The sequence below is a fragment of the Ischnura elegans genome, chromosome 7, assembly GCF_921293095.1.
Source record: "Ischnura elegans chromosome 7, ioIscEleg1.1, whole genome shotgun sequence".
NCBI classification, from domain to species: Eukaryota; Metazoa; Arthropoda; class Insecta; order Odonata; family Coenagrionidae; genus Ischnura; species Ischnura elegans.
The window spans coordinates 3,784,674-3,928,852 of NC_060252.1; the positions used below are offsets into that span (position 1 = coordinate 3,784,674).

Genomic DNA, 144,179 nt, shown 5'->3' on the forward strand with positions numbered 1-144,179 from the left:
GAGCCACTTTCAATCCCAAATGTGGAAGCAGTAAGATATGTTCCTACAAGCACTGTTATATATAAAACATGTTGCTATTTTCATGGCACTGTGGACAAACTCTCAAGCTCTCCGTAATGAAAATCTTTAGAAAGTATAAGATATCTGCAGTATTAATACTGCAGATTCATTCATCAGCACGATGTGAAATAGTATTTGGTGCTGCAGCAATTCTTTTTTCCGACAGGAGAGGACACATTTCCATTACCAACATGATGAAAAGAGTGTTATTAAAGTTTATTGGCTTTATTAAAGTTTAAATTCAAAAGATTATTCATGAACTTGTTTGCAGTAATTTTATCGTAATTTCGAAAAAATAGATTTTAGATTTAGAAAGTTTCTGTAAGATTATTTTTCAAGGAAAAGTACCCAGCTTATAAGCTAAAAGTTACCTTTTTTAACTGTAATAAATTGCTTTTTTGGAAAACTAACTGTTAACTTTGAATAGCTACATTTTTTAACGAGACTAACTAATACTTTAATCAGTATATTTTTTTCTTGGTAACTTTCCCAATTCCATGCATCACACCTTCCGCCGGGCCTCGAACCCGCGGTCTATAATGCGAGAGTGATCCCCGCGATGACAATGCGATCAAATAAAAAATGATTCTCTCCAATGGCTGGACACGTACAACCTTTAATCGTGAGGGTCACATCTCCGCGAGAAGAACAAGACGCGCTGTCGCGATATTGGACGTTTGAACAGTTCCAAATTGGAGGCGCATAAATCGCCATGTCGTTGATAAGTTCATTAGCGCTGTGATGACGAATACCTTGAGTCTTTGCTCCCTCCGTGCCATGGCCACTACCACCATTCCATGGCGAACGAGGGACTCTGCGATGCTGGCGCCTATGCCGGCGCTGGCGCCCGTCACCACGGCGACGCGACCACACCAACGCTCCATCACGCACCACACTGATGACTGCTCTTCTTCTCTGCTGTGCAGCGACGCGAGGAAGGCGATGTGCCTGCCCTTCCTCGCTTGACCTTGACGGGGCGGCATTCCTGTGCTCGCCATGGAGGAGGAATAGAAGGGGAAGGCGGCTATTCGAATGTCCCGTCGCGACCACTGACTGAAGCTGGACCGCATATGATGAAGATGGCTCGCTCTTCATTAATGCTTGAAATTATCTTCCTGCGGTGTGGCCCTTGCAGTGCAGTTCATTTAATGATTTGACATCGCGGTAACGGTAGTTTTTTTTGACGTGATCGTGTTCGAGGCAGGTGAGCTATTTACTTTGCTGCTACCTGAACTTACTCTTATGGCGGCCGCTGCTCTGTTCGGCACAACAATTACGTCACTATGCACTCTAAATTAATATACAATACCCCGCCGCAGAGTGGGCCGAAAAAATATGACGTTTTTCCCCTTACGGGTCTCATTAATGGAATGCATGGCATGAAATAGGGATGCATCCATGATTCCCTCGATTATGTGCATAATTTATGAATAATATACAAATAATATGCAAGTATTATACCATCGAAAACTGTAAATAAAGACTGAATCACACTGTCCCTCCCGCCGTCGCTTTTCGCATCATTTTCGATATCACAGCTTGTTGTCATAGGACCCGCATCACGAAAATATATAGCGTGTTTGCGACTGTCAAACGTTGCTCTGCAATCGCTTGATACGGGCAAGCGTTCTTATTGGCTGATATGGGGTTTCAGCGACAGAAAAAGAGACCAGACGGGTGATGAAAAAAGTGATGGGAATCCTCATCATTAGAGTGATCGCGAAAAACAATTGCCGGCGACGATAATTTGCGAGTGATCACTCGAAAATTACGAAAACACATGTGATTCAGGCTTAATATTCACATAATATGTACATATTTTCTCATGAATATATATCCCACACAGCACAAAATATCAAATCGATATCCATAACCATAGGCGGATCTGGGGGGGGGGGGGGGGGGGGGGAGAGGGCACGTGCCCCCCCAGACCCTTTAAAATATGCAAGATTTTTAATGCGGTCCCGTAATCATTGCGTTCGTTTTGTATTACGGGGTATCCTTGTGCCCCCCCCCAGAACAAAATCCTGGATACGGCCTTGCTTGTGCCCCTCCAGAAAGAAATCCCGGATCCGCCCTTGTCCATAACAATCCGTACCTATATGCCACATATGTAACAAAATGTATCCGTAGAAATCGATGTTTATACATCCTCTATATAAAAAAATGTGAAAAATAATATTTTAATATCACTTACAGTTTCGCATCGTTCGCTGTTGCTCTGAAAAGTATTATTTTTTCTTATTTTCCACACGGGCATATTAATTACCGCGTAGCGCGGTAGGCAGCTGCGTAGCCATGCGTTGTAATGGTGCTGAAATGAACGTCACTTGAAAAAACTAAATGAATGATAAATGAGGAAAAAGGAGGAGGTTTATGACTTGGCGTATGCGAATGCGGTTGCCAGTGAATCTGAATTTATTATGCTACACGTATGCGTGTCTCTTACTTCAACCAGTTACCTTTCCTTGCGATGATATGAGAGGTGTAGTTTGTGAATTACCTCCGAAGGTGTGAAGGCTGTTCCATGTTAATCACTTTGTTTATTTTTCACCTTCTGATGATTTATTTTACGGTTAGTAAGATGAAATAAACTTATTTTTAAGACTGGTTAGGTGCTGAATCTTAGGATGGCGAAAGAAATTTAGCATTGCGTTAAAATGATGTGAGAGTGAGGGTTTTTATTATACAACTAGTAGCTAGGTATTCTTCTGCAATGCGTGTACATGATACATCTATAAAGTGTTCGATTCGAAGGTGGCATTTTACAGTTCGAAACTTGGATATATTATGAGCCGTAGACATTTTTCATTGATAAACAGACTTTCTTGTCCCATCATCACCCATCAAGCGTTTCTTTTTTCAGAGTTGATCGCTTTCGATCTTTAACACTATAATTTTCAATGTGCGGGCGAGGAAATTGCATCTATCTTTCTCTATTTAATTCCACAATCAGGTTGAATCATAGGTAATCTTTAAACACTTGTTCTATTTTACACCCTTCATATCCTGCTTTATGTATTTCTTCCGAGGTCTTCGTCTGCTGTTCTTCCCTCCATCCTGTTGTTCAAAGATTCTCCTCATGACGCAGTCATATCTCATTTTGAGCCCGATAAAGATGCCCCGCCATCTTCTACAGGTTTCCATAGACTTCTCTTCAGAAAGCTCCAATCTTCGTTTTATTTAATGTTAACGAAAAGGTCTTTTCTCTGCTTGAATTCGAATTTTTCATGAAGAACTTCCCCCGAGACAGCGGCAGCGAATCGTTGAAGGTCCCTCCCAAGTGAAGCATTTCTAGTGACTTTTTTCTTAAATGTCCAATAAAACTAGAAATTATATAACTAACCGTTTCGAAAACATTGGGCGAGGTTGCTAGGCGACGACTCCAGGAGTGCGCTCCACGCGATTGCCGTAATAACGGTTTGGGCTCCTACGTAAATGGAGAAACATGTTACGTAAGCTTCATTGGCCACCCGATGCGCTGTCGTCAAATTAAAATAAGTTGTAGATGCTTAATCCTATGTATCGTGATTCCTTTCAATGCAAATGGAGACGCAAAACTATAACGGACGACACATCTTTTCCATAAAGTTAACAATAAACAGTTAAAAACTATTTTTCGTTAATTTTCCTTGGGACCCAACGGAGGCTCTGATTCTACCTAAATCAAATTCTCGACTTGAGCTACACGGTTTCTTACAAGATGTCCGTGACGTGCCGAGGAATCTTAACTTTCTATCCAACCAACCCCACCCTTACTTCGTGGTTACATAAACCACAGTTATATACTCTAGATTGGCAGTGGCGGGGGGTGGGGTGAAGCCGGGACGCTCGTCTGGCGGCCATGTTGCTTTCACCCACATATGAGTTTGCGTAGGTAAGGAACTGGAGGAAAATTACATTGTGAAAGATAATGGTGGTTTGATTAAGGCTTTTAACTATAGAAAACGTTGTCATTTTCGTTTAAGATAGATCAAATTAAAAATAAAGGGAACGATCGTGACACTTACGTAGTAAAATAGCCGATCTTTGAGCGGAACATAACCGGGACGAAGTTATGAAATTGGTAATGCAAGCAGAGCTAAGATTATTACTAATTCGGTTCCTGCTCAAAATATTAGATCTTGAATCCAAATGCAAGAGTTAGCTCGATACAGAAATATTGTGCGCAAATATAAAAGGGGCGGAGGAGATGGGGGAAAATGGTTGACTACGTCGTCTGCTAGGAACGGTCAGCTTACCTACTATCGCGAATACATGGTATTGTTCACCCTTAGCTTTACCAGCGGCATTGTCATGCTATTCGAACAAAATAATTCGACAATTCCAAAGGTTTAATGTTTCCACCAACTGTATGAGTTGTCGATTGCACTGATTTTTAATAAAGTCTCGCAATTCATAAGATACTTGAAGAAATGCCCCCTAGCCTTTCACTGCCACCGGGGCGGATCCAGGATTTCTTTCTGGGAGGGGCAGAAGCAAGGCCTTATCCAGGATTTTGTTCAGGGGGGGCACAAGGATACTTCGTCATACAAAACGAACTAAATGATAATGGGACGGTATTAAAAATCTAGCATATTTTTTAGGGTCTGGGGGGACACGTGCCGTAGATCGCAAATGATTGCAAGACTAGCGGACATTGACACTTGCTGTTTCTTGCAATCTTCTATATTATTTCTACTCTATAGATACCTTTTTCTCAACTTATACGCAACCAAACTCTACAAATGAGGTACCAAAATGTACAGAATTTATCAGAGAACATGGGACGGCATATCTTACTTTCTAAATATTGCTATTGTTTCCTAAAATTGGATTTTAAATAATTATTTAAAAAAAACTGGTAAATATTCCTGACGTTAACGGCACACAATCTGATACATTTGTTCATTTGCAACAATATCTCGCATTTTTAAATAACTTTTATCAAAATGCGGGTGATTCCACATTCAAGTCTCCTGTTGATACGTAAGTATGAGTCATCATGTGCGTTTAACAGAGGATAGTGTAATTACTTCCAATGTTGTGTTTAAAGAGGTCCTCTGACCTCAATTTGTACATGAACATTCCAATTTGTACATAAGACCCTGCCTTTTTTTCTACATTTTAAAGTTAGAAACGCGCCTATCCCTCTGTGGACCTGCATTGAAAAGAGCGGGGGAAGCCCGCTGGGAGCGGGCGCATCACGCTCGTCTATACTTATATAAGAGGCGTGCAAGGGCGGCTCGAGGAATTTTTTCGGGGTCTGACAGATGAACGGTATACTCGTATTGGAGATTAAAAACAACATTCAATTATTGTGCCTTTTTTCCATCTTAAAGCTGTCGATAATGCTTTCAACTTAAGAATACCTTTCCTGGAAGGCAACAAGAAGCTCTTTCGGATTAAAATCTGAGGAAGGCCAGACTATTAATTGTTCCGATTTTGTAGCGATAATATGCAAGAATTTCTGCAAGCTTGTGACTCATAAACTCCGAAATCACTTCCTATTCTGCAGAAAAAATAGCCAAATGCACTTCGATCAATTTAATAAACACAACGTCATCAGTTGAGGAGTGTGGTCAACGAAATTAATATTTAAAAGAACGCACGAGCATTATCGTAATATATGTATAATGAGACGGACAAATGCTTTCCCGGATAAGACCGCGTTGATTCATTTTGGTGGACGACAGTTTAGGATGCGTTCCAGCTCCAATGTTCTTCCCCTTGATGGAATACGCCCTTAACCACTGTCCACTACAATGAAAACATTCACCCAATTAATCACCGAGGAAGCCTTCTTGCCAATATAATTACGGAATAGGTACATAACTATTTCGGCTGTGATATCAAAAAGCTAAATTCTTAGCGGAAGGTATATTTCGTTACGTCATTAAAAAATTAAAAAAATGTGACAAAAATTTTTACCTGCGAGTGCAGAGATCGAGAGAAGCAAGAGTGCAGATGGATGTTAGGGAAGAGAACTAGAAGGTAGGCGATTAACTTCATAATGCAATTTCATCATAGTGTGGACTTAAAATTTAGTTAATTAGGACAATTAGCCTTATTTTTCCCTCCGTGAGTTTCTAATTAATTTTAGCGGGTATTTATGATTTTTTGCAGTACGTCCAGTTGCAATGTCATAATGGGTGTGTGTCTTCGTGTATTTCTCAAGAATATTTCCATTTATTATAGGGTAGTTTCCTTCATCTAAGAAATCGAAATGCATTGATTGCGATTACCCACCTTTAGTGTATTCATAATATACAAATTATTTGGTTTTAGAAATCCCAGTTTAGACGAATGTTAATGGTCAATTTTAACCTCATATGAAAAAGGCCAGATTGGCGCCCATGCGTTGCCACTGGGACTCACGTGACGTCACAGGGATCTAGTTTCTATACGTGTAGATAGAAGTTATACATCGTCTGAGGTTACCAATGCATGCGTGGGGCACAGAGCTCAGGGAAACATCTCTTAATAATCACGCATTAAAAATACCTAAGTTCGGAAAGTTTCCTTCGTTTGATAGGGGAGTAATAACCCTTATTTAAGCCAAGCGCTACCTGCTAGCAGGGTACTCAGCTACCTGCTAGCAGCCTGCGTCGTATCAGCGCTCAATGCCTCGCCACAAGGTCACCTCACAAGGCGGCAGGAGGAACCAGAAATACGTCACACGGACTTTTCCCAGCATTCATACTTAGCAGTCGCGTTTTAGCGCGCTTGAAAATTTTCACTTTTTATTTAATCGCGAAAAATTGATATCGTCATTTAAAATTCTAAATCGTGAAATACGTACTCCAGGAGTGATAATCTTTCGATTTAGGCGATAAAAAATAATAGGAAACCACCCTATTTAGTATTTGATTAGTGAAATAGGTATCCTAGGAGCTTTATCTAGCCTTTTCGAGACGGTGGAGGCCTCTCCTCAGCATATGACTGCTGTGCTGTACCCTGAGAGATTCTTCCCTCCCCTCCCTACGGGGCATTTTACAGGACATTCATTTAAAGGGTCTCGCTGATAGTCACGCCCTCTCAACAACAAACTTTTTCGATACTTCCTTGCGGGGACTCCGCATTATCTCGAACTCCAAGGGTTGTTGGGCTACCTCCTTCCGGGGTTTTATAACCCTACCAGCAGCATTGGTTCGCCGTCAACTTATGCTTTTCTTATGTGAATTAGGTATATGGATAATTTTTACTTGCACGTAAATTGCAGACTTCCAATTGAATTCCTCGTTTTATTCTTAGAATTGTCAAATTTTGAACGAAGCTCCGCCGTCAAAATTAACGCCTTTAATGCAGCAACAATTTCCATGTTGATGTTTATACTGAATCGATATATAAGTTATATATAAAGGTCGCTATAACTCATCGTAAATTTTCGTTTAAAAATTGTAAACGCTGCTCAAAAGACAAAAGTTCAATTCTTAGATTACATATTTTTTGAGTAAGGAACAAATATTTATTTCGTAAACTGACTGAATGACCAATAGGGAAATTGCATACTTTTTGTAAACAGTGTGCTGACAAACTAGAGTAAACACTTAGTACCGCAATATGCTTTTTTCCGCTTAAAATTCAGTTTATACCCTAGAAAATGACTCCCAAAAGTCTCCCGAGTTTCGCGGGCTAAAAAATACCGCCCCCACTAATCTTACGCCGCACAGTGGGCCAAAATCCAAAAAAGCTGGCCATAAGTCGAAAAATGAAGTTAGCGCAAATCAACCAAAAACAGTTGATATTCATTATTAAGCATGTACTCTATAAGATAGGATACCATACAGAGCATGGATACGTTAATATAATTTTTACAGCTGTTTAAAGTAGAGCATGTCGGAGTGATTTTAGCGACCAAATTTTTTCCGTTGAAAATAGCTAAATTTGTAGCTTCATTACAGTGTTGTTGTTACGAATATTGGTTTCAATGCATTTTTATCCATAAAATTGGTCTTCATAAAATGAATATGGACAGTGTTTGTTTGATTTTACTTGTTAATTCATATTTTTATAATTTTTCAAAACTGTGTTGATTTTTCATTGAATTTCATTTTTAACGGCAATTATCGTTTGTATATACATCACAATACACGGAGTTATTTGCACTTTAAGATAGACAAAAGCAAATAGATTAATGTCCAGAATGCAGTTTTTGCGATAACTTGCGATCCTAATTTTAACAACCATATTTCTGTGAATCCACCCCGGCCGCACGGTCCACTGTGGCGGCCACGAAACGGCGCGCCGTTCGTGGCCGCCAAGCGCGCGGGACTAAGCGAAGAAAAGATATGATATCCGTGCATAAAGACTACGGAATACTAAAAGTCCAATGACATTTGTCACTCGAATACATATTTTATGAATAATTGTCATATTGTTTTTGCACATTATAATATATATAATATAATATATAATTTATTCCATTTACAATCAAATATTACATTTTAGAACATACTTAAATATTTTGGAATATATAGGTACCCCTTTTAGTAGTTTTGGGGCTACCATCATAAACTTTTTACATAGGTCTGGTGCTAGCACACATGAGAAGTAAAATTTCTTTGTATTCAGTTATTTGTTCTATTGCCGATTGCATTCATTATTACAAAACGTATTTCAAATATTTGGACAAGGATAACTATTTTTCTTATTTTTCTTATATAAACGCATAATTACATACATAGAATATACAATATACCTTTTATTGTAAACTTTTTAACCCACCTTTCTTAGTAGAAACTCTACTTCCTCACACATCATAAGCCATTTTTTAACTGCGGATTTAAATCCCCATCTTTTTTCCGAGTTTGCTACATTACTCGGCAACATGCTAAACAATTTAGGCCCTAAGTAATTGTATGACTGTCGATAAATTTCGGTCGTCGGCCTAGGTATATGGAAGTTTCTCCAAGCTCTAATGTCATAGTTTTGTGGTCGGGCCTTTTCACCACTACGGTTATAGAATATTCTAAGGACTTTATAAATGAATAAATGCCTTAGTGGGAGGACATCTAATTTTTTGAATAGAGGAAATGAGTGGCTTTTCCTATACGATCGTGTTATAACCCTGATAACCCTTTTTTGCGCCACTATCAATGGTTTAATGTTGATAAAATATGCTCCACCCCAGCAGGCTATTCCGTATTGCAATCTTGAATTAACGAGAGCATAATATACCATTTTTAACACTGATTCAGGGCATATGTATCTGAGGAAGTAGAATTTTCTTACAATAGTAATCATTTCTGATTTTAATTTATTTATGTGAGACTTCCATTTACAATTTTGGTCAAAATATATACCTAAATATTTTATGTGACTAACCTGTTCGATCAAAATACATTTATCACAGGAAGTAACATAATCTTTTATACAATTTGCACATTGATAGTATAGTTTACTTTTGTTTGAGGTAGATTTACTCATGCTAAACATAATATATTTCGTTTTTTCACTTAACAACATATAATTAGCCGAAAACCACATATTGAGTGTTAATAGATCACTCTGTATGTGTTCATATAGATCATCAACACTATTAACAGAGTAACTTAGTGCAGTGTCATCTGCGAATGACGTTAATTGACCTTTAAACCTGCCAGCACATAAATTGTTTACATATATTAAAAACAGTATGGGTCCCAACACAGAACCCTGTGGGACACCACAGGTGAGTCGAATCTTTTCACTGTAGCAATTTTTGAGACGCACACATTGATCTCGATCACAAAGATAACTTTGAAACCAATCATATGCGGTTCCACGTATACCCGCTTCCCATAATCGATTCATTAGTATGTTATGATTAATGGAGTCGAAGGCTTTGGTAATGTCTACAAATAAGCCAGCAACTCTACAGTTCTTATTCAGTCCGTCGTTCAGCTCTGAACAGAATTTTAATAATGCATCCTCTGTACTCTTACCACTCATAAATCCAAATTGGTTTTTATTGAAAAAACTATGCTGATTTAGAAATTTAAGAAGTCTGACTTTAACAACTTTTTCTATTATTTTAGCAAATACAGATAATAGGGATATTGGTCTGTAATTATTTACGTTCATTTTATCACCTTTTTTAAAAATTGGTATCACTATTGCAGTTTTTAATTGTTTAGGAAATATTCCAGTATACATACTTAGATTAGCAATATGGGCAAGCTTATACTGTAAATGGCTAAATTCAACGAACATCTTGTCGCAAATAACAATTTCTTGCTATATTGGTGACTGGCAATTCTACGATTAGGTCATTGGAAAGTTACTCGGCAGAGTTATGGCTAAAATATATTTGAAAGGATTTTCTCAGAATTTCGGATTTCCCTAAAGCATCATGGGCAGGCTGCGGTCGAGGGGTTTAGGAAGGTCATGCACGTGCAGCGACAGGCGCCCACGCCGAATGGTTGAGGATTTGCGACCCTCCGTACTTACTGGCCCGACAATGCTGGTTTTACAACCTTACCAGTAATGACTCTTTTCTACTTCCCCTAATTCATCGGTAGCTATCCCATGTTATGCTTTTTACACTTTTTTGTCTCTTTTTGCCGACCCTTACCGCCACTTGTTCCGACAAATGGAATTCTTAGTTAGGGTTTTTCGATTGTTTTTGCGTACCACATCCATCAGTTGTCCTAGAGAGAGTGTCGAGTGAACATCCAGTATAATACTGGATTGATCTGTTCAACGTCAGAAGCCCTTTAAAAGAGGATATAGTTACCTACTTGTTCCTGGGAACCAAAGCCTCCTTGCACCCGCCTCCGTTTCGTTGTGACTGCAATAAGTGTTCGTCGCATCCATCGAAAAAGATTTTACTTTCCATTGTAGCGAGAAGCAGTTCGAGTTAAGCAAAATTTTTAAAATGATTCCTAGTAGTAGTCCGCAATTTTTTTTGCTACCCATGTAGGAATGATGATAGTACGGTTTTCGATGGAACTGATTACCTGATATTTTTTATGTCTTTTTGATTCAAGTTTTTGACAGTGAAATTATTAATTAGCTAGTATTTATTCAATATTAAAATTATAAATTATTATGGTCTCTGCCACTGGGTTGCATTTATGTTGCATTGCACTCAACTACTTATTACTTGCGGTGACTTTATGGTATGTACCCTTACCTGACGGTTTTACCCTGGGGTCTTCGCGCGGAGGCCGCGTGCGGACGGTAATAAACCTAACGGTTCGCGCGCTTTCCTAGCCCTTTTCACTCGGCGGCTGCCCACTTGTGTCCCCAGATTTGTTCTTTTACTTTGAACACGTGCAAATTTTTCCAATCTAGAAATTTAATTTTCCCAAAATAAGCCGTCTAAGCGATTGGATCGCTCATTTCTAGCCGAGTCAGTTTCCTTTCAGTATTCCTTGTCGAATTGCCGAAGGACGTCCACAGAGTAGTTGCTCAGTTATGGATACAACGACAGTGACTGGTCAAGATTTACATAGTGTCGTCTCGGCAAATAGAGAGGGAACTATTCACAAAGTTTTTATACATGGAGCGGGAATCGTGAAATATGACATTCTTCCTATTGGGCAGCTTTCCGAAGAGGCATTGGAAGCCCGACACAAGGATGAGAACATTAGAAGATTAGAAAAAAACGGGTAAAACATACCACACTCAAACATACTCAAACACACACACTCAAACACACTCAAAACATACTCAAAATTTACCTTATGCAAAACTATTTGATAGTGTTAGAGTACGACGCTAGAATCCTCTCTAGCATTACTTTTACGTTTTAAATTTCGGTTCACTTCAGAAATAAAACTCTAGCAGTTAGTCCAACGAGTTAACATTTTATATTCACTTATTCACATTCTTTTTACCCACAATTCAATGAAACAAACAAAAGACATACAAAAATCATTCTATAGGGCGGGATTAACTCAAACAAATTAGGAACAACACACCCCCTTTAATCCCGCACTTGAATAACACCAAGCAATTCAACAAACTTTCTAAATCTAGGATAGGGCAAAGATTTTGTGAATATGTCAGCAACCATATCCTCTGACGGCATATGTTGCACCGAAATTTGCCCCGTGTCCACAATATTCCGCACATGGTGGTACACAATATCAATGTGCTTCGTTCGCTTTTGAAATGCAGCATTATTTGACAGAAAAATAGCTGCCTTGTTGTCACAAAACAATGTCACAGGAGAAACTTCACCAATAAGTTCTTCTAAAAAGTTTCTCAAATAGATAGCTTCGTTCCCAGCCTTTGCCAGAGAAACATACTCGGCCTCTGTAGAGGACTGAGCCACTAAACTCTGCTTCTTCGACATCCAGGATATGACCCCCCCACCAAAAGTGAAAACATACCCAGAGTACGACTTTCTGTCCACTGAGTCACTACCCCAGTCTGCATCTGAGTATCCGCACAGTCCCTCATCATTTTTACAATACACAAGACAGTGGTCAAGAGTCCCTTTGAGGTATCTCAGCACTCTCTTAGCACACGCCCAATGTTCATCACCAAAGCAACTATTGAACTGGCTGAGATAGTTTACTGCCTGTGTTATGTCAGGTCTGGACCACAGACTTAGGTACATCAAGGACCCAATCAAGTTCTGGTATGGCACATTTGGCATCTCACCCTCATTTCTCTGCAAATACAGCCCACTCTCAAAAGGAGTTTTTACCGGGTTGCACTCCAGCATTCCGAACTTCGAGAGAACCTTTGTCAGATAGGCCTTTTGGGAGAGAAATTTTTTTTTATTCTTTCTATCACGAAAAACACTCACACCCAGAAAATATTTCAAAGAGCCAAGGTCTCTACAATCAAAATGGCCCTTCAAGCTCTTCTTCAATAAACACTTATCATCATCACAATTAGACATGACAAAAATATCATCCACATGAATGCCCACTACAGTTAGGACATCAGTTCCCTTAGATTTAATATATACGCATGGATCACACTTTGACCTTACATACCCCAAAGAAATCAGAACACTGTCAAGCTTAATATTCCAGGCCCTCGAGGCCTGTTTCAATCCATAGATGGCCTTTTTCAGCATACATACCTTATCAACATCAACCTCATCTACAAAACCTTCAGGCTGTTCCATAAATACCTCCTCATTTAAGTCACCATTAAGGAAGGCAGTACAGACATCAAGGTGTTCTATGTCCAGGTCCAACTGATTTGACAAGGATAACATCATTCTCAAGCTCTCTGCTCGAACCACTGGAGAGAATGTTTCAAAATAGTCCTGACCAAAACGCTGGGTATAACCTTTAGCCACCAGTCGAGCCTTATATCGGTCAATTTCCCCATCAGAGCCCCTTTTTAGTTTAAAAACCCACCTTGATCGCACCACATTTTTGCCAGGAGGTCTTGGGACTAGAGTCCAAACATCATTATCTTTCAATGACAAAATCTCGTCTCTCATCGCCCTTTCCCACAGCTTCCCATCGCCTCTAGAAAGTGCCTCCTCCCTGGTTTCTGGCTCATCATTTAAATACTCTAAGGATGCTTTATAGGTAACAAAATCAGGGAAATCACGAGGCTTTCTATCTCTGACAGGATACCTGCGCTCCACCTCATGTCCTTGAACATTTACTCTTTCCTCTTCAGGTCCTTCTAATGCCTCCTCTGGGTTGACCCTATCGCAAAGCACATCATTATCTAACAAACTATGGAGAGGAACTTCTGAATCCCTGCTGATAATATCTTCATCTTGTACTTGAGGAGCCATTTCTTCCAGAAAGACAACATTTCTAGCAATTATCATATTCTTTGGATTTTGACGATCTAAAAGTCTGTAATTCTTCGTGGTTTCACAATAGCCTGTGAAGATGAATTCCTTGCTTTTTGCATCCCACTTAGTTCTCTTCTCATCAGGGACATGAACAAAGCTTTTGCATCCAAAAATCCTTAAATGAGACAAGTCAGCCTTCTTTCCACTCCAGGCTTCTTCTGGGGTCATGTTTTTCACTGCTTTAGTAGGTGAGCGATTTTTTAAATATACAGCTGTATTCACTGCTTCAGCCCAGAACTTCTTGCCCAAGTGTGCATCCTGAAGCATGCATCGTGCTTTCTCAACTATAGTTCTATTCACTCTTTCAGCTGTGCCATTCTGCTGTGGAGTGTAGGGAACAGTCCTTTGATGAACTATGCCACAATCCTTCAAAAAAGTCTCCATTTCTCTATTCACATATTCCCTACCATTATCGGTTCGTAATGCTTTCAGTTTTTCTCCACTCTGCTTTTCCGCTAGGGCTTTGAACTCTTTAAACTTGGCAGTAACCTCATTTTTATGCTTTAAAAAGTAAACAAATGTTTTTCTTGTGAAGTCATCAGTAAAAGTTAACATGTATTTTGCTCCACCCCAACTTTCTTCACTCATGGGCCCACAAACATCAGAATGGACCAGCTGTAGCTTTTGGGACGTCCTGGTCTTACTCTCGTGGAACGACGCTCGCGAATGCTTTCCTTTTATGCATGAAATACAAGGCTCGTCATCTCTTCCTATGAATTTCATTCCAATAGCAAGGCCTTTGGCTAAAAGCTCCATGGACTTTCGGCACATGTGTCCCAATCTTCTATGCCACAGTCTTCGGTTTCCAGATGAGGCAGAGGTGGTATTTACCTTTACTTCAGGAAGTATGTCCAGCTTGTAAATGCCGCCCACATTACTTCCTGTGAATTGAACATCACCTTCAATAATACAATTGTCTTTGTCATACACTTTGCATCCATCAGAGTCAAAAGTAACGATTAGTCCCTTTTCTACCATCCTACTCACAGACAGCAGGTTTGTACTCAAGTCAGGAGCATAAAGAACATCTTTAATTTCAGCAGTTTCGGCACGATTCACCCTCACTGGAACAGTCCCTGTGCTCTCAGTGTAAATTTTGTTTTTGCTAGCTACAGTCACTTCCAGAATACTTGGCTGTTCTTTCTCCATCCAATCCTTCCTCGTCGTCATGTGAGATGTGGAACTGGAATCAATAATCCAATCACTAGGACTTGTTGTGGAGGTAGCTAACGCAGCATAAAGAACTGATGCCTTCTTTGCCTTGTGCTCTATTTTTCCTTGCTTTTCCCATGCTCTATTCGCATTCCTACTAACTCTCGTATATTTATTAGGGCACTGGAATGCCTTGTGTCCTTCCATGTTGCAATTATAACATACTAAGCGTTTGGGAGGGAATCTTTTCACCTTGGGTCTTGACATAAACGCAGTTTCCTTCGCCGCATCCTCGGACCCTTTCAGTTTGGCGTCCTGCTGAATCAGTAGTGACCGCACATAATCACTGCTTATCTTTACTCCAGAGCTTTCCATGGCCATAATCATTGGGTCGTACTCATCATTTAGACCATTCAGCATTATTACTCCGATGAATTCGTCGTCTATTCCGGCACCAATGGCGTCTAACTTTTGCGTTAACGACAACACATCATTTAAGTATTCCTCCATAGCACTGTAATCACTTAACTTGATTCTAAAAAGTTTTCGCAACAAACTTAATCTTCTGGAGAGTCCTTTGTCCTCATAAGTATTCTGGAGCTTTTCCCATACTTCTTTTGCCGAACGACCACCTCTAACCATAGGGTATAAGGATTCATCAACCATCAGGCATATCTTGGATCTGGCTTTCGCGTCCTTGCGTGGGTCTGCTTCTTTACCTTGTACAATGGGCCATAGTTCCTCCGCTGTGAGAAACATCTCCATGCCAAATTTCCAGTTGCTGTAGTTGCTTCTACCAATCAGCTTCTTAATTGAAGGCATCGTTCCCGCCCCCAGGCCTGCCTGTGCTGACTCCATTCTCGACGCAATTATATTTCCGCTAAGAAATACCTCTTCCCAAGATACGTCAAATTCTCCAGTTCACTCAAAGCACATAGAAAAAGGGAACTTAGTAGCAAAAGCTGGACTTAATCTGAACAATAAGTCCATCTAAAATCGGCATCCCCATGTGGTCGGTCTTTCACGAATTATTTCTTGGATACTTCACTTGCAACTGCATCCAACTTCTGAACTAACTGAATCAAACTAGCGTGTCTGGCCCATGACCTGTTAGAGTACGACGCTAGAATCCTCTCTAGCATTACTTTTACGTTTTAAATTTCGGTTCACTTCAGAAATAAAACTCTAGCAGTTAGTCCAACGAGTTAACATTTTATATTCACTTATTCACATTCTTTTTACCCACAATTCAATGAAACAAACAAAAGACATACAAAAATCATTCTATAGGGCGGGATTAACTCAAACAAATTAGGAACAACAGATAGCTTTAACGTTGTTAGCAGTAGAAAAAATTCTATTTTTCCCTTGATATTTCCTGAGCAGAAGATAGGCGTGCCCCTGTAGAGTTTGCTTCCCGCATCACATTCGCCTATTTTAATTGTTATCGCCCTTCTAAACAACATTTTGGCCTATATAATCCTAAATAAGTTAAATTGCTCATTTACAATACACAATTTGTAAAATGTTTCGTTAATTTACTAATAACTTAGACTCTAGCGACTTTTGGCCAGCTTTTTTCTATTCTAGCCCACTGTGCGCCGTGACGTCATAATTCAGTAGGAGTCCAAGATCCAAGCCCAGTAGCTGCAGGTTTGGAAGAGCCACGTTGCGCTTTAAGGGGAACATGGCTGAAAAAAGGAACAAATATAAGTGGTGCATTGTTCCTCTGTGCAATAACACCCCAGAAAAAAATTTCGTCTGCATTCCCACGGAGGAAATTAGAAGAAAAGCCTCGATGCATGCCGTCTGTCGGGATGAGCGTTACGGACAAATAAGAGTATAATAAACGGAATGATAAACCCGTGTGCTATGTGAGCGAAGATAACTATAATATAAATAATATTTCCATATTTCATCGGCTGAATAACTTCAAACAGAGATTTTTATATAATTCGGGCGCCGTAGAATAAAAACTCAACTTCTCAACAAAAATCGAGATACTTGTTTCTCGATGGGTACGATGGACTGAATTATTTGTGGCACTTGTTCAATTTCAGTTACGGAAGGACATAGAAAATTCTATGATGTTTAAAATCAAGGGAGGAAATATGAAAATAAAGAGCAACGTTGATCCTCATGCATTCGAGTGCCAGCCAAGAAGACAGCGCTTTCTTCTACTGTCGGCGTCAAAATGATGTGCCGCTGTACTTTGCAAATTTATATCCTGGCTTCACTGCATGCTATAATAATGAACTATACGTCATTTTAAAGGAAATTTTATCCTGAATTCATATTTATTTTATTACAAAAAATTCAAAAATGTAGACACACCACTGCAATAAATGACCCCGCGCACCGAAAAATTAGCCGTTTTGTCAACTTCATGAACTTTGTAACTCAACCTAGGGAAAACTACTACATCTACAGCATTCATCTTCCACAATAATTTACACTCATCAGTGCGAATTAATAAAATGGCTTTTGGGTATTTTTAGAACTTATATTTTGTTATAAATTAATGAAAATATTTAAACATTATCTTGTCCCATAGTTTACACGAAAGATAAAATAAAACTGATAAGAATACTTTCAAATTATTTGTAATTTTTCTATGATCCATAATCTATAAAAATATTGATATTTGTGAATGTTAATCAACTCTTTAATGCTATGTTGCCAAACGGGGCCGCGCCGGGTAAACAAGCAGCTGCTATGAGAATGTATAGGATACGCATTATAAAGGAAGTTGTGGATGGAAAAAGAATGGAATCCAGAGGTGGTCACAAAAAATGAATCGCAGCATTCTTTGATTTTATTCTACGCCGTTGCTTGCTTTTCAGAAAAAGTTGAGTCACAAGAGGAATGTTCCGCGGCCCTTGATTTAGAAACTGTGGAGATAGAGGAAGACGAGTGGATCAGCAATTTCCATTTAGTTGGTTGTCATGATAAACCAAGGATCCATTTAAAGGTTGTCAGGCCATCGTATGAAGTAGGACTGATGCGCACCATAGGGGAAACAGGGTGTTTGAGGGAAAGTCAAACCCAAAGTTGCCCAAAGAATGTGCAGTTCTCTCATATGTTGCTCTTTCCCTAGTTAAAACCAAATAGAAATTGGATTGGGATGATATTTTCACTACGGGTTCCATTGATAGTGATAGTGCAGGTGATCACGGTCATCGTCGAAGGTCATCCCTTTAGGATTTCCGATACGGAATTTTTAATTGAAAACCGATCGCAATGACGATGAGCTCGCCTTTAGAGTAGGTTTCAGATATATCGTGAGAAAAGCTCCCAAAATGTATTAAAGACTCTGTTTGGAAAATATTCACATGTTAATGTTACTTTAGGAAGGCCTTAATTCCAAAAGTAACTTATTAACACCTGAAGACGTTGTATTTATTATATTGATCGAAGTGCGATTTACCGATTCTTTCTGCAGAATAGGAAGTGACTTCGGGGTATTTTCACAAGATGGTAGATTGTGTTGTAAATTCGTGCATCTTATCGCTACTAAATTGAAACAATTAATAGTCTGGCTTCCTCAGATTCCAGTCTTAAAGAGCTTCTTGTCATCTTCCAGGCAAGGTATTTTTAAGTTGAAAGTATCATCGACAGCTTCGAGGTGGAAAATAAGTTCACCATAAGACTTTCTACCGGACTGCCAAAAGAATACACATTTCACACGAGTATACGCTTTCGCCAATATTACACGCAAGTCTCACTTTGTTATGAACTGTAAAACATTTCATATGCACATCAGCTACCTTTCCATTTCTCGGCATCCACTTTCGGCGCCGACGAAGTCTACAGTTTCACTAAAATACCCTAGTATCATGTTGGAATCAGTAACAGGAAGCTTGGCAGGATCAGCCTAAGAAAAACCATATTCCTTCATCTTTACGCAATCTATCGCTTTCAATGGAGGAGAAATAGATCAAATAATAGCCCTGGAGTCACAATGAACAACTCCGATACGTCTGCACTTCAATAAATGAATCATAACCACGCCGTCGCTTGTATTCAAGTATGCAACCACTACCATGGCCGTGCATCCTCGTACTGAATAATGACGTCACTTTTCTACCAGCCAATCATCGGGCGTTCTCGATTCTCACTTGTATTTGAAAATTCTCGTGAACTTTGATGCATTAAATATCGCAAACCACGTCATAAAATAATTAAAAAAACTTTCACCGTGGTATGCAAACATATATTTTTACATAATTTTGGGGCTCTTGATTATATCTGAAATATATGCAAGTTCCCTATTGAATGACCGCGGTTCCTTACCACAAAGAGGGGTAATATAAGAGGAATGAATATACCTACTCCCGTATTTCCAGGGTACGGCCCAAGTCCCGCTTTGTTGGTTCCCGGAACTTAGACTTTGCGAACCCGTGACCGTCATAAAAGGGAAGGGAGAGCAAGGAAACATATATTTTTGGTATTCGTTCGTCTGTGTAGAAAAATTTGCGGCTTTAGTCTCCTGGGTCAAGAGATGTCCTCCCACATACTTTTGTCATTAGTAGGGAAAGGGTTAAACATATGGAACAGACTAGAATTCAGACTTGACCTCTGATGACATTCCATTACTCCTTTTTTTTGGCACCAGCTATACAGGATTAAAATTTTGCAACACAATTATCCTCCACCCTGCATATGAATGGACAAAAATGTTTTTATTTGACATTTAAAATCATTGATAGGTAAAATAAGGTTTATTTCCACACCACTAGTACTCACCTATTTGTCCTTGTGGACATGTTTTTCCAACACTAAAATATATTCAGCATTCGATGGCTTGCATACAAAAATCTCCGACGAAAATTTGCTGTTTTCGTCTCCAGGGTTAAGAAACATCCTGCCGAATATTTTCGTCATTAGTAGGGAAAGGGTTAAATAAGGGCTCTTTCCTCAGAGCACTGTGCAGATTGAAAAGAAAATGGGAAGTGGTTTAGGCTGAGTGGAACAAAGATGAACAGGGTCCTGTTAAAGGCTGCTACTGAACTTATACTTTAAAGGCCATATTGATGAGTAAAGCATTTATTGCAACCCTGTGTTTATTGGCTCTGACCAGGGGCCGTATTCTGTATCTCCAAACCGATCGGAGCGGCACCGATTCGTCGGGTGTTACGTCACACCGACTCCCGGCAAGCAGTCGTGCGATTCTGTACGCACCCGATCGGTGCGGCACCGATTCGTCGGGTGTGACGTCACACCGACTCCCGGCAAGCAGTCGTGCGATTCTGTACGAACCCGATCGGTGCGGCACCGACGTGGAAACGGGAGATAATCGTTAGCCTTGCCGACACCGAAAAGATGCCGATACGGCCACCGACTAGTGGGTTTCGTGAATTCCCCCGTGCGCATTGTACGTTTTATTTTGTTTTCCCCTCATCACCGAGTAAATAATTAGGTTTTTCCGCAACGTTATCTCTTTCACCCCTTTGAATAAGCCACTATCATTCACTGTGCCATCAACAATTGATAATTGGGCGAAACTATGAAAACTGTCCGTAAATGCAGCCGAATGTACACACGTCGTTTTCTCCAGACGTCCCAAAGCTGGCGAGGGCCCTTCACTGTTTTTCGGTAAAACAAAAATTCCAAAACAGCAAATAGTTAAATACCTCGGCGTCCATGTGGACAAAAAGTTAACTTGGGCACATCACATCAAAACCCAAGTAGACAAAGCAAAAGGAGTAAGCCAACTACCACTCATAAAAGCTTCTTCTCCGCTTTCGCTAAAAACAAAAACTTCTACTTTACTCCAGCACCATCAAGCCATACTCTCTTATGCATCTCCAGTTTGGCTCCACGCTGCTGCATCTCACTAAACTTCTGCAACCTTGCACAACCTGCCTGCCATGTTGCTGCAGCATCCTGTGTTTACTGGAAATTACATGCTAACCGTATGAATCGACTAAATATACCTGATCTTAAAAATACAGAACTAGAAAGTAAATAAATGAAAGATAAGGAAATTTAAAAAGTACTTAGTTAAGATAACTATTGAGCTGCTATAAACTACAGAAAAGGAATACACGCTTAACTTTTGAAACAAACTGAGCTACTACCTACTTAAGATACAATTCCCAGACGGCACAGAACCCTCCGTATCTAATTCGTATGTACATAGTACCCATTGACTACGGGGATACTGTGCCGCTCCGTCGCTTTTCGTCAATGGATAATTTCCATTCGCGGCCTGTCGACGAAGCGCGTACGCAGCATGTGAATGTCCGCTACGAAGCACGTACGATTGGATACGAAGCGCGCAGGAACACGGCACTCAGGCTAATCTCAATCGATTAGGTGGAAAATTAGATATATCGTAACTCGCACGATCGAAAAATGTATCGAACGCAACACAATCGATAGCTACCGACCGTAGCGAGAACCTTAATACGAATCATTATGAATTGTAAGTTCTCAACAGGTAAATAATACTATATCATGGTATTTAGAATTCATGATACAGTATTATTTACCTATTGAGAACTTACAAAACTTATTCGGCCACTTAAATAACTGCGAAAAATGAGATTCTCAAGGCTAATTCACGCATCCCCAGCATCCAGCATGCTTAAATGGCTCGTACTTACTTGGAAACCTTGAGATGTTAATAAGAGTAAATTCTTATTAATTTTGACACTAAATAAGACATCACATAGCCCACGAGCATTAAAAAGCTAACCCTAAAGCCTGACGAAATAAAATTTTTAAATAAAAATTGCCGATGAAACAGGATTGCTGACACATCTGCTATTAGTATGATCGAATTCATCAAAATGCAAGCACAAATTAACGTATAGTTCAGTCTCAGCTACTAAAACTTACCCATATCAGGCGCTAAAGTATTTGAAAAATTATTTGGGATGAGTAAAAGTCCCTAGGTCACTGCAGTAAATGTATCAACCTATTAAAAATATGCAAGTCCTGCCAAATCACCAGCATAAACACTTGTAAAATAAAACATGTTATCTCTTAGATCACACCTCCGATTTTATACTTACTTTGCATGAAGTCACCACCACTAGAAATTTTAAAGAGGCAGGAAAGAAAAAACCCACAGAAATACAATACATATATGATGTATTTTCTATTTTCAACCACAATAATATTTCCAATTTTCTCTTCTATCCCACATCTAATTTAGTGAAACAATTACTCTTATTCTCTTTCGAATAAAAAATTATTTAAAAGAGGACTGGTCGATACATAAAAACTATCTTCAATATACTTTCTCCGATGAACGTCCACTATCACAGCATCAACTTGCACAAATCAAATCCACATCCACAAATATGTCACTTCTGCCACAATGTCTGTCTTCTTGGCGACAGGTAACAGTGAAGCAATGGTACCTTCCTCCAATCTGGGCACCTTCAATTCAGCAAGAATTTTCTCCTCGTCTTCTCGTCCAAGGCCACAGATTATTTTCTGATATCACAAGGTGCGATGTGAAGCTCACACCCCTAAAATTAATAAATAATAAAATACCATGTAACTTATTAGGTCAAATCATTTCCAATTTTTGGTATTTCTGCATGAGAAATCAAATTACTAGGCTCGTAAATATAGTAAATATTTGTATGCCTGATATTTTTATTGTTTTAAACTATAGCATAAGATAATTTGAAATGATGAAAGCCGACGTGTAATACACCATAGGGCAAGCTAAGAAGCAATATTCGATCCTATAAACTTGGCAGCTTATTCCTAGTTTCTCCTTTAACCACACGTTTACCGAATGAATTAATACAAAAAAGACAACTAAAATGCAAGAATTTTCAAAAGAATTGCTGCTACAATATTTTGAATCACCATTTTTAGTACTGAATAGTACTATAGTACTTCAGTACTGAATAGTTCGGGACGTTGATGCATCAACATCCCGAAGCCACTTCTAACTTAAAATTACATCCAAATAATTACAGCGAGAAAGAGTACATACCTCACAGTTTTTCGTAGGGGTGAAATGTTTTCTTCTTATCGCCCAAATGCACTTCTTCTTCAACTCAGGATCTTTTGGAAAGCTAAAAACTTGAACCATGTCCCGGAGTTTCCATTACATCCCGACAATACACACACGAAAGGCATTTTTAACAAAAATATCTCACAAACACGTTTCTGAAGCCCAGTGAATGAAATTAAAGAATAAGGGAAACTTCACCATTACCAGACACTCTATTTTTCACAAACTTAACCACAAAAATCCCTGAAATGTGGTGAGACGTGACGTAAACGATGCGATCTCCAACGGCTTGTGCCAGCTTGTGAAGGCATGTCGCACGCACGCAACGTATTTCTCTTACTTAATGGTCTCAGTAGTTCCCAGCCAAGGGCTGTCTACTACTCGTTTCTTCGTGTTTTTGTTTCTGCTTATTTATGAGTCATGGCAATTCAGTTAGTTTGATTAGGGGGAAGGGATATGGGATGGAAGGATGGCGGTTTTGGGGAGTTTGTGCTTTGCTTTTACCGGTAGGTTATAGTCCCAGAGATGAGCGATTAATTCGTTATTTGTTAAAGGCAGAGATTTAGCAAATTTGTGAAGGGAGCTCTTCAGACAGTTCAGCAGTGGATTGATCTTCAGGTCTTTGCGCAGATATCGGTTGCTGATGAACCATGGGGCGCCAACAATTTTTCTAATGATGACATTTTCGGCAGTTTGCAGGCGTTTGAGGTGGGATGCAGCAACGTGGAGCCAGACGGGGGATGCGTAGGAAAGTAGTGGCTTGATGGTGCTGGAGTACAATAATAATTTGGTCTTGAGTGAGAGCGGTGAAGATGGTTTGATTAGTGGGAGTAAACTGATGCGGACACCTCTTGCTTTGTTGATCTGAGTTCGAATATGGTGTGCCCAGGTTAGCTTCTTGTCCATGTGGACTCCTAGGTATTTTACAATCTGTTGTTTGGGTATTTTTGTTCTGCCATAGAAGAGTGAAGGGCCTTCACCGGCTTTGGGGCGTCTGGAAAATACAACATGGGTGCATTTCGATGCGTTAACTGACAGCTTCCACAGCTTCGCCCAATCCTCGTAGTCGTCTAAGTGGTCTTGTAGTTTGTCGGCCGCATGTTCCGGGTTTGAACTCTGAGAGAGGATGGTGGTATCGTCGGCATAGAGGTATAATTGGGTGGAAGGGGATGTTGGAGTATCATTTACAAACAAGTTGAACAGGGTTGGTGAAAGAATGGCACCTTGTGGCACGCCGGAAAGGATTGGTCGGTAGAAGGATGAGGATGAGTTTACTTGGACGTAGAAGGTTCTTTCAGTGACGAAGGATTGAAGGATTTTGACAAGGTAGATTGGGATTTCAAGAGAGAGGAGTTTGTGAATGAGCCCCAGAGTCCAAACCCGGTCGAATACGGCCTCCAAGTCGAGGAAGACTGCATGCGAGATGAAGGAGTTGTTGAAACCAGTTGTTATTGCTTCTGTTAGGCGTAGAATCTGGTGGGTTGTTGCTGTCTTGTGTTGGAAGCCAGTTTGTTCTGGGCAGACGGTTTTATTTTCGTAGAGGATCTTCTTCAGTCTGATGTGGATTATTGTCTCAAACAGCTTGCTCATGGTATTGAGGAGACTGATGGGTCTATAGGAAGAAGGTTTGGTGGGGGGTTTGAGAGGTTTCGGGATCATTATGATTTTTGCCAGCTTCCAGGGAGTAGGGAAGTAGGAGATCGTGAGCAGGAAATTAAAGAGGAGGGATAGGAGATGTACAGTCGGCCGCGGGAGATTTCTCAGCAGGCGGTTTGGAATGGAATCAGGGCCAGGAGCGGATTTTAATTTGGGGGTGTTAAGAATTGTTTGGATTTCGGAAGGGGAGGTGAATATAGGTTCTGAATTGGGTGTGTTTAGGAGACTCATCCAGGTTTCGGTGCAGTCTTCCTCTAATTCCGATGGCAAGCTGTTTGTAAAGCGGTGTTCTAGCATGGCGGCAAAGTGGTCGGCTTTTTCTTGGTCTGTAGTGGCAGGTTTGTCTTCAGTGACAAGGGAAGGGATGTCACGTCGCGGCTTCCTCAGGGCTTTTGAGATCGGCCAGATGGTTCCGTCTGGTCCTTGGAGATCTTTAATATTTTTATCCCAGGAACGGCTTCTGTGTTCTTTAAGAAGCCGCTGTACGCGATTTCGAAGGTGGTTGTAGTGGGCACGGTCTATTGGTTGTCGGGAGTGCTGCCATAGTTTCCGAACCGCGTTTCTTTGATTAATTATGGAGAGGATTTCAGCTGGGATGGCGTCTGGAAGATCTTTTTGGGGAGCCTGGTATGAAGCTTCGGATGCGGCATTGGTGATAGTTGTAGTTAAGTGGTGGATAAGATCGTCGGCGTCGCTTCGGGGATTTAGTGGAAGATCGGCGAGTTTGTAGGTGTTGTCACCGACTATTGTTGAAAATTTTTTGTAATTTATCTTCTTCTTTGGTGTAGGATTGCGGTATTCAGGCAGGCATTGAGCTACGTAGACCAAGGGGAGGTGGTCGGAAGAGCCATGGTCCAGTGTTTTTGGTTCGCTGGAGAATTTTATGTTTCTTGCCAGCACAATGTCAAGTATGTCAGCAGTGCCATTCGAGGCAAAGTGCGTTGGTGACGTTGGGGCTAAGATGTCGAAGGACTCGTCTGGTTGTCTTCGTGCCAGTAGGGAGCCTGCCTGGTTGTTGGAGTTGCAGCCCCAGCTTATGTGTTTGGCGTTAAGATCTCCGCCGATTAGTGAGAGGCCGCTGAGCAGTGAAGTTATTTGCCGGATGTCTTCTTTCTTTCCACGTTTAGGTCGTCGGTAGACGGACCAAAGTTTGAGGTTCCCCAGTCTGGTGCGCACTGAGACGCCGACCGCTTCAATTTCATGTTGGGCAATCTGTTGCGTAGGGCAATCTGTTAACTGATAGAGAGTTCTTGGCCAATAGGAGAACTCCACCGCCGACTTTATTGTTGGGGTTGAATTCCCTGTCTTGACGGAATTTTTGGTAACCAGGAATATAGATATTGTCAGAAGGTTTAAGCATTGTTTCCTGAATAAGGGCAATGTCGATGCTATTGTGATGGAGAATGTGGCGTAGTTCTTCCTGTTTATTTTTCAATGCGCAGATATTCCACTGCAGGATCCGGAGTTGACTTGCTGGAGGATTAGCCATCGCTGAGTAGCGACATTGCTCCTTGGATTACAGCGTTTATTAAGATTTCTGATTTGGGGGTAGAGGAGGGGGTGAGGAGTTGCTTGATGAGGGAAGATAGCCAGGAGGTGAGTTTTTGTTTCAGAGCAGGGGTGAGGAAGGAGAGTATGGATTGGATGCTGAATTCTGGGGTAGGATTTGATGGTTGTTGTGCAGTTGCTTGAGTTGGGTTGGGACGGGTGGTTTGGTGAGGTGCGAGTTCGGGGAATTCATCAGGATTAAGAGCAGGGGCAGGTGGAGCAGCTGGGCGTCTGGCGCGGAGTTTCTCGGCAAACGTTTTGTATGCCGGGCATCCTTTGAAGTTAGCAGGGTGTTCTCCTTAACAATTGGCACACTTGGCTGGGTATGGGCGGTATCTTTCACATTGTTGATGGTGTTATTTGTAATCTGATAATTGAAATATCTTCCTTTTTCGTATGTCTTTTGTTCTTACTTGTACTTCCGGTTTTTTCCAATGAAGATCTCACACCTATACAGCCATGTGTTAATTAATTTATTATCCTACCCAATCCTAACAGGTTATGGGCCCAGAACGATTAATTCCGAAAATAACGGCTTAAGTATTTGTAGCACGGTATAGCTCGGTTGTGTGTTTATCATTCTTTTTACGTGAAAAGTACGCGATGGCCGAGTCACATGGCGCGAGCGGTGGCTTGCCGGCTATTGGAAAGCTTGAAGGTCGTGAGAATTTTTGTGATTGGAAATTCGCGATGAAAATGTATCTTATACATGAGGACCTTTGGTCTTGTATTGAGGGATACGATGCGGAAGACAAAACCAGCCCACAAATGAGAGCACGGCGAGATCAGAAGGCCCACGCTAAAATTTGCTTAATGGTCAAGCCGTGGGCCTTCTCTCATGTAAGGTCAACGAAAACAGCCTTAGAAGCTTGGCAGAGCTTGTCGGCAGCCTTTGAAGACAAGGGCCATAATCGACGCTTGCGATTATTGCGGTCCTTGTGCTCGGTGAAGTTGACGAACTTCTCCTCCATGGAGGACTACGTGAACGAGGTGATGTCCCTATCCCAGAAGCTTGCAGCGGTGGACAAGGCTGTGGACGACGAGTTCCTTGGTGCAATTATGTTGCAGGGGCTCCCGGAAGAGTATGAGCCGATGGTGATGGCTCTGGAAAGCTCTGGGGCCGAAATATCGAGTGACTTCGTGAAGTCGAAGCTGCTACAAGACGACAAGTGGGGCAGTGAAAAGCTAAGTGGTCAATCTGCTCTAGTTTCCAGGGCTGGCAAAAAATCGAAGCCCAAAATAGTGAAGTGCTGGGGCTGTGGTGAAGTTGGGCATGTCAAGCCGGCGTGTCCAAAGAGGGTTAACGCCAGTGAAAAATCAACGCCCGGGTCATCGAAATTTGGCTGGAAAAACTAAGGACAAAGCACTGTTCTTTGCTCTTGGGGTCAGTACAAAGTCGGATGAATGGTATGTTGATTCTGGTGCCACCGCGCACATGACTGCACGAAAAGATTGGCTGTGTAATTTTAAAGGGGATGTTAATGCGCAAGTGACTGTAGCTAATGACGATAAAGTATCTGCCAATGGTATTGGTGATGTGGAAGTGAAACTACATGGTAATGATCATTTTACAACAATTACCGATGTTATGTATGTCCCTGATTTGAGTATTAATTTGTTGTCTGTAAGCAAATTAGTTTCTAAAGGGTACATTGTGATTTTTGATCGTGAAGGTTGCAAAATATTAGATGATGATTGTAAAATTGATGGTAATGTTGTTGTAACGGCATCACAATTTGGTGGGATATATCGCCTCAATGTAGTAGAGGAAAGGGCTAATGTCACTGTTAAAAGTGAATCTCAATCCTTGTGGCATAAAAGACTGGGTCACTTAAATAGGATTAGTATGGATTTGTTGCAAAATGGAATGGCTACTGGTATCTCCTTTGTTGACGATGTAAAAGCTCAATGTATTCCATGTGTTCAAGGTAAAATGTGCAAAAAGCCCTTCAGGCCATCAAAGCATAAGAGGGCCAGGGAAAAACTGGAATTGTTGCACTCAGATCTATGTGGGCCAATGGATGTACCATCATGGAATGGAGCAAAATACATGCTCACATTTGTAGATGATTACACCCGAAAAATTTTTGTTTTTTTCTTGCATTCTAAAGGTTTGGTCAGAAAAACCTTTTAGGAGTTCAAATTGCAAGTGGAGAATGAGACTGGCCTGAGAATTAAGTGTGTCCGTTCTGACAATGGGGGGGAGTATGTAAATGGTGATTTTCAAAACTTCCTTCGAATGAGCGGTATCAAGCATCAGCTGACTATTCCCTACAATCCGCAACAAAATGGGTTGGCTGAAAGGGTCAATAGGACAGTGATGGAAAAGGTGAGGTGCATGTTTTTTGAGTCGAAGTGTGACAAGAGAATGTGGGCAGAAGCTGCTAACACGGCTGTTTATTTAAAGAACAGATCCCCCCACAAGGTTATCACTGATATGACACCGGAAGAGAAGTGGAGTGGGGTAAAAGTTGACTTGTCTCACTTGAGAGTATTTGGGTGTATTGCGTTTGCGCATGTACCACGTGAAAAGCGTCAAAAACTTGATCCAAAGGCAAAAAGGTATATTTTTGTGGGATATTGTGATGAGAGCAAGGGTTATAGATTATTTGACACTGAAAATCCTGGAAAAATATGTAGAGCCAGAGATGTGGTATTTATTGAGGACTCGTATCATGATACTGATTTTTGTAATGACCCTGGCAGCTCATTCAACAAGAGATGCAAAGTTGAATTGGGGGGTGGAAATGATTGTGTTCTTTTGGAAGAAATGTTTTCACCCAGTACAGGAGAGTTGGTTCCGGAAGATGTGAATGGACTCCATGAGGAGACCCAGCCATCAGATGTTGCCATCCCAGAGGTCCAGTTTCAGGCAAACCCAGAGGTCCAGGAAATGGGTGAGGGTGAATCCAGGTATCCACAGAGGGAGCGGCAGAGGAAAGACTTCCCAGATTATGTCCTGTACTACACCTCTGAGGAATCACATGAGCCTGTAACTGTGAGTCAAGCTCTGTCAGGTAAGGACAGTGCCAAGTGGAAATGTGCAATGGAGGAAGAAATAAAATCATTTCTTGAAAATAATGCTTGGACCCTAGTGGACAAGCCTCTAGACAAAAATATTGTGAAATCCGGATGGGTTTTTAAGGTAAAAAGAGACTCTGATGGCAATGTCTCGAGGTGGAAGGCCAGGTTGGTTGCAAAAGGTTACTCGCAAAGGCAAGGGGTTGACTTCACGGAAACCTTCTCGCCAGTGGTCAGGCATGCCAACATCAGACTGCTGTTTGCCATGGCAGCTGAGTTGAAACTTGAAGTGCATCACTTAGATGTAGTAACTGCATTTCTGAATGGGGACCTTAAGGAAGAAGTATACATGCACCAACCAGAGGGTTTTGTTGCTAGAGGTAATGAGAACAAAGTTTGCCTTCTGAAAAGGGCAGTGTACGGGCTGAAACAATCCTCAAGGAACTGGAACGATAAAGTTCACGTTTCACTAATTGAAATGGGATACAGTAAATCTGGTTACGAGTCTTGCATGTATTTCAAAATTACTGGTGAAAAAATTGTCATTATTGCGGTGTATGTTGATGATTTTTTTGTATTTTTCAACGACTCGACTGAGGTAACACACCTTAAAGAGAAGTTGATGATGAAATTTAAAATGAAGGACTTGGGGGAAGTAAGTCATTTCCTAGGCACGAGGGTTACCAGGGATAGATGCAAAAACACCATAAAAATTGACCAGAGGCATTGTAGAGTTACTGAAAAGGTTTGGTATGGAAGATGCAAAGGCTGCTTCGACCCCTATTGAACCCAATTTGAAATTAGAGGCTTCCTCAAATGACATGACTAATTTCCCTTATCAGAACCTCATTGGTTCACTCTTGTATATATCTGTGTGCTCAAGGCCCGACATAATGCTTGCTGTGAATTACTTGAGCAGATTCAATGTTTTGCATGGTAAAGAACACTGGGAGTACGCCAAGAGAGTATTGCGCTACTTAAAAGGGACTATTGATTTTGGACTTGTGTACAGACAAAACAGAAGTGACATAAGTGGGTATGTTGATGCAGACTGGGCAGGTGATGTGAGTGACAGAAAATCTTATACCGGGTATGTGTTTATGTATGCTGGTGCTGCTGTGTCGTGGGAGTGTAGGAAGCAGCGGACTGTTGCTCTCTCGAGCACTGAGGCTGAGTATATGGCCATATCAGATGCTGCGAAAGAAGCAGTGTACTTAAAGGGATTGGTTGGAGAACTGCTAGGGAACTGTGGGGCCATAAATGTATATAATGACAACCAAAGTGCCCAAAAGATTGCCTCAAATCCTGTGTTCCACAATAGAACAAATCATATAGATGTGAGGCATCATTTTGTGAGGGAGGTGGTATCAAGTGAAGTGATAAATTAACTGTATCTTCCCACGAATGTGATGATAGCTGATGTTATGACAAAGGGACTTCACAGTCCAAAACACATTTTTTGTGTTGAAGGTCTTGGTTTGAATTAATCAATATTGTTGTGCTTGGACAAATTGAACATACTCTTGGTTGTAGTACAATTAAGCTGGTACAATTATTAGATTATAGGGGTGTGTTATTTGTAATCTGATAATTGAAATATCTTCCTTTTTCGTATGTCTTTTGTTCTTACTTGTACTTCCGGTTTCTTCCAATGAAAATCTCACACCTATACAGCCGTGTGTTAATTGATTGATTATCCTACCCAATCCTAACAGATGGGAGTGGTTTTCGCCACACCGCACGCATCGGACATTTAGCCCACAAGTTTTATAAGTGTGGCCGAATCGTTGGCACCGCTGGCATTGAGGTGGTCCTGGGGATGGTTTATAAGGCTCTATTGTAACTTTCAAGCCGCAAAGGTATTGGATTGCCATAAGTTTCGATTTTTCATCGGCTGAGGGAACTTTTACTTGGAAAAGGGGCAGCAGTCGTATTGGTAGTGGTGGTAGAACGGTGTCAGGATTGGCAGACATCATCCTTTCGCGACGTTCTCTTTCCTTTTTAAGCGGGCGAGTGGTTCTCATTTGTATGACGTCTTCGACTGCTATTTCTTTCTCAAGTAGTTGTTGTTTGATGTCGTCAATTTGGGAGTCTGCAAAGAGCCCACGGATGCTTAGGAAAAATTTCTTGTCTTCCTGTAATTGGTAAGTATAATACTCCCATTTCCTCTCATTAAAAAGGCGTACCAGGGATCGAAAGTCGTCGATCGATTGTGCCTGTATCCTTACTTGGGAGCCGGTGGAGTTACTCACAGGCGCACAGTGGGCGGAATCCAGGATCTAGGCGGAAAAAAGTCCAAAAACCGACTTTACAGTTGGGACAATTTTTGCCGTTAGCCTTATCCTGGGATAGTTGGAGCACCCTTTTTCACCATTGAGGTCACTACCCTCGGCAAAATAGCGCCGCTATGGCCATTTAAAGGCACCCTTTCTACGGAGACCAATTTCCGACCAGGCTCAGTTGTGTTTTGACAGTGAAGTGAAGAGCTTGCAGTAAGGTGACCAGTGCAAAAGGCATATATGTAGAATTTGGATTACTATTTATAAGGTATGTTCCACCGTTTTTCATGATATTTAGTGTTACATTTGCCATTTCAAATTTTTTACTGTTTTTTGAAATAAACATTGCAAAAATATTTGATTTTTTGTGATACCAAATGTTTGGTTTGACTTATAAAAAAATGTTCTAGGGATGTCAAGCTCTTTTAAGTAATAATGTCTAGAGAATGTATTTAAAAATGAGGCCATAAAAGGATTTGGTGCGGAAAAGTGCGGAAATATAGTTTTTGTGTTTTTTTCTGGCGACATGGAGAGCGCTGTCGTGACGCACGGAGAGCTATGTAGCCTACTTCACGACAAAATCGAGACAAAAGACTCATTACCAGATTATTTAATGAAGAAATTTGAGTTGAGTCACAGTGAAATTGATGCTAAGAAGTGTAACAGTGTAGCTATTAGGAATTTTTTAAACAATTACGCCAGGCGTTTAAAAAAAGTGGCGTTTAAAACAATATAATACGTGGCTTCAAAACCCATTGCTCCTGCCCAAAAAAGAGACAGAAAAACGTCTCAGAATTAACTTTAGTGCCGAAGCTAAGCCATCAACTTCCAAGGGAAGACCCAGAAAAGCGTTCAAACACTGCACTAATACAGCGAAACGGACGAGAGTGCAGCCGTTGATTAAGTCGCGCACAGAGGATGAAATCGTGTTCGCGGCCCAGTATTCTCTCCTTTCTTCTGGGAAACGAGACGCTGCAGCTATGGTGAGAGCAGTTACCCAAACTACTTAGTAGGGCTAATAAACTGAAGAAAGCCTACAATTCGCCCCCATAACACACAATACCTGGAGAGGAGGCGCTAGCGCTTCTGATTGAAACTGGATTGACAAAGGCGCAGTACACGAGAATCAGGACAGGAGCGAATGACAGATTAAGCAACATTTACCCGTCTTATGATGTGTTAAAATAGTCAAAATTGCAGTGCTATCCTCCTAAGGAAACTTTAAAAGTACCAGAAAGGTGTGCAGAAATAAATTACTAGCTCTTTTGGACCACACAATCGAACGCATTGCACTAGTGCAAAAGGATGTTCTCATGCAGTGCACTATTAAGAGAGAACTGCATTTAATGTTGAAATGGGGGTGTGACGCTAGTAGTGGTCAAAGCGTATATAAACAGCGCTATGAAACAACGAGGGTGCTCAGAATGATTCATCTATGTTTGTCATCTCTCTCGTACCTCTAGAATTATATGAAATGCGGGGACTAGTGGGGAATTGAACGATACTGTGGAAAAATCCACAACCGTCGTCCACTGAATTCTGCCGGCCAATTAAAGTAATGCATGATGTTTCCATAATAGAATCAGCCATTCTTCTTATTGGACAGTTGTCAGAAGAGGCAGAGGAGGCAAGAGACAAGGATTTAAAAAAAATTAGGAGTAGGCATGCTATGAAGATTTCTCGTTCCGCAAATATTGAGGATGCCTTCATTAGGTTGCTAATTTATTCAGATCCTCTCAGTTCATCCAAACGTCAACAAAGTACAAAGAAAAGTAATGGCATTTCTGCTGAAGTTTTGTAATTATTAAAAGAGCCATGTGAAACCAGGAGAAAGTGAGGTAGATTATAGCAGTGAAATCGAAACGTCAGACAGTGACTAATAATATGATAACATTATTGTGAATATTATCATTCTACCGCAGGGAAAATTACATGCATTCAAAATTTTGACTCGTATATTAATATTAATTTAACTTTTAGCCACCTTTACCATTTGTATAAAACTATTATTTTGCTCTTCTTCGCTTGTACTGAGTGAATTAATGAAATAGATATTTTATTTTATTTGAATGTTTGTAGCCTTGCTCTGCTCATATTTGTTTTTGTTTTGTCTTGAGGAATGATTTGAATACCTGATCGTATACAATAAAATCATTTATATCTCTTTTCTATATTTTACTTCTGCCTCAGTCAAAATCAACAAAATTTGTGCGGAATCGAATTCGTGGAGGCGGGTGATCACGGTAAGTTTCTTTGTTAGCCGCACGTACGCTGTCGCATGTACTGCCATAAACCGCCTCCCCCGCAAACAAAAGTGCCATTATTTTCTACGATTTGGAAGATATAGTTTTGGAGACAATCACAATTCCTGGGCAAGTAAAATGAAGTACCATTATCGGATGTGCATGCAAGGTTGCCACTGTCAAACCGCTGGTTTAGGACTAGACCCTAACTACCGTTAAATGGTATTGAATGGCTAAAATTGAGTTTAAAGCGAATTTATACTTAAAAATATCATTGGCTAATAATTTTCACTAATAAATTTAAAAAAATATGGAGATAGTTCATATTTTTCCCAAATTTAGAAAAAAATATTTTTTTCCGCCTAGATTGGGTATTCCGCCCACTGTGAGGCGGGTGGCTACATACGGCAAGCATTGCTCGATGTTTTAGCGACCATTGGGTGCAGTCTTTCAGGAAGATTGGCGGGATTCTTGGTCGCGCGGGTTGCGGACGTTCATTTTGTGCAGGAGCACGAGGGCGTTGGTGTTGTACAGGCTGCGCAGGCGTAGGACGCGTAGGCGCTGGATATGTGGACGTATTGGCTGAATTTTCTGGAAAAGGGGCCTGAAGAGGGCCGTTAAGGTCCTGAGAAGGGCCGTTATCGTTTTCTTCGCTTAGCACAGAATATCGGTTAGATACTTGGATGGTAGGCGGTGAGTCGGGTGGAGAGTTCGACACCTTACGCCGTTTTCTACTTTCTGTGATGAAAGGATCTTCTGTTTTTTCTGTAGCGCTGTCAGAAGGAAGAAGCTGAAGGCCAAGGATTTTCCTGACGCTATTATCCAGGAGCATGTTCCTGGGGATCTCTATTTGAATACTGTCTGTATCGCTCTCGCTATCAGACGGGATACTAAGGGAGGGAATATTGCCATGACTCGGATGGTTTTCATCGTTTGTAGTCTCTGGAACGGGGTTGTCACTTGCTGGGGGTGACGGATCAGGATCCGGGGATTCCGGGGAGTCCGTGTCCATTTCGTCGGTTCTGGCCGCCATGGCGGCCTTCTTGATGTGGGAGGGCAGGGGAGGGCTGGTTAGGGCCTAATTCCCTGACGAGGGGACCCAACCGCTTTCCCCGCGGGTGCAATGGGCGATTCTGACGGCCCAGAAGCCCAGGTACTAACGGTCGAGGCAACCAGGGGAAGTCGCGAGTGAAAAGGCGCCACCCGAAAGTGATAACTGCAGTGACTCGGCCCGAATTTAGGGACGTGCCGAGCCAGCCGCAGCCCTCCGGGCGCCCTTTTGGCGACAGGGGAGTAGCGTATTCTGCTGCTGGAAGTCCCGCGTTGTTTGCCGGCCAACGCCGGATGGCGTTCCCGATGGCTTCAGGTGAGTAGTCGTGCTGACACTGGGCACCAGGCTGTGGTTAGTTCAGTATTGACCAGCTGACCGGATTCGTTCGCGAGATGTCCGAGATCGTGAAGGCATGTGATCTTTCTAGGAGGATATGGCACGATGGCACCACCCGCGAAAGAAAATAGTCCCAGACCGAATACAGTTTTATCGATGAGATACAATTATATCGATGCATATGAATTTGCCAGTCCTCTTGCATCTTTTTTCGTCATTAAAGGAAATAAAGAAACAAAACCTTTTTAGTAACTTCTTAAGCGCGATTTTTGTATCTTGATGGTCCACCCTCGTATTTAGGTACGAAAACTTCCTGTGCCGTCTGGGTTGTTCATCAACAAGTTTCAATATTGTACTAAATCTACGAATTTAAAAAAATACCCATATATCACTATTACGAAAACAAAAAGGTTGATAATGAAATCATGATAAAGTGCTCTTCTCCGAAATGCAAAATTCAAAATCACTTGTCCACGCAGGGGCGGATCCAGGATTTTGTTCTGGGGGGGGGGGGGGGGGGAGAGACAAGGATACCTCGTAATACAAAACAAACACAATGATAATGGGACTGCATTAAAAATCTTGCATGTTTTTTTAAGGGTCTGGGGAGGGGGGCACGTGCAAATTATTCCTCCACTTAAACATACCTCTAATTCGGAATATCCCCTGAAGATGATCAGCAAGTCGCTGCTCGAAACGTCGAGACATGGACGACATCAAGCGGTGGAAAACCCGAGAAACTTTTATGCACCTGATACGCCGGGAAAACCTAAGTTCATACACGGTAAACAGCAGTTTATGGCATCATAGCGTCCTACCATGACATCAACTCATTTGTATACATCTCTATCTCATACGTAACAGATTTTGAACTGCTTTGGATTTCAATTGGAAACTGCTATGGAACACATATTCAACCTTTGGAACTCATTTGCACCAGCCGGTAACCCGTTTTGGAACTCATTTTTACACTATGCAAACTGCCTTGTAGCAGTTCAAGATGACATCTAGAGTTTCCTAGTAATTAATGGTGGTCTGTTTAGAAAATTTAGTCCAGGCAACGATGGCGTCTTGAAGTGCGGCAGTAACTTCATTTCAAAGTAACGTTTAGTCAACATAGTCATCAATATCAATCACTGTTCTGCGAGTAAGTAGTCCCATTGCATTTTCAAAATTAGTCATCAGCGAAGGTCCTTCTGACCTGGCAGACTTGATACGGGAATTAAGGTACTGCTGTAAAGGTGGAGTGGGGGTAACTGTCTTTGATGGTGAAGAAAGTCTACATCGAGAGCTTAACTCCGGTCATACGTGGTTGTCGTGGATCATTCTGTGTTCATTTGTGAGTGAAATACCCTCGTTTCTGGATGATTTTCCTCGAAAACCGTCATGTTAAATATCCGAAAATCCGACGTAAAATGCGAAAAAAAGGCTTTCCGGATACCTTGTCACAATACCGCGGCATTGAAACAGATTTCCGAAGGAGGGATTCATTTTTGGCGAAAAAGTCATAAAATTATACGGAACTAATGATGGAGATCAACCATTGCCCGGGGTTTGGGAAAACAATGCATTGACTGGTATGTTTTATGTATATGAATCGATGTAAAATAATACTTTTCCGAAAATATTAAGGAACTAGAGCATTGAAAGAAAATTGCAAAAAAATACCGTAAAATTCAACATATACAGGTATGTGCGAAATATACTTTGAAATCATAGAAATTGATGTTATTGATGTTAGAAATTACATATTCTATTCATACTTCAAGCCTTAATGGCTTCTTTTAGCATATTTCTTGTTTAAAAATGCACTTTGCTTCAAGTCTCCTGCTTACTTATGATTTTCGATTCTGATAAATACTCGTAAGACTACGACTATTGACGCGTTTAAACCTCTGCCACTTGTGCAGCGGGAAAGTTACCTATATTAATAATAGAGGAATAATTTTCCGCAATCAGGTTCAACTCCGAAGGATAGAAGGACATGGGAATAACGGCCATAATCGGGAAATGTAGCACAGAGTTCCTCCCTTTAAATTCAGGGAATCGGCCGTATACGTGATGGTTGCGAATCGAATGGTATATTTGAATACGCGCCTTATAATACGTCTTGGGACGTAGTTGGAACATGGCCGACGCGCGTATTCCGCATAACAAAATTTAAAGGGAGAAAATAGCTTTTGTCCTCTCTTAATACTCAGTGCCCAAAGCCTTTTCACAAATACTCTACACGCGCTACACGCTAATGTAAACTCTATGGTCTCTTTTCTGAATAAAATGGTTTTTTTTTACGTAATGTTATTATTTCAATCGTCTCCTGGCTGCAACTGACTCCTTAACTCCACCTTCTTCAACTTCAACGCCGATCTGGATGAAGGTGGTCCTGCGTAACAGCCCACATTTTTTTAACTAACACCACGGGCATGGGTAATGACAGGCTGTGATGGCCTCGCAATGAAATATCTTGTAATTTACGGGCGGAGAAAGTTGTAATTATGTGCTCAGTGGACGAAGAAGATTTGGGAGTAGCCAGTCTAAAACTGGAAAGTAAACACCAGTTAGATTTGTAAGTGCTAAACGTTAATTTTTTTCAAAAATCAGTTTTTCGTTTTAATTCATTTTTGTACCATCGTAAATATTTGGACGACATGATCATTCTTCCACTTTCAACCATAACCAAGCATTAACTAATTGCCTAATTCGTTATGCTAAGGGTTATTGTTGAACTATGAACATGAAATTTTTATCGCTATTTTGGTCAATTTGTTCAAGCGGTTGCTGCCAACACGTCATTAGGAACTAAAAATTAGAGGAATATGCGTTTATCGTGCCTTCGAGTTTTGGCCAATGGCCAATCAATTATCAGTTTCTTTTTATACTGTGGTCTTTGACTTTTTTTTTTTAATTTCCAACACAGAGCAATCCATCTCATGACATGTCAAACACAATGACCCTTGCCTTACACTCTTTTAATTGCATATATTTCCTGTGCCAACTGTTAACACATTTTTTTGGCTGAGTGTACACTAAAAGATATTTATCTGATTATGTATTAAGGAAATAAATCGGCCAAAAGCTTTAGAAAGCAATAAGACAGATTCATGGCGATAGGGAGAATGGAGATGGTCCATTATGATTGAGGATTGTTGATGATATGAAAAGGTATTCCAGCATGTGGTCAGAAGTTAGGCTTTTACCTTATTTATTTCATAATTTTTCAGTTATATGCAGTGTAATGAGAGAGGGAATGGAACGTATGCATAGCAGGAATTCTGTCTATAGTCAAGGAGGTCCAGCATGCATAGCAGTAGAACAAAATTGGAAATGATGAGAGACATACTCCTTGTGTATTGTTTATCTGGATTTGAGAAAGAAATTTCTCTCAGAAGAGTATCTCAGGTTGTGTTCCTTAGATATGTAAATAAGTGCTTGGACTCAGTGGAAAAATTGTGAAAACGGGCTGATGGGATCTGATATATATATTCATGGAAGGAGATTGTCCCACTTGTTACTCCTCATGAAAATCAGAAATGAAAATGTCAGTTTAGGTGTGTGAAGTGAGTGGATTCCCTTTAGTAGTCCCTTAACTCTGTGTGTAATATTAGCAAATTACAAATTATGGTATCGTGTAAAGCAATTGTCATGAGGAGAAACTTTACACCTGTCACAAGAGTTGGTTGTTCTATTCTGACAAATATGACTCTGGTGCCCCTGTTGTTTGGTAGTAAGGATGTGACCTCCATGATCCTTTCTTATCGCAGTGCCCGACTTCAATAATATTGCCCTTGTCACTTCACAGTAAAAGTTTAATGAGGACATGTCATGTCTTTGGGATCGATGCAAAATCCAAGCATTATTCATGGACACATCAAAATAGCTAGAACATAATCGTAATGTACCATTTTTTCCGCCAATCAAAATTTGACAGTCTGCAATATTTTGCTCCATTCTGCCCATGTTGCAGTTATATTGTTTGAGGACATTAGGTTGCAGGACTTTTACTTTCTCTCTTCTTGCTACCGTCTTCCCATATCACAGAGACCCCATGTTGATTGACATGATGTTGTCGACGGTGTTAGACTCTTTATCCACAAATGGTTCATGCAAACCTCTCGCTTTCTTGTCCATATATATGTGATAGATAACAATGTGCATGCAGTATCCAGTGCATTGAGCAGGTACCCACCTATTGAAACCAAAGTGAATGAGTTTACCACGAATAAACTGGTTGCATCCGTGACATCCAAAATAAGGAATTATGGATTCATCAATCAAAAAAGGTATTGGGGAGTTTATCATAAAGTTTCTATTCAATTCAACGCAAAAGTCCCTCCGTTTGCCGATTTGGCCCCTGATTTGGCGATTCCATGTTGTTGCATGCATGCAAATACCAAAAATTTTATCAAAGCAATTGCGTTGCATGCTATTGTTACGGACACTTCCGACCTGGCGGTGGTGGCCCATGTGATATCGTTATATTGCAAGGATTGGAACAGCGAGAAGTAGATGGAACATATAAAAGGGTTTTAAAGAATTGATGATAATGTAAGACACCGTCTCAGGCGTTATTTTGTGGAATTGCTTCATTATTGAATAAAATAACTGTGTTTTATTCCACACTTTATTTTCAATAGCACAACCCGGGTTTCAGCATCTAGTGTTATCATCAGGTGTGAAATTCACCTGATGATAACACTAGATGTTGAAACCCAGGTCGTGCTATTTAAAATAAAGTGTGGAATGAAACAAAGTTATTTTATTTAATTCAATGATGATAATGCTCTCTTACAGTGTGGTATTTTAAGTTGTGATTGAAAACTGAAAGAATATTGTGCAAGGTGCTGGCCATGGCCTTGTACACGCTACAGACCATTTGGGATTAGGGCACCAACTTCAAGCCTTCGCCACCATTCCGAGCTGGTTCCATAGTACTGTCTTTATGCGATCGGTTCTCGATACCGGTTCTACAGGCCAAGAACTGGTAGTAGGTAGAGAAACCGACCCATCTCCAGTCATATTAAATAGATGGAGAGAGTATGGAGAAGAAATAATTGGAGAGCACCAAGAAGGATTTATGAGTTGGAAATCCACCACTGACCAAACATTTGTTATGAAAGAATTGGCCTCAAAGTACCAGGTTTATGTTAAAGATTTATTCATATTATTGATTGATATAAAAAAAAGCTCATGATATATTAATTACATCAAAGGTATGGAAAGGAAATTAGGAAATGGAAAGGAAAAAGGAATTTTGAAAAGAAAGGTCAGGTTAGAAACAGAATACACTGACACTTTCAATGTCACGAGAGGAGTACAGCAAGGAGGTGGGTTGTCCCCCCTTTTGTTCAATTTGTCTCTTGGAAAAGCTTTGAAAGCAACTGAAGCTACATCAAGAGGGGCAAATATGGAAGGTAAAAGTAATGCTGTCAGGTAAATGAAGATAAAACTATTTACATGTGTGTCAATTGGAAGAGTGGTAGAGCCCAATAATTCAATGCTGAACATAATGGGACAGCTTTACAATGGCTGAAGAATTTGGAAGTTACAATAAACATTGAAAACAAAATAGAAGAAGAGACACAAATGAGGTTTAATGCAGCTAATAGATGATACTGGAGCATATCAAAATTATTGCAGCATAAACTCTTGTCAAGAAATACTAAAATTAGAATATAAACTCATGATACAGCCGTTTCTCTTGTGTGGGATGGAGGTATGGACCCAAACAAAATGTTGATTTGAATCTAGTGGAAGGTGGCCTTGAAAACCAATTGGGGCAATAATGTTTCTGATTTTTCAGATAGTTGAGGTATGCTATGAGATTCATTCTTTTCTTGCATAACTTTTACACCATTTTATTTCTTTCTGGCTGTTGAAATAGCATGATAAAAGTACATGTAGTGTGAAAAATGTTATTGAAGGTCACATAAAATATATCAGCAGGAGTGAATACATTATCCAGCTGAGGGGATCCTGGTTGGCTCCTATTATGTATGTAGTTGCAAATGACCTGTCTACCACATGTCCCGCCATCTTTATTACATGAATTTATATATATATATATATACAGTAAAACCTCTATGTAGTGAACCTCTCTACATCGAAAACCTCTATACATCATACCAACCTTCTGGTCCCGTCAGTTTTACATGTAAATTTATAGGCAAACCTCTCTATAGTGAACCTCTTTATATCGTAAAACCTCTATATATCATAGCAACGAGACACCCCCGAGACGGCCTAACTACCTCCGCATTTCGTACCGAGACAACTAAAGACCATCAATGCAGCCGCAATAACGGACATGGAATGACATTATCAGCGATAAATATTTCGCGCTTATTTTTTTCTTATACACCTTTAATAATTTTCACGTTAACCATTAGTTAGGGCCATTTTGTTCCATATGAGAGCATACCTAACAGTAAATAAGAAAAAGGCATCCAACTCTCCTAATCATATTAAGTGGTAGTTAATGATGATGATGACAGAAGACATTGTTTTCTCTCAAATCATGGTCAAAATCTTGCGATTGCAATCGCTTTCATTTACTTATGGCTTTATTTTCTTGTAAGTGCCTACATACAATGTTCAGTTAATAAAAGAGGTGACCAGCGCAGCTTATAATCACTTGCTGGCGGAAATATTTCAACCAACTTCACTCCCATCCATGGAGACAGAATTACTTGACCGCATTGCTACTTCTGCTTCTAAAATGAAAATATTTCATGAATATACTGCGACTCGAAATAAATCAAATACAATTTTGCAATTATTTCATTCCCACATTTCCCAGTGTAGCACTTTCTTACTACCGCCTTGGTAATTTTTTCGATGCTTTCGTGAATGATCGTAGTTCATAATTTATTGCGCTTAGCGACATATGTCTTGCCTGCATATTTATGCCGCAAAATCTGACTCTTCCATCGGGAGTCCGGGATGTCATTTTCTAGCAATACTGAACGAACATCAATCCATGCGCGACAATTTTAGGTGAAGGAGACAGCTAATTAGCTGATATGCGGTAGGGCAATGAAATTTCTTACCCTCGCCGCCGCATTCTAAAGTAGTTCGCCCAGCATTCTCGCCGGGAAATCACGTCCTTTCGCAGACCTAGCATTTTTGTGTGCCCCTGACAGATTTTATCTTCGGAACACTACTTGCATTATATTTTGGAGAGAGAGAATTCAATGAAATTTTCAAAATTGTGCTCAATTTCTTGTCTATTTTTTGCAGTAGTCACATGTTTATTTATATTTTTATAATTTTTAACAAGTCACATGTTATAAGAATGATAAATCAGTTCTCTAAAACATATTATCAGGAGTATTTTCAATTATTGCCCATAAAATATAAAAATTACTTAATTAATCATAGGCTGATGATGGATTCGAGAAATAAAAGAAGGCGACTACTTGACATTACCACATAATTAGCTATTTCTCTAGCCATCAACGAGGGCTGGCAGAAGGAAGATGTAGCAGTGACCTTTGGAAAGCCATCATTCACCCTGACATCTATTTTAAACAACCAAGGAAAAACATAAGAAACTGTCTATCTAGGCTGCACAATTAAAACACTCAGGCAGTGAAATACCAGGATGAAGAAATTATGTTGAGAAATATAAAACTATTGTACTTTCCTCCGAACACTATTAGTAAATTGAATAGTTTCTTAGGCCAAAAGGCATTAACGAAAACAGCTAGTGATTTATTTATAGTGAAAATGACATTAAAAAGTGCTCATGTAATTGAAAACATTATTTCGAAAGAGTTTGAAAAAAATTTTAAGCAAAACCAATAACTAATTTATTTTCTAAAAAGGCCTCTTTAACTAGTTACTTTACCTTTGTGTAATCCTTTTCCTAATGTATAACTGTAAATATATGTTCACTTATGCATGCATATATGTTTAAATATAGTTATTTAATGATTAAAAAGACAGTAGCACCTTTCATTTCCCAAGGATATGAAAAAATGGTGCCTACCACTAAAACCTCTCTATAGTGTACCTCCATACATCAAATTGCCCAAATTTTGGTCCCCTCCATTACGATGTAAAGAGGTTTTACTATATTTTTTTTTGCCCTTCTTTAATAGCTCCTAAGCGTAATTGCATGCATTGAAGCTCCTAAGTGCCCTTGGGTCCCCCTGACCTTGAGCTGCTCAAATCCAATTGTTGCAGGTGACTACTAGTCAGGATCCGAGTTGCTAATGCAATTTCTAATTATTTCAGGAAGAACGCACTTTGCAAAAGATGTTCACTAGAGACGGCTTGTGTTGTATTACGTACGAAAGACCCCTATTGCCGGTAAGTCACATTTCTCGCATCCAGGTGAACAGCAATAGAATGGAGTGTTTCTTGTTTAGGTCTATGGACTTGCCATTTTTCTTTGTTTTCATCGTTGCTATACAATTTTCCAGGTCGTGTTTTCTGAAGTACGCTACGCACAAATTTCGGGCCACTCTGGGCAAGTCAAAGTTGGTGAGGCCCAACGATAGGGTGCTGATTTGTTCGTCTGGGAGTCAATCGTCTGTTGCTCTGCTTCGCTTTGTTGCTGATGGCCTCTCGGAACAGGCAAACAAGAGATTCTTATTTACACCAATGGTGGTTTACGTGGATGGTTTGTATTGCCTGGAAGCAATTGGAGTTTGGTGGATGTTAGTTGATGGGTGCTGGATCACATACATATTGTCATTTTCAGAAGGTGCTATTGCTGGAGTTTCGAGGGAGGAACGTCTGGAAGCAATCAAAGCGGCGGCCGTGCAAGCAGGGCATTTGAGTTTCCCATTTTACTCAGTTCAGTTATCAAATTCATTAAACTTAGGGACTGTGCGAATGGATAAAGTTGATTCAAAAGGAGAAGGCATTGATCTGAGTGAAAGGGAATTAGTTGCTGGTGATGAGCAATTGTTGGCATTGTTCAGTGGTGTTACTACCTTAACAGCAAAAGAAGATCTCTTGGGAAAAATAAGGTACAGTTCAGAATCAAATGCTAATGTCAATGTTTTAATTTTTCTGCCGAATTGTGCCATTTTCTTCCTGAATTTTTGTTGTCTGTCTGTTCGTCTAAGTGTGCGAGGCCATTACATATCTTCAAATGAGAATGCATCCGGATGACGTAATGCCGTGCCGTAATGATTTTCCACCAGGCACAACCTGCTGGTGGCCGTGGCAAAGGAGCTGCACTGCAACAAGATGTTCTTGGCTGACAATGGCTCGCACCTGGCCGTCGCTCTCATCTCGGGTGTTGCCGCTGGCAGGGGAGCATGCTTGCCCTCGGACTGCGTAAGTCACTGCCCCCTCCCACCAGAGAGCACTGCAAACAATGTTGTCTCACCTTAGAGGTGTGCAGTCGTAATCGTAGCTCAGCCACGTTACCCATTTAAGGGAGGGCCTATGATGGCTGCCAGTAAAATTCAGTGCCTTCAAGCAAATTTATGTGTAATTCATGACATTCATGACGACAGTAAATGACTGGAATACATATGTATTTGTTACATAAGAGCTGATAAAGTCGATGAGCGTGTGCCCGTATTTGTCATTATTTTTCGTATGGCTGGAAGTGTTGTAGGGGAAACAAGGGAGGAATGGGACAGTTCTAATTTCCCTCTCTTCATTTAAGGTTTTTAGCTCTTGTTTTTCTCACCTGTATAAAAAGCAATAGCTGCATTTCTTCCTAAAATGGCTCCTGACTCACTTCTGTGAATGTGAGTTGAGAAGAGGTTTTTCACTCCAATTTTGATAATTTTCGTGATGTGTTTTAACTTTAAATTTCTATTATTTAAATTATGACTCTCTTGCTGGAAGCACTAATGAAAATCCGTGTCATTTGGGTATATAACTGGTAATTTAAATACCATACAGTTACAAATGATCTCTTTCAAAGTAACAGAGCAGAGATATAAACCTCATATCTTCCTGTAACGATCATATATCGTTCGTGCTCTGAAAATGAATGCGACGCACCTTGCTGGGGAGAACATTTTTCAAGTAAGTTAAAAAGAAATAGGAACTCACCAAAAATAATACCACTGATAGAAATACAAAGTAGGGACTATTAGATGAAAGTCAATTGATTTTAGGTGACCAAATAATGTGGCTTTTGAAGTACGACACCAAGAAGCTGTTCCGTAAGAACCAGAAATGGTTCTCGGAAATTTTTATCCATCATATGGTCATATAAATTTAAAAATATGTTGATCAATGCAATTAACAATTCAAATTATAATGCAACGTGTTAAAAAAGAAACCATTCTTGTATTATGTACAATTAAAAACATTAATTGAATTAAAAAACATTGTTTTAACGGACTTCATAATAGACAACGGTATATCGTTGTGTGGCACTCATAGGATTAAATGCATTTGGGCCATTCCACATCTATTTCAACAAGCGTTTATTCTTCCGGGTCTCAGAATTATATCATATTTCTGTATGGTAGCATGTTTTCTCAAACTAAATATGTACTGTAAGACAGTTTTAAGAGAAAAATCGTGGTCTATGTACTGTGATGATATGTACCATCCGATGAATTCGCCAACTCTAACGTTGGACGATTTCGATCCCCGGCTCCACTGGTGGGAAACCAGTGGCAACAGTGCACACCTTCACGTATTCCACTGACGGTGGACGGATCTTAACTAATAGGAAAACCACGTGGGTTCTAGGGCACGCGTTCACGAAAGAAAAGGAAAATGCAGGAGTTTTTGAACCCCAATGCGAAGCACAGCAGAAACAAAATGACTTTGCTCGGATTGTGAATGGTTTTACACATTTATTGGTGACAAAAGAAAATAAAATGGACATAAATAACTTCCTTCTTAAATCTAATGAGGGATGGAATGATTATCTATTTAGATGACACACTGATGGATAAAGAATAAAGAATGCAATGCCCCACCAAAACAAAAAACTAATACTAGTGCATAACAAAATTTTTAATGGCCTCTGTAGGAATCTCTACGACAACTATGAATGTCGGTTGGATTGTCCAACTTGAATTTTACATGCTCCACGTCCACTCGTACTAAAGTGTCCAGCACTATTGGAATTTCAAGCACAAAGTGCAAGGGTGGGAGAATAATTATACAGGTTTTAGCTTTGTGACAAACTTTTTCTTTGATGTTAAGTGAAATCGTCCCTGATTTACTGTTGCAAACGATCACCTCCACACGAGGTGTCTTCTTAGCGGAAGAAATGCTGATTGGAGTAGGGAGAGTGGATAATTCACTATCCACGATAATTTGTAGGGTACTTATTTGTCGAGATGTGGCTCCTCGTCAAGATCACCGCTGGGCGCATCATCAACCCACAGGATTTTGGTTGCCTGAGGTTTTGCGGGATGACCGGCATATTTGCGTTGCTTGACTTGACGAAATCTCCACGACACTGCTCCTATTCCTCCTTCCTCTGCCTTCTCTCTCCTCGGTGCGCTGCCGGCCTTCTCTCGCCAGGCTTACGGAGTATCTCTGACTCCTAGCACCGCCCACTCACAGTTCAACAACCACGCACCTCTTGACGCCTTGTGCCGGGCCCGTTTTATATCGCAGATCACGTGACACAAAAAACAATCGACATACAAAACCTTAAATCGGTTTAGAGCAAGGCCGCCTGTCTGCTGCTGTGCCTGCGAATTTGAGCAAGCAAAAACTCGGGACAGGGAACGAGCAAAGTGAAACAAAAAAAAAAATCGAACGAAATACAAAAATATTACATGTGCAGGCCATACCGTCACAGTACATTTTAATTTTTTCTCATTTTATCCCTGAAAATCCCTTAAATGTTAAAATTCATCATATCACGCATTGATAAAAATTTGGAGAAACTATTTGAGTGAGATTTCTTTTTATGTATGTGTCTCTTTTAGTGGCTAATCTCTTGACAACTGTCTCCTCTCTCAGTATCTGCTATCTGTATGCATTTTTGAGTGGCAAATCATGTAATGTGGTGATACCTAAGTGGCAGGGAGTGTAATTGAGTCAATCCTTTACCCTTATGCAGCATGAATTATATAATAAGTGAAGCATCTTTGCAATAAACCTCCATGTTACAAAGTGACGTGGTGTGAGACGCAGGAGATAGGGACGGATGGGGGCATTTGTATTGTGATTTGTTAGAGGTGAAATTCTTGGATGGTGGCAAGACGAACCAATGCAAAAACATACACTGAGAACGTTTTCGTTGATCAACAACAGACGTTAAAATGTTTGAAGACGATCGGATACCTCCCTAGTTCTAAGCATTAATGATGCCTGCAAGCCATCCACTGAAGAAGGAATGCCATGTCTTCTCAACTAAAATTGGCAGTGAAAAAAAGTGTTGCATTAGTTATCGGACTCACCTCGTAGGTGGGGAAAATCTTGAGCAGGTGGAGCAATTCAACTATTTGGGCAGTACATTAGAGGAAAACGGATACAGCAGTAAGGACACCAGGAAGAGAATTTTTATTTTATTTTTATTTTATACTCAAACCACAGGATACAGCTCTTATTGGCCATTTTATACTGGGGTATTCAACGAATGTTACTAGTAAATGTACACGAACAACCATGCCCTGGACGGGGGAAACATACCCAGGTGGGACTCGAACCCTCGACCCCTTGTTTGACAGGCGAAGATGTTACCCCGCCGCCACTGAGGCCGGCATTAGCAAAGGAGGTGTTCATGAACAGGATGGAGCTAATGAGAGGACTGTTATTCAAGTGAAGGGTAAGCAGAGAAGTGTTTGATCTGGAGTGGTGCACTTGTGGAAACGTGGACACTTAAGAAGGAGAACGGCAGAGGATTGGAGGCATTTGAGATGAGCGTTTGGCAAAGAATGGAGGAGGTGAAGTGGGCAGAGAGGAGGAGGAACGACAAAGTGCTGGACATGGTGGGTGAGGAGAGGCAGCTTTTATATTTAAGAGATACGGAGGAGACAGAAGGTTTGGATGGAGGGAGTACTTAGCGGGGAGGGGATGTGGAAAACAGTGTTAGAGGGTAGAATGTTGGGTAAACGAGGGAGAGGAAGGGAGAGAACAGGATTTTTAGATTGAATTGAAGGGTTTAAGCGTTATTTGAGTTGATGAGGGAATCGCATGAAGGAAGGGGATTGTGCCAGAATGATTCGTAAGTACTCCATGGAATTCTACCTTAATTGGTTGAATACTTTAATGATGATAATAATAATAATAATATGAAAAATCCTCTGGAAAATTGCTTTTGTTTCCACTGTCTCAATTGTTATAGGAATTATATTACACATTCAGCTTATATGTTATTTATTGTTAATTATTGTTTTGGATGCCTTGGTACTTTCTTTTCTTCTTTCATGTGTGCAATACTTTGCCTACTATCGCCTTCTGGTTTTACACAGAAATGCAAAATCTTCTGAAAAAATACATTTTTACTGCAGCGCCACCTCAAGTCCTTTTTTAATGACTTCCTTCCTTTCATGCAGTTTTCTCTTTTATCCTCTGACTGCTACTTTTTTGATAGCAAGGGAGTGGTACATACTTGCGGTCCACCCTCTCTCAACTTCCTCGTCTTTCTCCACTTCCATTTCTATTAAATGTTCATTTGTATATTGTCATTGTGTATCAGATGTGACAGTGCCTCTGAAAGAAGTTGAATTTCATGACTTTGTTTCCTTAGTTTGTTTTGCATGGTGATGCTGTCTATTTTTTCAGCAGTACCTACCAGGGAAGGCACAAAAATACATAATAAAATGTTATAAAATGCACTCACCGTATTCATACACTTATGATATCCAGATTTATATAATTAGCTAAGATGATGCCACCTAAACCGTGTTCGTCATTCTGTCGTTTTAAGTGTTCTATTTCGATATATTTACTCACATGTGGTATTCATTTCACAGAGTGCTCCCTGTATTTGTTGTCATAATTCCCTCTTCATTCCAGGAAGCTTCTCTTTTATGTTTAGCCTTTTGTTGTCTGTATATATGTTTATCAATAGGGTAGTTTCCTTCGTCAAAGAAAACGAAAGGCGTTGATTGCGATTTGTTACCCACCATTAGTGTATTCATAATATACAAATTATTTGGTCTAATAATTCCCAATTTAGATGAATGGCAATGGTCAATTTTATCCTCATTTGAAAAAGGCCAGATTGGCACCCATGCTATTCCACTCCACGTGACGTCACAGGGACCTAGTTTAGTTTCTATACGAGTAGATAGAAGTTTTACATCGTCTGAGATTACCAATGCATGCATGAGGCACAGAGATCAGGGAAACATCTCTTAATAATCACCCATCAAAATTACCTAAGTTCGGAAAGTTTCCTTCGTTTGATAAGGTAATAATAATCCTTATTTAAGCCAAGTGCTACCTGCTAGCAGCCTGTGTCGTATCAGCGCTCAAAGCCTTGCCCCAAGGTCATTTCACACGGCGACAGCGGGAACCAGGAATACATCACACAGACTTTTCCCATCATTCCTACTTTGCCGTCGTGTTTTCGCGCTCTTGGAAATTTTCACTTTTCATTTAATCGCAAAAAATAGGTATCATCATTCAAAAATCTAAGATCGTGAAATGCGTACTCCAGGAGTAATAATCTTTCAATTTAGGCTATTAAAAAATAATAGGAAACCACCCTATTAAATGTAGTTACTTATGTATTATTGTTTAGTTTTCTTCACTGACGTAGAAAACGCCTTACAAAAAACTCCTCATTGCCAAGATGAAAGTGTACGTGGAATTTGATAGAGCACCAGCAATCACTATTTATGTCAAAAGAAACTACACCCTAATGTCAGGAATAGGGATTGCAAAAGTGTTACTCACTGAATGTATATAATTCATAGTACATATGCATTTGAATAATAGCCAAGAAATTTATAGCATGATAATGTAATAAAAAAGACCATTGAAAAAAAATCAAGAAGTTACTATTGAAATCATCAAGCTTTTCAAGATGGCAAAAACCCACTTCCCTCCAGCGATGATAAATTTTGCATTCTTTTTTATACAACAGCATTTTTGTACCACAGTCTGCTTGATTGAGGAAAGGAGATATATGAAAGTGTTGTAGTATTATAAGGTATTAGTGCATTTATTCATTTTGGTTGTCTTCTATAAGCCTGAGCCTCAAGAGTCAGCCTCTGGTCCTATAATTTTGTAATTGTGAATTATTATTATGTCCAAGCGCAGCTTTCCATTACTTGGTTTGGCACTCTTAAGCTGTGTCCCTCCCATCTGATTCTTCAATTTTTGCTTTTCTTAAGGTGAAACTTTTGAATTGTTTGAAGTTGCTTACAATAATTAGAAATGTATACTTTGTACTAGAAAATAAACATGCATCGTAAAATAGTTTCTGATCATCGTACTTATCAGTGAGGCAATCCACATTACTTAGTGCCTGTTGGTCATAGATAGATGTATACAGTGGAACCTCGTTAAAGCGAGTACGGGATATAGCGAGACTCCAGATATTACGAGAGATAGCCGATGCCCCGTCCATTGACCCTATAATAAGCATGTAAAAAAATTAGCGAGGGTTTCACCACCGGAAACACTTACATCAAGACTCCTTAATCTCGGTAATTGCTAGCGGTCTGTTAGAAATGAAGTTAATGGAGTGCTCAGTCTCAAATTTATGTGGTAAACTGTCGTTCGATAAATGAGTAGTTAATTTTGGTGAAAATATTGTTGCATTAGAATTCTTCTTTTGTTCCTCGGGCGGCAGAAATCAGTCGGCAGCATACCCGCACGTCCGTGAGTTGCGTGAATAGAAAGCATTTGATGGCCAAAATAATAGAATGATTATGTAAATGCACTAATTAAGTGCATAGAAAAATGGCTTCGTCGGTTGTACATTGGCATAATGATTGACAAAACAATGCTTTGCATGATTTTTATTCAGTGCGGCGCTTATAAATTGTTTGAATAGTTAGTCGTTTTTTAAGCAAGGAAACTTAGTGATGCCAAAAAACATCGCCTTTCGCCTGGATTTATGCTTACGTTTATCGTATAGAAATTTATCTGTCGCCGCACCACTCCTGTTCCTGTGTAACTGTTCGCAACAGGTATATTGGCTATTATTTGCTCCACCTACGGTAAAGCGACAATTCGATATAGCGAGTGTTTATTGGTGCACCGTGGGGTGTCGTTTTATCGAGGTTGCACTGTATATGTTAGTCACTTTTTAGTTCATGAAATTACATGTAATGATTTTTAACAATTATGGAAATCGTAAGAGATCTATAGAAATTATCTGAAAATGAAAACAAAATGAAATGGTTCAAGTCAAACCAAAATATCTTGAATCAAGAAATGTTATTAGTTGAATAAAATCAAGAAACTGTTTTGATTTCCAAATTCCATCGGGAAAAACATTGTTATGTCATAACGATAATGGCAAATGAAGTAATTCCTTGCAGGGGCAGCTGGGTTGATTGGTCCGCCTGTTGTGACACACTGTGGGTCATGCCACCCTGAACATGCTAATGCAGGGTTCCCACTCAACCGTGAAAACCTTAAAACCGTGAATTAGCCGTGAATTTCGTCTACCGTGAAAAAACCTGGAAAAAGCCGTGAATTTCGTCCTTAAACTTTAAAAATCTCTCAATCTTGATAATAATACCTTCCCAGAAATTTTCAACTTCGTTCGTGGCGAGTGCACTTCTATTCATTGTGGCGAGCATCGTCGCATGGGTCAGAAAAGCGTGGGAACGCTTTTCTGACTTGATGATTTATGATACTTTTCTGATCTGCTTGATTTTTCACGTAAGTCCAGACAGGGGAAATACTCCAACCGTCGGTCACATGCTGGATCAGGGAAAAGACTCCACAAACAAGAAAAACAGCTCACAAGAAAAAGGTAGCCAAAAATAATTTACGAGTTATTACCGTACGATATCTATTCAAAGTAGAGTATTCAAAAAATCAGAAGTATTACAGAAAACAATGATAGTAAATTCATGATCCCAAAGGAAACATTACCAGCAGAAAATTGCTCTAAAAATCTCATGGCTCACAAGACATGTGACTCCCAGCAGGTCTCGACCAGAAAGAGGGCTTGCCTATGCAAGGCGAGACAGCATTTGAGGGGAGGGCTTCTTCCAGGGAGTGGAGGGGTAGCCAGGCGAATTCAACAACCGCCCACTGATGCGTCACTCCCCTGCAGAAACGGCCGCTCCACAAAACACCATACCCTGGTTTTGAGACAACAGCCAGCACCCAGAATTTTCCCCTCAACTTCTGGGTTGGAGACATCAGAGGAATCGTTCATTGGAACACATGGAGGGGAAGGAGATACTGGGGTGAGGTGTTGGAGGGAGAGAGAGTTTGTGATAGGACAATGGTAAAACTTCTCACTCCAAGTGCAATACTAAGGCCTTAGCACCGATTTCCCCTTGCTTGCCAAGGAGAAGTATTTCTCCGCAGTAGTCCTATATAAGTCTTGCATTGCAGGTAGGCTGGTTCGGGGCTGGTTCGGAGGCTGTTTCGGAGGCTGTTTCAGAGGCTGTTTCCAGAGGCTGAGTTTCCAGAGGCAGGGTTTTCAGAGACAGGATTTTTCAGAGACAGGATTTTTCAGAGACAGGATTTTTCAGAGACAGGATTTTGCGAGACAGGGCACTTTGCTACAGGGCCCCTTTGCGCAAAAAATCCTTTGCGCGAAAAAACCTTAGCGCGAAAAGTTCTTGGCGGGAGAAGTTCTGCGGATAAGTTCGGAGGAAGTTCGAGGAATTTCTGGGGGGGGGAGGGGTACCAGAAATTTTTGGGGGGGGGCAACACTTAAAAAATGCCACATCCTCTGTGGGAAAATGACCACAAAAATTGCTTGAACTTGGGGACCAAGACACATCCACCAAGAACTGATTAATGCCTAGAAAACTTATCGAGGCATCACAGGTCCACTGGTTTTCACTGGATGAACCCCCACTGTTTAACCCCCCATGGAATTTACAAAAAACCATTATTCAGTGGTTAGAATTGAACTGAATATTGAAAAGTTTATTGATTGAGGTAACAGTTTTCAAGAAATATCACTCAAAAATAATTTTGAGAAGAAAAATACATTTTTATCACTCAGTAAAAAAAATAATTTCAAGAGTGATGTTTGGAATTCAACAGAATTCATAAGTGAGTAACATGGCATAATTACAAGAGTGAGACAAGAAATATTGCTGATAGATATAGAGTAAATTATTTAGTATTACATAGCAAGAAAATAAAATTAATAATCAATATGTCATAAAGTGATGCTTGTTTCGGTGAACAGTGAATCAAAATTACAAATAATTACCATCAGCAACTAGAAGGAACTGGGAAGATTTTTATTGGTATAACACCAGGATATCTTTACCAAACTCAAATGTTCCTTCTCTCATCAGAGATATTTTGTGGGTTTTTTTTTTTTTAAAACCAAGTAAAGCAATACAATAACCAACCACTTAGTAAATGGGCAAGATTGGGTTGGTGAAGCAGTTGGGTTCATGGGAACCCTGGGTTGTCCCATTAGTTGGGTTCAACCACCTTATCAAAAAACAACGATTCACAAAAATGGGTTTTAACTTCTACCCAAAATTCATATTGCAACCCAAGAGAAAGTTAGGGTCGACCAACAAAATATATACCCCATATTATATAATCATTAAGTACAAGTTTATTCAAAAATACGGTTATTCACTAAATAATTATTAGTTATCAAAATACCAGCAAAAATATTCAGCATAATATGTGTCTCACTTAATTAATATACATTGGCATTAGTATTTCTCCGTTTAAACCCTCCATGTTTGTAAATATTATCAGTCCATAATTAATTATCAATAAAGAATCCTCCAAAATTCAACAAGATTTACATAAATGACAATAGATTGCACTAAATTCCTCGATTTTCCAATAATTATTAATATTTACAAGGCATATGGTATTCATGTCAGCTATTGAACAAGTACTGACTAAATTTAATCAAGATGTGTATATATATCTCTCAGTATTAATTAAACAAGTCAAAAAAGAATCATAGGCGATGCTAACAAAATGAGAACTGCATATTGCATCAACAAAAGAAATCACTCTAAATTTCACTCTTCAATTAACAATAGAAATGAGAGCTACATGCTGGTTGCGACAAGATGAAAGTTCATACTTGTCGGGCGATGAAGGTCGCAACTCAACGCCAAAAGCCACACTAAAACACAGTAGGCAGTCTTAAGATCAGCTGATCAATTCAATCACTCAGCCATCGATAGAATATTGAACACTGCAAAATCACGACACTTATCACTGTCCAGAATTGTGAGAATGTCCATAAAGTCTTGGTGGAGGAAAGGTGACACAAAACACAATTGAATCTTAATAACTGGGGCCACCTCCACAGCTTATCTGGAAACGAGCCATCTCGGGGATTTCCCCCCAAGTTAATCTCCCGTCCTCTCCCTCCAAGCACCCATAATTCCTCCACCTTACCCCATCTCACAATCACAGTAGACCAACACTAAATTACATGAGTGAATTAAGCAGATGAGAATAAGCAAGTACAATACAATATTTCAGAACAATTTCAATTACAAGCATAGAAATAGACTTATTATTCATTATTCAAAACAATATTATTAGGAATCAAGAGAAATTCAACACCGAAATCAAGCATCAAATAGTATTTGAGAAAGCAAACATTAGCATTCATTGAGAAAAATAAAAAAAAATAATAAAAAAAAATCAATGATATTTCTCTCCTTTTAATTACTGGAATTACCAATGCCATCATGATATGCCTTTAAATGAGAAACATGACAAATTTTCTCTTTCCCAGGAGAAACTTCCAGAATAACTGTTACAGGAGAGAGATACTTTTTAAGGACGAAAGGTCCATTCCACAGAGGTTCCAGTTTTGCCATTTTCTGTTCACCTTTAGAACTGACAGGATGGTTTTTGCAGAGAACAAGATCTCCCACACAGAAAGTGATTTGGGAGTGAGATTTATTATAGGATTCTTTATACCTATTTCTGGCCTTTTTTAAATTAGCAATAACATGATTCAGGAAGACTTGTCTGTCACTATCGCTGAGATCATTCTCGAATAAAGATTTTGGAATGTCCCACTGATTAATTAAAGGATGCTTTAGTTCTCTGCCGAAAATTATTTTGGCAGGAGAATAACCACTGCTCTCATGAGAGGCAGTGTTCAAGGCAAAATTTAAGTCAGCAAGCATAGAGTCCCACATATGGTGAGCATTATTGCACAAAATAGCAAGTGCAGATTTTAGATTTCTATGCAATCTCTCTACCTGATTAGAACAGGGATAGTATGGAGAAACAAAAATTTGCTTAACCCCCAGTTGCAAACACATCTCCTTAACGGCATGAGATTTGAAAACTTGTGCATTATCAGAAACCAAATATTTTGGAAAACCGAATTTTGGAAACACTCTTTGAGTGAGTATTGAAACAACCGAACCGGCCGTAGCCTTGCGAACTGGCTCAAGAAAACAAAACTTAGAAAATCCATCAATAAGAGAAAGTACATATTGGTGTCCACCTTTAGTCAGAGGTAAAGGACCCACAAAGTCAATATAAAGTCTTTCCCAAACATCAGAAGGATTGTGCGACGATAGCATGCCAGGAGGTGGAGCATTTCTGGGTTTACAAGTTTGACACAGATGGCATTTTCTGACCAAGTCATAAACCTCTTTTTTCATGTCCTTCCACCAAAAGTGTCTGCTAATCTTATCATAAGTTTTAGCCATGCCCAAGTGAGCAGACATACTAGAGCAGTGAAAATATTGAAAAATCATAGGCCTCAAGACCGTAGGCAAAACAGCTCTTCCTCGCTTAATTTTAGAATTCCCATAACATAATAGCTGTCCCTTCAGAAAATAGTTTTTGTCGTTCAAGGAATTATTATTAATCAGATTGAAAATATCCTTTAGAACGAGATCAGTTTCTTGGTGTTTTCGAATGTCGACAAATGACAAAGGCAATTTATGTAACACACAAGAATAAGGAACAGCTGACTCCTTATGAGTGTTAGATTCCACATCTGATTGACTATTTGTAGATGAGAATGGCTCAATGCGAGAAAGACAATCTGCGACAGAATTAGCTGATCCTCGAACATGATGCACAATGAATTTATAAGAGGATAATTTAAGAACCATCCTGCCTAATTTGCCCAACTGCTTAGGATGAGAGAAAAGCCATGTCAAGGCACCATTATCAGTGTACAAGTGAAATGGTTTTACTTGTAAGTAAACACTGAATTTTTGAATTCCAAAATGAATTGCGTGACACTCCAATTCATAAGAAGAAAATTTACGTTCATGTTCCAAGAGTGCCTTACTAGCGAAAGCCACAGGGACAAAATCACCATTTACTTTGTGATTCAAAACGGCACCAACCGCCAAATTACTGGCATCGACAAATAAATGAAATTCCTCGTCAAATCGAGGGAAAGATAACACTGGTGGATTGGTGAGAGCTTTCTTCAACTGGCAGAAAGCCTCATTTTCAACGGCTGTCCATTGAAAAGGAACATTTTTACGTTTCAAGCGATTCAGTGGCATAGAAATTTCAGAATACCTTGGAATAAACTTGCAGTAAAACCCACAAAGTCCAATGAATCTGGCCACTTCCTTCACATTTCTGGGAACTGGGAATTGTTCAATTGGTCTCACTCTCTCAGGATCAACTTGCAAGGTTCCATTTGTGATGAGATGGCCCAGAAAAGTGAGTGATTCCACACCAAGCTTAACCTTGTCCTCGCACACCGTCAAACCGGCACTGCGTAGTTTGTTGAGGACAGCATTAACATGAGATACATGGTCTTCAGCAGACTTGGAATAGATACACAAGTCATCAATATATGGATAGACACATGAATATTTCAAATCGCCCAATACTTCATTAATGAGACGAGTGAATATTTGAGGAGAATTTACAAAACCAAATGGCAATCTATTATACTGGTACACTCCGAACGGCGTCACAAAAGCAGTTAATTTCTTAGAATTCTCAGATAATGGTATTTGATGAAAGGCAGAATTGAGATCAAGAACAGTAAAATATTTTGCATCAGCAAGATATTGGAATGCATGTTCAACAGAAGGTGTAGGATAACCGTCCGATTTAACAACTTTGTTCAACTTACGGTAATCAACCACTAATCTTTCAGATCCATCCTTTTTAGGCACTAGAAAAGCTGGCGAACACCAGTTTGAATTGGAAACCTCAATCACTTTCTTATCAAGTAAAGATTGGATGTGCTTCTTCATTAAATTTGCCTTTGGAGGTGACAATGAGTAAGGATGGGATCGAATCGGAGTAGAATCTAGCAGTTCAATTTCGTAGGTCATAACAGATGTGACCCCCAATTCTTGAGAAATCACATCAGGATACTTTGACAATAAACCCTTCAACTTATCACACAACGTAATTTCAGTGGACGACAGAACATGTGATTCGGATGAGTTACTAACTGGCGCCGATTTAAACGCTTCGCAATTGTCCGTAAAAGAAAAAAGAGAATTCGGGGCAATTTCAAAACTGACGTTCGCCGGACGAATAATCATCTTTGAATTACAAATGAAATCCACACCCAGTAACACGGGAAACGGGATTTTAGCTAGATAAAACACGTGGTTCCAAGAAAACTTGCCTATTTGAACCTTGAGTGAGACAGAGGAATTAATATGAAAAGGCTGCCCCGACACCGTGATTAAATCGACGTCAACATTTTGACGAATAATTTTTCTCCGGCAACATTTCAGAGAAGCAAAGAAATCTTCATCACACAGTGAAACTGAACACCCAGTGTCAATTAGAGCCTGGCATGGCATAGAATGAAGATTAATAGATAATATTGGCAATCGAGTCGAACACTTGTCACGGACACTCATCAAACTCACGGCAGGCTGAGTAAATCGTCGTCTTTTGCGACACTCGTTCACTTTGTGGCCAGGTTTATGACAGTAAGAACAATTAATAGGAAAAGAAACTTCCCTAGGCGCACTGGAAGAGGCAACAGAAGACGGATTCCTAGAGATACGATGGAAAGTGTTGGAATATTCAGCACAGTCCATTAAATGTTTAGAAGCCTGCGTGATAACAGAGTCCAATTCTACAAATGTGTTAGGCTGATTTGAGAACATAATTGCAGATTTTGTTAAAGGATTTAACCCTTGAATAATGAGTCGCACAATAGAAGACTCAGAATACTGCAAACCCAGCACCTGAGTGGCATTACGCACAGAACACACGAAATCGTGGGGCGTTTCGCGAGGGAACTGAAATCTCTTAACTTTCGTAGTGATCAAACGATCAAACTCTCTGTCACTAACAATTCTAGCCCAAACTTTTTCTGTGATTTGAGACCATGCGAGATTCAAGTTTAACATAGACAACCAAAAATGACGAGAGCTGGCAGGTAGTTTAGATACTACAAGGTACAATAACGTTGACAGAGGAACCAAAGACAAAGAAACGATTTCATTAACTTTTAACATGAAATTAAACCAATTCTCACTGTTTGACACTTCAAATGGCGGAAAATCACTGAGTAATTGTTTGACAATCACTAACCCTTCAGAAACTGGCAATGTCTGAGAAGCAGACATTTCGTGAGAGACGTGAACATCACAGCTTTCCTCGTGCGTTGGGCGAGGTGGAACAACTTCTAAAGAAGATTCCCGTTCATTATTAGAAACTTCACTTCCTACGGACACATTAGCCGTACCCCTGGCCTTACGATCCTCGCCCGTGGTTAAATAAGTTTTTTCGTACGGGTTTTCAGTACCTCCAGGCATTTTGAAAAGTGAAGTGACGACAACGAGAAAAAGAGAGAGAAAAAGCGAGAAATAAAACTATCTCTCGATACTGGAAGAATCCAATAGAAAAAGAGGGGTGCGAGAATAACTAGCTGCTATCCAAATTATCAAGAACATTACGAGCACTACGAACATTAATGTCAAATGGCATATGACCACGAGGAAAAGTCGGCAACACTAGTCACGTAATCCCACACGAACCAAAAAGCACTTAATGGAACATAAAATAACTCACTTTTAAGAGAAGAAACAACCAGAAACTGCAAAAAGTGGAGAAATAGTGGAGAAATTGTCACCATTGTCCAGCACTCGGAGACCTCGACGAAAGGACAGGAAATCGAACCTCAACTCTGCTACCAAAATGTGACGTTACGTCGCATTTCTGCTTGATTTTTCACGTAAGTCCAGACAGGGGAAATACTCCAACCGTCGGTCACATGCTGGATCAGGGAAAAGACTCCACAAACAAGAAAAACAGCTCACAAGAAAAAGGTAGCCAAAAATAATTTACGAGTTATTACCGTACGATATCTATTCAAAGTAGAGTATTCAAAAAATCAGAAGTATTACAGAAAACAATGATAGTAAATTCATGATCCCAAAGGAAACATTACCAGCAGAAAATTGCTCTAAAAATCTCATGGCTCACAAGACATGTGACTCCCAGCAGGTCTCGACCAGAAAGAGGGCTTGCCTATGCAAGGCGAGACAGCATTTGAGGGGAGGGCTTCTTCCAGGGAGTGGAGGGGTAGCCAGGCGAATTCAACAACCGCCCACTGATGCGTCACTCCCCTGCAGAAACGGCCGCTCCACAAAACACCATACCCTGGTTTTGAGACAACAGCCAGCACCCAGAATTTTCCCCTCAACTTCTGGGTTGGAGACATCAGAGGAATCGTTCATTGGAACACATGGAGGGGAAGGAGATACTGGGGTGAGGTGTTGGAGGGAGAGAGAGTTTGTGATAGGACAATGGTAAAACTTCTCACTCCAAGTGCAATACTAAGGCCTTAGCACCGATTTCCCCTTGCTTGCCAAGGAGAAGTATTTCTCCGCAGTAGTCCTATATAAGTCTTGCATTGCAGGTAGGCTGGTTCGGGGCTGGTTCGGAGGCTGTTTCGGAGGCTGTTTCAGAGGCTGTTTCCAGAGGCTGAGTTTCCAGAGGCAGGGTTTTCAGAGACAGGATTTTTCAGAGACAGGATTTTTCAGAGACAGGATTTTTCAGAGACAGGATTTTGCGAGACAGGGCACTTTGCTACAGGGCCCCTTTGCGCAAAAAATCCTTTGCGCGAAAAAACCTTAGCGCGAAAAGTTCTTGGCGGGAGAAGTTCTGCGGATAAGTTCGGAGGAAGTTCGAGGAATTTCTGGGGGGGGGAGGGGTACCAGAAATTTTTGGGGGGGGGCAACACTTAAAAAATGCCACAGAATGTTGCCTGAAGAAAAAAAAAACATCTTTCCCCACCGCAGGCCTTTTCTCTCCCCCCCTCCTGAAATATGACACCACTTCTCATCAGCTTGTTTACTTTCCTCGACTGGCTTGGTTTCCCCTCTCTCGGTCACTGCTTAGTCCCCTTCCACCCAATTAGGCTTCCCACTGGGTGCAGCGACCACTTCCGAAACTAAATCTAGATGGCATTTGTTTCGAAAAATTTGAACGTTTATTCAACACCCTCAAACCTGTGATTGGAAGACCGCTAACCTGGATAACCTGCTATGCGCTGTGGACACTACGCTCCTTGCGTTTGAACCAGGCGACAGCGAGCTTTCGGCGCGACGTTACTAATTCTCGCGCGTTGCGGCCTGAAAACGAGAGAAGATTTCCGCTTATGGCAACACAGCATTACACGATTTTTGCATGCGTCGACCTGGGACTTGCCAGCTTTACGTCGCAACCGGAAAGTTTGTGTGGAAATATTTGGCGAGTGATAAAGTAAAGTGAAAGTGAAAATAACATGTTTCAGCAGGTATTTATTATGTCTTTATGTATTTCAAACCAAGTGAATTATAATGTACCTATTTGCACCTATCTAAGACAAGGTTTTTTTTCCTCCTAACTCCTGCAGAAAAGAGGGTTCGTCTTACAATCGAATGCAAAATTCTCGACGTCAATGGGGTTGCATAATTTTCGTCAGAAAAAATTATGGATACCAGAGTTTGTCACCTAATATATATAGCTATACAACGAAAAATCAACGTCAAAAATACCTGAACAGTAATTTAGCTTATTTGGTTTTGTGTTTAAGTGAAAAACTATTGCCATTTTAGGCAGCAGGTCAAGCGTGCGTGCCAATCAATCGCCGGGTGCACTTCTGCCGTGTCCGCGAGATCGCCTGCTTTCCCCCTGGGTTCGGCTCCATTCAAGTTAGAGCTTGATCAACTTACAAAATTTTTGTGTGATTGATTACAATTTACCTAAATTTTAACCTGAGGCGGATCCAGGATTTCTTTCTGGGGAGTGGGGGAGCACAAGCAAAGCCGTATCCAGGATTTTGTTCTGGGGGGCACTAGGATACCTCATGATACAAAACAAGCGCAATGATAATGTGACCGTATTCAAAATAATGCATATTTTTTAAGTGTCTGGGGGGTATGTGCCCCCGTGCCCCTCCCTAGATCCGCCTAGGATTGTAACGTTAAAGCCTCAATGCCGTCGCCATATAAACTGCTACAAAAGTCGTTCCATTTTTTCCAGAGCAAAAGTATGAAGGGAACATGATTTGCCTCTGATTAGAGAAATCGATTCAGTTTTGGTTTCAGAGTATTACGATAGCAGAGAAAAGAAGTCCTTACACTGCCGCTTTCAAAAGAAAAGTTATACGGTGGAACCTCGATCTATCGTTCCCGCATTGATCGTTCGCTGTTTCTGGTCCCAAATAAAGTTCCTTATAGACAATGTAATTTTTTCCCGCATCTATCGTTCCCCGAAGTATCGTTTCTCGCATTGATCGTTTGAAGATTGCGGTTCCGACGCATGATTTTCCCGCATCCATCGTTTGACGAAAATGAGACGAAATAAATTCAATGTGTCATTTATGGCTAATAACGACAAGCACATAGTTGGAATCTTCCCAAGGGATGGAACTACCATTGGGAGAAGCTCAGTGCCGTAGGAAAGTAACATTAGCGCATTTTCCAAGATCCGTTATCCCCCTCCATTTGGCATTCGCCTCCCCCCTTCTGATGCTTTCCTCTTCTTCAAAATAAAAAAAAGGTCCCAGCTCGCGCAGGAATTGTATTACGAAGACCTAAGCTTCGACAAAAATATCGAGTTACACGAGAACAATAGAAACGTGTTTCGCGCTCCACCCTCTTCTCACCCACTGACCTTTTTCAGCCGAACTCCTTCAAAGTTCCCAGTTCCTGGAGGTCAACTGCTGCATGTGTCACCTATTAGCCCAAAAGGTGTCTAACAATGAATTTCGGCAATTGGTGTTGTACTTATATTAGATTGAAATATTTGTAATGCTCACGTAATTCTAAAAAGAATGAGACCAAACACGACGTATTTCTAACGCTATTTAAGCATTTTAAGAAAGGAAATAGTTGGAAAAATACAATGGTGATTTCTGGCGAAATTCGATGTCCTCGTAACTGAGTTTCTCGGCAGTTAATTCGGCATTTTGTTCCGAAAACATGATATCAGGTTGTTATCAGTTATCAATTTACGAGCTATACTATAAGTCTCACTTGTCAGAGTTACTGACGAAGGGATACCTTCTCAGGATTTTTGTTTCTCCTTACTAACAATCCGAATTCATCTGCTCATCTGGCGCTACGATAGTTAGAAAAGAATGGGTATCTTTAGGGTAAAAAATTTCATGGCGCAGTCATATGGTCACGCTTCGCCCTTTGCAGTATGCTCTGCGTACCCCCGTATGCGATATTATCAGTTCCGAACTTCACCTCGTACGAGTGGTTCCCTACTTTCCAGGGTAGCTCGACTTCAAACCACCGAGTGTTTTCCATGTGGGTTTAATAAAGTCAGGTTTCATTTTCACTAGTTTAATTTTATTCGTCTTCGGACCATGGCCCCTTCGAAGAAAATATTGAGAACTTTAAGAGATGGACTGAAAATAATTGAACATGAAGAAAAGAATCCGGGCTAGATGCGCGTGAATATTGCAGAGCGCCTTGGGTTGTCCGCTAGCACATGACGGCAGGGGTGGGGGTAGAGTGAGCTACCTGGAGAAAACAAGTAGAGATATGAAGGCGAAGATCCAGGTGGGCGTGCCGCTGACGATTAACGCAACATTGTTCACGCTTTACACACTACCTCAATTATATTAAAAATATATTCATTAGACAGGAACAATTCAAGTAATAGACTATTTTTGGCCTTCGTCATCCATCTCACAACCAGTCACTGCGCCGGCGAATGCGGTTGTTTTAGGCACAACATGCATATTGCTTTCGTGAATGCATGTACTGGAAATGGTGTTTGATGGATAAGAATTTTTATATCACACTGAAATCCATAATAGCAGTGTAAATGCCGAGTGGAGAGCAAACATTTTTTTAGTGAGGTGGCGTTTTCCTTCAGAATTTTGAAAGAGATATGGGTAGAATCAACAATATGACCTATGTGTCTTGATAAAGTACTACTATTCCTGTTATTATCTAAAATATTGTTTGAAACCTTTAATGAATATCTTAATTACTCGCCAAAATCCTGCGTTTCCTGGGACATAGGCAACTAGCAAAAAAATAAAGCATTGATCGTATTTCCGCATTCATTTTATTATCGTATCGTTATTAGGAAAAAAAAATTTTCCCCTAGTGGAGTTCCAAAAAAGGAGGGTAGTCTTAGAATCGTGTTCGTCTTAGATTTGAGCTAATACGGTGTATGAAATTGTTTTTCGATTTATTATGTTCTATAAACAATTTTCATAAAATATTTTCCGTTAAATAAGAAAGAATCAATTTATTATATTCTATAAACAATTTAAATAAAATATTTTCCGTTAAATAAGAAAGATTGGGGTGGGGGAAATTCGGCTACTGTGCAGTAATAACAACGTGCGCAAAAAACAATCTCTCGGCGAGGAATTAAAAAAGGACCTCGGGTGTCCGGACGGAAGAAGGTCCGAAGGGTATTCGGCGTCCAGGCAAGAGCGCGGTTGGGCTGGTCCTTTTGTCGGCCCTGAATTTTGCAAACGATAGATCACGTCATAACAGATATCACTTTTCATTGCGGCGTTAACATTCACGGCGTTTGTCGCGTACGTTAATTTTCTGTTGATATACAGCCAGTGATTTTCTTATTGTTGGCTTATTAACGGACCGTGAATTTAGCGAAATTGAGACCGTGAAAACCTGAAGAAAACCGTGACAACCTGAAAAATAACCGTGAAAACCTGGAAAAAGCCGTGAATTTCATTATTCAGTTAGAGTGGGAACCCTGTAATGTCTATTGGAGCATGCTGTGCTAGTTTAAGTTTAAACGAAGAAGCCATTTAAATGATTTCAGCTTTAATTATATAATAATAATTATAATAATAATAATTATAATAATAATAATAATAATATGTTTTATTTGCCCAAAGACCAAGGTACATTTTTCAAGGCATAAGGCACTTCAATCATGAACATAAGTTACTCAACAAAACATAAAGTCAGTCTACACATATATCACATAATTAACATTCAAAGCAAAGAATAAAAATACACATTGTAAAACATTTCGTCAAGCCCTTTCTTTACTCACCTAAGTATTCCTCCAAAGAATAATAGGAACCTAGTAGAAGGAACCTTTTGAATTGCATTTTAAATGCATTAAATTTTTTAATATTTTTTATATCAGGAGGAAGTTTGTTGTGTAGTCATATCCCCATTTCCCAAGGGCCAAGTTTGTAAAGTTTGTTCTTGTATTAGAGTAGTGTATGTCGCGTTTACATCTCGTTTGATGGGAGTGATGGTCATTATTAAGGGGAAAGCTTCCAATATTTGATTTTATGTACAACACTGTAATCATTATGTAAATGCAAGGATTGGTAGAAGGTATGTCATAAATCAATAATCTATGATGATTTATGATGATTTCCACAGTCAGTTTCACGTCCCTTTGAATGAAGTCCCAACATGAGGCCACTGCAATTGTGATTCGCAATCTCTTTAATCCACTCTCGTCTCCTCATGCAGTTACGCCTCCTTCATGCTGCCTCTGAAGCCACAAAATTGTCAATGTCTCGGTCCCTCTATTTGCGCGCTCGTATTTACCTGCTCCTATTTGGATTAATTTTTGAAGGTCTGCAAATTGGCTGTCAAGACTGTCATTACCAATATGGGTGCCAATGGTCTGTTAAGATTTGCTATTAAGCTTAAGAACGTTACTAACTAAACAGATTGGTACCCAGCCAGCTTCATATGCCTATTTGTTTCACTCTGTTTTTATCATTGTTTGCTCAGGGTTTCTGTGATGCTCGAGATTCTGCTGTGATGGTTCTGCGGCCATTGAAAGAGTTCATGAGCAAGGAAATTGCTTTCTTCTGTGTGCTCAACAAGCTTGTTCCTGTCACTGTGCCTTCTCTCTGCACAAAGGTGAGTGTGACGAGGGGAAGTGACCGACTGTGTTCATCATCTGCATGCTTGTTTCTTTCCTCCTATTTGATGAAATTTACTTTTCAGCTTAGTAAAATCACTTGTCTGTTTCCACACATTTTTGTTTAAACCGACCATGGTTTCGGCAACTCGGGCCATTATCAAGGTACGTAGCCTTGGGTGACAGCCTTTTTATATTGGTAGAGTTTCTCCGAAGGGGAGGGGAGGGGTTGTTGGGGTGTGTTCATTCCAAGGTTAATGTGACGTCAATGGGCGATGGGTGGGAGGTAGGGTAATGTTCAGGAGGGGTGAGTGGAATGGGAACATATGGTCGTTACATAATTTAAAATTAGCTGGGCAATTAACAATTTCAAACCGCTCTAAGAAATCCAGTTTCTGCCCCTTGTCATGTACATGTAAAATTTTTGCATCAAAATTGCACCTGTGGTGTTCGTCATTCAAATGTCTTGCAATTCCTGTTGAGTCGTCGTTATTTAAAAAACATTGTCTATTTTCTCTCATTCTTGTTTTAAAACTCCTCCCAGTCTGGCCAATATATTTGGTTTAGCAATTGTGACGAATCAGTTCATACACTCCACTTTTATTATCATTACAATATGCGTCTTATGTACCTTGATAATGGCACAAGTTACCGAAACCATGGTCGGTTTAAATGAAAGTGTTGTGAAACAGACAAGTGGTTTTACTAAGCTGAATATCAAAGATTTCCACGGTATCACGCCGGACACTGTATCTTTTAAATTTACTTTTTTTTGGAATATGTGGTTCTAATGTCAGTGTTTAAGATGCCAGGGATGCCAGCATGATTGATTGAGGCTTTGTCATTGGAGCTATCTTGAATGCTTGGCCTGCTTATGCTTGTGTAGCTGTGTGCATTCATTGGTTGTATTTGCAGGCATCACGAATGGCCAGCATAAGGAGACTCACGGAGGACTTCCTGCATGGGCTGCAGGCGGACTTTCCATCGACTTTCTCATCAGTGATCAAAACTGGAGATAAACTGGCACCCCCTATGCCAGCTCAACAAAGGTGCACCCTTTGCAAGGTAGGTGACAATGGTACCTGCTAGTGCTAAGGTGAACACCATAATCATGTAAACAAGTAGCAGTTGCTGACTCAAACATGTACGTACATTTTTTTAGTTTATCACTTCCACGTTGAGGTGGGAAAATCATTTTTTTTTTAAATTGACATAAGATAACAAAATTATCTACCGATTAAATTATGCAATAGTGAAAAAACTTTTTCACAAAAGTATTACTTCTGTATGTATTTCTGCCTCCTGAGTTAGATAGTGATACTCAAAACATTGTATATAACTTACATTCTTGGTGCAAATCCAATAATTTCTGATTACATGTAGGTTGCTTACGGAAGAGTCTAGGCATGGTAAACAAATCATGTAGAAGTGGAGCATTAGTTAAAACAACAGCATATTGAAATATGTTCACGGCACACCGGGACATGCTGGGAATGTGGTACCAAGCATGCTGTGACATCTTTCAATCCGGGGTTTCTTGGCTGCCTTGACAACATTTCGTTCAATTGTGCGCTTCTGTGTGCTCACGGTGAACCGCTCAGCTGTAGGGACCCGTCATACAAGCATACAAATATCTTGGTTTTGTTGTTCCACTTCCTTGATATCCTGAACGAATCTTATGCCCTATTCCACACTTAGAGCAGTCTGGTCTGGAGGTATAGAGGTAGGGTGTGATTGTAAATTTACGAACATCAATCTCATTGAGTATCTCAACATTTTCATAAAAATAGTAAGAGTAATAGAATTTTATTCCACTCATATTCAATACATTACATTGAGAAAAATAAACCCTGTAATTATTGTGGAATATATGGGTACCCCTTTTTGGAAAGGTTTTGGGGCTACCATCATACACTATTGAGAACATGACTGGTGCTAACATACATAAAAAAATACATTTATTTCGTTTAATTGACTGATTTGTTATCTTGACTATTGCATTCGATTGTGAATTTACAGTAATTTACTCATGAATAACTTTTCTTAACACATACTATCATAGCACACTTTCTCTCATAACGCATAAGAATTACATAATATACCTTTATTTGAAAACGTTTATAACACCTTTCTTAGTAGAAACTCTACTTCCTCATATTGCATAAGCCATTTTTTAACTGCGGATATAAAACCCCATCTCTTCTCCTTCTTTGCCACATTTTTTGGTAACATACTACATAATTTTGGCCCCAAGTATTGATATGACTGTCTATATATTTCAGTCGTCAGCCTAGGTATATCAAAGTTTCTCCAAGATCTGATGTCATAAGTTTGTGGTCTGGCCTTTTCACCGCTACGGTTATAGAAAACTCTGAGGACTTTATAAATGAATAGATGCCTTAGTGGGAGGATATCTAACTTTTTGAAAAGAGGAAATGAGTGGCTTTTCCTATACGATCGCGTTATAACCCTGGTAACCCTTTTTTGTGCCCCTATCAATGGTTTAATGTTGATAAAATATGCTCCACCCCAGCAGGCTATTCCGTATTGCAATCTTGAATTATCGAGAGCATAATATACCATTCATAACACTGATTCAGGGCATATGTATCTGAGGAAGTAGAATTTTCTTACAATGTAAATCATTTCTGATTTTAATTTATTTATGTGAGACTTCCATTTACAATTTTGGTCAAAGTATATGCCTAAATATTTTATGTGACTAACCTGTTCGATGAGAATACATTTATAACAGGAAGTAACATTATCTTTTATACAATTTGCACATTGATAGTATACTTTATTTTTGTTTGAGATAGATTTACTCATGCTAAACATGATATACAGTGGAACTTGGTTAGTATGTTCCTCCTTAGTACGACGATTTCTCTCGGTCCCGGTACCATCGGAACAAAATACAGGCAAAAGTACAGTCAAACCTCTTTAGAACGAACCTCTGTAGAAGACAAGTTCTCTATACAGCGAAAAAAAGTTACGGTCCCGATTTTCTTCCCATAATTGTTGTGTGTATTTTCATCCTCTGCACAACGAACCTCTGTACAGCAAAAATTTCTCTAGAACGAAATAAACTTTTGGCCCCGAGTCAATTATTTTACCTCTTTAGAGCGAAATAATGAAGTTTGTGATTACGTATCCTCCATTTCATTGATATCATTTGTGCTCGAGATAGACGCATTAATTTTTTCGAAAAGGGAGTACATATCATCTTTATGCTGACGACCTCCAAGTGTACCTAAATTCAAATGTTAAAAGCCTGTTCAATGGAATATGTAATCTAAATAATGACCTAGAAAATATCAACAATTGGAGCAAATCCAACTTTATAAGCATAAACCCTAGTAAGTCCCAAGCTATTATAATTGGATATCCTAAAATACTCAAGTCAGTCGACAGAGATCAATTACCGCAACTACACATCTCCGATTCTCCTATAAAGTACTGCGACGAAGTTATTAATCTAGGATTGATCATTGATGAAAGTCTGTCTTGGTCATCTCATATAACTAAGATATGTAAAGCAGTGAATAAGTCATTATTTCCATTAATACGTTTCAGCAACATTATTCCTCTCTCCTTAAAGAAGCAATTAATTTCAACATTAATACTTCCCCATTTTGATTATGCCGATGTTGCCTTTCAAGACATATCTCAGGTGCTGTCGAATAAACTTCACCGCTCCTTCAACGCCTGCATTAGGTTCATATTTAATTTACAAATATCAGATCATACCACCAATCATATTAACGATCTCAAATGGTTAAAGCCTAGTTCTCGACGCCGGATGCATATCCTTTGTCTTCTCTATCAAATCTTACAGACAAATACACCAGCGTACCTCAGAGACGAATTTCAAACACTTAGTAGAATACACGACTCAAATACGAGGGGAAATGAAAAACTCGTTATACCTCACCACCGGACAGTCAGACTCAATAAATCATTCATTGTTACTGCATGCCGCGAATGGAACAACATTGACCTACCACTACGTAAATTATCATCACTCGCCTCCTTCAAAAAGGCACTACACGTAAAACTTCTTCGAGAACAACAACGAGACATGTAACATCATGGGAACAGTAGGAAAGATTCATCACTTATCTCCTCCGGCTTCATCTAATTTTCTTTTTCTTTACAGGTACTGGGTGACATTTTCCATGTAATTCATTGTATTTGTATACTCAGGTTTACATTAGCTTTCTCAGTAGGTTTTCGCCGGTTTTTCACGCCCCCCTTCTTGTGTGGGCGTTTTCCTGCAGTGGGTTTTTTCCAATAAGGACGACAGTCAATATCCTTAGGTTTTTCCCACGTTCACTAACATCTTTTTACACTTGGTCAATAGTAACTTTGTTAACTTATAATGCTAATTGTTGATTGAAAATGGAACTTCTACTTATTTTTATGTAATATCTCTGCATGTAATTTCACGAGCAACTTGACAATGTATTTAACTGCATATATTTAATGTTTGACGAGGGGTTAGATGGAAGATGGGACTTTCTAGTCCCAATCTCGCCCAATAAAGACGTATTATTATTATTATTATTATTATTATTACATATTTCAATTTTTTCCTCATCGCTGAATCCATGAATTTGTTTCCTTGAAATAAGATTGATAATTTGGATGTGATTAAAGGTTGTGTTGATTGATCATTGTCGCTAACAAAGCACTATTACCTATATTTTTCATTTTAGCATCGTCTGCATTTCGTTTTCACATGACGGCCATCATGCAGTGGATCGATTACGTAGGTATCGACTGAAACTATCGACCTATCGATTACTGACGATATTGGCTATTTCTGCGAAGTTTCACATGCCGAGTTAGCAGATGAAAGTCCTCGGGAGCAATAACTCTTTTAAAAGTGACGTTAAATATATTGTCAAGTCTCAGAATCTTCGTAATAGTGAACGAAAAGTTAAAAGATACCATTAGCAGTCCATCAGAATGTGTTTTATGGTTAATTTTGGGGGTCTTTATCAAATATTTCTCCAACTCGTAGGGACCTCACAGAATGCCACCAAAAAGAAAGCAATTCACTCTCGAGCAGAAAATTTCCATTTTAAAAGACGTTGACACAGGAATGAAGAAATTGGACGTGGCCAAGAAGTACGGCATATCGCCGTCTTCATTGAAAACAATTTTAAAAAAGAGAAACAAAATAGAAATAAGCACCATGTACAACGCTGTGAATCCCACGAGGAAGCGATTACGGGCCGCAACTTACGACTAGGTTGATGAAGCAACATTTAAATGGTTTTTACAAATACGAAGTTTGAATATCCCTGTCACTGGACCTCTAATTTGCCAGAAAGCCAAGCAATTGGCCGTGACTTTAGGTGAAGATGGATTTTGCGCATCACAAGGCTGGCTTGAAAAGTTTCGCACTTGCCACAATATTTTGTGCAAGGGAATATCAGGAGAAGAGATGTCTGCACCGGCAGATGCCATTGCTCAGAGGCAGAGTGGAAAATTAAAGGAGATTATGGCGAGTTTTCCCCCGAAAAATATATTCAACGCCGACGAGACGGCTTTCATGTATCGGCTGCTACCTGAGAGGACAATGGCTGTAAAAACAGAGAGATATACCTGTTGAGCATTTAGTCTCTCTCGATCAACTGCGTGAGCAACATTTGTGTGAGATGGTCCTTGGAAGGAAAGCAAACCATTCAGAAAAAATTACCAGATTTTTTAAAATAAGTTTTATTTTATTTTTGAGAGCATCAGCCATCTAAATTCTATTAAGTTCTATTTATGTTGATAGTGGGATATGTTATTATTTATATGCAAGTAAATTTGCTGTTTGTTAATTACTATCCTTTTGTTTGCACAGTCTTGTGTCTGCTAAAGAGCATTTGAGTTACTTGTTTTAAAGCTTTCTTTAGTTTTACAAATTCCATGGAATGCCCACATATTGTGATATTATCTTTAATATTTAATAATGCTCTTAACTGGCTTTTACCAGGAAGACTGGGATATATCTTCTTGAATTTCAGAGTTACCTGAAGTTGTAACATATTATTATTTATAAAGAATTCTTCAATTTTGTGAGTGAAATAAAGAAATTTATTTGTTAACGCCATAATTAAAAATATCAATTACACTTGTCCCTAAATGTGCTCCTATCAAATCTTTGTATGATTTTGTTCAATTAGTGATTGGCTTTAAGTTCTTGCTATGCCAATGAGGCCATATCAAAGTTTTACATTTTTAAAGTAAATTTGAGAAAATTTACCATATTTATGTGGGTAACATATCTTATTTAAGTGAATTTATGAATAGATATCAGTCCTTTATTTGCTAAAAAGCTTTTCAGTACATTAAAATGGGTCATAACTTCTGTAAAAGGGATACCTCTGTACTACAAAAACCTCTGTACAACAAAATTTTTTCTTGGTCCCTAGAATTTTGTCATAAAGGGATTTGACTGTATTTGGTTAGTACGTTTGAAAAAATTGCGCTTTCCTGGTTAGTACGCTCAATTGCTAGCCGTGACGCAACCTGAAATTCGTTCTCCAGTATCTTCTTAAGAGTCGTAAAGCTCCGAATTCATGATTTAATTTATTATTACTAGCCATTAACATTCTTGCATTCATTCTACATATCTTTCATCGACCGTGATTTATCCAAATGCATTTCTCAATTCTTATGACGTGATGAATTTATCAGGAATGTCTGACTATGCAAAACTGCAGCCAATGAGAAGCCCCAATTTTCCCCCCCCCCGAGCTCCTCACCTTCTGTTGCCTCTGGAGTGCCCACTGCGCACAAATTTCACGAGTGGGCAATTGTTGCTATTGCACGAGTTATCGTGATGAAGAAATGAGTCTTATCCAATTCCCACTTTATCTTAAGCAGTACTGCACGACGTCAATGCTACGGGGTACGTGCGTATTTGACTACTGCTGCGGGAGCAGACGATGCTCTGGATCTCCATGCGAAGCTTAGCTTAAAAATACTTGATCTCGGCACGAAAGCAGACGACATTAAACAAATTTTTAAAGTAAATTTCAACTGTATAATATAAAATCTTCTTGTAATTACGTCGTAATCTAATAATCTTGCGTGTTATTATTCGATATATGGATCGATATAACAATCGATATGGCTTTATTCCAGAAGCGAATGTGTACGGCTAATGCCGTAATCTAAGGTTAATATAATTTTGTCCAATTTTTATGATGTTTAAAAACAACCCGTTGACATACTCAGGGTTGTTGTTATATTCTCCGAGTATGCTGTGACAAAAAAGAAATGACTTAGCTTTACTTGTCCTCTTTCTACAAATACATATAGGATAAATCACGGGAGAAAGACGCCGTTTTCATGTAATTGTCTTCGGGAAATCTATGAAACATTGTGATTTTTATTCACATAGTATTGTTTTTCAATGTAGCGCTCATTTTCTTGATTATTAAGGTGAAAAGAGTTCAGGAAAGCGATCCAACGAGAACTACCGATAGTAATTGTAATTATGACGACTTTTCCACGGATTGCAATTACCCCGACTGCTATTATTTACTTTCCTCGTTAGCACGTTTTCCTGGTTAGTACGTTCATTTTTTGTGGTCCCTTCAGACATGTACTAAACAAGTTCCACTGTATTTCGTTTTTTCACTTAACAACATATAATTAGCCGAAAACCACTTATTGAGTGTTAAAAGACCACTTTGTATGTGCTCATATAGATCATCAACACTATTAACAGAATAGCTTAGTGCAGTGTCATCTGCAAACGACGTTAATTGACCTTTAAACCTGCCAGCACATAAATTGTTTACATATATTAAAAATAGTATGGGTCCCAACACAGAACCCTGTGGCACACCACAGGTGAGTCGTATCTTTTCACTGTAGCAATTTTTGAGATGCACACATTGATCTCGATCACAAAGATAACTTTGAAACCAATCATATGCGGTTCCACGTATACCCGCTTCCCATAATCGATTCATTAGGATCTTACGATTAATGGAGTCGAAGGCTTTAGTAATGTCTACAAACAAGCCAGCAGCTCTACAGTTCTTATTCAGTCTGTCGTTCAGCTCTGAGCAGAATTTTAATAATGCATCTTCTGTACTCTTACCACTCATAAATCCAAGTTGGTTTTTATTGAAAAAATTATGCTGATTTAGAAATTTAAGAAGTCTGACTTTAACAACTTTTTCTATTATTTTAGCTAATACAGATAATAAGGATATTGGTCTGTAATTATTTACGTTCATTTTATCACCTTTTTTAAAAATTGGTATCACTATTGCAGTTTTTAATTGTTTAGGAAATATTCCAGAATACATACTTAGATTAACAATATGGGCAAAGACCTCCGAAATATTTGCATTTACTGCTTTGACAACTTGTGCAGAAATATTATCAACACCTTTAGATTTTTTAGACTTCAATTGCTTAATAATGCTGCTTATTTCTTTCGCATCAGTAGGTACAAAAAACAGTGAGTCAATTGAATTGGAGGTTGGGAACATTTCTTTGTATTTATTTGTATTACTTTCAAAATAATTGTTATGGGTCAATGCTTGAATTACTTTACCATAATGTGAACTAAATTGGTTTACAATGTCCTGGAACTCAGTGACAACGATACCATTACTAGTTCTAATTTTTACATAATTCTCATTTCCTTGCTTTCCTCCCGTGAGTGAATCTAAAATGCGCCATTGGGCAGCTGTATTATTGACATTGCTATCAAAAAGGTCACTGTAATATATTTTTTTGTGCTTTTTAATATCATACCTTATACCTATATCACCTTTGTTTGTACGATTCATGGTACCTATTTAGCTTTTCATTTTCAGGGTGTTTCCTCATTTTTTTATACAGAAAATTTCGCCTAGAAGTTCTCCCGCACAAAGCGTAAGTCATCCATGGATTTTTCATCCCTCCCGATCTGTTACTGTCTGAGACATATTCAGTTTTTTCAATGCAGCATTTGAATTTGTTTATAAATATTTCATAGGCTTCATTAACATTTTTTTGGGAATAAACATCATTCCAGTCACTTCTTTGCAAACTGTTATTTAGATAGTTAAAGTTTATCGGGCGATAGCTTCGATAAACTCGTTCGCATATGTTAATGGGTGCATTAATATTTAAATTACATGATACAGCAAGATGGTTAGTTAAACCCCAATCGTCCGCTCTTCCCTCATACTTATAGTTATCTCTACTTCTGCAAAAAATATGATCTATGCATGTTTTACCCTATTTGCTAATTCTAGTTGGAACTCAAATAAGCTGGTCCAGTCCATGACTAGCCATAAGGGTTTGATATTCAAAGGAAATATCGTTGAATTTTAATATGCATAAATTTATATCACCAATTGCAATTAAATTCCTCTCTCGAGAGATGGTTAGTACATTCTCCAGTTCTCTCAAAAAATGTTCAACAGGGTTAGAATTTAGTCTATAAACACCAATAATGCTTATCGAATAAGAATCATTTATCCCTACTGATATTTTAACCATATCAGCAGTTTTTAATTCACCCAAATCAATAGAAAAACACTCATAAGTATCTGCTACATATGCAATAACTCCTCCAGCCCTATAGTTGTTATTACACACATCGAAACTCCGATAGCCAGTTATTTGATACATAGATACTTCAGTGTCATTTACCCAAATTTCTGTCAAAACTATTACAGCGGGTTTTATATCGAGATTAACTAGTTGAAACACAAATTTATCAAAATTCGCTCTTAAACTTCTTATATTTTGGTGCAAGACAAAGAACCTGCCACCATTAACTCCACGATCATTAGCAGTACTCTGCATTTTGTCAGTAAAGATAGGTTGAAGACTTACATAACTCACTCGCAGAGTGCTTACAGTTTCTCCAGGTCATCAGAGGATTTCAGAGTGATCACTTGATCGTTCTCCTTCTTCCTCATGAGTATTGTCCCATGCCTTAGCCATAAATATTTGTATCCGTTTTCTCTCTTCGCAAGACGCGCAGCAGCGAAGTGTCTCCTCCGACCTGGACTCAGGCTCTCGTTTATGTACAGTCACTTTCAAAAGTCGGTCCCCACGGCCAGCGCGAGCAACTACGTTCTTCGCCGCGCTCTAACTTCGGGTATTGCTTATGCCTTCTTTACCTTGAATGGGCCAGTTTGACTTAATCTCACCACCCGCAAAATTTTACCGAGGCATTCTTCTTTTTCCTCGATTGTTCGCGACCTCCCCGACTCCCGGTGTCAGAACACAGGCGAAACATAAGTTCTCAGTCACGCGATTCTCCCCGTGATAGTATTCTGAGACAGATGGTCTGTAGTCCGGCTTGTACTCGGAAATACCGAGACGTATCTGCGTCGCAACGCACATATAAAGAAGAAATGAAAATCGGAATTTACGTCTGAAAGAGTATTCTAAAAGTTGCTTCCAAAATAACCTTCTTGATTATACCTTTAATACATATTACCAAACACGATCAATGCATATTGTTCTATATATTAGTATTTTAGACACACGGATAGGTGCATTCATCGTTCCTAATCATTTCCTTGGGATATATATTATCCTACAGATTTATACGCGTCTCATCATACGAGAAATAAAAATACTTATGTGCGCAAAATTATTACGTTAAATTCCTTATGATATTTATTCCAGTCGTTACTAACATTTCCCTAAGATCATATTTAAATAATGCTTAATGTATTCCAGGTATCAGTAAGAAAATAACTCATTTCTTCGTGTACATTGAAAGTTGGAATGTCTAAATAGTTATTATAAATATATTTCCTATGGATAAAAAAAACCTTAATTACATTAACCATTAATTACATGACTTGTTTGCCTCTTTCTTACCATTTTAAGGCACATTTAGTATATGTTTCATCCTTCCCCTTTCACTGAGAGGCAGTGGCGGTTTGCCCATAAGGACTCTCGGACGCCGCCCCTCCCAAATATTTGAAAAAGTAAAAAAAAAAAATATCCATTAATTTATAATTATACATCTGATTAATCAAAGCGTTTTTTCAGTCCCATACATCGAAAGTGTTGGAAAAACACGAAAAGAAATAGCGCGAGAAGTTCGTATTTGTAGCCGTGGGGCGCTGGCCAGAACGTCCCAATCCATCCCCATGCAGTTATATGGAGAGTGGTAGTGGTGGGGGCCGCTGGTGCTATGACGCGTCTAACGTTGTGTCTTATGGAACTCTTGGGACGTCGTCCGAAAATGCGCAGAGCGACGTGTGAGTTGACATCGCTGCGCAGGCCGGCGGGCGTACAATCTGGCGTCTACTTGGTGCTGCCACAGAAAAGGGACGTACGGAATCAGAATGGTCACTGTACTGGGTGTAGTTATACGATTTTAATTTTTAATTACTGGTAGGTATTGCTACAGTAAATAAATTATCCCATTATGCTTGCGTTTTTTGGTGTTTGAATTCCGGAACACATAAAATCCAACCAGTTAAAGGCCGTATTGACGAAGGAAAACTATTCTCGAGTATTTGACACAGTTCTGTTATGATTACGAATTTCAAGAACCTTGGGGAAACTAATATTATAATATTTAGGCCTTAACAATGTATTCATATCTTCCCGATGATTAGAAATACGGTACCTATTTTTCAGATAAATTTATCAAAAGACCTGCAGTATTAGGAAAAATCAGTTAACATTCCCCACTGATTTATAATTTAAGAAATAGTTGCGTGCGTGAAAGGGTGAAGGATTAAATATGATTTAAATCGTTAAGCGTGACTTTAAATAGAGTCATTCAATTAATGTCATGAAGTGCCGCGTACAATGCACCTTTTGTGTGTAGGTTCATCATTTTTCTAGCCGTCCTTGTTGTATTAGTTCATGTTCACCTAATTCCTCAGTGGCAGAGCGGTAGCTATCTGACGGAAAATGCCCACTTGGGTCTGATTTAAGTGGCCTCGAAGAGTTCATATCAGTGAGGAAATCCTTACAGCTCCCATCTGTGGCTCAGTCGAGTCGTCTTCTTTTACGATCTAGAACTTATTTTCTGTTATATCATGGCAATGATTTCGAAGACACGGTTATTCCAAATGCGACCCGTTGGCGTCTCGTGTGTTTACCACATATGAATCTTAGACTCAAGGAGATGGTCCGTGACGTCCTTTGTTTGCGTGAATGCCTTTGCTGACCTTAAATTCGTCCCTCAGCTGAATCAGCATTAGTGGACCACGACTTCTATCTCCCTTGAGTCGTCCTTATAGTAACGGCAAGACTCTCGGAAAGAACGGAGTGAAATGAGTTCAGACATCATTTTCGAGGAGTTAATTGTGCGTAATTGGCGATTAAGAAGTTTCTTAGTGCTGTGTGTACATTCAAGAAGACAATTTTGAATTAATCAACAGTGCTCGTTTTTTTAAGGGAAATATAGGGAAAAATTGTCCCAATTCTGTGTCCAGGCACCTTGTTCTTTTTGGTCGTATTTTTCGTCGGCCTATTTTGTGTCGTCCCTTGTTTATTTATAGACTAGTGCCCTTGCCATGTGTTCAATCAGAAAGAAATTGTTGTCCAGCGCTGATTTCAACGAACGTGTAATTGATCACTTTGCTGGACAAAATGAAAGAAGGATGGACTTTTGCAATACAACTAAAGGCCTGTGAGTATTTCCTATTTTGTTAAAAATGTGTGAGAAATGTTTAATTGTTGATTTTAAATCATACTGTATTCAAGAAGTATCGCGAACACCGCCATCAAAGTTTACATCTGCAAAGCAAAGCGCGGGCATTCTAGTAGTGTTTGTTGCCTAGTGGAAGTCAGTGACACTCTCCTCCCTCCTCAGGTGTTACAAGTGTCATTGCTACCTAAATCATTGCAAATGTTGTATAGATTTGACAAATAACGCATTATTATTGCAAAACGAACAACAGAAGTGTATTGCGGGCATATCCGCACGAAGAATGTAGACGCTAAAACCTAAAGTTACGTATTTTCGTTTGTATTTGCAAAATATCGCAGCAAATATATTTTTATTCTTCAAGATCATTGATCAGTATCATCGAGAGTCCGGACTAAGCCGATCCGTATGACCGAGAGTCTACTGCATTTAGTATTTATTAATCAAGCTTTATTAGGAAAACTAGGTATTTTTGTTGAAAAAAAACGGAACGTATGGCATCACAGAATTTAATTCCTATATTGCCGTAAAAACTTAATAAAATACACGAAATATTAAAAAATTATGACCCCCCGGTGGAGTGCGCCCCCCCTAGCATTTGACTCACGAGCCGCCACTGCTGAGAGGTCAAACTAAGTCTTTCCCGTTTTTTGTTTCTTTTTTTCAGCTAGAGTCAGTCGTAATTGGCGCCTAGTGATATCATACATGTCAATGTCCTCTACATTATTATGTATGAGTGGTTTCGCACCAATAATAGAACTTACACACACGTAATGAATACTTTGTGGCAGTCTTACGGGTGAACAAATACTGATCATTAGGTATCCTACAAACAAAAAACTACGCATGCATAGTTTTCATCCGATAAAAATATACTTTGTCGGGTACCTGATGACTATTTCTGCGCAATTGATAAAAACGATATGTATTAGCAACAAAATATAAAGCTTGTGATGTAGCGATTTACGGTACGGAAACTTAGACGACGACGAAAGATGGACAAGAAAAGAATGAAGGCAAGCGAGATATGAGTATAAAAAACAACGGAAAAGGTGAGATGCACGGAGAGGTGAAGAAGTGCTATCAGTAGAGGAGATATTTGAGGAACGAGGGGAGGAGAAGGATAAAGGTAAGGATATGGATAGAATGAAAGGGCCCTAATGCGAATGGGCGTTACTGTTAATTTAAGTGGTAAGTTCAAGTTGGGAGGGGCGGAGGCGGGGTAGTTCGAAAATTCTTTCATGTAATCCAAAATTAACAAGATACCTTTCATTACAATAATATATACTCCCTTTTTCATTTCGGAAGGGCAGGTAAATTTTTTTTTCATGACCACCATAAATGATTGACTCACAATCATAATGCCACGCTGATGTTGGGTGCTTCATTTTTCTCAAGAAAACACTGAAAAATGTATGAATATTCCCCAGAAAGAAAAGGACAACATTCCCTACGACACAATGCGGCCTGAAAACTTGCCATTTTTCTCAATGCTAATAAATATCTTGCTACTTCTTTCAGTGAAAAATTATATTTATCTTCAAAGTAATTCAAGGCAATTCAATTGCTCATCTGAAAAATATAATGCAAGAATTACGTTCTCTTGTAAAACAATTTCTTTGCCGGTGGTTTTTCTAAGGAAAAATTAAAATATTCCTTGTTATTTTATATTATCAGTACGGGAATAAGTTACGGTATTCAAAATGTAGGCAACACTTTTACTCTTGAATATATACTTAAACTTGGGGAGTAACTGATATTTCACTTGTAAACATTGAAAAATGTCTAAAAATTCTTCGCCCTCGACACGGGTGAACACGAGCATGATAGTAGCCGTGATGCAAACGACAATAGTAACATTGGCGTATATATTTTCTTATTTTATCAAGACCATGTTGAGAAAAAAATATTGGAGCATAAAGCTCGAAATGTTCTGAAATTTTTATTTGTACTATACGTTCTGTATATATTCACCAAACGATTCGGATGTCCCTCTCACGATGTATTACTCGCCAGAAAAATCCTTAAATTCTTCTCTGCTTTCTTCGATGGTGGAATTGTTTGGTTGCCGGGGGGGGGGGGGGGGGGGGGGTTCACCGGGACCTTCCTACGTCTGTAATCGTGGTTGGGGCTCTTAGCGAGGGTTAAAGTAGTCAACTTGCACCATTTGCACGACCCGATCAAGTCAAATTGATCGCATGCGGACAAGGAACGCGTAAGCAATACGCGAAGGTCGACTTCGGAGAATAACAGAGACGGCTGCGCCAGGTATGTGGACCGACTTTTGAAAGTGACTGTACACCTGAGTATCAGTCGCCAAGCCCAGGTGCCGTGTGGAGAAGGTCCTTTTCACTCTCCTCTTTTGAAGAATTTCTTCTTTTTTTACACCATTTCTAAGGTGTTTTCATTTGGTTGCTGGGGAATGCCGTGTATTTCAAGGTCATTAACGCGAGAGTATTGCTCTTGGTCGTCTAACCTCTTTTCTAATTCACTCACTCAAGATTTTAAGCCAACATTGTCTTGCCTAAGCAAGTCTATTATCGCCAAATATTCAACAATCTGAGTTGAGTTTTCTTGAAGCACTTAAGTATTTTCATCTAATCTATTGTGCACAAACTCAATAGCCTTGTTCAAGTCCAATTCCATGTGTTTCCTGTCCTCTTTAGCTTCTTCTAGAAGGTTTATAATATGAGAGATACTAGCAGTGTCTGTATCCGCCAGTGGAACTACTGTCATGCTCTTACGTTTTTTCGCAGCACAGGTAGGACAACGCCAACTTTGCTTCTCAGCACTAATATACTCAATGTCCTCTTTGGACAAGTGAACACAACTTCGGTGACACTGGGTTTGACATTCACTGCAGGTAATCCTTAGCTGACGTTTAAGCACACTTGTATTACATTCACTGCAATTAGCCATTTTAAACTGCAGTTTCAACTTAATATTAGTAACTCGAGCTTCTAAATTGAGTAGGAAGTTATCCTCGTAATTGAATGCACTTATACTCTGGACGCAACTGAACACATCACTGAGGCACCTGCCTGTCTCGAGCGAAGCACCAGCCCACGTCTGTCTCGCGTGGAAGCTCAACCATGACTGAGTATAAGCATCAGTATGTTCTCAGCTATCAATAGATTATGAGGTCAAAATGGATATTTTTGTCTCCAGGACCGAAACCAACTTACTGAGGCCACTGACTTCTTTGGCTTCCATTTCTTCCATTGGCTCACATTGGCTACATAAACAGATTGCTCTCCTAAAAGCATGTCTGATACTTTCAAATCCCAGCACATTATTCAATTGTTATCTGCATGATGGAGAAGCTCCTTGTGGTCATTTTTCCTTCAGGTGGACGGAATGACCAACCATCATTGATGCATATATGCCACAAGGGGCGCAGCTAGGAATTAAGGCTGGGGGGGAGTTTAGATGCAACTACCGTATAAGTGTGTGTAAGAGGCGCACACGTGTAAGAGGCGCACCCCTGTTTTGAGGATCGAAGCTATAAAGAAAAAAAATTTTGCGGCATTTTATTTTATCTTATCGTGCGGTTTTGCAGACGTATGCCTGGAATTTCGACAGTTAGCGAAATTTCCTCTTTCAGTACCATTTGAAAGAGGAAATTTTGATAACTGCGGCGGTAATAACGGCATAAGAGGGAGTAGAAAGAGTTCCGATCCTCTCTTCGCATACGCCATCGCTCTACGTTGCTTGTCCTACTCACGAACAATTTTGTTTAAAAGCTCTCGCAGAAGTATTGCAAAAGAATTGCAGCCATGGAAAATTTTAAGGAAAAACACGACAGGCACATAGCATGAACCTTCCCAAGAGATTGGAGAACAATCGGGGCAATCTCAGCGCCGTAGGATAATAACCACGTCGTAGATTTAAGGCCCCTTGCACACACACCGATTTTGGACGGCGGGTAAAATATCGGCCGTCCACATTCCAATAGTGAACAATGGGAGAGCATTGGAGCTTGCACACCTACCGACCACGCGCCGGCACCGGCAAAATGCCGGTTAGCTGCCGGCCATTGTCACTGTGGATCGCCGGCGCCGGCTCAAAAACATAGCAACTTATCGTTTGACCGGTAAAAATCCGGCGTGTGCGCAAGCATCGCTTCGCCGGTAAAATATCGGCCGATATTTTACCGGCCGTCCAAAATCGGTGTGTGTGCAAGGGGCCTAACGGAACTACACTCGGCCCTCCATCAGCCAATGCCTCTGCCGTTTTTTTCCTTTCCGAGGCTCCACAGGAAAATAGGAAAATATTAAGTTACAGGAGAACAATGGAAACGTGTTTCATCCCTACCCCATCTCACCAACTGACCTTTTTCGGTCTACCAGGTTCAATTTTCCGAGTTTCTGGAGGTCAAATGCTAGGCGAGTCACCTTCTGAGCTTGGAGATATCTCGATATCTTTCAGCAATGAGGAACTTGTATGGGTCGTAGATTGCTCTAAAAACTATTTTGAATAAGTCAAATGGATACATTAGCTCGCAAAAATACCTTCAGTTTCTCCATTCAACATCAAAAGAAATAAAAAAATTGCATTTAAAATCGAGAAAAATTTCTCTGAGCCGACCACTGCGCGAAGACACCCGAGCGTTGCCGAGGCCAGGCGTGACGTCATAGGTGCCTAAACAACCGTAGGGAGTAGGGAAATACGCTGAGCGCATGGTGTAAAATTTGTTTTGAGGGAGTATTTAGCCGCTCATTGTCACTTTATTTTGTTCTGTTATTCTTGGGCAAGTTTTCCTATTGCTATTGTGCCTAGATTATTACTTGGGATATTAATAATGCGGCATCGGGATGATGAAGTACAAGTGTTTCACTTCGTGTGTTTTGGTTATCAGAAAAATGGATGATAACGTTGCCACTCGTTCGAATAGTACACCTGAAATTCATCTACGTCTACATAATACCCCGCAAGCCGCCTAAAAGGCGTGTGGCATGGGGTGTTAGGACACCAGCCTTTTTTTAGGACACCAAAAATTGATGCCACGACCCTCATGGAATTTGTTAAGACAAATTATTGCTATGCGTCGGCGGCAAATCGAGTTGTAAAAGAAACTTGTAATACTGGAGGATAACGATCGTAAGCTGTGCTGTTGACATTAGAGTAAGCTGTGCTGTTGAATTTGGCAACGCCGGATTAACGGAGAAGGTAGTCCTATCCGTCCTACGGTACGAATTCACAGCAAAACAGTCTGCACACAATCCACATGTGAGATCGCGAATCGGTTCCGCTGCCAACACACACACAAGCTACAACCTATTTCAATAATATAGGTAAATCCATAAACAATATACTAGCATATACCATAAAAATATAGTGGGAAATAGGCAAATACTCTTATCAAAAACTGGATGTCACTATCACATTCTTATATTCATCACGTACAACTTACAATAACAGAACTCGTTATGATGAATACAACTATTTATTCACTGATTTAAACCCTTAAATTAGCCCACACAAGTGATATTTCTCACTACTATTCGTTGAAATAATGGAATAACAAACTTCACACACAGTTTTTATTTCAATAGCGTGATCGTGAAATGTCATATCTACGGTGAACAACGGAGATTAGCACGCCACTGACAATTTTTACACTACTGTTAGACATTTATCGATAGTGTAATAGCACTTTTTACAATTCAATCACGATGGAACACTGATAACTCTTGGCCGATATTTTTCAACCTTGTCAAACTTTGTGCAATACAACCACTGGCACTGTGATTATTAGCAGTAGCTTAACGGGAGATGTCACGTTGAAAATAACACTATTTTGGCACAAAAATGTTCCTAGATGTCTCCAATCAGCGAGCAAAAGTTGCATTGACTGGAATTCATCCCATAACACAAGCACAGACAGTCCTAAACGACGAATTCTCCGTTACCTACGAATAAACGGATGAAGTTATTGTATATAAAAGCTAAGCGGACATTAGTAAACATCAAAATCGTTCTAATTACATACATAAATGAATGATATGCCGTCGATAACATCAACTTACAATTTACGTATCCCCCTTCCAATGGCCGTGGCTCAGACTCCTACAACGATGTTTATTTAGGTATTATCAAATTTTTGGTTTAACTGCTCCACTTTTATATTTTATGCCCTTACTCAGATATTAATATTATAAATAATGCAAAATACGAGGGCTTCCAAGCCTCTATCGTCGGATATTTATCTTTAAATATAAAATAATCAACACGTCTAGCAAACGAAGCTCTCACAACTGCTGGCAACTATTACAAACAATCACAACAATAGCTTCGCGTGATGTTTAGGCACCTTTGACGTCATCGAGGCTTCGTCGGCAGTGGCTTGGGGGGTGAGGGAGTTTTTCCCGCGCTTTAAAATTCGTTATATTTATCATTAAATATCTCGCAAAGGAAAACTCAGATTTACATGCGGTTTTCTTTGTTGTATTCAGAAAATAATTTTCTGTCCGCCAATGAAATAAAAAAAAATGCATGCAAGTTCCTCATTGTAAGACACGCACGAGGTTCTAAAAAGAATTAGAGCTAACGCGATATATATCTGACAGCATTTAAGTTTTTTTGAGCTCTAATTGATTGACACAAAGATTTATATCTAAAACAAGGCTACTAATATTCAACATAGTCCAAACAGCACAATTTCGGAAGAAACAAGGGTAGCATAAGCGCATTCAAACAAGACGAGACGGACTGGAAACTGCTGGCAACGCAAACTGCGTATATCACATTGCTGCACCTTCGCCCCTTCGCACTAAAGGCAACGACGTCACATGCAAGATCGGACGTGTTCTTCCCTTGCTCCTTCGCTCATAGCCTCGTAGCTTGAAATACGGAGGGGAGGGAGCGCGCTCCTTCTCCTCGACCTCTCCTTCAGCGCTCTTCACTTATAAGCATTTCCGATTTCTTCTGTCCACCATTTAGTCCTACAATGAACACACTCGTTCGATTTTTTTTAAACCGCAGGTTTTGACACCAATATAATTTTCAGTTGCAAAAATCCTCATATTAGCGTCTGAAGGTGATTTTTGAAAAATCAGGTGCTCAGCGTAATGGAAATTGCTCGGCAGGACAGATGTTGACTATTAACCAGGTATGTCCTTCAAAACGACGCGTTTCTATACGTTTGATAAGCGATTACACTATGCAGTATAAATGCCGCGGGATTCCCACTCGTGGCAGTAAATTTAGCGCGCGCTCCGGAGCGAATCACCCCGCGCGATCTTTTCAATGTTCACCTCTGGGGTACCGACGTTACGGCGCGATGGTTGCAAGAAATTCATACAGGAACATTTTAAAAATACGTCACTAAGGGATAAACTCCCCTGCCTGCCGCTTGATTTTTACCAAGGGTTTCAGATGTCAGACTCACGCTGAAAACCAAGGCCACTCAGTTCCCCTTGGACTTGCGACCGGTGAAGGGGAGGGGGGGAGATAAGAAGTTTGTGTAAGAGGCGCACCCCCTTTTCGGCTGCAATGTCGGGGGAAAAAAGGTGCGCCTCTTACACGCGCTTACACGGTAATATTAGGGTGTGTGGGGGTTTGGTATACCCACCAGGATAAGTGGTAGGTGCGAGATTAATAAATTGAGGAATTTTAAGATAAACGGTTCAAAATGGTGAGTTTTATGGCTTTCTGAGAGATATATTATTAATCCTTACACTATTCTATTAGTAACATCAATCCAATTAAGTAAAATGGGTTAAACTTAAAAATTTCTCTGAGTTCTGGGGGGGGTTTTATCCCCCAAAACCCCCCTCTCGCTGCACCACTGCATGTCACAATTGTTCAGTACATCTGCCATCAGGATTCTTTTGTAAGAAACAGCAAGCAGTCACTGTGCACGAACGGAATATTTATTTATTTATTCATGTATTTATATAATCATTTATTTATTTCCACACCCCTGAAAACAGCACTATTAGGGATTAACATTGAGGTTAAGATAACATTTAACAATCAATTGTGCACAAACATCTGGATAAGGGCAACTTTCCCAGGTGGGACTTGAACTTGCGACCTTTGGTCCGGCAGGCAAGGATTTTACCCCGCCGTCACTGAGGCCGGCTAAAATATTGATTTGACCCTAAAATCATTGTGCATCACTTCAGCACACTAGTTAGGCTTTCATAGAAAAATATTGTGTTAATATGAAGCCCTTTTTTCTGTGGAATTTAATCAGCGTTCCCACTCAACCGTGAAAACCTTAAAACCGTGAATAAGCCGTGAATTTCGTCAACAGTGAAAAAACCTGGAAATAGCCGTGAATTTCGTCATTAAAACCTTAAAAACCTCTCAAACTTGATTGTAGAACTACGGTGGACAGATCAAAAGAAAAATTGATGCTTGGATCATGTTTTGAGGCCGAGTCACGTGCGGACAGTCCATGCATCTATCTGCACGTGTATATTTGAAGCGCAAATATTGGTCCATGTGTCATGACGACACACAGACCCTAAGGCTGTGATTGGAAGACCTTTAACGAAAGTGATCATTAACCCTGGCGAAAAATCAGACACCTCCTCACCTCCCTGTCACCCTCTATATTCCCATTCAGCAACCTTTAGCCGGCCCTAAATTTTGCTAACGATTGGTGACGTTGTTAGAGCACTCATTGCTGCGTTTGCATCCTCGGTGTTTATTGCATTTGCTATATTTTTAGTTAACTTGCAGCCAGTGATTTTTATGTGATCAGTATTTCTTCCTAAAATGGCTTATAAATGGGGGTATACGAGTGGTATAGGAGGGGGTTTAGGAGGTGGTATAAAGAGCTGCCACAAAAATCTGGAATATGGGTTTCCTTTAAAACAGTGGCATATCCAACGGGAACCAAAGGTAAATCGTGCCGTTGTTCAGTAAAACAACCCTTAAACTTGTCTTCGACAAGTCGCTGAATAGCCTCCATTGGTCTGGATCATTCTTAATCGCTAATTCCCTCATCAGTCCTTCAATATCAGAGCAGAAAATCAGATCATCATTTTCATCATCCATTAAAAAAATTGAGTGGGGGTTGACTGTCTGCCTCTGTAATAAGAAAAATTCACACTATCGCCCAAAAGATTCTGCTGCTGCAAATGCGAGCCAAGAAGTTGTGCTTTACCCTTTGGTAAGTCTAAATCTTGTATTAGATCACTTAGGTCCTCGTGTTATGGGATGAGGTGCCCTTTTTGACTAGTCTGGGGTTCTACATCAGGGCTGTAATATTCATCTCGGCGGCTAGGACCTGCTTCCACTTCCCGTGTAGCTTCGTTCGCTAAGACATCAGAATCGAGGGTGCTAGTAGCTTGAACTTTAGGGATAGGAATAGCATCAGTATGCTTCACCAGGTGAATTGCTGACGATAAATTCAGATAAATCATTTCAGGATTGTTTTTTTTTAAACCCATAGTGTCAGTTTTGCAAAAATAGCAATGCTTTAAATTGCGAGTGGGTTCAACTCAAACCATTGGCACTCCAAAATTTAGGGAACGATTTACCCAGTTTAGCCATTCACAAAGACTTCTATGACAACTACTGCAACAGAATTTTACACCCGAGATAAAGTTAATAAGATTTCCGCACAATTGCAGTCATCGCTTTCCTTTGGTCTTTAAACACTAAATCTCCACAGGTGTTACAAAATGAATTGGGATGATTTTTGCAGGATCACTGAATGATCACGAGAAAACACTTAAGCGCTTGCAAAATAACACGCTAAATCGAACACACGCTAGAAAAATAAAGAAAGAACTTGGAAGATTATAACCCGACACGCAGGAAAGAGTGTGACGTACTGAATAGACCACTGGTTTATTTCATTGATGAACATCAGCAAGTGCGACTGCCAAGACACATGAAGACACGTCAAAACGTGTCCAAGCGTGTCAAAACATATGGTGAGTAACTTACAGTGTATTTCCCTATTTTCCCCAATGTCTTTGCAATGTATTTCCCAACCCTTTTCCAATGTATTTAATGGAAAGGTCTCAGTTCTTACTGTAAAAGTAAGGAGGACAATGAAGTCAAATCATGAGCCCCCAAACGCTGTTACAATAATGTTTTGACAAATCTGATTTGGTTCAGATTTTTTGGCAGCTCTTTATTCCACCTCCCTTCCCCTCTTATTTTTCCCTTCCCCTGTTACTTGAATACCTTTCTTTATTCAGAAAAGTTGTTTTGCATGGCACTTGAGTTTTTAGATTTGAATGATATTTGGTTGCTACATGTGGTAAATTCCCAGTTAATCGTTCCATTCGTGCACATTAAGCCGGCCCTTATTTTTCAGAATTGCAAAAAGTTATGTTTTCCTAGTCTCAAAATGATCCAAATGAGGTTTGTATTCACATTTTAAAATTTGGTTACTTTAAAACAACGGCAACCCGTGCCCCAAGGGCCCTAAGTACTGAGGACCCTCGATTGAGTTTTTTGGAGCAGAAAAAGTGCTATTTCTATGTAAAACGTAATAGTAAAGCCCTTTAGACTAGAATTATCTCTCCACTGTCCGTGAACTGACTGCCTCGTTTCTTCTTCCTGGAATATTTCTATCTACTGTTGGAGCCTTGGAAGCCCTGCTCATCTCCTTCATTGCTTTATAATTCACAGACACAATTGTATCACATGCTTATAATATTTTGTACATAAAGAGCATTTTGGAACTTGCTGGAATGGTTCGCGGCCGTATGGTGGCAACAAATTAAGGTTTAAGGGGTCGGTACCCAGTGCATAGGATGGCACTGAAGGGTTAAAATTGAAATTGTAGGCTTAAACAACATTAATCATGACACAAGGGGAACAACCTGTTCAATTCTGTACCACTAGCATGTAAACATTGTCATCAGGAGGAAAGTCTTTGTCGAGGGAGGAGAGGGGGTGGAGGGGAAGTCTCTAGTGAGTGGTGCAGGCCATACCTGAGCGGCGCCGCGGTGCGGCGTGGTGCCCAGGGGGGTGGAATTGCATTACGACGGACGACATCTCTTAAACGCTTACAGATAGGTCAAAACAAACAGAAAATCGGCCCTTAAGGACTTTACTTTTAGGTTATACATAGAAATAGCACTTTTTCTGCTCCAAAAACTCAATCGAGGGTCCTCAGTACTTAGGGCCCTTGGGGCGCGGGTTGCCATTATTTGAAAGTAACCAAATTTTAACATGTGAATACAAACCTCATTTGGATCATTTTGAGACTAGGAAAACATAACTTTTCGCAATTCTGAAAAATAAGGGCCAGCCTAGTGCACATTCATTGGCCACACACTGCACTGATAGAAAGAGTTGCTGAAATTTGTACCACAGGCTGATCCCTAAATTTGGAGCTACACTTTGAATCGTGACTGTCCGTCCACTGCTTGTCATCTTCACTTCCCTCCTGCTGTTGTCCACTGACATCACCAGAATCAGTGTTTTGTTCAAAGGTGCACTCACGTTAATACTTCAAAATTTTAAAACTGTTTTTCTAAACTTTCCATGTTTTAACTTCAATGCTGTGCCAAGTGTTCAATCAAGCAATATTAGGTTGTGTTGCTCCCACTGGCAAATAAGTTCGCAAGACTGTGCAACACACAAGCTATGACTACCTTTATAATTTGGCTGACTTCCATTTTCTGTATCATTCAATCAGGATAATTGGATCTGCAACCACATTTAATTGATGGTCAGAAAATGTAAACTGTGCTAATTTGACCAAGAACACCTAAACTAATTAGGTATTTCATGTAGCTTATTTCCTTGTTCAAGAAGCAGCGGCTTGTTCTCTCGTACTCTGATAGGTTAACCAATTTTTGATCCTCAGTAAGCTCATGAAAGTAGGACTGGGCTGAAATGCTGATGCCTTGGCTAGCGGGTGAACAGCCCAAAACATCCACTCCGATTATCAACCTGGCTTGTTGCCGAATCAATGGTGCAGATTTTGAGTCAAAATCTTGGTATTGTCAGCATGAGTTTGCATGTGCCACATTTTCCTGTATCTTCCTCTGTTTCTCTCTATATTGGCACAATTCAGATGTTTATAGTTGGCACAAAAAATATCTGCTTGTGTTTTGTTTGCTTTTCTGCTATTTTGCACTGCACTCTTTAACCTTTTCCCTACGCAGGGCGTGATTTCACGGCCTGAATTTTCTGATGCTAAAGGTTGAAGGATGGGTTTTCATGGCTTGAATTTTTCGAAGCAAAAGGCCAAAGGCCGTGTTTTCACGGTTTCGCGGTCAAGCATGCCAAGTGGGTCCCAACCGCCATTAAGGTCCCTCGGCACGAGAGGCCCGACCCTTTCCTATTGTCCGCGTGGGGATTATCTCGGCCCATTCCAGCACTTAGTGACCCACTCAAGGAAGGTGCTCATGGTCACTTATTTGTTTATAAGGTGGAATAACTAAAAACGTAAATGTTGCATATTTTGAAAATCAATGCCAAGAATTACATTCTGGATGTTTTGCTGATCGGTTCCAAATTTTAAACGGAACTATAGCGTTCATATTAACAGAGTTTATCATCACCTAGAACAAATTTTGGAGACGCTAAGGTTAGATGTTTAGTTGTTATTTTTAAAAATTACTAGCAAATTTATATGAGCGATAATGTGATGATTTACATCTAAAGATATACGTTACTCTGTTTGCCACATTTTAAGTGTACATTTGCGGTGAAATTCTATAAAATATCCGATTTAACTCCAATGAAAAAAGCCCACGTAATGTAATAAAATATGATTCTGTCAGTTCTTTGTCGTGAGCCGAAATTACAGCGACTATTTTTAATAACCTCTCATCAACCTTTGAATACAAACGTATTATAAATTAATTTCGCTATAAATTCTAATTAATGCATATCCTAAAAATTCGTAAATTTAATGTACAAATAAGGAATGTTTTACGTAGACACATGGTGTGAGAAGCATTCCATACCATTGCAGGAAAGAGCACTGCTCTACCCAGGTAATTACTCTCATACCTTGGTTCTCTGGTCAGGTTACATTTTGGTGGTCTGCCCTGTGCTTACTTCGGGACACATTAGCACATTAATTTTTTCTTGGAAAAACTTATTACCCTCTAACTGGCACATCTAAGAGTAGATTGGTGCAAGTAGCCTCCTACTTAAATTTGTGGAAGAAAATAACCTCACTCTTCTTGGAATAACTCATTTTCTTTTAAAAAATTTCTTGACGTGTATTCAAATATAGCCATTAACTCTCTGTTCGCATTCCGCTACCTATACAAGGGATGGTTTCTGTAAAACCCTGCTGTGCGATGCAGCCCATACCATGAATGGAAAGAGAACTGCTCTACCCAGGTAATTACTTTAATATCTTGGTTCTCTGGTCAGGATCCATGAAGGTGGTCTGCCCTGTGCACCTCATGGGCTTACTTCAGGACACATTAGAGCATTAACTTTTTCTTGGAAAAACTTATTACCCTCCAAATGGCACACCCAAGAGTATATTGGTGCAAGTATCCTCCTACTGAAATATGTATGTGGAAAATGATAACCTCACTCTCCTCGGAATAGCTCATTTTCTTTTCAAAATTTTCTTGGCGTGTATTCAAATTTAACCGTAAATGTTCTGTATGCATTCCCTTTCCTACTCCTGCAAGGATTGTCTTTCAAATGATGTTTCGGTGGAATTACATTTTTTCTTGGAATTATACAGCCAGGATTTTTTTCTTGAAGTGCCTTTCGATGGTTCCTTACAGCTTTCATTAGTTTTGCATACGTTCTCGACGTGTTCAGAGTTACTTGGACAAGTGGAGCACAAGGAAAATTTGCTGGATGGGAATTTGCTTGCACCGGGAAAATGTCCAGGCTAATTACGGATCAATCGATCCTGGAAATACTCACCAGAAGTGATAATGAAGACAAGGATAGTGTCTAGAAACAGTGTTTTGTATTTTTTCTTATTTCGTGCGTAATATGAATTTATATTTATCTAAGTGAAATTTTTTTATAAATATAATTTTGCAATTTCAAACCACAAATCTGTTTGATTCAAGTAGTTTTATGAGAATTTTTCGGGAAAATTTCTTCTAAAAAAATTCAAAATGTTTCATTCCCATATTTTCAGAGAACTCGTGGAGAGCAGACGCGAATGAGGAGTGTGGATTTGGGCATCATGGATGTAAAATATGTTAATATCATAAATCGTAAATACCTAGAAGTATGCTAGGAACATCGAAAGATTTCATTCCCTTTAAAGTATTTTTTGGCCTATGATCTAATGCCCTTTTGCTGAAAACCCTAAAAATAACCGTAGAACTTCGTTTAAAAGTTCCAAAGGCATTGCAAAATGAAAGGTATACATTGATGAACTGACATGTAATGCAATAGTAACAATTTAAAAAAAATTAAAAGCGAACTAGTAACAATAAACTGACCGCAAAAGTATGCCGTGATGGGCTGCCTGCGGGAAAAGGGTCGAGGATTATATTTGCCCAGTGGCCAAGGAAAGGGTCTGGCACCCCATTAGAAAAGGTCATTAAGTGGAGGGAGCGACCACCTGGACGATTCCTTGCCGAGAAACAACTCCGTCCAGGGAGAAAAAGAAATGCTCAAAGCCTTCGTACAGCCAAAAGCAATTTCCCGTGAAGGAGCTCGAAGCGAATGGGTTAAGCGAGACTATCTTCTTTGTACTCTTGTAAAAGGGAGCATTTAAAGACGTGGGTCGTTGTTGAATGAGCATCAAAGAGAAATTAGCATGTAGTTCAGTCAGAGGGCATAATCCTGGACTCAATATGTGTGAAGAAGTGGAAACAAAGATGCCAGTAGACAAGTGTGTGTGGTTGTGTGGGTGTTGTGCACAAGTTGTTCAGTTTTCGATTGGTGCCCTCTGAGAGCAAGCCTAGTTGAATGGATTTTCTGGACCATTTGGTAGTTATGCATCATTTTACTTCAAATATTTCTCTTGATTTTCTAGAATAACTCAACCTTTTGATGGCATATTAAGTGCTTGGCAATGACGTGTTTCAGCTTACCAAGTGAAGTTATATTTTCCTCTTACAACTATCGCAAAATAATCTTGGGAATATTTATAACAATGGGGAATTCCACTGAAAATGGATGACTACTAGATAAAAAATTTCCTCCACTCTGAAAATTACAGTGAAATTTCTTCTCCAACCTGTGCATTACTCATTAAATTCCACTTTGCAAATTGTATGGTAATCTTGCGCTCCAAACGACCCATTGCCACGTTTACTGAATGTAACATCAAGAGTCCAGTGAACAACACGTTTACATGGTGCCTGGAGACTATTTGTTCTACTTTTAGAAAACTTAAGTATGTGTCTCTCAATGCTTTTTTCGTAGCACAATTAATTTTTTATAGCAATACATGTTCATTTCATCGTCAGTAATGGTGAAGTTTTATACTGAATAATTGACTGGTTTAAAGAATGCATGCATACACACTGGAAGATGCAGCACAGTCTTCACAAGTAATGCTTATTACTTTTTCATCCTCCTCATCCACGGTGATTTCCACAGTATACACACAGTACACAGTTTTGTACAGTATCTCACTTTATGTTCTGGTGTCACCTTAGCCCCAACAGTGCAAACACTCAAATTTATTTTCAGTGGAACGTATCCAACTGCTGAATCACCATATGTCTCTCTTCCGGATCTAAGGAATGCTAAGTAAATTGGCGTTGAAATTTTTCCTTAGTATTTTTCCAAAACGTTAGCTGCACATATTCTAATGTTGTCAGTACACATTAAAAGCAATGAGTAAATGGCCGTAGTTAAATGAGATACAAACCAAGCTAAAGATTACCTGCAAACGAGATAGATGATTTGATTTATTTATATTTCGAATTTGTGGCTTCTCAACTCCGTGCTGAGAAATTTTCATTGCCGGAGAAGAAATAAGCGACCATTAATAAATCTACCTTTTGAATGTTCTCAGATTGTGCCTTTACGAAGTAGGAGTCAGCCATTTTGCAATATGTACACTGTAAAAACTGTATCATTGTGGCTCTTTGTTATCGTGGTTACTGTTTATTATTACCGTGGAGTGAATCTGCTTTCACGCTTTCTGATGTCACGGGGCATTCTTGTAGCGTGAAAGTATTTAGTAATTTTTATGAACTTTGAAGCTCTCTTGCTACAAGAATATTGAGAATTGTGAAGTAATATTTTGCTTATGGTGATAAATTTAACATGTATCTATGCATTTTAAAAATTACTATTTTAATTTTATGAGAGCACTCCATTATGCTTATGTGTGTAACTTTGAAATACCTGAGTACATAATTACTGCATGTAAAGTTAATTACTTTCTTACCTCTTTGAGTTAAACTTCCTAAAAAACTTCCTGAACTGTTTTTCACCGTTGCTACACAAGTTAATTTTAGGGACATGTGTGTTAACGGAGGAAAAATATGAGAAGTACAGTCCATGTTTACGCAAGGTATTATGGCTAGCGCTCTGTTTTTGTATGGTAGATTTTGCAACGCTATATGAATGGCATGTATCATCTTCTGGTGATCTTGGAAAGGCGTGAAAATATGGAGCATGAAATGGGAGTGTGGAGTTAAGGTATGTGGGAAGTGATATTTTTTTTTAGCTTTAGGGCTGGAAAATCTACTAACTCGGCCTCTTTTGAGCTGATAAATAATATCCTACAGGGCCTCAATGATAAACTAGTCACAGTGGGAATCTTCTTTGATCTCACCAAGGCCTTTGACTTGATCGACCACAACATTCTGCAAAATAAGGTAAATGCTCTTGGTATCACTGGTCCAGTCCAGGATTGGATCATGTCATACCTAAGAGATAGGCATCAAACAGTATGCTATCAATGCAGTAGCACCAACTCAAGTATCAAATCGAGCCCCATGAAATCCACAAGGGGAGTGCCTCAAGGATCCCTCCTTGGCCCTATACTTTTCCTGCTCTACATCAACGATCTCCCTACTCATTTGTCTCATTCTAAAATCACTCTCTACGCGGATGACACCTCGACCATCATTACTGCAAATAATGCTCAAAATATTGTTGACCGGACTAACCTCACAATCAATGAAATGCATCAATGGTGTAAAAGGAACAAACTGATAGTTAACAACCAGAAAACTGTCTTCCTCCAATTCCTACATAAAAACTCCTTCAAAAAGGATCTTATCCCTCACATAGACAAAATCTCACAATCCTCTGATGTTGACACCACAAAGTTCCTTGGACTTCAAATCTCCACCAACCTTGATTGGGCACCTCACGTACAGGTCGTACTCAAAAAAATCTCCGTGGGTATATTTATGATTAGAAGGTTGTATCCGATTGTATCAATGGATACTTTAAAAATGGTATACTTCGCGAAAATTCATTCCCATATCTCTTATGGCATTCTGTTTTGGGGAAACTCACCTGCAGCAAAAAGAGCCTTTTCAGCCCAAAAACAAGCCATTAAAGCTATGTACCATGTCCCTATTTGCACTCCCGGTAAAATCTTCTTTGCTAAATCTAAAATCCTCACCCTCCCTTCTTTATATATCCTTACATGTGCCTGTTTTGTCAAAGCTAACCCTTCCCATTTTCTTCAAAACTCTACCTACCATGATCACCTCACCCGTTCTAGAAATAACATCCATTCCAACCAATATTCCAGCTCTCTCTGCCTAAAAGGTCCCTACCACTCTGCCTCGATCCTATACAATAAAGTTTCCGATGAAATAAAAAATTGCAAATCACCTTCCGAATTCAAAAGGAGACTAAAAAGCCTCCTAGCTGAAAAATGCTATTACAGTATTAATGAATACCTGGAGGATGCATTATAAAGGAAATTTTCTAGATGGCAACTTGAATGCCTATAATTTTCCATACTTTCTGTTAGTATGTTTATAACCCTCTCAGCTCTGTTTCTAATGTTTTGTACATATAGTGAAATGATTATCTTGAGAATTCCCAAGAACCTGGAAAATTTTCAATCATGTATGTATGTTGGTATCTCATATTCAATCATGTACGTATGCTGGTATCTCATATTGACTTTAGCCTTGCAGATGTATAATTTGCCAATGGTGAAATAAATTTATTATTATTATATTATTATATGTTATGACTCTCCTCACCATCTTACGTTATGCTGACCAATTGGCCCAACTGTTCTCTAGGTCATCCCTGTCCACCTGCTTCGATGCTTGGCAGGGCATCAGCATTGCTCCTCCCCCTCCCCACAATCCCCTAAGCACAGCACCAAGGTGGATGGGCTCAACACTATGTATCCCATTCACTCACACTCTCCCGTAGGCATCATGATGTGATATGTAGATAGGGAACAGAAGCCAATCAAGAGCCGGTATCATCAGGGAAAATATTTATGTTTCTGATACCATTTTATTTGCTCAAATATTTATTCTGCTGGAGTGTAGTTTTTTTCTGTGTTGGATTCATTTGAGATTTCCCAAAATGTGGCATGAAATTTTCTAAAACTATTTTTGATTTTTTTAAATATCATAAGAACTCCAGAATACAAATATGTAGATGAGTTTCCAAAGAGACTTAATGGCGGAATACATTTCAGGCCTTGTTATATAATAAATGTTATGCCCTGATGGAAAGAAAATGCTTTTTTGTCTTGTATGCTTCAAATTATGGACAATTGTCTTGAAACAGCAGAATGTATTTTCAAAACCTCACATGGTTTGATTGTCAGTGTACATTTTCAGGTAGCCAGCCATCATGTGGTAGCTCACTATTTGTTGATGCATATTTGCCAGTGCTTGCTGATGTACACCAATATTGATTGACTTTGGCAATGAATAGTCGATCTCAAAAATGTCCTATTTCAGAGAAAAATTCAAGAGTTGAGTGGTTAAGAGATGTCCAGGCTGATGATGTAATGTGTCAATTCAATAAGCCATGCAATTGCAAAAGCTCTCCACAAGTCCCTCAAACTATGTATCCAGTTGATGTTGAAGGAACAAATGTACAATTTTTTCATATGCAGTTGATGGTTAAGATGCACAGCAGCACTGCTTGGCTCACCTTGGCCTACCCCAGCTATTCTAAGAACAAGAATGAACTCATCCAGTCAATTTTCTTGCGATAGTGGCAGATATCTTTCATTTGCAATCGGCACCCCACAGTTCACAAGGTGTGTCAACTGAAAGGCCAAAATTGCTAGGGACTTTCCAGAGATCTCGAAAATAATAATTAAGTGAACTCAATCTTCTGCTACCATCCATGTACCTACTTGGGCACAATAAGCTTTCCACAAATGCTGGACCATTATCAAATGATATGCTGCTAGTTTTTACCAATCATCTGGAAAATTATTGTAACAAAGAGGTTGGATCATTGTATGCCTACTGAGGAGTAGATATTTTCAAGGCTCGGAAATTCAAATCTCCTCCCGGAGATATTTTTGAATCTATGAAATAATAAATTGTGTCTTTTAGTACTTCATTACGTTTTACCATAAATGCATTGATTAAAAAGGGCTAAATAACACTTGTAAAAAATATAAGGCGTGGTCATGCAAAACTCGAAAGCTGATGACTCATTGAATTGACGTTTGATTGACTTTGAAAATGAATATAGTCAACCCCTTGAAAGTCGTCTTTTTGGAGTTTCAATCAACTCTACACTCCCTACCTATTCATGGTCAACCCTCATCTTGTAAGCATGCTACTGGTTTGGAAAAATTTACAGAAATACAAAATCAGTGACACACTGATTAGTGAGTGTGTGTCCGTGAGAAAATTGCTAGCAACACGTTTCCTTTTGTTTAATCATAAGCGAAGGGGGTCGTTTCCTGTGTTTACATTTGTAGTTGCTGCCTTAAATTGTCCATGTGATGAAATTTCAGGCTGTCAAGATTCCTCAATAGTTACCCTAAACTGATTATCTTTGAAGCTTATTCATTCGTCTTGTTTTCAGCGTATTGCATAGAAACCCTTCCATGTTTTATTTTGGCAATAGTAAGCTCCTAATGTGAATGATATTTACACCTCATTGCAATCAATTAACACATTGTACTGTCCCCAAAACAACTTCCTTATTATCTGGGAATATATGTTGTTGTATGGGCAATATTGCTGCCATCCATTTGAGTGCAAGGTGTAAAATATGATTTTAAATTGATGTATGATTGTATGGAAAACAGGCTTTGTTATTTTGTAATCCAAGGTATGCTCTTCCTTTCCTGCTGCTAATTTCCCTCCTCTGGTGTTGCGTTGCATTGTCCTCAGGTGTCAGTGGTGCAGGAGGAGGAGCGCGAGTGCTCATCATGGCTGGCCACGCGCTTCTCGAGGCAGCTGGTTGCCATGGAGTCGTCCGTTGATGCGGGGCCGTGGGTGACCGAGGGCCTGTGCTATGGCTGCCGCCTCACGGTAGCTGACATGGCATGATTGCGTTGCGCTGACTTTGAAGGGAAAGTTGATGGATAGTGTCTTCTCGATGGTTCATATTGAACTTGTGATGTTTCCTATTTCATGTGACATTTACCGAAAATTGAAATGTGAGAGTGGAAAGTAGTGACGTGCGTGGAGGATTTTATTTTGATCAAGCAGTCTTCTCGGAATCCCATCATCGGAAGAAGGCTGTGTCCAAATTATTGCTTGTTAAGCTCCTCACTTGTGCAGATACATAATGGGAATACTTTGGTATTAATGTGGAAACATTGTTTACCCCAATGTAATAGACATTCATTCATTTCTATGCATTGTCAGTATGTACTTGTTTAGGATATCATTGTGTGCCATCTCTCTCAGAGTTGAAGTGATGGCTCTTAGTGATTAAGTGAGGAACATCCCCCTCCCCCACTCCATGGCCATTCACTACTTTTGATTCTTTCAGTTTGCTATAGTGATACATGTACTATATTTTGACGGCAGTGAACTCAAAATTAGTGTGATCAATTTCTTATGACGAATGTTTCTTGAAACTTGAGCAGCCTGAATCTGAAATTCCCTAATCTGGGAACGCCCGTAATATGTCAATATCGACAAGGTGTTCTCAGCAGGAAAGAATGTTTTTTGCTGAATAATTGTGTTTGTCTTTACCTGCTGAGACCGTTTCTCAACTTCAATAGAAATTCTCCCTATTATGTGTACGTATCTGTCAACAACAGGACACACGGTTACTCTTATTGTACTTCATTGCCGTATGGGGTATGCTCCTGTGATTCGATGCTGACATGACTTGTTTTGTCCAGGTGGGAATTGGACCAGTATTCCTGGTGCTGCTGCAGAACAAATTGAAGACTGACATCATTGATATTGGAAGACTTTTTAAATATGTACTCCGTGTGTATTGAAAAAAATGATCACAAGAAATTTCTGTACAACCAGAATGGCAATAAAAAATTGAAGATAAAGCTTTGCATGACGCATTGTGTTGCTACTCTCTATGCGAGTATCATGGTGGTGTCAGAGGTGAGGCACTCGGTGAAGGAGCTGTGGAAATGGGCAGCGTCTGTTTCTTTTTGTTGTGGGCCGTGCAGAGAATGTGCACCCAAGGTACCCACCACCCACAATCAGTTGCTCCCGACGTGTTGCCAGATTGAAGCACTTGCATCACCTAGTGTGGTTGGAATTGAGAGGGTAGGTAGCAAGCAGCTCATTGAATCATATTATTCCTTTCAATTAGGCACTGTTGCATGCTAAATTAGGTAAAGAGTTGGAATAGGATAAATGTTTTGTAAAGCATGATTATTACAGCATAATTTAGTCTTTGAGTTGTTATTTTATCATCAATATTTCCTTTTATCTGTAAAACATTACAATTTTTTTACCATAGTTAAGTGGTGGAAAAAATAACGCACAGGTCATTGGTATCTGAAAGCAGTCAGATCAGGAACTACTTGTCTTCCAAAATTTTGCCCTCGTAATGCTCTCATGATACTGGGAATTTTAAAAGCTATATGCCCCTAATTAATGGGGAAATGATCATATCTGTTGCATCGTGAGAACGCGCAGAAGATCCAGCCATGAATCATTCCCCATATTCTCCAAAGTATGCTTTGCCCTCGACTCACTCACCTAGAATGGAGTTTACTCTCGTTGGGACATCTGTGGACACAGCAGCTGACATATTTGGCATTGAGACTGCTATGGGACACAATTTCTTCAGTGGTGTAGTGGGTAATGTAATGTGCAACAACACAGATTCCACGGATTGAAATTATAGACGGATGGTTTGGTGCTGCACACACACTGTGGACATTTTTCTGATCTTCAAACTCCACAAAACCTATCACAATGTCCAGAGGATGTTGCATGGCCATTAAATTCTTACGCTGTTATTTATTCGTTGGAATTGAACTACAATCTTGCACAACCATTTGGGCAGTTGCCTGTGGAGCAAATTTTGACTACCTTTTCCGCATCGTCCAGCCCCAATTCAAGGCTCCCAACATTAGCTGCGTGTGCGATCATCTTCCCCCCTGAAAGGTAAAACTCCTCGAGTTCCTCAAATCAGGCTGAATGTGTATTAATGAGCCATCTTGAAACCTCCGAGAAATTGGTTGTCTGTTTTCAATTCAGTATTGCAATGTACTGCTCAATATATCCTATAATAGTTTCCCAAGGGTTAGATTGGAAAACCTTGACATATGGCATATGAAAAGAGATGTGAAGCCGAATTGATTTAGGTGACGGATATTATTACATCCAATTTAAGCTTCAATAATTTCTTTTGTGTGGATATCCGAAACAGTTGATTAATTTGGCCACAAACCAATTGCTCTCATGCTGAAATGAGAGGTGTTAATAAACGTTTTTGAACTTTGTAATTTCTTTTTAACTTTCTTTTAATCACATAGATGATCCCTATGAATGCATATTTGATTAAGATATTAATTAAAAATTATATCTTTATTAACCCATTTATGCCATGAAGATTTTTTTCAAAATGTATTATTTTCATCCCTGAAAATATAATTAAACATCCTATCTTATGCAGGAAAAAAATTTCTTAATCCAATAGGTATGTCTTAAGATACATGTGGGCACTTGAGGGATCAAAAATGTACATTGATATTTAATTGTGTTTATTTGCTTGGTTTTGCTGAATAATTCATTACAAGTCTTCATTGGTAGCTTTTAATATTTAAATTTGGATTTTTATGCATCAAATAATGTAATGTTTACTAAGTATTATTTTGCGTAAAGTGTAAATATGCTTTTGAAAATTTACTTCATCAAATTAAAATCTTTAAAGTGAACTGCAGAATCTAAAAAATGTTTTTGCATTAACTTACTTATAACGTTATTAAGAGTTACCTTTGGAACAGAATTAAGCCTCTGTTTTACCATTAAATAACACGTTTTAATGTACATAAGTTACACATCATGAATATGTAGAACTCACTGGTGAAATGCATGGAAAAATTCCTGGTATAAAGATACCTAACACTTTTACTCGGTTATACAACAGAGTTGCCTTCTCTTTTTACACATACTTAACTTTTCACCTCACCCTATACAATAAGATTGCCAAGGCAATCTGTCTAAAAATCATTAATAAGAATCAGTATTATTGGAGTTCCTAGTTTTTGGAGTTCCGAAATGTCCAATAATGAAGAGTATGCAATCTTGTCTAAATTGCAGCATTGTGTCCCTGTGTCCCGGTTTTCTATATTGTAGCCATCCCCGTACAACTGATGCATCCAAGTCCCACGTAAAAATAGGTGAACTACCATTTTTTATTTCTAATTTTGGTCCTGTAATTTGGTGGGAATTTATGGCATAGGTCCACACGGCTCATGGGTCATGTGGGAATTGTATTCCGCAATCGCCGCTGGTATTGGAACATTATTTCTTTTTAGGGGACAGAATAACAAACAGCAGTTTTCATTTCATTATGTATACAATTAGTCATCATGGTAACCACAATATTATAATTCCATCTCGTAATTTGTAAGAAACTATCTGATTTAACCTGAGTCTTAACTTTTGAATGGTCTTTTTTTTCTGGAGGGTTATTTATAATATAAACTTTTGATTCTATTTTCACAAATTAGGTATTCCAGTGCCACCCAAGGCTCTCCGTATCAACTCTCTAATCAGCTAATTTTCTGATGTGAAGAAGAAGTCAAAAAAATTTTGGTACCTGATGGTAGTTATCCACTCAGTTACAGGTTATCCATACTGTTACGAGTTAATGTCTGTTTGCAATGAATGTTTTTTGTGGACTGGAATGGAACATGTACAAATGCATGAACCAAATTAGAACAGGTTCTATTTTCTGTGCATGCATTAGCACAAGTTGGGCGGTTACATGGTACATTTTGGCGTTCATTCTCGCGTTCATAAATTCAGACATCATCATGTACGTGTGGATATACCGTGTAAACAGGCATTTATATTTTAATAAAATTCTGGTTTTGAAGAAGGTAGCAAAAAACATGTGGAAAAGAATTTTTTCTCTAAGCATGAATTTTGTATATGCAGTACACTAGAGCAAATGAACCACGGATCATTGTATGATATTATTCTTTTTAATGTAAAGCCACAAGTATTATTTTATTTAGCAAGAACTTATGTCAATGGTTTAACACAAGCTTGGAAAAATACAAGAATTGGCCTGAGAGCCTACGTTGAGGCTCTTTTCGTCACTCGTAAAATATTGAAATAAAATTATTTGTAGTAATTATGAATGGTTTGCGGAATTCATAGGAATTCTTTGCATTAATTGACACTGCTAACGTGCCGTAGATGAAGCAAGTTTCTAGCAGGTAGCAGAGTACTATGCTAGCAGGTAGCGCTTGGCTTAAATAAGGATTATTATTCCCCTATCAAACGAAGGAAACTTTCCGAAATTAGGTAATTTTAATAGGTGATTATTAGGAGATGTTTCCCTGTGCTCTGTGCCTCATGCATGCATTGGTAATCTCAGACGATGTAAAACTCCTATCTACTCATTCAGAAACTAGGTCCCTGTGACGTCACGTGGAGTGGCATCGCATGGGCGCCAATCTGGCCTCTTTCAAATGAGATTAAAATTGACCATCAGCATTCGTCTAAACTGGGAATCCTAAAACCAAATAATTTGTTTATTATGAATACACTAATGGTGGGTAACGAATCGCAATAAATTATTATTATACTAAGGGCGGTTTTTTTAAAAGGTTTAAAACTTTTTCATCACCACCTTGTTTTATTCATAATTTTTTCTTTCATTTTCTTCCATTATCATTCATTAATTTTCCCGTTTAACGCCTTTTCCATCGCCCTCCCACTCGCCGAGGGGAAGGGCCGCGCACAGGGGAGGTCCGCCGAAGGGGCTGGTTACCGCAACCTTGGACCCCATCCCTCCGCGCATGTGGCCCCCCCTCCGAGTGGCGATACCCCAGTAGGACTCCGCCCTTATTAATGTATTCTTTCTCCTATGGCTCCATCTTCATTTTAAGTATCGTGCCTCCGGATTCCACCTTTTCCACTTCGCAAAGGACACCACCCTGACACCACATGTCAATGAAAGATTTCATATCACACTTGAATTTGCGGTAAAGATATTCCCTCCTGATTCTGCCTTCGATCCTTTTTTTGAAATACTCTGAGTATTTTGGAGCCGTTCGTTCGCCTTTTTCCATTGCCGTGAAACAATGGATTTGCTTCAGATGTAATATAGTTCGCCAGTAAGTCACGTTTTGTAAAGCCGCCCTTCTGAGGGGGGATGCCTTTGTGCAGCTCCAAGGCATTTCTAGTTTTGCACCCCGTACTTTCGATATCCACTCTTTCGCCGTTCTCCACACCTCTCCTGTCTCTCTGCAGTCATAAAGGATGTGTGTTTTCCGGGGCGCGTTCTGGACTCTGATCCCTGTCGTAATCTCGAGCGCGACAGGAAGATGCCGTCCGCTAGGCGGTCGTGTGCTACCCTCCAGGACACCTCGCCTTCTCTCCCGAGAGTCGGCGCCGTCCAGAAGGCTTTCCAACTCGTACACTCCCCCCATATGCCGTCTTTGAGGGGCCACTTCCCTTTGTTTTTGAGGGCAACAATTTCTCTGTAAATATCCCTCATGTTTACGGGCAACGTTCGCATTTGCCTCGATAGCTCGCTCCGGAAACCGAAGGGGAGGGACTCCGCCGTCGGGGGCCAAGCTGTCGGGAGAGGTCCTCCGTTCTTTCCGGACCTCACGTCCATGGTGTCGAGGGCGTTTTTCAATGAGGAGTAGAATCCGTTCCTCCTAGGTCTCGTCTCGAGGAAGTGGGAAACGAGAATTTTCCAAGGTTGATCTTCACCCGTGATGTATCGTTGAAAAAAGTTTATTATCATGGCGGTTATTTTTGCCTGCACGTCACTCAGGCCCAGTCCTCCGCATCCGAGCGGGGCCGTCAGCACAGCTCCGGCGACCCAGTGTTTTCTGCCCCTCCCCCACACAAAGTCCGTGAGGGCGGCCTGCACCCGCCGGACGCACTGAGGGCCGATGGATTGGGTCTGTAGGCGGTACCAGATGGTCGGGGCTACGAACTGGTTGGCGACCCTCGTCCTGCCCCTCATGGACAGGGCCCCCGATACTCCATCCCACTTCCTCAGGCCGTTTTCAATTTTTTCCTTCAGGTCTTTCTCTACTCCTTCTCTCTCGCTCTTGGTATCATTTTTAAAATCCACTCCGAGGAATCGGGCGCCTCCGGTGGAGATCGCGAAGGGCCCGAGCCTCTCCGTCCGGCCGCGCCACGACCCGACGTACATCCCTTCCGTCTTTTTCTCGTTAAGTTCTGCTCCCGAGAGGGCGGCGTACGAACTGAATTATGGGATCACACTTCTTGCGGCGTCGTCACTCGAGATGAATAACGTTACGTCGTCCGCGTATGCCGATAACGTGATATATGCGTCTTGAGTTGGAAGTGGAAAACAGGCAATTCTGTTTTTTAGGGTGTGGAGTAATGGTTCTAGGGCCAGGGCGTAGAGTTGGCCGGAGAGCAGTGGCGGATACAGATGGGGGGCGCGGGGAGCGCGCGCCCCTCCCTTGCGGGTCCGGCCGTATTGCCAAACATTGCAGAACCACAATTGTGACTTTTTCATATCATAAGATGGCATTGTCTTATATATGTGTTTGATTACTTAAGTTAAAATTTTATTTTACTCTGCCTGTGACTTGATTATTTTTTATCACGATAAAAGCAAAGGCAACTCAATATATCTTTTGCGCCCCCCCTTGAGTGCTTTCTGTATCCGCCACTGCCGGAGAGCGGGCATCCATGCCTTATGCCTCGCTTGATGGGGATTGGAGGAGTGTTTCCGACCCTAACGAGGCACGATGCGTCTGTGTATATTGTACGTAAGGTTTTTATGAATTGTTCGCCAAAGTTCATACGTCTCATCACTTTGAATAGAAAGTCGTGGCGTACTTTATCGAACGCGCCATTTTGATCTAGACCTAGAATGGCGAGTGGGGAGTTCGTTTCGTTTGCGTATGCTATGGTGTCTCGAATTAGGGACAGGTTGTCGAGGATCGTTCTGCCTGGGACGCCGCACCCTTGCTTCGGGGATACCACCTCTTGTATTACTGAAGATAGTCTCATAGGAGGGCCTTCGCTATTATTTTATAGTCCGTAGTGGTGATCGATATTGGTCTCCAATTTGTCAAGTGCGTTCTATCTCCCTTTTTATGAATTAGGTTGAGGACGGCCCATCTGCTTGTGATTGGAAGCACGCCTCTCTCAAGGCTCACGTCAGCCATGGACGCGAAGGGCTTCGCGAGGAGGGTCCCAAAGGTCTTGTAAAATTCCGTCGTAAGGCCGTCGATCCCTGGTGCTCTCTTTCTATTGAGGCTGTCGAGTGCCGCGCGAAAATCGCCGTGGGTCAGGGGCGCCTCCATCTGCGATTTGCTCTCCTCCGTCAATCCCCGCTGCCTCCGCGTGAGAAGAAGAAAGTCGTCCTCCTCCTGTGCCAATTCCGTCTGGACGGGGGCTTGAAAGAGTTCTTCGTAATAATTTTTTACGTACTTGACGAGTTGTTGTTGTTCTGAGAGGGGACTGCCGTCCTCCGTTTATAGCGACGTCATGGGGAGGCCGACGCATCCGGATCACCGACTTTGAGATGGCAATAAATGCCTTTCGTTTTCTTTGATGAAGGAAACTACCCTATCATAAGATATTAATTATTTAATTTAATTATTATCAATATATTTACAACCTCCTTGGTTACTTTCACCTCGAAAAACAATTCAACTTCGCAATGCGCCCGTTATTATGGGGTGTAGTACAGATCTTTTTCTCTGAGCCCGTGGTATAGATTGCCCGGTTTTGGAGACGGTGGAATATTATTCCGACCCTGACGGGCGAGAGTCGCCGTCCAGAATACTGAATAGGAGGGAACACCCAAAGTTAAAAATTGGTTTTATAAATTAAAACCTAAAAGCTATAACACCGACCAATTTTTAGAGGTCAAATACGATTTTTATCCGAGATGAAGAGCTTTTTATATTCCCATATTTTCACGCAGGAGGCACCTTCCAGTCAAAACTAGTATTGAATTCGGCCGCCAAAACCTTAATCTGATATGTATATCGATACCTCAAGGGAATGTAATGGAATTTCAAATTAATAGCGTTCATCTTTATGCTACTTTCGGCCCGAAATATTTCTGTAGTTCCTAATGTTATAGCAATTTTGAAACCACCGATAAGACAACTAATTTTTTTCTCTTATCAATAGTATTTTATTTCATTACACATGTAGAAATGGCGGCCAGTCATCGCCATTTGCAATATTTGTCAGCCTGTGTCCCGCTATATAACTCACCCAACACTTTCTTCCGTAGCTATGACAATGGAATCCACACTCGGAAGACTCCGTAAGTGGGGAATACCTATCTTATGTATGTTATTAACACTCCTCATATATGTATATGGAATATATTGGGATATGGACATAAATTTTTTTCCTCTTATCTTGACCTCATGTACCTAATTAATGATAAAATAATTCTTGAAGTTTAGGTATTTTTGACCTACACTCCAATAATTATTTTATAATTGATATAGATATATGGCTATCCATGGGAAATAACGCGACACTAAAGAGATAATAATGAAATTGACTTTTCATTCTCGTAATATAGAATTACACGCACGCTTGAACCCCACGACTCATGTACAATGCAATTTTAGTTTTACGATTGCTTCTCTTATTTTTTCTTCGCGTGGTGGTGAATTACAGGAGTTCTCCTGCAGATGGCAGCTGCTGTCGTTCTGCTAATATTTACATCACTCATCGCTGCTCATCTGTTTATTTCTCCGAACACGCAACCATTTTGGCCGATCCCAAGGCATATGGGAGCGATAGCTTACTCACTTTCTCTATCGAAAGTTTATATCAATATGCTTGGCTAAAATGGTATCTTTAGCCATGGGATTAATTATTTCTGTGCTCGTATCGCACTGCCTGGTAATGTGGAACTCCAAATTCAGATTTCAAATTACGATACTTCCGCGGAGTGGCGGTGCTTCCATTACGAGATTTACCTACATTTTAGCTGTATTTTCAACGAATTAAAATTGCATTAAAAGCTCAAAAATGACTCCATAAATCTACTCGTATATTCTCCGGTTTAAAATATCGATTGCGGGTCTTTTGAATATCAATTTAACTCAATAAAAAAAGATGGCGTTCTGCATGGGAAGCGGCTGTCGTGACGTCAGAATGAGGACGCCGTCTATCGTTTAGGAGGAGGTTTTCGACTCGGGCGTGGATTTCCGCCTGCGAGTGAATTGGGCCGTGCGAGGGGGGACCCATTCGACCGTGGGAATCGGTTGCCGGATTGACACATATCATAATGTCTAGCGGCAGAGGCTCTAAGGAGGAAGCAGCCGATTGAGGCCTCGTGATCACCCACAGCGCCGCGGCGAGCACGGCAGCTGCCTTTGAACTAATAGTGCTCTGCTCACGCACCTTAGCAGAGGGCGCTGCGGCGCACGAACACGTGACTCTTCCGGTAGTCTCATATAGTTAGGGTACCCACATAGTGAGTAGGTAGATGTGGAGGTGGAGATAGAGGTAGAGATGGAGAATGAGGTGGAGGTAGAGGTAGCAACGCATATCAAAGAGGCTTACGCACGCAGCTTTCCCGTAGTCTCGACCACGAGCCAGTCTTTCACCGTGTGCCATCGGGTATCATGGTTATTTGGTTAGCTGTAACATTTTTACAACGCTAAGTCATAGAGGTGGTGATGGTGACGACCTGTCATCAGCATGTAATTGGTGTCTGATTGGTCGTTAAGTAAAATGCTAATTCAGTGCTCATCCCATAAATCAAGCGCGACAAGAACATCACCATTTGTATGTACAACTTAAGTATTACCCAGTCAAATTTCAGGAAAACATTAGGATGTTACATGAAATGGGCCTTGAACGCATCAAGAATCCTCTTGCATACTGCAAGCTGGTTATTGAACACCCCCTGCCAAACACCTTAGAGGTGGCTTGCTGGGTATTATGTATATGTAGGTGTAGGGTGTTTGGCAGGGGGTGATCAATCACCAGCATAAAACATGCAATTGGACTCCCAAATGCACACCACACGGTGCAAAAAACGCCACGCATACTAACAAATTATACTACAATATGCTGTTAGAAATAATAATAAAATTAAGAAACATGCATTAATTTTTACGTATGTTAGTAGGCTACACTACAAGTCATCTAATCTATTTACGAGTTCTATTGATGCCGTTATAATCTCTTATTGATCGTGGAAAAAATGACATTCGGAATCTGTCTGTTCTGCAATCCATCTCTCTTATTTTATTTGTATGATCTGATCTTACGTAGTACCTGTATGTTGGCGTTCGTAAGATATGGCTAACTTCGTTGGAAAAGACACTGCTCTTGAATTTATCTAAAAGGTTTAGTGTATTTTACAATCTACCGTCTGGCATAGATTCCCATCCGAGTTTGTCTAAGAGGTCAGTTACACTAACAGGACTATCGTAACGACCTTTCACATACCTGGCAGCTCTTCTTTGCACGCGTTCAAACTCTGTTATTAAGCCTTTTTCATGAGAGTCCCAGACACTGGCAGCGTATTCTAAATGGGGTCTAACGGGGGAGAAGTAGCTAATTTCTCTCACTTTGTCGTCGCACTTTCCTAATATTTTTTTAACAAAACCCATTTTACGATTAGCTTGACCTATTATTTCCCGATTAAGCTAATTCCACGATAGATCATTATTGAATCTAACTCCTAGATATTTCACGGATTCAACTGTCTCTAATTGGGTACCCCTAATGATATAGCTATATTGTGGGAAGTTATTCTTCTTTCAGAAATTCATTACTAAGAATTTTTTCCAAATTTAATTCCAACTGCCATGCATCACACCACGCTTGGATAGCAACCTGGTCGTTCGTTAGTCCATCCCTATCTTTGATTGAACGGATTCCCCTGTAAACTACAGCGTCGTATGCAAATAGTCGTTGCTTACTGCGTAATATTTCACCAATATCGTTTACATAAAAAAGGAATAGGAGTGGGCCTATGACACTACCCTGAGGGTCGCCAGAAGTGACTCTAAACTCATTGGAGACTGCACCGTCTAATACTGCTCTTTGCACACGGTCGCTCAAAAGTTCTCTTATCCAGGAAATTACATCTTCATGTAGGCTGTAAGATTTCAGTTATATTATTAACTTTCCGTGGGCTACTTTTCAAATACTCTTTTTAAATCAAGATGAAAGCAATTTTTAAATCAAAATAATAGCAATTTTTAAATCGAGATAAGGCAGTTGGAATAGGCGTTCGCAGGTTTTTCACTCCCCCTTCTTGTGTGGGCGTTTTCCTGCAGTGGGATTCTTCGCTGAATACACCCTTATCCTCATCGGTTTTCCCACAAGCAGAAATCTTTTTTGCACATTATTTTCACACATAGTTGTTTATATTTTTGACATTTCACAAATAGTGCATATTGTATATCCTTTGGATTTGTAAACGTTTGTCTACCATTTTTTAATATGTTTGCATTGATGCTATCGAGGGTAGAAGAGGGGACCTTTTAGTGTTAACCTCGCCCGAATAAAGGCATTTTATTATTATTATTATTATAATCGCGTCTACTGGAATGTTGTCTTCTCCGGAGATTAAAATATCGTGGGCGAAAAGTGCTAACTGGGTTTCGCATGATCTACTATTCCTGAATCGATGTTGAGCTCTCATTAACAAGTTTTGCGCATCTTGGTGTTTCATTACCGAGCTGATTACGATGTGTTCAAGGACTTTGCATGAGATGGACGTTAAAGATATCGGTGTGTAATTAGATGGCACGTGTTATGGTATTTTAGACACTTTTACAAGTTTCATAAAAATAATGCGTACAGAAATAAATATGTCAAAATTAATATATTATTACTTAAGTAACCTACCGATAGAGGTAGGTTCGTATGGAGTAGGTATTTACGAAACGTTCTGGCAGTACGCCCTCCTTGCATTCATTTTCCTCTTCAATTCACAATGGATTTCCTTTCCATCAAATCTCTTATTTCCTTCCTTCCTCTCTCTCATTTACCCAACATTCTTTCCTCTAACACAGTCTTCTCTCCTCCCTTACCATTTCCAACACTTCGTATTTCCTCTTCGCCTCCGACCGCTTCACTTTCTCAGTTCTTGTCCACCTACTTTTATCTGGAGTCTCACATTCGTATCTCGCGAATCTTTACGAATCGCATGCATAATAAATTAATGTATTTATTTTTATTTATCCGTGGAATCATCATTAAAAGCACATTTTACATTTCAAATACACAAGGATATAGTAGGAATCCCATTTAGGCATTGCCTGTAGGATACATCAAGACAAATGACACTAGGAATTGAAAACATTAGTAAGCTGAGACCAGATACGAAACATAATAAATGCTTGAAAAGATAGCCATTTGTTGTTAAATCTCAACCTGTCGCGCAGGCAAAATAAACTGGCAGTAAACGTACTATTAAAAATTATTTAATTAGGATTTCTATATTAAGTAACCATTTATTTTATCTTTTCAAAAAATATATTAAAGTATTTGATACTCTTATACTCTCTGACGATTAAGGAAACAGTTTTGCCCTGCGTAGTTAATGAGCGTTTAAACAGGATAAAATTTGGCATCGGCAAAATGTACATTTTTGTAGATCTTACGTTTTGTGCATTGGTCTTAGTTTCTTTTTTAGGTTTATAACCACTTCCGGGGTAGAACAATTTCAATACTTTGAAAAGGTCATGATTACGTAAAGGGAGTAACTGTAAATGTACAAATATGGGGAAGGACATTACACTATTTCCCCCCAAATCTACCTCTTTACCATAAATATTAATTGTTTAGGATTTTGCTCCCCTTAAAACCCCTAGAAAAAAATTATATGCTAAAATAATCCTTTTAATTCCTCCAAATAACCGAAAAGTGATGAAAATTGGAGGGGGGGAGCTCCCCCGAAAATGGTGGGTGATGGGAAAAAACGGAGTTCATATTCGGATTTAGGAGGTCATTTTACAGAAAATCAGCAGGAATGGTGTCAGGGCCGATTTTCATGCCGCCCAGTGTATTCTGTTTAAGTTTAAAATAATGAGAGACGCAAAACTAGTCCTAAAATATTTGATCTATTTTTAAGTTTCCAAAAAACGACACTCATTCCACTGAAAAATTAGACCATTACCTTACATGCAGGGATTACGAATTCGATAATGCTGTCATATCTTTTGAATTATAACATATTTATCTAAGTTTTCGTCTCACTTGTTCACCTAGCAAAAAAAGACGTCAGATGTAGAAAAACTCTCTCTTAGGGATCGTAAAGTGCAAATGTGGGTTGAAAGAGACCGATTTCCTAAATATTTTCCTGGCAATTGACAAATGCATGTATATTACAATTAGCACCATTTCTTACGAGTTAAGCAAACATATTGCTAAGAATTATGCATAGTACAAGTTGTCCGCGAGTTTTTGACCTGCACGCCAGAAAACACTTCAATTACAAAAAATTGAAAATTTCGGTAATAGAATACAGCTGCAAGTCTGCACGCTGGTACACGATGTGTAATATATGACGAGACACGAACTATATCAAGAATTACATTTTTTACGTAAGTTTAACATTGAAACCAATAAATTTGTAAAAAATAAGCATCGATACTAACAAATCTAAAGCTAATATTTTATTTTAAGCGGAATTAATGTAATTGATCTTATTTTTCATTTACAATTTTGGCATTTGCACCGATGAGAGGAAACTTTTACTCTTCAAATGAACTGATGTACCAGGGTACAATGCAGTGCTGAAGCGGATATAAACTGACCAGGATCATTTTGTAAGAATCCTTCCCACTAAGAATAAACCGGCATTTCCGATTGTAGGTAGATGTACGAAGTACATCACCACGAATGTAATGTGGGAAATGCAGTGGAAATCATCTTGGTTGTATTGTTATGTCTTTTTGTAATTACATCGGAACAAAATATTCATGGAAAAATATCATCGTGGTATGGCAATATTCAAGCAAAAGGTCATGTACTGTTAAATAGTACGTGGCATTCTGCGCGTCTAACGTGAATCAGTTCCTGTCCCTGAGCGTGTTGTTTAACTAGACCAAAATTCGGCTCCGAAGCATGTATCATGCACAAAAGCGGCCCTCACGCAGCAAGGGACAGTGACGTAACGTCCTACTCGGCGGCTGCCGGCGAACTGAAGGCAACACACTTGGTGACAGCCAAGGGCCTGGAAGTAGGATTTGCCTACGACGCAGGGTATGTTGTGCTTAAGAAAGCGGGTGAAGCACTAGTGAGATTTCTTCTTGTTAAGCATCCTGTTTGATATCCTTCCTATCGTTACCAACATAATCCTTTTAATGTAAATTATTTTTCATTGACAAAATAAAGAGCAGTGCAGCGGGAAAAAATATTTAAAAATTGTGTAATGTTATCTGCGGATATGTGTGAACAATATTTTGTACGGGTAAATACATATTGTGCAAAATAGCTAACGCCAGTCTACTGTCCGAACATTGTGCAGTTGCTTCACTTGCCGATGTAATTGTTGACGGAAACATTCGTCTTACTCGAGCTATTAGCGAGATATCTGGACAATTAAAGCGTGAAGATTAGTGGAAATCATCATGGATGTTCGGTATTTGAGAAAGAGAAGATGTCTGAATAAAAGGAAACAAGATAAGATGTGCGGCCTTGAATTGCATTGAATTTCAATCATGTTGAGGTGTGAATTTTGGACGTGATCTACTCTATGGAATAGGTAATTATCTTAATTAAATTCTATGAATAGATCCTCTTTGATCGGGAACCTTATCTTATTTTCTTATTTTTCTTCGCAGTGAAATATATGCTATAATTTATTAATCACGTATTGGCAAGAGGAATCAAAGTAGCTGACATCTGGTGGCCAATTTCAGAAATGAGACAGAGGTGATCGGCCGGTTTGTTTACTAATGCTACAGCCTAGCGGTGAGCGAAACGGGTGTGTCTTCAGCAATTTTGTGAAGCGAATACTGATGTATATCTCAGTTGTGAATAATGGATGAAGTAGTTTTCTCCACATCTGACGTTTTGGAGTTCAATAGAGACATCAAGAGGCCTGTCGTTGAGGGCTATGAAGTGGAACGCTGTAATCACATATTGGAAGTTGTCGTGATTGAAGCACTGAAGTATTTGGTTCCTATAAGACTTTGGTTCGTAGACTTTTAAGTACAAACAAGTGTTATTAATGGCATGTCACACGAGATACATACTTTTCGGAAGTAAATTGGTGCTTCATTTTCCGTTTTCGTGTATAATGTTTGACGATTTTATGAACCATCAATTACAATAGATCATTATTAAAATCATCAAACAATATGATAGGCATCTCATCACATAAGCCATCCATCCTAAATAAACTAATATCTTTTGTTTTAAGGTTGTGAATAGTGATCCAACCTGTATCACTTAATTTAAGGGAATTCCCACTCAGAAACCCTCATTGACGCAATAATTAACCAATCTCCCTTCGTCCTGTTTCTCCTGTTCTTCTCTTGATTCCCTTTGCCAGACTATCTAGCTATTTGTGTTAGAATAAAAATTTTAAAACTCCATAAACAAGTTCTGTTACTTATCCTACATTAAATATACAGATGCAAGGCATTCGTTGTACTTGAGCACAGTATATATGTCGGGTTTTGGAATACTACTACGAGTTATTTCTTGCTCCTAGCCGCTTCACATTATTCTCAGTTGTCACGATTCGAATTATTTTCCCAACCTTAACTTTCGTGGCTTATTGGATAGCTGAAAATTCATTGATAGTTATTACAAATTTGATCAACCTTTCTTCCGTCGGCATCTCCTCCTCTGACACCTCTATACTTACGCGAACATCTTTTAAGCAGGCATTAAATAATACAATGACGTTGTCATGCCTTCATATATTTCTCTATGACCCATTCTAATTTTTTTCTTAAATAAGCTAGCTAACTCTTAACCATACTCAAGACATGCACCCACTTCTTTCTCAAATTATGGGTTTTGGGGAATCTATGTAGAGAGATTGCTTTTGTCTCACACTGGTTGGTGCAATTATAAACGCTGCACATTCTGTTGCTCATGAACTTCTCCTTCTATGTTTTTCATCATAATGCTATTGATATTCGGCTGAACGGTATAGTGCTGGCTGGCTATCGTTTCACACAAACAAACGTACTAAGGCAACCGATCACCTCTATTCGGCCATGACACCTAATTTAGTGCTGCCACCTGGATTCCCTTCCAGATGCCTTTAGCATGGGACATTGGATTTGACTGATGGACATTGTTAAGTGAATATTGGCGTATTCAATTGAAAAATGCCCTTCAATTTCTATCACGTTGAGGCGGGAATGTTGGATAAAGAACAACTCAATGGAATAGGTAAGAACTCTTAATTAAATTCTATGAATATGACTTCTTTGATAGGGAACCTTATCTTAATTTATTTTTTTTCTTCACAGTGTAATTTATGATATAATTCACCAATCACGTAGAGCCTGAGACATTGGATTTTTATGCTGGACTGGTAGAGTGAATATTGGCAAAATCTATTGTAAAATGCTCTTGCATTTCTATCATGTTGGGGTGTGAATTTTGGATAAATTTCAACTCAATGGAATAGGTAATGATCTTTGAAATTTAATTTTATGATGACATCCTCTTTGATCTGGAACTGTATCTTTTTTCTCCGCAGTGTAGTCTTCTATCGTGAGGCATTTGATTTGTATGATGGAGGTTCTGAACTGATGGGTGCCCTTAACTGTTGAAAAATCGTTATTTTAATTTTGTTAGAAAGTGGTAGGGGAGACCGGGGCACGTTGGCCATAGGGGCAGGATGGCCCAGTCGAGCTAATTCATACAATAGACACTGAATCGTGCTAGGAATCTATCAGAAGGTTGGTAACACACTTCCCCTTTCTCCACAACACCATTATGACTGACGGAGCAGTTTTTGACAAGTTGTAGCGATTAATTGTATTTGCGCATGTTTCAGTAAAATTCTACTCCCAGGTTAAATGTGTGTTATTTAAGTTTTGATCAATTTGGGCCCAATAGTTGAGCCTTATAATTAAAGATCATAGTTTAAGGATAACTTCTGTGTGGTATACAATCTAAATTGCTTCAGTGAGTTTTGTAACGAATAGAATTTATTGTAAAAATGGCGATGGGGCAGGTTGGCCCAGCGACGACGGGGCACGTTGGCCACCCCGGCCAACATGCCCCGTCCTATGCATTCCTTCGTTAAAAATGGCCTAATTTTGAATAGACGGTCACTTGCATCATCAAATGAGCTGTCTTACAGGTGTAAATGACTTAACTTTGTTTCAAAGCGGTTACAATGCATGCTTGCCGATAAGAGTGTGGGCATGTACCTTTTGTTAAGTTTTGTTACCTTTTTGGACCATTCGTTTATTTGGGTATTTATCGTAGTACGAAATTAGCATTACATGACATATTACCTGATTTTATCATGTCATACGTTCCTCCTTCTCCAAAGCTAGATTTACATTTTTATGGTCAGCAGATATGTCACTTGTGCTTAAGCAGTTCATCCGAGAAAAATGAAAAAAAGTCGAGTGGACTTACGAATTTGATTGCCTCTTCAGTAGGAAGAATTGGATTACAATTAAAATTGAGCTCGAAAGCTGGATTAACCCTTCCTCACTTACATGAATTATTTTCTGCTACATTTGAGGGTAAGCTTGCATCAATAGTCAACTCTAGAGGTTCTGCTGGGTCTGGGATTAGTCGTCTTTGGAAGCGTTGGGTTAGGTCTGAACTGCTTAGACACAAAGACTCAATTAAATTCACACAGGTTACTAAAATATAAGCGCAGTGGTGAAGACACACTTCTATTTGAACGTAACATAGTATCACAATGTAACGCATGTCAACTGGAGTTAAAAAAAAATAAAATACGCGCGTCCGATATAGGAAGATGAAGATTCACTGTGCCCAAAGTGTGCCTTTTTCGACGGTCAGCATGGAGCACATAGTATTTAGTGCACAAATTGCAAGCATTGGGCTCATTAGACATGTGTGAACAATGAAATCCGCGTACTATTTCACAAGAGCAATAATTGTGCTGATCCTTTGTATCTAGACAGTCACAAAAGTTAACTGGTTTGTATTAGTACACCAGAAATCCTAATAATTTAAAGCTTTCCCGTTGTTTTGGTAAAACGATTACATATATTGAAATATAGTTCGTGATAACTATTAGTTTTATTTTGATTTCCTAAAACCATACTAGTTCAGCTTAACAAAAAATACATGGGCCAACGTGCCCCAGCCGCTGGGCCAACTTACCCCGATGTAGGGGCAGATTGGCCCACCTGTCATATGCCCGGTATTTATTTATTTTTTTAAATTTATAACTCATATATTCATGTTTAATTATTGCCATCCAGATTTAGAAAGACTGTTCTATAATTTAGCAATAATTTCATAAAGTTAACAATGCATAAATAGAAAATATTTAAAAATGTAAAAAAATCGGGCCAACGTGCCCCGGTCTCCCCTACTCTCATAGCTGGTTCTGATACTAAATATCTACTAAATTTCAATATTTATATCAGTCGCTTTATGGAATATGGGTTCTTATGTACAGAAAAACTGGCTCATAAATGTGCTGATGTTGTTTCGGTTATACTTGTGGCTGTCTTACTGGAGCTAGAGAGCTGGTAATTCGGTCATGTTGCAGGCTAATTCCAGTTTTACAGCGCACATTATATGATCTAATCTGAGTAAAGTTACAGTTATGAACTGAATTTTACCGTCAGAGTGGAGCATGTTAACTTTAAATTTAATTCAAGGGAGTCTTGCAAAGTTTAACGTTTAACAGTTTCTCGAGGGCAATATTCAGAATTATGTACAGCCACTTTAAAAAGTTATAGGACAAAGTTGATGGAGCTATTTCTGCTTCTCGAGGAAAATTTAATTTCCCTTACTATTTTTTGTCATTGGCTAAGCATCGCTAATATTTCCTTTTGCGCGTGAATGCATATGCACACAGAGGGAGAAATCACTTTTAAATTTATCATTATTTCGATGGGTGTTAAAGGGCGTATAAAAACCCAGCGTCTGAGTAAACGTAATTGTTTAACACTGGCGACAAAGGGTCTCACATATCAGTTTATTATTGCAACTTTATTAATTTTTTTCGATTGGTGTTGGTTTTAAAGATTTCTTGCAACGAACACCATGCTGTTCACCCGCCTAACGAATTGGGTGATGGAGCGCAATCTTCAACACCGCAAACCTCGAGTTAGGGAAATGAGGGCTAGCCGGTGGTAAAGGTTGGATAAAAACCTGGTCTCTGTGTTAACGTGCTCTTGTGATACGGGCGGAAAGGAGTTACTCTTTTTCTTACATTATTAACCACACCTTATTCTGAGTAACTTAAAAATAAAAATTGAGCTTACAATAAAGTTTATTTCTTTAGTTGTGCCTAGTACATTTAGTTCATCGGGTTATGCTTGAACAGAAAGTTTAAAATTCTAATTTGATAACCTGTAAAATGAAATATCATTCAGTTTCCTCTGACGTGAAAGTTCCTAAAAGCCTGGTCGTTAACTAAATTGTTCCGGCTGGAAAACAGCCTCGAATACTTTTCTTGGTGTGTAAAGAATGGCTTGAGAGCAGGCTGGTGGTTCTGAATACCCGCCTTCAAATTGTTGCGTAGCTGCATTTAAATTACGCCTCCCTTGAAGTGGCAGCAACTCAACACCAACACGGAGCCTCGTTCGAATGTCGAGCCCTGGGCGGTGATTCTCGTTCTCCTTTCGCTCGGGTCCCCGCTTCGCTACGGCAACTCGAAGCGTAGCGAAAATTTTCTCCGCGATTATTCTCGTTCTTTTCGCTCCTCCTATCGCTACAGTTCGGGTAACTTCGTTCTCTTAGCGAAATACTGTGATGTAGGTAATAAAGAATACCCGTAAGTGGATAATTCTCATACCAACAATTGAACGCGAAAAGTGAAACAAACGAAAGTCGGAATTGGAAAATCGAGTGTGGAGTATGATGAAAGGTTTGTTTACGTTTGTTTTGAAGTGATGGTTAGCCTTAAAAACGAAGATGAAGCCAATATTTTCGGTTTTAATCGTTGACGATTAATATGGTCAATCATCTGTGTGTCGTTAAATAAAAGTACTCGCGACGATTTGTGAATATTTAGTAAGTAAAAGTGTTAATTTTATGAGTGCTGCGATACCATAAATTACACGGAGATAATGAATGACTATTTGTGGATCGAATGAAATTGGAGTTCCTTTGCAAGAAATAGTGGTAAATTAACCCTGTTTGTGCTTATTACACGGGAACGAAGATTCTCATTTGTATTGTGAAACCAATTGAAATGGCTTTCTATTGAGTAGACCACCAGAGCGATTTTAGGAACATTTTGTGGCTACAATGTAATCATCATGACGATAAATTTTAATCATACTTTTGCAGTAAGATATATCTTCTTAGCGTAAGTTTGGCCCCTACGCTATCATATCATCATCTCTGCGTTCCTTACGGAATTAAGAATACCTTGCAAGTTGTGAATAATCAAAGCCTTTCCTGTTTTCAAAGTACTCACCATGGCCATAATTTCAATAACAGAATTTATAACCAACCACCGTCTAATAGACAAATTAATCTGTGTTCATTATAAATGATAACGTGCAGAATGACTTCTGTCACACTGAAGATGTCATTGTTATGAACAATTAATTCATAAATAATTCATTGTAATTCCTTTGATTATTTTGTGTTTTTATAGAAACATTGTCAGTTTTATTAAAATGTTCACAATAAGGAGGTATCTTTAGGCATATGCCACTCATGTAAGACACGAAGAGAATTGAGCCATATAATAGTCAGCTAGCAGCAGATATTTCATAACTTTAAATTATCTCATCTTATTTATGACTATATATATATATATATATACTGTTGAGAAGCAATACATTTCATGAAATCCATAATATCTGGTAAATAAAATTTAAATAAGGGACAGAACTAAGTTTAAATTTCTTCATTAGAGAGACAAAAACCTGTTGAAACTGTTGCACATACTGTGAAACGTTAGAAAATATCAATGATTCTGATAAATATTCTGAAATATTGTTACTGGGTGATTTTAACTTACCGCAGATTGTGTCCTGGGATTTTTTGGAATCTAATGATTTAATGACTAGAACATTAATAACTCCACCTGTTAGAACTCTACCATATGTGTTGCGGATATCATTCACCTGCTTAAGCTGTAGATAGTATTAGAAGGTATTTGATTAACTACTTGATTTAATTTTTACCAACACATGTTCAGTGACAACTTCCCAGGAATGCTGCTCTCTTCTTAGTTGTGACGTCTATCATCCTGCACTTAATATTTCCTGCACTCTTAAGAGTCACATGAAGTATACGGACTTTGTAGTGTCTAATATAACTTCAAGAAATGTGATTTTGTCTCATTGAACAATTATTTACTGAAAGTTAATTGGTGCAATAAACTTGAAAAGCTCTCTACTAATGAGGCCTTTGATCATTTTACTCAATAATATATCAAGGTCTACAACAGTTTACTCCAATTACAACTATTAAGTCCAGAAACTATCCCCATTGGTTTAGCTATGAACTAAGAAAAATGATTAGTGTAAAAAAGTCACTTTATAAACTTTATAAACAAACTGGTTTACATTGTGATTATGTTAGATTTTCAGAAATTAGGTCTGAATGTGCCAAATTGATAAAAATCTGTCACAATAGTTATATGTCTCAATTGGAGGCATCAATTACTGGTAATATTAAGCGCTTTTGGAGTCATGTAAATGCAATAAGACGTACGGGTAGATTACCAAATTTAATGTGTTTTCAAGATCAAATTGTTGACTCGAGTGAAGGGATAGCCAATTTATTTGCTAAATATTTTTCACAGTGTATAGGAAACATGATAATGCTCCTATTCCAGGCTACTTATTACATTCTTTTTTTACTAAAGCATCGTTAATGATTTCAGTTAACGAAATTGAACATTAACTTGGTAATCTTGATCTAAACAAAGGCTCTGGTTCTGATGAGCTTCCTCCCCTATTTTTGAAGATGTGTCTAACCCCATTACTGTATCCACTAATCATACTTTTTAATAAATCCCTCAGTAGTGGCATCTTCCCTGACTCCCTAAAAACCACTTACATAATATCTGTGCATAAAGAGGGTAAAAGAAATGTTATCTCTAATTATCGCCCTATTTGCCAAACTATCAGCATTGGCCAAAGTTTATGAATCACTGGTTGTAGATAAACTTAGTTCTACTATTAACAGCATAATCATTCCAGGAGAACATGGTTTCATTAAAGGTCGCTCTACTTTGACTAATCTTCTTACTTTTCAAAACATTTGCTGAAAGCTATGGAAAATGTTACTCAAACAGATGTCATCTATACCGATTTTCTAAAGCATTTGACTCGGTCAATCAAAAAGTTCTCCTGGTGAAACTGAAGTCACTTGGCTTTACAGGCACAATAATTACCTGACTCGAAAGCTATTTATCTAATAGATCACTTGTGGTTAATATTAATTCCTCAAAATAAAAATTTTTTTATGGTACTTCTGGAGTTCCACAAGGCTCTCATTTGGTTTGTTGCTTTTCAATGTTTTTATAAATGATATCAAGGATGTTCTTGACCCTGTTTCTTCTCTACTCTATGCAGATGACCTAAAGATTTTCCAAACCGTTCATTCTGAAATGGACTCTGTGTATTTACAAAACAGTCTACAAAGGCTTGAAAAATGGTGTAGTCTCAACTATCTGAATTTGAATATTAAAAAGTGCTATACTGTTTCCTTCCATATAAAAAAAAGCCATTTCAATTTCAATACAAATTAAATGGAATTGCTCTTTCACAACAATCCCATATAAAAGACTTACGGGTAACATGTATTTGATTTCAAGCTTAACTTTCTGCAACACCTGAATTATATTCAAGCAAAATCGTTTAGAGCTCTATGCCTTATTTCAAGATTTGTTAAAAACTTTAATAGTATTGAAATTTACAAAGTGCTGTATACATCTTTAGTCAGATCAAACTGTGAGTACAGCTCTGTTGTATGGTCTCCTTTCTATGTCTCTCACAGTAATACCTTAGAGTCCATCCAAAGGAAGTTTGTTTGAATGGTTTCGATAAAGTTTCGACTATTTGATAAGGACTATAGCTATTCTGCCATATTGCCTTTGTTTAATGTTCCATCCATGTTTAAGCGGAGACAGTGCTCTAATATTATTTTCCTTTATAAGCTGTTAAATAACCTAGTTGATTCCCCCGTCCTATTAAGAGAAATATTCATGAAAGTCCCTTCTTACTCCACTAGATGTGACACTCTTTTTGACATTAGCCATCAATCACACAACTACACCTACTTTTCCCCATTGCAGCAAATAATACGTGACGGCAATTTAGGTCTCAAGATGGACCTATTTTTTGATTCTTTACCTTCTATATTGAGGTACCTGAAAGGAATATCAGATAAGATGTTACCTATTACATAATGAACTATTACAATATGTATATTTTTGTCACTGTTATGATATTTTATGAAGAATTTTATGCTTTGTAATTGGGCCTTGGCCCCTTAATTAATAAAATGTGAAATATGACACCAAGTAGCCCTTACCATTGAAATATAAGGTGAAATATATTTTGATACTGGCAGTCAATAGTGTAGTTGATCGGAAACAATGAAGATACACTTTCGTATGTTCCACAAGAGTTTTAATACCGACCCAGGTTTCGACAGTACACTATGTCATTATCAAGGTGAATATACACAAGACTTGCGAGCTTATATATACCTTAGGGAAGGGTGGGGGTTAAGACAGGGAGGAGGTGGTGATGGTGGGAGGGGGAAGAGCTAACGAGGAAATAGGTTCCTCAAGGTCAGTGGGTTTACTTGCTGAGTCCAGGAGAACGTGTAGTTGATATTGTAATAGGGAGGACAGTGAGTCTTAATGGTAATGCCATTGAGAATGTATTCATTGCCATCATAAAATTGAATTGATGTTCAGAAATCACTGATTATGAACATAACTTCACAGTCTAAAATTAAAATTAGAGAAGAATGAATAAAGTTTGAATAACTTATGCATAAGCCTACCACAGTTACTTCAAGGGCTCATGGCCGAGTAAACTTGCCATCCAATTATTAAATAAATGTACAATTTGCAGCAAACCTTTCATACTTTACAAGTAGGCTGCATGTTGTTGTAACAATATGCATCTGTAACAAAATATTGTTGCTCTCTTTGGCTCATAGCTTGGGATGGGGGGTATATTCCCTATGTAAAGACCATTTTTGCAAACCTTGTGTTAGAATAAGTTTTAAGTGCTATCGTAACTAGACTTCATATATAATCAACTATCAAAATATACTTCAATTTATAAAAAAATCTGTTGAAAAACGTATCTAATCAGAATGAAAGCATTAAATTTCAACTCTCAATGGTGTTTATGGATACCATACTATACATGTGATACATATTTCCTTTTATTCTCAGCCCACAACATATGAAGCTTTCATTGAACATGTTTGAAATATTTACCTGAGTACTAAATTATACAAAGACAGTAGTGGATCCAGGATAGGGACAGTTGAGGTTAAAATTCCAGCTGTAGTGGGGGTCGGAAAAAAATCACCATTCTATCTAGTGTAAATTGGATACCCAAGGGGAGTAAATTGGATAGCCCCCTTAGCTTCCCCCCCCCCCCCCCCAATAGATCCGCCTCTGTACAAAGATAGATATTTATATAGCATTTAAAGAATTTTTTTGTATCAAGTGTAAAGCATAAGGATTCCATGATGATGACTCCTTCACTGCACCTGTCTTTTTGGGATATGGGTTTTCAAAGGAATTATGTTGTTACCTGTAATTTTTTTACTACCTACTTCTGGGGTCATTCTTTCAAATGCTCTACCTAGTAATCTCTGAATGCACCACATTGACATCACTCACTTATAATTAATGTATGTGCTTCCATTATCATGAATGTGATAATATGAATTCCTCACAGAATTTTATCGCACCATGTTCTATTTATGAAGTGATTATGGAAGCAATTTCCCTCACATCCACTCCACTTTCATACATCTATTAAGGCAATTTGCCTTTGTGACATGATCATAGACTGATTCTCATTACATTCGTTACAGCTATCATGTTAAAATATATCTCCAGCAATGCAGATCGGGGCGAGACAGATAGGGAATAAATAAAAAGAGGACAATTACAGGGAAAATCACAGGACCTAAGTGCAAATAGAAGTCTGGTTAAGAGATATGGAGTAAGGTTTAGTATGCAACTGGTATTTTTGACCCAGAAGAAGGATAAGAATAGAGGTATACAGGAATGTATAGATAAAATTGACAGAGGAAAAGAAAGTAGGAAGTGCGATAAGTGAGGCGAGGGAATTATTGCAGGAGATGAATTAGATATAAATGATGTAGATGAAGTGCACATCAAGCTTGAAATGCTGACAACAGTGATTAAGGTAAGGATTTTGAGTAACAAGCGAGGACAGGGAGATAATGGTCCTGGAATTAATGGGAGAACTATATATGTTACAAAGAACTATGTCAACCTCAATGAGAAGATCACTTCTAACATTATGTAATGGAATGAGATATCTAGTCATACATTGCAATAAGTGTTGAAGATATTATACCTAATGTATTTTTGAACTAGTGTACTCATTAGTGATAGTCCAATGGATGGAGAATGAAAAAATTAAAGAAGCTATGTATGGGATTGAAATCCCAAGAAACTAACATGTGTACCAGATATGTGATGTAAAATGTCTGTTATAGGAATATGTCTTCGCTTATCCTTTTGAAACTTATTAGTTAGTTAAATGTCGACAAGTAGTAGTAAAGGTTAATATTTTAGGAAGAAACCACATTAAGAATTCCATTCAAGACTTTGAAAGAGTTATTAGTAAAATTAGACATTGCAATATTTCCACTGAGTTTTATTATGATAAAACTCAGTAGAAATATTACAAAGTCTAATTTTACTAATATGAAGAACTTCCACCATATCTTGCCCAACATCATACAACATACTTTGAAAGAGCTTATCGATGAAAAATTTTCAGTGGTCACTTATTAGCATGGAAAATAATGGGTGGTGAATGCAGTCATTCCCTGTAAATTCAACCTCATTAGCAAATACATAGGTACACAGACAACAGCTTTCCCCAATAGCCAGAGTAGCCCAGCTGGCTCAATATCATAAGAAATACACCTGATTCTGATTGTTTCAAACATTCTGTTAGCAGACAATGCTTTAGAACCTTAATATAATAGTTCCTTGATTAATCTGACTTTAATGATCTAGAAGTCTTCAGGTGTAAGGGTCCAAATTCTCTCCTTGAATTAAGGCTCAAATGTGTGGAATAAAATCAAACTTTTTCAAGATAAAGTATCGATTTGTTTACTATCACTATATCAAAATATTCAAACCTGAAATAAGACATCTAAGTATTATAGTGACCAAACTGGCACTCTTATGTATTACCCTGAGGTATCTAGATAGGCACCACTGATTCTATGACTCTGAAGCTACTTTTGATGGTAGATAATTTCCCAGTCAGCACACGAGGTATTATATACATATTTTTTAAGTCAATCTTGGTAAACTATGTAAAGTATATTGAAATATGTAAAATTTACATATTATATACTCGAAAATATTTACATGGAAAATGTTGTTAACTTTTATTTTAGGTCAACATAAAATGCTGTCTTATTTAATACGTGATTGATTTAAACCTATTTTCTGACCCATTTAACGATGCATGTAATGTAAACTGAATGTAAATTATTTACATTCCATATACTTTTAGAATTGACGTAAAATATACATATATTTACGTCCAATATACATAAACCATTTTCATGGATTCATGCCAGATAGTTCATTTACTGGACTACCCACACAGCAGAGGATATTCCAGGAATATCCCATTTTGATCCCCAATATTCCTATTTCGTCCAAGGGTTATTGCGAACCATTACGGGATATTCCTGGAATATCCTATTTTGATCCCCTATATTCCTATTTCGCCCACGGACATTGGAAACCATTGTGGGATATTCGCGGACTATTTTTTGACAATAGGCTTTTGTGTATATAATAACTGAGTCACAGGTGTTACTAAATGATATTACAACAAAATAAGAATAACTTTTTGACCCTTTCGAGACGGGGGAGTTTTCGTCTTACAATTAGTATGACTGCTGTACTGAGCCCCAAGATAGGCTTCTTTCTAGTGGTACGGAGCAGGGGGTTCCTCTTTTTTTGCACGTTTGCAAACGCTGTTCCAGAAATGCACTATAGGAACACAGTAGAACACCTACCTATGGTGTTTGCGCCTTTCTGTTCTGGAACACTCATGAGCGCTATCCAACTGGGCTGTGTTGGAACGCAGGTGAACGCCCGAGAAAATTCCTACCACGTTTGTTTTATCATTTCTGTTCGGAACATCCAAGAACGCTGTCCGCCTGGGTTGCTATGAAATGCAGATTTATTCAAAGATCAATCAATTCCCTTAAGATGTAAAAAAATCCTGCCATGAAAAGTTTCCCTCGTTTCATAAAGAAGAATGCTTTTCAGAATGTGATTTCACTCGTGCTTTTTAATCTACTGAGGCGATGACACAAAAAAGATATATTTCTCAGTGGGATTTATTCCTCAAGTCGTAAGGCGAAACTTAATTTTTTGAATGCCAAGATTGACTCCCGCCCGCGATTTCGACCTATCGATTTGGGATACCATCGATGGTCGATTCCACCAATAGTCGATTTCCATCGATACACACATGGCGCACATGCGTCTAGTGATGAGCGGAACTGTGATTTTCGGATCACTTCGTTACCTGTGACTGCTACTCATCAGTAACGGTGATTCTTAACTGTGATTGCGATCACCGAGGTGAATCACTCTTTAAAGTCATCGGTGATTTGTGGCGCTGCTATTCCTGCTACTTTGCCCAATTCCAAGGAATGAGCTCTTCTCAATAGGAACAAATAAACTTATAGAAAGTTGTAAAATTAGACAAAATATTTTTTTGAGGGAATAGTTCTGATTCCGAGTTTATATTACAACAATAAAGTAAATTTGATGTGGTAGAAGAATTGATAAGGGGCAATCATTTTTTATACGTATTTATAATCAAACCATCATAATTCAAAGCTTCAGCTGTATATTTCGCACAGAATGTCTTATTTACCATTAAATATGAATAAGACGTCGTTATTTTACCGTTGGTAGCATCATGGTAGCTGCCGAAGCTAACTTCACCGTATTCACAGTCGCAGTGATTTCGAGTGTTTGGTGATTTAGTCACCGGCAGTGATTTCGAGCATTCGGTGATTCAATCACCGGCAGTGACGGGCAGTGATTTCGAGCATTCGGTGATTTTGTCACCGGCAGTGATCGGCTACTTCTATTCAATCACAGGTGGCGATATATCGCATATCACTTGTTAGTAGCCAGCGCTATCATCACCGAATCCAGTGATTGAATCACCGATCACGGTGATTTCGAATATTGAATCACCGACAGTGACTGCTACTTTTCAGTAACGGTGATTCAATCACAGTTAGCGATATATCGCTCATCACTACATGCGTCCCTTAACTACTTCGACGACCACCTGCTGCAACGATTGATGTTACGTTAACTGTGTTGTGTTCGTCGTTAGCGAAATTGATCCTGCCGAAGTTTATCAACCTCTAAAGCTCTTCTTTTACCTGTTTCACCAGCACCTGCGTAATCATCTACCGTTACAACAAAATTTGTAGTGTTGTTTTTTTCGAAACTTCTCCAACAAAAGTTTATCAACCGCTGAAGTTCTCTTTTTTCTTCCTTCACCAGAATCTGGGTAAGTAGAAGTGTTGCTCATTGCAACAATTTTTATTTTAAGTGAAGCGTATTCTTAATATTTTCAACCTTCTTACACTTCCTGAGACAGCTCAGTCAATCATCTTTTCAATCCATCTTCTGTGGATTGAAAAACGTTGCATATGCTTAAACTTAATTTTATTTTTATGCTTGACGCATTTTATCACTGTATGGTGGGAGGATTATGAAGAAAAACTTCCCGGCTTAACTATTTATTGAGTCATTTAAAGTTATTTCCATTTTTTAAATTCGCTGTCGAGTCATAAGTTTAGCTTCCTTCAAAATGTAATCATATTTGTTGAAGGGGTATTTTAGTCTTTAGGTTTGTACACATTGGTTTTAAGTTATTGCAATTCGAATTAAATTCTCACATCAAATTAGTACTTCGAATTTTCAATGTGAATAACTTGTCAATTTTTACACTTAGAACTGATTTTTTCGAAATTTCCTTTGTTGACTGTTGGGGGATTTCATTTCGAATCGGCAGAGGGGTGTCAGGTGACCATCACCGATTTCTCTGAAATTTATATATGTGAAAGCAGTATCCTTATGATGAATAATGATGCCTTTATCTCAGCTCAGAACCGAACCGTCATAAAGTTACCTTCCTTTGAACATTGCAGTGTCAGGCCTCACAGTAAAAAATGAAAAATCACATAAATGCTGATTACTAAGGAACCATGGCCTGTAATGCAGTGGTTATTGTTTCATTTTGAAGAGAATTCATTCATGCACATTATGGCATAACTTGAAAGTCATTTCAAGCAATAATAAACAAATAGGACTTGTTTAAACAATAAAAATTAGTCATTATTTAACAATTTATTACTAAAAAAAGGCCACCTTTTATTTTCTTTAAAATTTCTCAGGGGGTAGTTTAAATGTTCTGCTTTCAATTAAAAAAATAAAAAAAAGGTAGTATTTTTATACTTTTTGTTTTAAGGCATGTCAAATTTAGGCATGTTTTCGACTCTTTTACACCAAGATTGCATACCTTCATGGGGATGAAAAATGAAGTTCCATTCTACTTAGCATTCATAACAGTGAAAAGTTGATATCTGAATGATTGGTTACATCTATTGAGTGAAAGCAAGTTCAATCTTGTTTACTTCCACGGCATCCAATGTGTGCAAACACCCACTGCTACCGGCTGGAAACTGTGAATGAGTCGCAATTTGCACAGAGTATTTTTCAATGGCACTTCACATAAGTCTTCTACTTTGGGCCATGTGAAACAATTCGATGGACCTTGTGGATGTATAAGCAAGACACTAATGTCATTCTCTTCTAAAGACACAGCAGTGATTTTTGAAATTGACCAGGTTTTTCGGAAACACACAAGTCATTCATGGTGAGATTTTGAGTACTGTACATATGTCATTATATCTGAATTTGTTAGAGTCACAGCCTGTTTGATTGTGTGCATTACAGAGCGAGCTTTAGTTGTCCCGTGTCTGTTAACTACCAAGACATAAAACTGTCGATGCCATGTACAGGTGCTACTTTCACCTAATTATTTTTTTGTCTAAATTGAGCTAATTAGCATGTTTAAATGCAAGTTTCATAGTAGGCAAGAATTTACTTACTTAAAGAAAGTGATAAATATCAAACATGTACTTCATGGGAAAATAATGTCTCAGCAGCTTTTGAAGAAGTGAGAGTGAAATGTCTATGAGTGGCCATGTTCAAATTTTATCATTCTTTACACAAGTTAATCTAAACAACATAATATGGCTGATTTTCCAGTTTCAACCAAACATACAATTGACATATAATGCAGAGCTAAAAAAACTACCAAGACATGAAAGTGTTGATGCCATGTACAGGTGCTCCTTTCACCCAATCATTTTTTGTCTACATAGGGTGGTTTCCTATTATTGTTTATTGTCTAAATCGAACGATTATTACTCCTGGAGTGCATATTTCATGCTTTTAGATTTTTAAATGGTGATATCTGTTTTTGCAGTTAAATGAAAAGTTAAAATTTTCAAGCCTACGAAAACGCGACGCCTGAGTATGAATGCTGCAAAAAGCCCGTGTTACCTCTGGCTGCTTGCTGCCGAGCATGGCGGTAGCGTAGAGTTCCCTTCTCGCAGGTAGTGCTTGGTTTAAATAAGGATTATTAATACCCTATCAAACAAAGGAAACTCTCTGACTAAAGACATTTTTAATAGGTGATTGTTATGGGATGTTTCCCGGAGCTCTGTGCCTCATGCGTGCATTGGTATAATCTCAGATGATATAAAACTCCTATATACTCGTATAGCATCTAGGTCCCTGTGACGTCACATGGAGTGGCATCGCATCGCCGCCAATCTGACCTTTTTCAAATGAGGTTAAAATTGACCATTGACATTTGTCTAAACAGGGATTTCGAAAAATCAAATAAATTGTAAACATATTATGAATGCACTAAAGGTGGGTAACGAATCGCAATCAATACCTTTCGTTTTCTTTGATGCAGTAAATTACCCTATTTGGCTAGGTTAACATGCGTTAAATGCAAAAGTTTGATATTAGTCAAGGAAATACTCACATGTTATACAAAGGACTTTTTTAAATTTACTTGCCACAGTTGAAATATCTCAGGTTTTAGTTTGTGACATAATTTTTGACCAATTCCTACAACTCCATCAGATGGCCCCTACTCATGACCAGTTGCACTGAACAACCATCTATGACTTGCTTCCCGTTTAAGACCTTTCCCCAAGTCAAATATCTGAAATGTTTTTTTAATTAGCAGCTGACTTTTATGAAATATATATGATTTATTTCTCCATATGATATCTTTTTACACTATTGTTCTTCTATATGATTCATCTTAAGAAAAGCATGTGCAGTGTCATGTGAGAAATCATCTGAAGTGCCTGCATACCTTAGTTATTATATTCCATACAGGTAAATATTGATATCTGTACTTTTTGCCAGCGATAGGGTTGTACTTAATCTGGAAGAATCACACTCTAATTCTCGTAAAAGTCAAAATGAAGCATCAATGCCACACCAATTAGTGTTACCAAATTATTTTTTTGAATAGCTTCCCTTTCTATTTTACGGATATAGTGGGGATACACTCCTTTCTTTGTTCAATCCTAAACTTCAGCCATGAATTTGTCTGAATGATTCTCAATAGCAGTGAACACATCTTGCTGATAAGGAGTTACACAAGAACAATCTTTATCATCATCCAAGTAAAATGAGAGCACAATGTTGATTGAGCACTATGAGGAAGAGGATGCCAACAGTATGCATCAGCATTGGCCCTTAGTCCTAGTTTTTTTTTAGCTCTGCATTATATGTCAATTGTATGTTTGGTTGAAACTGGAAAATCAGCCATATTATGTTGTTTAGATTAACTTGTGTAAAGAATGATAAAATTTGAATTTGAGGCCTGACACTGCAATGTTCAAAGGACGGTAACTTTATGACGGTTCGGTTCTGAGCTGAGATAAAGGCATCATTATTCATCATAAGAATACTGCTTTCACATATATAAATTTCAGAGAAATCGGTGATGGTCACCTGACATGATTTTGCGCAATCTGCCTGATTTGAGATGAAATTGCCCTGTTGGCATTTATATAGCTTTAGGGAAAATCCCATTAATAGAGATTACTTTTTAACAAAATGACTAACTTTAATTAGACAAATTAGATGTATCACTAATAGATTTTAATAAAGTGTTTATCTAATATTGTTCACAGGTGTAGTAAGAAAGAATTTTCCAAATGCCAATTATGAAGAAATACGAGGAAAAGTGAGCTGGTTCTTCATGGATTCTGTTGACCTTAAGGAAGGATGATCAGGCAAAAACATTGATATTGATCCTATTGGCCTTTATTTTTCGTATATATTGAACAAGGGCATTTCTTACGGTATCTGTTATTTATCAACACTTATCAAAATATTCAGAAAATGTTTGGCTGGTTTTATTTGTAATCGAAATTCTGACTACTTCTTGAACTGACTTTTAACTTACTATGCTTATTGAATTTACTCATGCAATACGATCGTTTTTTTTACATTTGATGATAGACTGATTAAATAATTCCGTGAGAGGATCCGCTAAAACCTCTTGACAATAATTAAGCACCAGAGGTGGAATACCATCTGGGCCTGGCCCCTTTGTTGTGTCTAATGAATTCAATTTCTTATATATTTCTGAGATTGTGTGGTATATTTGTAAAAATATGTGTAATATTTAGTTAAATAAAATTGTTTTGTCAAAGCAGCACTCTATGTGTTTTCTATTTTCTCCGTAGACCATGTTAAACCAGAATCTCACTGATTTTATTCTTTATTCAATTATTTGTCAGGTAGAAGTCTAAAACAAACTGGTAAGTGTTCCCACAGTGTTCCAGAACAATGCAAAACACATTAGCATGTTACATTATGTTGATGAAGGCTCTCTACTTCCTAGACAGGATGTTCTCAAATGCATGTAAACGCCTCAAAATGCTGAAGCTGTCCCTCACACTAAATGGCACAATGAATGCACTAGTACTTCCATGATTGCACTAAATACATACTGCCACCAGAACAGAGTTTTTAGTTTTTGTTTTGCTAATTTCGATACTTTTTGGATATTCATGCAATATTATTGGATGAAAATTGGATATTAGGTAATATACAAAAGGATATTACATAGATGGCATTTGGCGGCAACTTCGGATATTATGTGGAGATCTAGGCAATGTTGTTGGATGAAAATTTACATTCCAGATACATATATCATTGACGTATTATTTATGTATATCATTTACGTAAATTGACGTATTAGTAATACGTATTATTTACAAAATAAAGTGGGACATATAGACGTATTATTGATGTATTCAATATCAAAGCAATACGTATCATTTACTTAAGATTTACTTTGGCTCAAAGTAAATAATACATATTATATACTTCTGTGTGCTGACTGGGTTGCTATGTTTTAATAGTAAATAACCTGTGTTTGGCTACCAACAGCACTTATTTTATAAAGTCACTATTTTTTCCGTTGAAGGCAATACATTGGAACATATAGAGAAGGGAAGACTTCTCTTGCTTAATGTGCCTTTCCAAGTCTTTTTCCATCAAAAGGATGAGAGATCATTACCTTAGTCACAAAAGGTACAATAATTAATAAACTTCAGCACTCTAAATACTCATTTGCCAAACGAGTTCATTTATAATTAATATGTCAAACCATCATATGAGGAAATCAGTCATTCTTACTTTTTTTACCCACACGAGCTGTATTGGCTGCATCAATTTACATTTTTCAACTTCCAAGGAAAACTCAAACAACATCTTCTATATACTACGTACGAAATGTGCTAAATCCTTTCTTTTTCACGTTATCTTTCACTTGCCACACTCATTCCCATATATTTATCATCAAGAAATACCAAGCCGTACGCCACATATTGTTATTGGAGTTACCTGCAATTTTTATTGAAGTACTTTGACAAACATATCCTTTGGAAAAGGCAATAGAAAAACATTTTAACAGCTTACCCCCTTTCACTTCATAACATATATCCTCACAATTAATTATGAATTCTATAGTGATATCGCATGCTAGTAAATCAGAATGCATTCAAACTGTCTTCGTAATCACCGTCACATTTTGAATTCGTTAATGAAGTCAGCAAAACCAGGTAATAATAGATTTCTAAACCCACACTCCTGTTTCACCTCCTTCCTTTCCTCCGATATGTAATTCTAGAATTTTTCACCAACTCACTTCGGCTGGCACAAAACATAACAAACGCCTCCTTCGGCACAAATATTGCATACCTTCAACATTTTCAGGGGTTGATCACACTATCTCCGACTGCAGTCCACAAAATAGACAATTTTTTAATGGATGGTGATTATTATCAAACTTGAGAGGCTTGTAAGGATCTAGTAGCGTATAACCCACTTTAGATCCCATCTATTGAATTACGTAGAACGATATGACGGGTTAAACTTCACACAGATTGTACGCCAAGCATTTGAATAACAATTAAACTATTTGGGATCAAAAATACAACATAATAATGGTGTATGGCTGTAATTAAATCACGAGTCGTTCTCTCGTCAATTCTTTCGCCGAGTCGCTAGAGCGACTTCACTGTCGTCGTTAGCAAAATTCGCTCTTGGCGAATATTTACATTCGATAATTGCTCGCCAGACAGAACGAGAATAACTTTTTCGTCGCCAGAGGAACTAAGCGAAGCTTATCTGGCGAAATACCTAACGAATGAAAACGAGAATATGAATTTAGTCACCGTTCGCCAATTTTTCCGATAAATCGCGGTTGCTATAGCCAGAAAGAACCAGAATAGACCCCCTGATGTTCTCGAAATCGTTGGCGACTCGAGGTCTGCCGCTTCTTCGCCTATCCATCAGCGGCTCGTCGCCTCCCCTCATACGCCTTACCCAACAATAGGGTGGTTTACTTATCAAAGAAAACGAAAGACATTGATTGCGATTCGTTACCAACCATTAGGGTATTCATAGTATACAAATTATTCGGTTTTATAAATCCCAGTTTAGACGAATGCTAATGGTAAAAATTAACCTCCTTTGAAAAAGGCCAGATTGGCGCCCCTGCGATGCCATTCCACGTTACGTCACAGGGACCTAGATTCTATACGAGTAGATAGGAATTTTACATCGCCTGAGATTACCAACGTATGCATGAGGCACAGAGCTCTGGGAAACATCTCTTAATAATCACCTATTAAAATTGGCTAAGGTCGGAAAGTTTCCTTCGTTTGATAGGGTATTAATAATCCTTATTTAAGCCAAGCGCTACCTGCTATCAGGGTACTCTACGCTATCGCCATGCTCGGCAGCAAGCAGCCTGCATCGTAGCGGTGTTCATAGCCTCGCACCCAGGTGGCCTCAAACAGTAGCAACCAGACGTCACACGGACTTTTCCTAGCATTCATACTTAGCCGTCGCGTTTTTGAAAATTTTCACTTTTCATTTAATCGCGAAAAATAGATATCGTCATTTAAAAGTTTAAAAGCGTGAAATATGTACTCCAGGAGTAATAATATTTCGATTTAGGCAATAAAAAAATAATAGGAAACCACTCTATTAACGGTATAACGGTATTAACGGAAAATTCAGCAGCCCAGCTACTTGGAAAACTGTTTACCGCCCTCCACCATGCATATTATGAGCATGCGAAAACCAAGTGAAGTGGCATTTGATAATACGAAGGTAATTTACACTTTATAACGCAACAGCGACGTCATATAATGACGCGCGCAAAGGTAAATTAGCCAATATTGATGATGAAAAAAATGCGCAAACTTCACGGAGGAGCGAATAAGTTTTCAAGCCTTACAGCACAGCAGAAAAAAACCTAGGAGAGTGCGTAGTAAATTAATTGAAGCGATTTATCAAAGCCAATATTTATCTCAATCGAATAAAAGTTTATATTAGCATAATAAAAGGTGGACTCCTTACGCTAGTCTATGAACTGTTTGTTAACGAAAACGCCGGTGGTATATGCCCTATACCACCAGCTCACCCAATTTTTCGAATCCTTTGCCCTTAAAATGTAGCCTTTAAAAAGGATATACATCTACATACTACCCCGAAAGCCGCCTAAAAAGCGTGTTGCAGGGGATGTTAGGACACCAGCCGTTTTCACACAAAAAAGAAGTGCTCACAGGAAATTACGACTAGTTTTTATTACAGTCCTTAATGGTTCGGGAGAAAAGCGAATTCCCATGTCTATCCGTTCGGCAAAAAATCTCTCTTAATTTTTCGCTGCTATGGGACCTGGAAATATAGTGTGGCTCTAATATTATGTTCTCTGTGTCGCTCTTAAAGATATCCATTCTCAATTGCTCAAGCAACCTAAGCCTAGCGCGCAGCCTCAGAGTCTCCAGCGGCTCCCAGCCCAATTCGCTTAACATCTGGGTAACCCGTAGTCTGTACGCCCGTAGCGGTTTTTGACGAACCGCGCAGCCTTCCTCTGTATTTTGTTCAGTTCGCGGATTAAGTCTTTCTGCACCGAATCCCATATGGTATCGCTGCATATTCAAGGTGAGGTCGGACGAGTGCGAATTAGCACCTTTCTTTAACTTTCTCATCCGAAAATCTTCCCACAATACGCTTTACGAATCCTAATTTATTCAGGCCATGCCGCAAATATTATTTATAGTATGTGTTCCTCAAGAGAGGTTCGAGGTCATCGTAACTCCCAGGTTCTTCACTTCGCCTGTTGTCTTTATTTCAATACCATCCACAGCATAAATATGATTACAGTCGCACGAACTCTGCAAAAAATGTACCGACATTTGCTCAGATTAAGTTCGAGTCCCACTTTTGGCTCCATAAATGCACGTTATTTAAATCCAATGATAGAATTTCATTGCCAGAGTGATCACTAATTTTGCGATAGATGACAGCATGGTCAGTAAAGAAAACGTATTTTACTGCTTATTCGGGAGCAGAGGTCATTAATACACATAATGATTGCCGATTACGCCTCATTGTGGAACACCTGATTTCACTTCAACTACATCAGAGATAATTCCCTCAAGAACTACTTTTTGTTTACGATCATTCAGAAAGTTGCATATCCAGTTTACAACTGTTTCGTTTAATCCGCATGACTGTAATTTGCATAAAAGTTTGTTGTTAGGTACCGTGTCGAAAACTTTTTTAAAATCTTGAAATAATGCTAATGAATAAAGTTAACTTGCCTTTTCGATTCAATAGATTTGAGAACGTCGTGAAGAAAGAGCGCGAGCTGTGTTTCGCATGATCTACCTTTTCGGAATCCGTGCTGACAGCCATGGAGGAATTTCTCAGAAACAAGCATGTCTTCAAATATTTGAAGGAAGTTATCGCTTAGTAACGTAGAGCTGTAGCTGAAGGCTGGCTTCTATCCCCATTGCGTTATAATGAGAGATATTCGCTTCTGATGCGTGATTTGCTTTTTAAAGATGTGGTAATATGAACTACAGGCGGATTTCGGAGGGAGCATGGGGGAACATGCCCCCCAGATACTAAAAAGTTAGCGCTAGTTAACGATATTTTAGTCTCCGGGGAAGACAACATTCCAGTAGACGCGATTTTTCTCGATTTCAAAAAGGCATTTGATAAAGTACCCCACGGAAAGTTAATAATAAAACTGAAATCTTATGGTCTAGACGAAGATGTCATTTCCTGGATTAGAGAATTTTTGAGCGACCGCGTCCAAAGAGTAGTATTAGACGGTGCAGTCTTCAATGAGGTTAGAGTCACTTCTGGCGTTCCTCAGGGTAGTGTCATTGGCCCACTCCTATTCCTTCTTTATATAAACGACATTGGCGAAGTAGTGCAGAGTAAGTTACGATTATTTGCAGACGACGCTGTAGTTTACATAGAAATCTGTTCCAGCAAAGATATAGATGAACTAACGAATGACCTTGCTGCTATCCAAGCTTGGTGCGATGCTTGGCAGTTAGAATTAAATTTGGAAAAATGCGTCGTAATGAATTTCTGGAAGAAGAATAACTCCCTACAGCGTAACTATATCATTCGGGGCACCCAGTTAAAGGAAGTTGAATCCGTGAAATATCTAGGGGTTAGACTCAATAATGATCTATCGTGGAATAAACATATTCGAGAAATAACCGGTCAAGCTAATCGTAAAATGGGTTTTGTTAAAAGAATATTAGGAAAGTGCGACGACAAAGTGAGAGAAATTAGCTACTTTTCCCTCGTTAGGCCACATCTGGAATACGCTGCCAGTGTTTGGGACCCTCATGAAAAAGGCTTAATAACAGAGTTAGAACGCGTGCAAAGAAGAGCTGCCAGGTATGTGAAAGGTCGTTACGATAGTCTTGTTAGTGTAACTGACCTCTTAGATAAACTCGGATGGGAATCTCTGTTGGACCGTAGATTGAAAAATAGACTAAACCTTTTAGATAAATTCAAGAGCAGTGTCTTTTCTGACGAAGTTAACCATATCTTGCGGACGCCAACGTACTACGGAAGATCAGATCATATAAATAAAATAAGAGAGATAGATTGCAGAACAGACAGATTCCGAATGTCATTTTTTCCACGATCAATAAGAGATTATAACGGCAGCAATAGAACTCGTAAATAGATTGCATGACTTGTAGTGTAGCCTACTAACCTATGTAAAACTTAATGCATGTTTCTGAATTTCTATTCTATATTCTATTTCTAACAGCATATAGTAGTATAGTTTGTTATTATACGGGACGTTTTTTGGACGGTGTGGTGTGCATGTGAGAATCCAAATGCATGCTGCATGCTGGTGATTGATCACCCCCTGCCAAACACCCTAGAGGTGGCTCGCAGGGTATTATGTAGATGTAGATGTAAAAAAAGGCACAAGATTTTTAATACGGCTATCATTACGTTCTTTTTCTTATGTGTATTGCGGAGCCTCAATCACTTAATTTAATGTTAATAAATTTCAAATCAAAACGAAGAGAATATTCTCTACAGTAATTGTTGTATTTTGTTTTTAATCTCAAATATGAGAAGACCCGTCGGGCTCTTATTCCCCACCAGAAAAAACTCCCTGATCCGCCCCTTATATGAACCTCTGTGATAAGGCCTCAACATTGTATGTCTTACGTGATTCCTCCATAGTTAACCAATGATGAAAAAATATTGCGGTTGCGCAATTATCTGAAATACTATATTGAAACATAATCTGCTCTAAATTCAAATCAAACTATAATGCGAATTAACTTTTCAAAAGTATTCTTTGGGAAGCCAGTGCAGTATAAGTATTGCATTTACTGTTAAATTGTTGCCAATTCGCACCCTTAGGGAAACAAAAATTTCATTAAATCGGCTGTATGTTTCGTTTGAATAATACCTAAAGTTAAATTAATCGTTGGCTGTTAGCCGACATTATAAAATGCATCTCTATGTCAAAAAAAGGAGAGTCAGTGGATGGTCACCTCTGGGTTAGTGGTCATCTCAGCAGACGTGTAGCTGCTGGGGGAAAATTTTCTCTAGCGGCTCCTCTCCTCCCCCAAGAGAGAGACGTCCCATCGAAAATTAGTGAAAACTCTTCCCCGAAAGCGAATCATATTTTCATTTTTTGTTTGGTTTATTACTATCTGGCCATGTGTTTTTATTGCGCCCCTCCCTATGTCAAGAAGAAGTTAGTTATGGAGGGGCACCGTGCAACGTGTAGTGCTTCATGAGTAATCGCATTTGCATTTGCGAGTGCGGTTAAATACCTGTCTTCCCTTTATTTTAAGTGGAAACAATAGCTGGTTCACTGCCTGACTTACTGGACGTCTCATGGGTGGCTATGCTTCAGCTAATAGCGAAATAAGGCGCTCGTCATTCCATTGTATGGGTTTATGAGTCCCCGTCTCACCGTATACCTTCAATTTTGAGTTTACTCTATCGTATGCCAGGGTGAGGGATGGTCTTTTATCCCTCGCTTCATATTATCATTGGAAACGCTCTCGAAGGGAAGAATTACCCTGGATTCCGTACAAAGCCATCATGAATAATCGCTAGCATTTACTCGTGCGGTCAACACGACGCATCACTCCTGCTCAACCGTATCTGCATTTGCTTTCTTGCTTAGGGATTAAAAAGGTTGTCATTGACTGTCGTCTTGTGCTATCGGTAGGAAGAGGTCGTGCCTTTAGGCCTTCAGCATGACGCAGTTCAGGGTTGAGGGTGGAAAAAATTTGGTAACGGTGCGAAGCCACTCAGAAAATAGTTCAGTTGCTGGGTAACCATGTGACGATAGTGTTGGAATTCATTTCTGAGTGGTGTACCTTTTCCGTCTTATGAAGTGATTATTTCAAATTTCCAACAACATGAAGGAAGTAATGTGTGCATCTAAAATACGCAAATCGTTCGTTAGGCACTATGAAGTGCATTGGTTTGTGTGGAGTACGAAAATATCTGAATTTGGAAATCACTGGTTCAGTACATCATACATTGTTAAGTATGTTGGATGGTGTGTGAGTGTGTAAGCATCTTGCGGTGAATACGTTACATTTTGCAGTTTTTTTTGTGTTACCATTAGAGTTATAGAAGAGGAATAATGATACTGGGGGACCTTAGGATTTGGATTCATTCTCCTGGAAAGAGTCAAGATCTCCAGATTCAAGGAAACAACCAAGTAACGATAATTTTCACCTTTTAAAACTACTCGTAATTGTTATATTTATTAATACAGTTGATTGGGAGAAAACAATTATATTGGCTTCATGAATCTTACTGGGTGCATTTAGAATTCGTCACCTCCATGATGTAGCGTTTGTACGTCCCGGACACAAAAATCACCTGCTATCGCCGCAAAAAAGGTCGAACGATGAACTTTAAGCATTTGTATGAAATTCTGCCGAGGCTCTGTTCGGTCGCGTCATGCATCGCTTTACTCACTGTTTATTCGAATACAGCAATGAATCATTGAAAATTTTTTAAACGTAACATTTACTTCTAATATCGAAAGAGAGTAGAAGAACACTATGCGAAAAACTATGAGAACGGCGAAACGATCGTCTTTTTCATCTCGTCACGGGCAAAATATTTGATTGGCGAACTTCATCGTATATTTTATTGAGAGGACGATATCTTCGCATTACAAATAGCTTTCAAAAATTAAATTTTACCCATTCTTTGATTTTCAAATCGCAGAAAGGTAGATTTCAATTTCTGAGGTGTAGAAAAGTATATGAATGTCGATGTTACGTATTCTATATGAAAATAATATTTCCAAACTTTTCCTGCAAGGAAATGTTTGTATTGTTCCTCTTACTTAAAATAAACCACAAAAATAAAATTTCCTTGCGGCAGTGCACAGTAGTACTAAAGTAGGAGCCAAAATTGTTGTCCAAAACAGACGCCGAATTGTAATCGGCGCTGAACCACGCATCCGTATCGGAGAACGAAAAAAACCCTCTCGAGGGAGGGCCTATTCTTCTTCGCAGTTGCAAATGAGTATGCAGTTATTCGAGGAATAGAATTTGACAATGAAGTGACTGTTATGTTGGGGTGCGCAAGAGTCATGACCTCCTATCAAGCGTGAATTCCTCACGTCTAGTTGAGTTACGAAGCTCTCATTTCGTCTGTGGAAAGCATTTACGTGAATCGCCCCACCATAAAAATCATTGTGATGGTCTAATTCCCTTCCTCGATGAGTAACATACTCCTTTTAGACCGTTCGGAAGAAAAGACCCTATCCCCCAACTCAGTGGGCCTGTTTTCCAATGCGAAGGCGTGGTTCATCGGCCTTACAATTTTAGAGGGTATTGTTGGTTCGCAAGAGCTTAAAATTCCATAAATCTGCTTTGGATAGTCTTACTCAATACCTCAAGCTGGTGTAAGCCAAAATTTCTCTAGAAATAATAAGATATTAAGTAAGATTGTTGTGCTTACCTAGTGAAAAAATTTAATAATCCTCAAAAATCAATTTTTTCAAAGAAGTCCTCAAAATTCAATTCCAGAAGTGATTCGCGGTTTGTTCTATAATTTAAATATCAAGCCATTGATTTATCTGATCCATAGTTTTTCAATTCTGGAGTAAATTTTCGCTTTCTAAGTGATATTTGTTACCGCGACTGAGCGAACGAATGAATACGTAAATAACGTAATATTTGGAGTGATGTGACTGTAGGTTTCATTTCCCACCTATCTTTCAGTTTATGCCAGAGACGAACTCAATAAATTGTTCATCGTTTTGTTACTGGTGGAATGTTATTATTAAAGTATTCAACCGATGGAAGTAGGTTTTCCTGGAGCACTTGTAAAGCCTTCTGGCAGCCTTCCCTTCCTTCAAGCAATTCCCTCTTCATTTCACAGTAAGGCCTACTACCTTTCATTCTATCTAAAAATCCTATTCTTTTCCTTCCTCTCCCTCGTTTACCTAACATTCTCCCCTCTAACACTGTTTTCAACATCCCATCCCCGCTAAGTACTAGCTCCATCCATACCCTCTGTCTACTGCGTATCTCATCTAGAAGCTGTCTCTCCTAACCCACCATTTCCAGCACTTCGTCGTTCCTCCTCCTTTACTTACACATAACTTTATCCATAAACGGGAATTTCGAACAAAATGAGCCTGGGTAAAAATTAGGAACACATAAAAATGAAGTAAAATGTATAAAAATATTTTTAAATCGACTAATCGATGAAAGGGAACTAAGCTCACCTAGAATGATAGTTCTCGGCACCCAAATTCACATAAGTAATCCACCCTTTCGTTAATCACAATGAAGTTACGTGATGCAAGACCGAATTACCATTGAAGCTCGACGTATGTTGGGAACAAAGTGGTTACGTTAGCGTCTTTCTATCAATCCTTATTCCGTCGATCATATATGCTGCCATTTTTCTATAAAATACATAAAATAAGGGGCCATTTCCACATGCATCCACACCAAAATTTTTATAAAACGTCCAAAAATTTAAAGAGACTTCCTAGGTACATAATCATTAAGGATTCTCTACCGGTAAAAATAGGCCCACGTGGAATATTTTGCTTATCGTTTCGGCGTATTCTCCTTCTCGCATTGAACTAACTATGGAATGAAATTCTCAGAGAAAGTATTGTTGGTTCACAAAAAATTAAAATTCCGTAACTTAGCTAACTTAGGCATAAGTTGATATAAGCCGATATTCCTCTTGAATTTATCTGGTAGCAAGTAAGATGTTGTGTGTACTTAATGAATATAATCTTAATGATCTTAAGTCATTTAAATTGAACTTCGGGATTGATATGCGCTTTGTTCTGTGATTTAAAGAATAAGTCATTGATTGTTTTAATCCATAAGTAGTCAAATGATTATTTTTTGCGAAAAAGACCTCAGCATTGCAGTACAGTGCGTTACTAATACGGACGTCGAAAATTCGGATTCATATTTGACAAAAAGCAAGTTCACTTACATGCATAAATATAAGCTTATGTTTGATAAAAAAAGTGTGATGAATTCATATTAATTCCTGTATTTTGATTCCTATATCGTACTTTCTTTATAGACAATCCGCTTAAGAGCAGTCGGAAGCCGTAAAATCGAAAATACCATTTATACAATTGATTTACATCGCTAACATAAACATATTGTTTATGTCACAACCTAGGAAGCCTGAAATACATAAGCTTGAGCTTTCTCACTTTATAATTTAGTATACAAAAATTTCTTCCAAATTAAGAGAATATTTGTGGGATACGAAGTAGAGGAGATCATTATTAAGCGGATGTTAAAACACGTCTGGACCGTTGATACTGTGGATTCTTATTTAGCGGAAAATGAGATGAAATGACTAAAAAGTACATACATACATGCATAGGAATGCTTAATTGAAATATTGCTTAAAAAGTTCATTAAAATGGTTATATATACCGAATTTAATTATTTAGCAACAAAACCATAGTGAATTCAAATTTTTTACAAATATTTTTTTCACGTTTAAGGTACATACAAACTTTTTGATAATGTGCGCTTGATCCCTAAGCAATTCTGATTATATAGCGACGCTCTACTTCACTTTGAACGAATGCAATCAGCTGGAAAGAAACGGGGGTTGGCCATTTGTTCAAACCTGTGATCGTCGGTTATGGTGGGTGTGGGGGAGGAGGAGTTTGGAGGTGGTGACCCAAACGGTTCCTCATAAATGCGCTGAGAATTGAAGGTCGCGGAAGGAAGAAAAGGTCGTTCTGATAAAGTCGCTTGTTACTTCCATGGATTGCATCGGCGGAGGACATGTGTTAAAGGAAATATAATCAAAATTTCGATCTTTTTCTTTCGTTTCATAAAAGAGACGCGCAATTCCAGTGATCAGATGTCAACATTGAAACCCCCACCTCAGTACTAATTCAGGAAACGGCGAAAGTTAGCATGGGAAATAGTCATAAAATGGACTTTAATTAAGGATAACTTTACTCCCAAAGAGGGAACCCTCTCCAGGGATGTTTGTATAGATTTACCCTATTCCCCGTCCTCATATCTACTGAGCTATTCAGCGGTACCCACTAATTTTAGAATAATCACCAAACTCTGTGAAATTTTGCCAAAAATATCACTTATGATGGGTGTAGAAAATTCAGGTGAAATATATTGGGCTCTTGAGATAAGAATGAAAAGTTACGCGACGGAAGGTGAGTCATCTGTTTTTGGAGGAATTCAGAATTGTGAGACGACGTAGAGCGTGGGAGGGGATGGGTAGCCCAGTAGGTAGACTCCAATCTCACTTGAATTTAATTTTTTCAATTTTGAAAAATTTTTCACTCACGTGTTCAGGGTTATTCCAGTGAATTTCCGCTCCACCGGCGTGCTCGTACCATATGTTCTTCTCGCACTAAATTTCTTCTCACTTTCTGCTCATATCTGTGACAGCAGCCCTGACGAATACTAGGAATTCCTCAGCGCCTAGTTCAGCGTCACTGCACAATTACACAAAATAGAACGACATGAGAAAGGTTTTTGGAAGTTGATATACCGGACAATTATTGTATGAATGTTATGATTTGAATAAATTATTTGTATTATCTTTAGTATCATCTTTATCTACATCACTGATGATGAGATAATTAAATACAAAAAGCGGCAACTGCGAATGTCAATTATTAACCACATTTTTAGGATGTTAATTAAATCTTTCTGAGAAACGGGGAGGTAACCCGAGAAATCAAAGAAACACTAAAAACACGTTTGAGACTGATGAGAGAAAAGTAATGCAGGTAGTCCATGCAATGCAACCTGATAAATTCAGGGGATATTAATCGGGGTTGTGTATTAGAGTATATATATATTTGGGTGGGTTCACAAAAATTTAATTTATGCCATCGTTCATTCAATGTCT

General features: G+C 39.1%; 2 protein-coding genes across 4 annotated transcripts in view; one reads left to right on the forward strand and one right to left on the reverse strand.

Moving 5' to 3' along the window:
* Positions 1–995, reverse strand: part of LOC124162245 (farnesol dehydrogenase-like) — a 19,052-nt gene extending 18,057 nt beyond the window's left edge. Inside the window, exon 1 of the mRNA XM_046538714.1 lies at positions 813–995. Coding sequence (XP_046394670.1) covers positions 813–944 — 132 coding nt within the window. The 5' untranslated portion in view covers positions 945–995. The remainder of the gene's footprint in view (positions 1–812) is intronic.
* Positions 996–37,385: 36,390 nt separating this feature from the next.
* Positions 37,386–99,252, forward strand: LOC124162077 (cytoplasmic tRNA 2-thiolation protein 2). 3 transcript variants are annotated; one of them, XM_046538435.1, is made up of 9 exons: positions 38,702–39,348; positions 43,304–43,378; positions 43,492–43,691; positions 43,773–44,043; positions 44,221–44,356; positions 65,251–65,382; positions 66,299–66,448; positions 94,448–94,541; positions 98,195–98,364. In XM_046538435.1, exons 1-8 carry the CDS (start codon positions 39,170–39,172, stop codon positions 94,538–94,540), a joined length of 1,236 nt encoding a protein of 411 aa, XP_046394391.1. In that variant the 5' UTR covers positions 38,702–39,169; the 3' UTR covers position 94,541; positions 98,195–98,364. The 3 variants fall into 3 exon arrangements, with proteins under 3 accessions (XP_046394392.1, XP_046394391.1, XP_046394389.1); XM_046538436.1 differs by lacking the exons at positions 38,702–39,348; positions 94,448–94,541 and adding an exon at positions 37,386–37,634 and having other exon boundaries at positions 98,195–99,252; XM_046538433.1 differs by lacking the exon at positions 94,448–94,541 and having other exon boundaries at positions 38,709–39,348; positions 98,195–99,252.
* Positions 99,253–144,179: the final 44,927 nt, after the last annotated feature.

Bases quoted from the DNA above. Each gene is read 5' to 3' on its own strand.
- LOC124162077 (XM_046538433.1), top strand. From the start codon at position 39,170: ATGCAAACCTCTCGCTTTCTTGTCCATATATATGTGATAGATAACAAT. The intron at 44,357-65,250 runs GTAAGTCACTGC...TTGTTTGCTCAG, and splicing joins CATGCTTGCCCTCGGACTGC to GGTTTCTGTGATGCTCGAGA. The intron at 66,449-98,194 runs GTAGGTGACAAT...CATTGTCCTCAG, and splicing joins AAAGGTGCACCCTTTGCAAG to GTGTCAGTGGTGCAGGAGGA.